This window comes from Nilaparvata lugens, chromosome 8 (genome assembly GCF_014356525.2).
Source record: "Nilaparvata lugens isolate BPH chromosome 8, ASM1435652v1, whole genome shotgun sequence".
In the NCBI taxonomy this organism is placed as follows: Eukaryota; Metazoa; Arthropoda; class Insecta; order Hemiptera; family Delphacidae; genus Nilaparvata; species Nilaparvata lugens.
In genome coordinates, this window is record NC_052511.1 from 29293653 (window position 1) to 29437831 (window position 144179).

Below are 144179 nucleotides of genomic sequence, written 5' to 3' on the forward strand. Positions count from 1 at the left end.
CAAGAAGAGAGAGAACGCGACAGAGGGGGGCAGGCGCCGGGGTGGTCCTGGCAAGCAGTGTCATGTCGGATGACACCACACCCAGCTGCACACATATCACCTTATCCAACTTCTGCACAATATCAATGGTCTACATTCTATGGTTTGCTGTCACGTAGGAATAGGTACTTCATACCCCAATCTTTCATACCATAAAAGACAAACTTTGTACAATGCTCTTAAGCCATTATTTTCAAAGAGAACCGCTCATTTCATGCAGGTGGTTTTCAAACTGAACGGTGTTTTTGAGAATAAAAAGTGAAAATATATATTTTCCATACTGTGATTGCAGAGTTAGTGTGTAATGGTTAAATATTTATGGATACTGTATCGAATATGCTGAGTGCATGTATGGATGTGATATGAATGTTCATTGTAAATAGACGTGATGATTCTTTCGAATATATTAATTTATTTTATAGCCCGTAACCCCTAGTATACAATTATTATCTTAATTATATTTAAATCGTCAATTTGAGATCCAACATCAGTATTTAGCAACATCAAAATCAGTCATTTTTTGTCAAATTTGGCAGTGTACTTTGATATAATGTTAAAATCAATTATTTTCAGAAACAATAGAAGTTAAGCTTCATTCACAAGGATTCTTGAAAAATGTAACCTAATCTGTATGGTAACGTCACAAGACCCCCAGGTTGAAATATCAAACTTGAGTTTATGTCATCAATGTTTATGTCATCTACTGGAAAATGTGAACTTTTCACTTATGTTGTTTCTCGAATAACCGGTAAAATATTCATTTTTCTAAGGATATTTGTATAGAATGCTTGATTAACTATTGAAAGAAGCAATGGAGAATATAAGATAAAAACCAAGAACAATAGAATAGTAAGACCTTGAGTGGAGACGTGAATACCTGATAGCAATTTAATGATAAGATAAGATAGGTACTTGATGACATAAGATAATAGAAGAAAATAATGCAGAGAGAAAATTATACTAATCTTTTAATGGGATGTGATGCACTCTTATTCTTTGCTACAAACCAATCAAAGTTTTACACTGTTTCTAGTATTGATAAATGACCCTGACGATCATATGGTTCCTCTCTGATGTTTGTGGATGATACATCTCTACTGTCGTCGGGTGTGAGAAAAAAAGGATGTGAGAACCATGATAACAAGCAGCGGCCACTGCAAACTCATCTTTGCTAGCCTCATTATTAGCCTCACGCACAGGTATTGCCTAATGTTAGTGGCGATAAAGCATTAGCTAAAGCCATATCGGATTTAAGTGAAAAAAATGACATTAAATATGAAAACATTGAATCCTCAATCTCGAATTTGGAGTCAGAAATTACCGCTTACCGTGCTGAACTGAATACCGTTAAAAGTGAGTGTGAAAAGGTTAAAAAATACTGTGAGCTCATCCTAACTGAAAATTCAATCTTGAAGAAACAACTTGGACAGATACAACAATACACTAGATTAACTAACATCGAGATCTCTGGAGTGCCGAAAACTAAAGAAGAGAATGTTTATTATATTGTTAAAAAACTTTCAGAAATTTTAAAAGTGCGTTTCGACCCTTCCGTTTCTATAGGTCATAGACTTCCGAAATCAAAAGACGCTCCCCATCCATCAGTATTGGTTAAATTCATTTCAAGAAAAGTTCGTGATGAATGGTTGGACTCTGCTCGTAAACTCAAAGTAATCCAGGCTAACTTACTTCATGAATCATTTAAGGATTGAAGAGTCTACATAAATGAACACCTCACCGTCGATAGTAAAATTCTGCTTGGGAAAGTCAGGAGTTATGTAAAACAAAAGAAACTGGCGTTTGCATGGGTTCGAGACGGAAAAATATTCATCAGAAAAACTTGCAACGGCCCTATTAGAAAAATACTGGATACAGCAGACCTGGACAAGGATTGGTGAAGTGGACTCATTGATTAAACAGTAAGCTGAGGAGAACTCTTATATAAAATACATATTTATATATATATTTTTTTTTCTATATCCTGAGGAACTCTTCTACAAAAAGGACTACAAACACAAACTCATTTTTATTTTTTTTATTCCTCAAGCGAGGATCGAAGTTGAATTCTCTTATTATTTTGTTTTTCTTTCTTGAATTTCCCGCATAGTGAACTTATAGTTCATGTATACGGTTTTTTCTCAACAATATAATTATTATTTATTTAATTTTCAGTCAATGGTTTATTTAATTTTTGGAATTAAGTAAGCAATGAAATTTTTGTTCCAAAGTAGATTATTCAATTGAAATTTTTGTTCCAAAAGTTATTCATTTATTTTTATTTTTTCTTCCACGATATTGTAATAAATTAATTAATCAAGGAAATTGCAGGATGACATAATTTTCCTCCTATTTTATCTATCATTATGCACAGTTGATTATAAAAATTGATTTATAATATCGTTGGGAACTAGGCTATTTTAAACGCGTGAAATATCATTCATATTATTACTACATATTAATGTAAACCTAAATATTTAACTCCAACTACATTGTTGAAATTACGCGAATCAATGAAACCACAAACTTGATGCTTGATTTGTTTGTGCAATGAACGACTGTATAATTTACATTTTAAACGGTACTAGCGAATACAAGCTATGAACGTTCTAGATGATTTAACTTATTTTAGGCATGTTGTAATGTATTCGATGATTGTTGTTTGTATGGTTATTTCCTAAGAGTGAATGAGTTGAATGGTTTTAGTATATTACACATGAATATTAGAAGTTACAATAAAAACCACGAACAATTTTTTATTTTTCTTGATAGATAGCTTTCAAATTTGATGTTCTCGTGCTGACCGAGACATGGATGTGTGGGGATGATTATGTGAATTGTTTGAATGGATATTTGGCATATCAAACTACTAATAAATACAACCAAAACGATGGTATAATAGTATACGTAAATTCAGAGCTGTCTTCATCGTGTAATGAGATGGAAGTTGGGGGGCTGCGTTCTCTCAACTTGAAGTGCGATAAAGAAAACCAATGCTATAATTTACTTTGTGTTTATCGCTGTCACGATGTTGACATGGCCGGGTTTATCGATGGATTGGAGGAAAGATACAATCGTACTGATAATAATAATAGGATAGAGGTAATTGTCGATGACATCAACTGTGATATTCTCAATGAACAAAAGCAGCCTAAGCAACAGGTATCTTGACGTGCTTTATGAAGCCTGCTTTGCTTGCTGCATTGATTCTCCAACTAGGAAAACTCATTTTTCTTCTTCATGTATAGATCATTTATTTGTTAGACACCCAGATACTAATTCTCTTTCTCCAGCAGTACTGAAAACCGATATCACGGATCACTACGCAATATGCATCACCATAAAACATAATATAATATAAATAACAATAGCTCTCATATTCAAAGCTCCAAATTCAAGAAAATTGATAATGAAAAATTCTTTAAACTTTTGACCGAACAGTCATGGGATGAAGTTATCTCTTCACAGGATCCTAATTTTTGTGCTGAGAAATTCATGGAGCTTATAGCTCTTCTCCATCAGACCTGCTCTACAACTATAAATAGAGGTAATAATAGTAAAAAATTAAAGCCATGAGTTAAATGGGCTTATCAGATCCATCGAAAAAAGAAATAGATTGAGCAGATTAATTAAAAGTCAGCCCTTCAACCCCAATCTCATTCATCAATATAATGAGTATTGCAGAATGTTGAGTAAATTGTTAAAAAAAATAATATTTCACAAGGAAACTATTAGATTCAACAAATAGCCCCAAAAATTTTTGGAGAACAATCAACGAGATATCATGGTCAAGCAACAAAACTGCTTCTTTCTTTTAGCGACAACAATCCCAAGTCTACGTTGGATATAGCAAATGAATTTAACGTTTACTTTTCTAATGTTGGAGCCAGGCTAGCTGATGAGATTAAGCAAAGAGACCAGAGACAGAGCTTCAGTCCAGCCTGTCTGTCCTCCTGTCCAACAATTCGTCTTAAGAGAAGTGTCAGAGCAGGAGGTTATAGACAGTGTGTGGCGGAAATGCGCGGAGGTTCTGAAATGAAATGAAATGAAATGAAAATACTCTTTATTAGGCGGAGTTAGGACTAGAAAGTCCTTTCTACCACTCAACCTGCTCCTGGCTACGATGATATATCGGGTTATTTGTTGAAAAATGGCATGGATTTTATTACTATTCCACTCTGTCATATTTTTATGTCATATTAAGAGAGCGTCGGACTTGGCTTTGGTGAAGAAGAAACCAAGTAGTGCTTATACATGGGGATTACTAGAAAAATGTTTCCATCTGCTTAAAGAAGGCTTGTATAGAAAAATTTTAACAGTTATAATGAATAAATGAATAGAACATAGATGTATATAAGACATTCAGATCTCTCAACCAATGGATTATTCCTAGATTTATGAAATAAAATTTCAGTTTCCCATAAGAAAAAGAGCCAAATTGACTCATTTTATTTTATAAACTGTGAGTTGCTGGGTCATACAATCTCCTTCAAACAAAAAAGGAATTAGAGATCAATTCTTTGACAGTCAAAAATGTGATAGAAATAATTGATATCTTAATTGGAAATACCAGTAAAATGGAGTATTCAAAGTATTAACAAAATACAATGTACTTCCTTTCCAAAGTTCTTTGCTCGAAGTTCACCACTTGTGCGAGAGATCGCCCCACTGAAGGATAGTCCGATACAGGTATATTGATTGCACTCCCTAAATATATATATATATAGCCTAACCTACCATTGAAAAGTGGGATGTCAGATCTAGGGAGACAGCAGAAGAAAAGGCATTATTCCACTATTGTCTATTATTAGTAGCATTCCTCTACGAAAAAGAACAGTCAAGAGTTTCGGTTAGTCAATATTCCCAGAAAGGTGCCGAAGATTCTACAAAATTAGTCTTCATATTTTTTTACGAGAGTGCGGTATTACTTACTCTCGTTGGCTAAGTTATTTATATTTGACTCCCAAGTATTGTGTATATAAGTCTTATAAAGTGAGAGGATCACCTAACATGGAGAAACCCAGTAATAAAGTATCCTACTGTTCCCACAAAAAAAAATCACCAGTAGGTACCCTTCTACTTCCTTTGATGTTACGACCGCTTTTGGCTAATCATGCCATTATAAAGTGTCAATATGAGCTATAAGGAAATAAACTAAGGTTTACTAAGGTAATGTAGGTTTACTAGGGTAATGTAGGTTTACTAGGGTAATCAAGGTTTACTTTCTAATACTAATAATTCATTTTGACACTTGATTAGCCAAAAAACGGTAAAAAATAAAAGTGTACTAGTGATTCAATGTAATAATTATAAAGCTATCAAGTAACTCTGTAGAAGTAAAAGAAAAGTCTTATAATTATATGTAGGATCATTTTTATAGTTTTGTTGATTTCTTGATCCATTCTCGAACAATAACAATAATTGAAATTCATTCATGGTACCAATATATATTTTTCAAAATCCAATAAATTGAACTTAGCAATCGTAAAAGTATAATGAGGTCATTGCATTTATCTCTGACTCGCTTTTAGGTTTATTTAACATTTTTTGGTTGCAATGCAATTGGATGTTACACTTATACTCTGATTTATAATACCTAATTATAAGTATTTAGAATAAATTCTAGCTTTGTATTCAAGAATGAATATTCAAGAAATTGTTTGGTTGCAGTATCAACTTACAATATTCATCAATTTTGAGGTTAAATAATTACTGTTCAAAATCCATGTAAATGGAATTAATAAAATAATATTAGAATATACTCAAATAGAATATTTTCTGTTGTCTATGTTATTTTATAAATATTTTTTAGTTTACTCATAGTATTTTTCGGTTATTTGAGTTAACCATAAGTCTAAATATCTGAATCCTGTTTTTAGCTGGATGAAACGAAGTTAGGTACAATTCTTGCTGCTTGTTGGTTCAGCCATTTTGCAGCCATCCTAATCAGCTATCAACATTGTTGTTGACTGTGTATTTTGAATGCGAATTTGTTCTATCTGTATTCTTTTCTGATTTCCATATAATTATAAAAATGAGAACTTTTGCTGAGAATTTTTAACTTCAATAACAATTATTATTCATGTAAGTTTGACAAAATAAATATTTGAAATAAATTATTAAAATTAGAAATTAAAATTGTTTAAATTATTAATTGATGAATTAATAATAAATAAATTTACTTATATTCTTATTATTTGAAATAATATAATTTATATATTATATAAAAAATATTAAATATTGAAATGAAAATTAATTATAGAATAATAAATAAATCAATTTGATAATTCAATAAATGATAAATAAATAAATTGATATTATTATAAATACTGATACAATATAGTTTTGATATTGTATTGTTCAATACTATTAAATATTGGTAGTTATCTATAATAGTAATCTTACTTCTCTGTATCATAAATAAGTTATCTGTGTGAATTAAATTTCAATATACGTATGCGAAATCTTACTCACGAACAGACCGACAGGTCCATGTGAGTACAGTTTCAATTATTTTGTGAATAGTTTAAACATAGATATAATCTTCTTTAAATTAGTACATTTACTGATGTTTTATAAATCTGTTTTTTGTGAAACAAATAAAATCAATTAAATTCTTATACTGATGGTCATCAGCCATTACACACTTGTGTACTTGGTGTATGCCAAGAGGGTACAGCATACTGTGGCTGCCCATTGTAACACTCATTACCACAGGTAGGCTCATCTAGTCTACAGCCTTCTAGGTCTACATGACTGAATAAATAAATGAATAAATTGAGATGAACTGAGGCCCTCTGATCTGATGCATGCAATTAACAACTCAATGCAACTCGAACAATTTAAACAATTTATTTTGACATTTCACTGCTTTCAAATCTGGCTGTCTAGTTGACAGACTACTTAGCAACGTTGTCATTCTCCCCAGGACATATTATTAGAGGAGACTGTGGTTGGACAAGGTCTATTATCTATTGTTCACAGAACTACTGGTGATATTGTCCTACATAATATCAGAGACAAATAAGCAAATACAGTGGACTCCGGTTACAACGCCTCCGGCTAGAGCGCTAATCCGGGTGTTCTGAACAAAGCTCAGGCTAGAGCTACCAGAGGACTGTAATTTACTATTTAAATAATCAAATACAAACAAGGGGCAAAATTTAATCTTCAATTTGAGCCAGGTTATTTGAACAGTTAAACTCTGCATTAATGAACAATAAAAAAGAGCAAAAACTCACCAGATTTAATCCAATCTTGACTACTTGCCCTTCGAAGCCTTTATTAGGTGTTTTGATCAGGTTCAGGGTGGGATGAAATCTGGGAATAAGACAGGTTCTGGCTTCCGGGCTGTCTTTTCACGTTCAACTTGCAGGCTATGCACTGTGTTTCAAACAAAGCTCAAACTGGATTCTTTATAAATTCAAATCCGATTCAAATTAATTCAATTCAATACTATTTACGCTGTTATATTCATAATTCACACACACGACACTCAAACAATTATTTACAAGAAATTTCCAATCGAAATTACATGACAAAATACAAATTCGGTCTTGCACAACAATGGGGACGAGACAAGACAGACTGGGAAACTAGGACGACAAGGCCAAAGCAGAAGGATGGTCTGCACTGGCGCAAACACAAGCCTACTATTGGCAGAACTGCAGTCTGGCATTTTGGCGCTACAGTTCGAATTCTCTGGCCAGACCATACCCCCGCCTCTGAAAAACTATTTTTCAGCCAAGTTACAAAAACTGAAAAAACCAAAGAAAGGAAAAAATCAGACATGCCAAAAAGAACAAAAACACCACCAACAAAAAACAACACAAAGAAAAAATGCAACAAGCACAACAACTATTGAGTTGGGAGTGGATATAATTTTGTTACTGGTCTTTTATAAATACCAGTTTTTAGGTGAACACTCACCACTCGAACCTCGCCATCACTTCCCGGAAACACTTGTTCAATGACACCCAGTGGCCACTGCAATGGAGGTGTGTTTGGTTGGTCTACTACCACAACCGTTCCCACACTGATAGAAGTGGGTGATTTCAGCCATTTTTTACAACTTTGAAGTTCGTGCAGGTACTCTCTTCTCCATCGGTTCCAGAACGATTGAATAAGTTGACTGATCAATTCATACCTGGTGAGACGATTCACAGGGACACTGTCCACGTCCCACATGGAAAACGATTTCAACGGTGTTAGAGTCAAAAAGTGCGCTGGGGTTAAAGCCAGCGGTTCACACGGATCCTCACTCAGTACACACAGTGGGCGGGAATTCAGGACACCTTCAATCTGCACCAATACAGTGTTCAGTTCCTCATAGGTGAGAAGTTGATTGCCAATTACTCGGAACAGATGCAACTTTACAGATTTGACATTTGCCTCCCACAGACCTCCAAAATGCGGTGAACCAGGGGGAATGAATTTCCAATCAATTTTGTGTTCGGCGAGTTGACTAGTCAATGTGGTTTGAAACTCGGACGAGTTCAAAAGTTGAGATATTTTTCGCAACTGTTCCTTGGCACCTACAAAATTAGTACCACAATCGGAATACATCACACAACAGGGTCCACGACGTGACAAAAAACGACGAAACGCAGCTAAAAACATGGGCGTTGATAGATCCGATACCAACTCAATATGTACCGCCTTTGTTGCCATACACACAAACAGACAAATTTAGGCTTTCAAAACACAAGGATTACGACGTCTCGTCATAGTAATACGCAGAGGACCAGCGTAATCCACACCACAATTTTCAAATGGTTTGCATTTTGACACTCGACAAGCAGGCAGGTCACCCATTTTTGGAATAATTGCATTATTACTAGGTCGAACACGGAAACAATGATTACACTTAAAGACACAAATACAAATAATAGAGCGAGCAGACAGTATCCAGAATTTCTGTCTGATCAAGGACAACAATAACGAAGGTCCAGCATGACAATTCTTCTTGTGATGATAATCAATCAACATCGATACGAAAGTGTCGGATTTTGGTAAGATCATCTGATGACAAGTCTCAAATTCCAGTCCAGCATGAGACAAACGACCGCCGACGCAAATCACACCTCTATCAATGAATGGAGACAGGTGACGTAGGCGCATAGAACAATCCTCTCCCTTCTCTAATTGCACAAATTCAGATGAAAAATGTATCTTCTGTACCACTTTACATAGATACCTCTCAGCAACATCGAAATCTGATTATTCTGATTGGGGTAAGATTCGTAAGAATTTGAGAACAAGAATTACAATTCTCAAAAGACGACCATAATCCGAACAACGACCAATCAATGAATATACTGCATTGCTGTTACAATCAGGAGATTTTGTGACTGTCAACACTGACGGTTTTTTCGCCTCCGGTGGATCCACTATCTCTTCCATTTCAGTTCGGACGGGCCAATCGCATTCGTCCTCTGCTATCCATGATGGACCTGAGAGCCACAACGGAAAGTTCACAAGCTCAACTGGTGATAAACCTCTAGACAAACAGTCAGCGGGATTTTTAATTCCGGCAACATGCATCCACTCCTGTATACAAGAATCCTGTATTTTTGTGACGCGATTACCAACAAAAGTTTGCCATTTCGCGGATGGAGCATTAATCCAACACAAGGTGACTGTAGAATCAGAGAAAGCGACAATACGAGACACATGACGACGTTCACTAATAATAGTGACTACTGAATTCATGAGTTCTGCCAACAAGAGGGCCGCACACAACTCCAAACGAGGTATTGAAACAACTTTAGATGGTGCTACCTTGGACTTTGAACACAATAATACAACTCTTGGCTCCTCGCTCTCCTTCTGCGACTTCACATAGATAACTGCACCATTACCAGACAATGATGCATCACAAAAACCAATCAAACTGATGTGAGAATCCTGAAACAAACAAACGTGACGTGGAACAGCAAATTTCAACAATAGAGGCAACTCTTTTTGACAATTCTCCCAAAGAGTGCAGATAGACTCAGGCGGCTTCTCGTCCCAATCCACTCCTAATTTCCACAGTTTCTGGACAAGACACTTTAGAAATAATGTAAACGGTGACAAGAGACCAAGTGGATCATAGATATGAGCCATCACTGACAGAATAGAATGCTTAGTAGCGACGACCTCACCACTCTTGACTAAAAACTGAAACAGATCAGTACTAGGTTGCCAATTCAATCCCAAGATAGCCAAGGAGTTGTCTGCTTCGAAATCCTTGTACGAAAACGATTTCTCTTTCTCCGAGAATTTCTCCAACATTGATGGAGAATTTGAAGTCCACTTTGTGAGCGAGAAACCTCCTCCCTCAAACAGCTGCTTGGACTGACAATACAGCTCCGCGGCCTCTGACTCTGTGGCGACAGATGTGACTAAGTCATCCATGAACATGTCTCTTGGTATTCTCACCTTGGCTGCTGGAAAACGATTTCCATCCTCCTCTACAAGCTGGTGGATGGTGCAAAGCGCCAAATATGGAGAGCTTGAAACACCAAAAACAACACAATTGAGCTGATAAATTTCGATCGGATCCTCCGGCGAAAATCTCCACAATACACGCTGATAACGACGGCAGGAATCCTCCACTAATATCTGTCGATACATTTGTTTAATGTCGGCAGTTAGAACAAACGAAAATTAACTAACAAAACAAAAATGTCAGTCTGCAATTTGGGACCAGCATGAAGAACCTGGTTCAATGACAAACCCGATGATGTTCTGGAACCAGCATCAAATACAATTCAGATGGGCGTGGTAGTGCTGCTTGCTTTCACAATGGCGTGATGCGGTATGTAGTAACCACCTTGGTCTGTCTGATCTGCTACAAACGACATGTGACCCTGATGTAGGTAATCGATCAATATTTCATGATATGAAATACGAGTATTGCTGTCAAGCTCTAGTCGTCTCTCCAAAGTCAGCAGTCTGCATTCGGCGACAGCATACGAATCTCCCAAGCTGCTGGGCGGCTCCGCAAATGACAAGGCAACAACAAAACGACCAGAATTCACACGATGTACAGACTTCCGAAAATTTACCTCACACTCCAACTCTTCCGGTTTCAGTTGACAGCTTGGTGCAGGGCACGATTCCAACTCCCAAAAACGTTCCACAAAACTATCCAACGATGGACTACTAACGAATGGACTACAGATGGCTGTAAAACAATTCGAAACATTCGTTGTTGAAGTGAGAATCGGCGCTCTCCCCATCAGAATGTGACCAAAGACACTATTAACAGTCATCAATTCGTGCGATTCACCTGTACTAGGACTCCCACGTAGCAAGTGAGGAACTAACTCCGCACCAATGATGCCATCTATTCTACTAGGAAGGTAGAATTTGTCGTCAGCCAGTGTGAGATTTTCAAGATGATGAAGTTTGGATCTGTCGATTTCACAAGAAGGCAACTTGTTGATGATTTTATCTACCACTGTGGCATCCATCGAAAACTTGACGGTAGGATCCAACTTCGACTGAATCGACACACAAGTACGACCTCGAACTTCACTAGTACCACCACCAAATCCACGAACAACGATTTTCATGGGCTGAAATGGTAGTCTCAAACGCCGACACAATTTGGCTGTAACAAAATGACACTGACTCCCGGGGGCAACCAAGAAACGAACATCACAAAGCTGATCATTACAGTCTCGAACATGTGCAGTGATGGTAGACAACACAACGGTCAAATTTTCTACATCATTGGATGTAGAACAACAACTAATAGGTGATGTGCCACCTGCCTTGGAGTTCGACAAGGACACAACACCTTCATTGGAACTTGATCTGGAAAAGTGCAATAAGGAATTATGAGATTCTCGACATTGAGCACACTGAGTTTTACTACAACAATCTCTACTCAAATGATCCACATCAAGACAACGAAAACAACAAAACTTTCCTTTAATCAAACAATAACGATCCCAAGGAGTCATTTTCAAGAAACTTGCACAATCTACCAACCGATGACCCGGTTTTGAGCACTTCAGACAATTGGGATTTTTACTAGATGCATCGTTAGATGAATCATTAGATTGAACCACAAACACTTTTGATTTATTATCCTTCTTGTGCCTCATATTAAACGATTCAGTCTGTTTCTCATCAGAAGGAAGAGTCTTAATTTGCTTTTCAATGAATTTGACATAATCGGTATAAGTTGGCATAGCCTTGTCACGGACGGCCGATTCAAAATTTCTACGAGAACTTGGATCCAGCAATCTCAAGCCATGATAGAGGAATATCGAGTCTGACAAATCAGTGAGTTGCAATCTCTTCACTGCATTGATTGAACTGCAAAACCCATCCAAAATCGCAATACAACCTGCCTTTGATTCTGATTTTATTGGACGAAATTCAAAAATTTGTTTGAAATAGGCATTGACTTGCGCCCATGGATCGTTATAGCGGGTCAATAATGCCTGCCAAATTATTTGATAATTGTTAGCCAATGGTGGCAAATGACAACAAATATTTGCTGCTTGTCCAGTAAGTCTACTTACAAGATATTGGACCTTCTGCTGATCGTTCAAACTCTTGTTGTCATGTACCAATGCCTTAAATAGTTCATAAAACACCGACCATTGAGTCTGGTTCCCATCAAATTTTGGAAGGTCGATTTTAGGCAGTACCGACTCGGACACGACTGGCTGTGCACTAGCTGCTGTAGCTGCCGAAGATTGAGCAATAGCATCAGTCGCCTCTTTCTGTTTGAGAGTGTTAGCTGCTACTTCAATATACTGAAACAGATCTAGGTGTGAGTCGTTGAATGCTACAACATGATCTTTATTCAACTCAAGTTCCAACTCATTAACCACTAATTCTGTCTTTTCATAATCCGAAATGGTCTGAGACACCCGAGGATACAAGATTGAAAATTGCTCAGCAACTTTTGGATCAGAGACATTTTTAGACAGTTCATAAATTCTTTGCAATCTGGCATACAATTGTTCCAGTTTAGCGTGATGCACCCTGATTTGTTTCTGTATTTTTTCCTCCATCTTGAACTCATACACAAAACAATTCAGCCCCGACAATACAAACAATAGACAATAAAACAAGAATGAGTTCAAAACTAGATGAAAGGAAGAATCACGACTAGTAAGTTATCAAAGTTGAACTTTGATTATCAATTCACAAGATAAGTTACTGCTGAAGACAAAACTATATGATTAGATAATGTTCTTCCAACAACTCACAAACAAACAATAACTTGTTGAATTGAACAAACAAAATCATGCTGGTGATTAACCTTCACTAACATGTATAAAAAAAATGGACAATACAAATTCCAACAAACAAACAAATTCCTGAGAAAAAGAGCACAATGCGCCTAGTTTCAAGAAATTACAATTTTAACTGAAATAAATTTAATTTCAAACAAATACAAATTGACAAGAAACCTTGCTCTAGAACAAGGCTACAACAAACTTAAGTTGAGCATAGATCAGACCATTCTCAACATGCCAACATTGGACAAATACGAAACTGCTTAAATCCAATGTGTGTGAATTAATCAATAAATTACAAATTTAAATTCATCCCGGCCTGGCAGGATCAAGAAATGTTCTGAAAAAGCTCAGGCTAGAGCTACCAGAGGACTGTAATTTACTATTTAAATAATCAAATACAAACAAGGGGCAAAATTTAATCTTCAATTTGAGCCAGGTTATTTGTACAGTTAAACTCTGCATTAATGAACAATAAAAAAGAGCAAAAACTCACCAGATTCAATCCAATCTTGACTACTTGCCCTTCGAAGCCTTTATTAGGTGTTTTGATCAGGTTCAGGGTGGGATGAAATCTGGGAATAAGACAAGTTCTGGCTTCCGGGCTGTCTTTTCGTGTTCAACTTGCAGGCTATGCACTGTGTTTCAAACAAAGCTCAAACTGGATTCTTTATAAATTCAAATCCGATTCAAATTAATTCAATTCAATACTATTTATGCTGTTATATTCATAATTCACACACACGACACTCAAATTATTTACAAGAAATTTCCGATCGAAATTACATGACAAAATACAAATTCGGTCTTGCACAACAACGGGGACGAGACAAGACAGACTGGGAAACTAGGACGACAAGGCCAAAGCAGAAGGACGGTCTGCACTGGTGCAAACACAAGCCTACTATTGGCAGAACTGCAGTCTGGCATTTTGGTGCTACAGTTTGAATTCTCTGGCCAGACCACCGGGTATAGCGCTATTTCAAGACAGGTTCGGCCAATTTCCCATATAATTACATGTATTTTAGGTTCTTTCATAACGCGGTGTATCTCCGGATATAGCGCTGTTTCCACATAATGTCTCATAGCCTCATTGTTGCTCTCAGTGGGTGAAATTCAACAAAATAGACTATTATTAAACAATTCACCAGTGACTGGACAAAAGTGTTATTTATGGAGTAGTTTAGAGCCTCTCCCACCTCTTGGAATTTCCCATTATAACCAGTTGTATGGTGTCAATCACTCCTACTCTTTCCCTCTCTGTTACTGTACTGGAAAGACTTTGTGAACTGGACATTGTCATTAGACTGATAGCATAGCCACCTCTAATACAAGGCCCTGGCCTACGATATTGCAACGTCGCAGTGTAGGCCTAGAATCTTATACATGATTGGTGAAAAAGATTTTTGAAAATACCAGCTGATCTTTTTCACCAATCATGTATTAGATTCTAGGCCTACGCTGCGACGTTGCAATATCGTAGGCCAGGGCCTTGTATTAGAGGTGGCTATGCTGCTGATAGTGGTCACACGTTGCGTGAATTCTCGTACCGTTTATTTTCCAACTGTTGTGAGTTTTGTACTGTGATACATTATGGCAAAGCGTAAAGCATTATCATTTGAAACTTGAAATGATTGCGTGTATGGAAGAAGCTGAGGAACAAATTGATGTGTGGATTGCTTCAATCATGCAGGATTATCAGATTCTACACTATGTATAGAGAACACAATGACGAGGGAGGATGACGGAGATAACATACCATTAAGCCAATGAGTTCAACAGCACAACATTCCTGGAGAGCTACATTCATTCATTTCTTTTGACGAAAATGTTATAAGTAATAGTATTGGAACAGATGAAGAATTAATCGATCAACTTTAAAGAGAAAACGACACTATTGCAGTTGATTTTGAAGCAGATTGTGAAGTGGAAGAGGAATTTCTGGAGCCTTCAACTCTTTCTCAGGCTTTCAATCAAGTAAAACAATTGATTTCTTGTTATGACTGTAGAAGGGAAAATGAGAGTGATGACATGATACTGTCAAATTTGAATGCAATTTCAATTTACCTAGACAGAAAATTCCTATATTCTAGAAAAATTCAGATATCATTTTAGAAACTAAATAAATTATTTATCAAAAACGTTTTCAAAGTGTACAATATAATAGATAAGAATGGCATAGTGGTTTGAATAGCTGTTTAGTGTTTGATTGTCTTAGAACCCATTTCTCCAGTTGATAAATGGCAACTCTGGTTATAGCGCTACGCCGGTTATAGCGCTCAGAACCGGATGGTCCCTTCAACCGCGTTGTAATCGGAGTCTACTGTATATTATTTATTCTTCAGTCAATGATAATATTCAACTGGAATTATGATAGAGAACTCGCTGACAAAATTCTCACCTGCAGCTCTGTATGTACCCAACATACATACTAGAGCTTTCACATTCAACGCGTTTTAGAAAATGTGGACAACGGGCAGGTTCAAGCAAGACTGTGACACTAGATTTTTTATAGGTGTGACACTTTTCAGGGACGCCGGAGTTCCACGTCATCGTTATATGATGTCGTTATTCCATCAATATTGATGTCGATGCAGCGATACATTGAAAAATGTAATTTCATAGGCTTACATTGGAAAATGTTATGATCCAGGGCTTACAAGATCGTATAACTGTAAAAAATCAATCTATAATTTTGTTAGATATGACATAAAGTTGACAGAATAAAACATGTTTCAACCACAGTTGATTGTAAACAAAACTTTTACATCCTCATTTACATTATGTCTTCTTCAAGAATCAATCTGGGTTATCCGGACTTCCGAGTAAGCGGGGTCCGAGTCGACTACTGTACAATTAAATATAAAAATTGGACTACAATACAGTTACTGTGTTCAGTTACTGTATACAGTAACTGTAAACTGCAATAGAGAAATTGTACATTTTGCTCTGTATACGTTCACTGGCAATCGGTGTATGACATTTTTTGGACCCCTCTGTATTATCAAAATATGTTTATTTTAATTAAAGATGTTTAATGTTCTGCTGTACTGCTGTAGTATAATGTTTTTCTCTCTTCGAATTGACCAGTAAAGGTTCAGCTCGTGGCGGGCGGAATGAAGCAGTCCGGTAGTTACTCCCATACAAAAAATGGGATTATTTTTTTATTGCTGATGGTGCCCACATGAGCTCCTAGCTTGCACAATGGAAAGTGCGTGGGTTATTTGATGAAACGTCCATCCCCACCTGCGGAATTCCAGCTTATGTCCACGTAGCACTAGGTCTCTGTAGATTGCAGTAAATTTGTTGTTTTACACGAGAATAAAATAACATAAAAAATATTGGAAAATGTAACCGTACCGGCTAATGAATTTTAAAAGTAGGCTATTCGGTTAAAGCCCCAACAGTACAGGCAAAATATCTAAATTCTTGGACGCGATGAATTTGTATACTCGTTAACCGGATGCATTGTCTCTTATTATATTGGGTAAACCATACGAGCAAAATAGACGCTTCTCCTAAAGCCATGCATTCTGAAGACGCGCAAAATAAAATCAGTGCATCTATGCCAAAGTGGCGTGGCGCTCACATAAACATACAACCATAATAAACATATATTATGGTTTGATGCAAACTGTAGTAGTTTTAGCCTGATGATTTCGGATAATAGGTTTTAAAAGTTTTCAACACCTTCTTAATAGTTTTTATGATCGGCCACTCAATAGTATTCGTTTTGGATGAAAATTCTAGCTAATAACGCTATGTGAAAAAGATCCTGAGAACTATCTAATGCAACCGTATACAAAGTGCAGCAAATGACCTCGAGACTGAACAGCAATTCAATAGGATATTGAACAATAATCAATGACAACAAAGTATACTTTTTACAAAATGTGTTTATTAAATACCTTTAGTAGTTGAATTTTACACAATGAGATACAATTTTCTTTACATCACATAACATCGAACTTGAGATTGAGAAATTCAATAGGATCCACTGCTTATTTCAATGTGTTCCTTTGCATTGCTGGAAGTCATCAACAAGTATTAATTCTAAATAAAAATGCTGAATATGGAACAATGCATCCACATTCAGATCAATCAATCAATCAGCCAAGTACAGTAATATTATTAATTTTACCATTAATGAATTATTCCAGTATAATGGTCATATTATATCACCCACTCAAGAAACGTGAAATTGGCACTACAGTCCGTGCAACCTTTAGTTTGCAGCAATAGCCAGTGCTATTTTTATATAACAATATTGCCGTTTTTATACTGATTTCATTAAAAAGACCTACACTCTCTTTTTTTCAGTTACACAATTAGCTAACAAGCTCCCTAGATTCTGTGAAATCTGGCAGCACTGTAATCCGAAAAAGCAATTCTGCAATCTAAGGTTTGCACAGACTTTAGTTCAATGAGTTAAGTATTAGTAAGCTGAAGTTGATGTGGAGGTTTGCATCTCTTTGTTCATTTAATTCAACAGAGATAACTAAACAAGATTTATTCATTCCTGAAACGACACCATTTTTAAAAACTGTTGACTTCTTAATGGAAGTTTAATGGAAATAACTATTAATATACTGCATGATTATTGGAAAAAAATATAAGAGATGTCATTAGTGAATGGATTTGTTCCATGATATACATGTATGGAATACATAATATGCTTAGAAAATAGATGTATAGAATTCATAGATTGCTATGAATACAAAAGCTGAACAAATCAATAAATGGTCGGGATCAGCCTGTAGTCTGTAATCTTATTTATAGAAATGTTTATATCTAAAATCATAATTTGTGTGCCAGATCGTTTAAAATATTATCATGGAGAGACGGTAGACTTTTCATAATATCAGGTCAAATAAATAGGATAGAACAAATTCGAATCGACATTTTTCTGATAAGAAATCACAAAATTGAGAAACGGGACCTCTTGCAATTTAAATAAGTAAAGCACTAAGACAATACTAAATTTTAGAAAAAGCAATTTAGTATTTTTGAAAAGTATCAATATTTGTTTTCATTATTCAAGCTATCTTCACAATAATTATTTCAGACTTTCAGACATTTTTTAATTCAATAAAGGTAAATTTTATTAACAATAATAACATTTTTTCAAGTTATCAATATATTCTTATGTAGAAATTGAGAAGTGGAAGTACAAAGCTCTGTAGGCAGCTTAGTAGCTAATAGTCAGGCGTTTCAAGGCCTCATAATTTCATTGCTCAAAGGCAAATAAACTGCCGGAAGATTATTCAATTCTGCCGTCAGTTTATTGCATGAGCGACAAATTTAAAGTAACGGGCTAAAACAAAATTAATAGAATCAAGTTCAATTGGAAAAAACTCAACTAATCTCTATGTAAACCATAAATAATGTAGTAAATATTGTTTTCATAAACTTGAGGCCGTATTCATAGATAGATGTTGGTCTGAAAACTTACCTAAGCACGGACTTATTTGCTTAGCAACTAAGTACTGGACAGCTTCCAAGGCAACCTAACTAAATAATCGTTATGTTCTTACCACAGATTTAAACCACGTTACGTGTGTGGCTCTACTTTAATCATCGTTCATGAATCATGAATAAATATGGCCCTTAACTATCAACATCTTATCCTCTAAGACGAAACCTTGTTCAATCAAAAAATATTTCATGGACTTCACAGCAAGTTTTCGTGTTAAGAAAATTTTATTACAATAAACAACATCCTTCCATTTTTACAAACTTCAATTCTTAAAATTGAATCTGTTCCTTACTTAGGTGCAAAGTTACGAACACTAATCGTATATTTTTAAAATTGGAATTAATGAAAAGATTAAAAGTCATTAAGACTAGTAATTTTAGGTGCAAAATGTTTCATAAATATAATTCTCTTTTCTTACTTGGTAGAAGAACATACCAATGAGAAATACTCTGGAGTCGGACATGACTACACAGCATAAGATGTTTGAAATAAAACAATAATAATGTTCATAAACTTACTATTGTTTCTTATAGGATTGACTGCATTCATCAAAAGTATAACTCAAATCAATTTTTTTCGCTCAATTATATAGTGATAGTTTACTACAAGTACTGTTCCAGCACATTAGCTTCCACCTATTGCAATCATTAAAATATAATTTAGACACTATAAGTATATTTTCTGCTTAATTCAATTCCAGATCAGCTCAATTGTCTCACCAAAAATATATTTAAACACTATAAATATAATTGTTTTGCAAAATTTAGACAGGCGGCCACCTGATAATACCACATAATAGTTCAAGTCAAATGATCAAAGAAATCATTCGATATCACTTTTCAAGAATTTATTGATGTTGAAGCTTGATCGGAATTTTGTAGTGGAGCCCCCCCCCCCCCAAGATGTATCAGCTAAAGATTCACCATCAACATTTTGATATTGACGTTTCAGCTACATATTATTTATTTCGGCCAACTTGTTTATGTAATAGACTAAGCATTAATCAATATCAAAAACAAGTTAGGCTAGATGAGACCTTTATATAAGTTACGCCACACCAATAAAAAGCCATCGAATATTCCAAATACTAAAAAAGTTCACCACAATAACATATGATCATAAACTGTCAACATTAATAATGTTTTAGATTCACAAACAGTTATATGTAAACATATCACCATGAAGTTTTGATGAACATGGCAACATCTCCATGTTGGTGATCATTTAGTAGATTTACAAACATTTCGATTTCAAGGTCATAGACAATCCAGCTATGACGAATATATCTATCCTGATGATTCACCAATAATATTATGTGCTGGCTTCAAAATACTGGCTGTGAAAGTATTCCATTTTTGAGCTTAACTATCATTAAATGAGAAGTACTTATCACCATGATGATGACTTGTTGGCTTTATGGCTTCGAAATCCGGTTGGTGAAAAATTTAAATTTTGAGGCTACACTATCAAACCGTGATGAAGCTTCACCATCATTATGTAACATGTTACCACAGCATGGGTGATTGATTTGAAGCTTCACCATCGTTTTGCGGCAACATGAGGCTTCAGCTCATTACCGCGGCAGGCTGCACATGTCGCATGCATGCAGGTGCGGCATGTTGAGGAAAGTGCAGTGCGGGCAAGTCCACTGAGCCGGTCCGCCCTCCATGGGGGTGGACGGATGGGGGGCGTCGGCCATAGCTCCTCCTCCCCCCTCGGCACCCCCGCTCGATGCGGCGATCAGCTGTTCGACTGTGGCCCAGTGCTCCGAGTGAGACCACTCCAACGCAAGCTCAGCGTCCTTGGTTCGCACCGCTTCCAGTAGCCGGTCCATGTGCTCCTGCACACAAATACATTACACTACATTATAGACTACAGCAATCCAAGTCTACAAATTATTGTATTTTATATACATATTCTATACTTGAGTCGGGGTCAACTTGTAGTCTATAATTTTTTGTAGTTATATCATAGAGAAATATAGATAGTCTAAGAAGTTTTTCTGGATACAATTACAAATCATATGAATATGATTGGAAAAGAACAACCGGCTTGGCCCAAAACTATTCTATTCCCAAATTTTAATATGAATAACTTGTCCAAAAAATAGGTTATGTTTCTATGGTTGACAGTAACAATACACAGTAGTTGACAGTAATCGTCTTTAGTTAACAAAAATCTACTTGAAATTTGGAACATAAATGACCTTTACCATGGGATATCTACGTATGCTATCTTTTATCTATGGTTATAGCAGGATCTCCTAAATACCGGACATGTGCCTGTGTGAAAATCTAGGTAAAATGGCGCCGATATGTGGTGGAGTCTCAACTCAGCTGACATTGATATGCTGTCATCAGTTTTTAGTATTTAGGGCAAAATTCTCGCCGGTGAGCTCCCCCTGTTATCTCAGTTATTATTAAAGATATAGACTAAAAATTTTTTTTTAATAAAAGAGGAGGAAAAAAAAGCGCGCTAGCCTATTTCTATACAATTAAATTCGATTTTAATATTAGAAATAGCTGTTTCAAAACTAACCTTATTTTGAAGAAAGGAGGATTCTTAATATATTAGTATCTCAACTATTTTTGAAGATATCAACTCAATTTTTTTCTGATGAAAGAAGAAGGAAAAATAGGTGTTGCTTCTATGAATTTTATTTTAAAAGACTAATTAGAACATAAAAAAAGTTTGAATTTCTCAAGTGAGACTCAACAATAAAGAATGAGGTTATGTTAACAATGAAGAATGAACTGTGAATAATGAAGCCAATAGCACAGCTGACTCAGATATGGCCAAATTTAAGATTTCAAAGCGATTGCTCGAATGAATGTTGGCATCAATTCAACGTCTTCAAAAGTGATTCAAGAGTAACTGCAGGCAAGCATGGTCATTGAAATACAATATATTTGATGAATTAAATAGAATTTAGATATTATTCTGGGGAGTTTTCATTAATTTAACTTTAGAATTTCTAAAGCTGACCCTGAAACACAACAGAGATTAGTAATTTTTGATATATGTGATTAACTATTGTATCTCAAAATACTGTATTGCACAATATTGTATCTCAACTATTTTTAAAGATATCAATTTTTTTAAAATTGAAGAGGAAGAAAAAATAGGTGTCGGTAATATAAATTTTATCCTAAAAGATTAATTAAAACATAAAGAAAAACCAAGTTTTAATTTCTGAAGTGGGTCTCAACCTTAGACCAGTTATAGAATAGACACGCTGGGAAGTCCAGCCTCTGAAGCCAACATCTACTGCCAAATCCACCCATCATGACGTCACAACAGTGACGTCACGCATCGTATGGAAAACTTTCAGATTGTGTCTATTTCAGATTCATGGTGTTTTTAGGTTATTTCCAGCTACGGGCAAAGAGGATATCGGTTAAGTTATAATGTGTTATGTGATATCGGCTTTAAAGTTATAATGTGTTTTGAAAATAATAAGGTACGGTAGCCTACAAAACTAATTTATTGTCATGCTGCAATGAGTTCACTCACATGTTGTGTATAAATTTCAACTTACGCATGAAAAGATATTCCACTTTTTCCTAAAAAAATTCAGTGCAATTATATGCTGTGCAGGAGATTACCATTTTCATGAATAAATAACAATCTGCTATGGAAAACAAGCTATGTTTAACAACAATGCATTGTTCAACAACAATGTAAGTTAAACACCACAAACACTTACACAACAAACTCAAAAAATTTTCTATAATTTCTATATTATGCGTCACTGTTGTGACGTCAAGATGGGTGGATTTGGCAGTAGATGTTGGCTTCATCGACTTTCAGTATGAATTTATGAATGAGCCGTGTCTATTCTACAACTGGTCTAAGGTCTCAACAATGAAGAATGAGGTTATGTTAACAATGAAGTAAGAAGCCAATGCAACAGCTGACTCTGAGATAGTTAAAGAATTCAAAATAAGCGATTGTTGGAATGAATGTATGCATCAGTTTAACTTCTTCGAAAGTGATTGAAGAGTAACTGCAGGGAATCATGGACATTGAAATACCATATAATTGATTACTACTTGATGAACCAATTAAACCAGTCCCAAGTCATTTACATTTATAGTAATTAAGATGATTGAATAGAATAATTGAACATTGAGACAGGATTCAAGAGTTGAGATAAAGAGATTTTTCAAAAGGTAGAGATAAGAACTCTATACTCTTGGAGTATAGGAAGAACTTTAAAGTTAAGAGCTGGGAGTTGAAGAAGTGATGAACAATGTACAAACCTTTACTTTTGATCACATTTTCTTATGACAATGATAAATTTTAATTGAATGAACTCTTGAATAAAGTCAAATAATTACTAACCTGAACAAGTCCGACCAAAGCTTACTGAGCCTGGGCTAACACCAAGTCTCTCCTAAACTAAGCTTTTTCTAATCTGAGCTTTTCCTAACCTTAGCTTCTCCTAAACTAAGTTTTTCCTAACCTAAAGCTTCTCCTAACCTAAGCTTTTCCTGACCTAAGCTCATCTCAACCTAAGCTTTTCCTAACAACCAAAGCTTTTTCTAACCTTAACTTTTCCTAACCTAAGCTTTCCCTAACCTTATCTTTTCCTAACCTAAGGTTTTCCTAACCTTGGATTCTTCTAAACTTAGCTTTTCCTAACCTTAACTTTTCACAACCTAAGGTTTTCCCAATCTAAGCTTTCCCTAACTTGTACTTTTCTTAACCCAAGCATTTCCTAATCTAAACTTTTCCTAACCCAAGTTTTCCCTAACCTAAGTTTTTTCCTAATCCTTTTTTTCCAACCTAAGTTTCTCCTAACCTAAGCTTTTCTAACCCAAACCTTTGTAACCTAAGTTTTTTAATATCCCCAACCTAACAGAACATTGAATTCTTAGGCTGGAATAAGATAACAATAATTATAAGCTATGTGCATGTGAATTCACGTGCATGAGAATGCACTTGAATGCTATGTGAATAAATAAAGTCCAGTTACCCTATCAAATAATTACTTCTTTAATAAGAACCTTATTCAAATTATTAAAAATGATTTTGAAGTGTAATAAGTTATTAGAGAGAGCTGGAACCTAGATGATGGCAGTAAGTTAGTCTACCACCTACGGCGGCCATCTTGTTCGTATGCTCAGGTCCGGTATTTAGGAAGTCCTGGTTATAGACATATGCTAGTTTATATAGTTTCAGTGGATTAGTTAAAATGGATTACACCAATTATTATTTGTGGAATTTTTGTTTAAACATAAATTTACATCGGCAGCCTTTAGACAAATGAAACAAAAAGTAAGTGATAGGTTCCGCCCAGGATTCCAGAATAGAATAGAATAGAATAGAATAGAATAGAATAGAATAGAATAGAATAGAATAGAATAGAATAGAATAGGATAGAATAGAATGACTGCCTTTATTTTATACCTGGGAGGGCGAAGTTAGGGCGCAGTCGGCCCTCTCTTACACTTAACCCTCCAATACAATACTAAATTATAATTTAACAAGCAATACTCAGTAAAATAAAATGAAACAAAACTATATTTTAAATGAAAAAAAGTAAAAAAAAATAATAATAAGGGGAATAGTTGAATAAACTTAAAAGTAGAGCATTCTTAAAATGTAAAATAACAAAGATCTGTTCGAATACAACATTTATGACGGAATATATGGATAGGATGGACGGATAGGATCGAAGAAGCAAAAAAAGAGCAATATGGCTACTACAAACCTTACAAGCAAGATGAGAAAATAAGGAAATTAATAAATACTTCTAGCATGAAATTAATTATTTTTGAGAGAGAAAAGTAGTATTTTTTATATCTGTCTTTAGAGTTTACTTTTAAAGTTGAACTTGAATAGAAAAATTACTCTAAAGTTTACTCTAAAATTACTCTAAAAATTACTCTGAATCTTAAAATTACTCTAAAGAAATTAATTTTGAGACTGAATAAATGAATGTATCAAACTATGAAAAGTATGAAAGCATGAGAAGAGAGCTCAAACACACACACACACACCAGGTGAGATATCTCCATGGATACCAGCATAGACGAAAAACACCCACATCTTTCATCTATGATGCTAGTCAACGAGCTCAGAATCAACTCTATTTGGACATTAATTTCAAATTGTAAAAAGCAAGTTCAGAATAACGTGATCACCGCTGATTTGATAACTGTCAACAAAATCTACCAATTGGGAACGACCAAGCCAAAGACCTTTAAGCCTCGCCCAAGATTCCACAAAATTCGCTGCAATTAAAATTATATATTATGTTATTTACTTATGTCAAAAGTAAAAATAATATATTTCTGAATACTGTCAACATTGCATAGCTAGAGAGGGATAGCACTATCTGTTTTATCAAATGATAGAAAAGGATAGCAACACTATAGACAATTAAATACTGCTATTGTAACGTGAACCTCACTCTAGTTACATTACTTGTTAATTTAATAGATCATCGGCAGAGGTTCTATTTATTTTCTACCACATACTCACCTTCACAGATACATGAACTCCCAACTTTATAAATAATTAATGTCCACGTATTGAGTAAACTTAAATTTGACTTGTACTGGAGAAGTAAGGGTATGAAATAAATATATGTTCATTTGCTTAACTACGAGGGTCATTTTTTTCTACTTCAGATCACATATCATCATAACACAGACAATCGGTAGGGAGGTGATTTTCACAGAGCTTGTCATTCTCGCCAAATATATTGTAATCGTTGCGGCTAGATCGTCAATTGTTGTGGAGTTTAGACCCAAAAACATGGCCACCTCACTTGAGTCTCCCTCTTAGTGCTAGTTATTCATTTTCTCAAACAAAATACAATAGTTTAGCATAAATTTAGCAAATAATTATTCAAGTTTACGAAGGAAATGTTATCAGTGATGATATTGTGCGTGAATGATGTTGGAAAATTAGATACGTCAGTTGAAATGACTTGACAACTCGGCTTCACAGTGCTGGTGCAGACAAACGGCTTCTCCAGCGAACCAAATGGGATAATATCGATAACCCATAATAAAATTCTGACTTAGCCACTAGTAACTTATACCTTTTCCCCAAACTCAAGACATGGCTTTGAGGGCAGAGCTTCCAAACTAACGAGAAATTCCAAACAACGTCATCGCCTCAAACTCATTTGGCGGCAGCATTTTATGAAGAGGATTTTGGTAGGCTGGTCCACTGATATAACAAAAATTTATATTTTATAAACATTCGTTCTTTATTTATTGTCGATCGGAGGTTCAAAAAATGACCCTCGTATTTATTATGTGAAAGCTGTGCATATTATATAATTAAGCTGCTATTGTATATAAACTCAAGTTCAAATTTACTTCAACTCACATCGATTTTGGAATTTTCAAGATTGAAATCTTGCGGTAAATATGAGGTGAAAGAAAGGTTTGGAAGAAATACCTGAACCAAAGGTTCAATAAGAATAAGTGTGTAGTAATCTTATTTATTATGCCCAAGTGACATCTTTTTAGTTATCGAGTTTGGAAATTTCAATCATCATTTGTAAAGAAACGTCATATTATTAAAAAATATTTTAATTTTACAATGAAGCTTATATGGGATTATAAGTGAAATCGCTTGCTTTTACTTATTAAAGTATATTTTTGTGATTATTAATCTCGATATAATTTCTTTAGTGTTTTTTCGATATTCCCAATATAGTTTTGGAACTTGAAATAGTAAATCATAGATAATATCGAGTAAAAATGAAAGGTAGGTAACGTAACCTGAAAGCTGAATTTCCAAAAAAAATACCATAAACCTTTCGAAATGTGTCTTGATATTGTAATAAATTTTGTTCATTGACAAATAATAAAGTTCTCATATCTATTTCTAGAAGCATAATGGAATTCTCATCACAATTGATTCCATAACATTTGAATGGTTTGTTTTATTCAGCCAATAAGTCTGACGAAAATATTGTAAAGCACAACATTGTATATGAACTCTGGAAGAGCCAATTATTCTAGCCATAGTACCACTTGATGAATTTAATAAACATGTAAGAAATTGAAAAATAACACACATAACCATTATTGTTTATATTTAGTGATATTTCTAATTTTAACCACTGCTCGTGGTAACGCCACTCGAAAATCATATCAATAGCTATTGTACCAACATGTTATGGGTAGAGTACTCAGTACTGAAGAGAATCAATCAGAGAAGTCAAGACGTATTTGATCAGCACTTAATGCTTAAATGGTTAAATATTTCATAAAATGTTATATTCAATTGAGCCACGAAAAATATTTTGAAATTGGATTATTTGAAGTTCGATCCAATAAATGGGATGAGGAAATACACAAAATTGAAATTTATCTTTCTACATATTTATATAGATCACTGGTTCTCAATAAGTTGTCCGCGAAAGCTCTAGAAGTGGTCCGCGAGGAGTCCGAGGGAAGGAAAATTGATGTTTTATCTTTATTAGTGTTTTTTAAAGTAATCTTATTTGTCTATATCGAAGTATAATCAATTTCTCTTCGAAAATGATATATCAAACTCATCTTAAGTTCATAATATTTTTCCAATCGGTAAAATAAGTGATAAGTTCCAAATGTCCAATGCTATAAGATAGGACTTGAAAGTTTGTTTGGAATCTTAATGGCCGATTTGTACCATGTGACCCGAGCTAACCAATCAGAAGCATGACAGTCAATGGCCATACTTTGGGTAATATAGTTACTGTAGGATCAACCAGCCAGTGTGAAGAGATGAGCTCATTTTCTTACTCTAATTGATTTGAGATAGCTGTGTTGAGCCCTGACAAGGGCTGTTTTGGCCCATTCGACCGGGAGACAAGGAATGAGTTGCCAATAGCTAAAGAGCTAAATAATGCACCAGCAAGACGGCTACAATCTAGGAGGTATCTGAGATTAGATGGTCAGAATGGTCAGGATATTGAAACAATTTGGAAGGCAAGGTGGTCCTCCTCATCAGTAAAGAATAAACACCTAATTGAGGATCCAAATGTACAGGTGCCAGGGACACTGCTTGGCCGCCGGCAGTGGTGCTGTTTGAACAGGTTCCGGACATCTACTGGAAGATGCGCCCAGTCTCTTGCCTTATGGGGTTTTACACCTGACCCATACTGTGAATGTGGCGAGATACAGACAATGGAGCACTTGGTTTCGAACTGCCCTCTGTTCCCATGTGAGGGAGGATTGCAGGAGGTGCATGCGGCAAGTGATATGGGGCTTAAATGGATCGAAGGAGTATTACAGAGAATTGACATTTGAGGCAGACCCATAGAGGCCATTCCAAAATATGCAGTAATACTGCATATAGCATACTGTCCTTCAATGTAATATTTGTTTTGTGTTTTTTTTTAAATTATGACAAGTCATAACTGACGCTTCCACATGCTGGCCCAAAAAGCATAAGCTTATATATATATACTCTAATTGATTACAGGTCAGCTGTTACATAAGACTGTTCTCGTTTCACTCGAAAATGTACGTTGAAACGATAAGTTAATGGTCTAAAATTAGCAAGAATTTCAAGTATAAGGATGATTCTTCTGCCTTACCTTCATCGGCAACATGTCCATTGTAGCTATATACAAAAGGAAATGAAAATCTGACGCAGCAATCAGGAACTGATCAGGATTGAATTGTTGAAGATACGATGACAGCTGGGAGAAATCTTGGATTTGACCATCAATTAACCTGAAACCGAAATGATTCTCCCATCAGTAAGTGAATAATATTACATTATAATGAAATGAACAAACAATAAATTTCTCATTTTAGCAACTTACTTTACAAAAATATTACTTCTCTAGTTTTCTTTTGTCAATAATATGTTTTTACCGAAAATTGAGTATCAAGGGATTCCTTGTATGCTGAGGATGGGCCCAGAGCCTTGAAACACGTCCGGAATTTTACAAAAATTAATGCAAGAAGGCCTTTTGCCTCAAATGTGAAAGTTGAAATTAGTATCTGAGCGAGTTGTAAAAATAGATTTTAGCTATTTCTGAACAGCCAATAATAACAAATTATACATAATGAATAACGAATAACTACAGCCTTTTTATGCTGAGCAGTATAGAAAACCTTTTTTCTTTTAAAGCATTTATATTATATTTTTGTAGTGAATGATTTGCAATGTTTCAAGTTATTTAGAAATCTGAGCTTCATTCCAGCATCCTTTAATGGAATTGTATTATATACTCACCTATTTTCGACTGGGAAAGGTCTTATATTTGTATCAGAGTTGAACGTGTAGACTGGTGTGAGAGGCATTGACGCAGGCACATCAACAAGTAAATATTCAACAGGTAGTGGTCGAGCCAGTCTTGAAACTTCATTGTTGTACGAGTCTTTTTCCTGAAACAGCAAAAGTGAAATAAAATTATTTTTGTGAGTCAAAATCAGTCGGTCAATTTCGATAAACTCCATCGCCATTGTCAAAGTTACTTCTCATAATATTAATAATAATAATAATAATAACTTGATTAAGATTATTTTATTTGATTGAGGAAAGAAGCTTCATAGATATTTTTACAACTGACCTACAGTCTTGATTTGATTTTGGCTCTCTGTAGCCAGTTTGAAAGAAAGTCAGATTTATGTAATACAGGAATAGGTTTCTTCAGACAAGAAGATGATAATATAGTTTGGCTTACTATTTGATAATTTTACTCGACTAGTTTTTGCTATAGTTTTCTGTCAAATTTATTTTAAAATTAGTATACAGATCCCAGCTTAAGTTACAGCAGTCTGATGTGCAATTCTACTTACATTCCCAAACAATTTTTATTAGTTAGTTTTATTAATTAGTATGATAAATAGGGTAGTTTGAATATTTTTAGCGAACTAGTTTCGAGTATGACAATTATTTATCCATTGCAGGGTAGGAGGTTGAAGGGTATAGTTATTATTGGAAAATTTTGCTTTTTCATGAAAGAGATAAGAATGCCTTAAGCCTTTAAAAAAGGTATATTGAGGATAAGTCCAGTATCTTGGTGTGTACCGTATCAACCAAATGTTCACATATTAAGAGAACACCACTATGCATACACGCATGCATACTTATTTATTATTTATTTATAATTTTTACAAAGTAACACTGATTGGGAGAGAAAAACTAAGGATACTCCTTGTACTCTCCCAAATTTAGATAACATTTTAAAAGTCCAAAATAGGGTTATGGTTTTACTTTTAAAATTTAGTCCATTTTCACTAAAAAACAATGAAAACTAAGAATTTTAAATTTTGACTGTTAAAAACATAATGAAAAACAAAAATATCACACTCAAATCACCATAAATTGGAACATTTTTGCGTAATTTGACAAAAGAACTTGACTTGATGAATGTTAACTTGAAAAACTTAACTTGAGTTGATGAATGCTATTTTAATCTATATAAATAACAAGGAAAGTAATAAAAATCGAGCCTCAAATTTTGACATTCAATAACTTTTTTATGTGAGCACCGAATTTGATGATTTTTTTAAGCTGTGTTCGTTATGTTCAGGACCAGGTTTATGGCCTATCAAATTTATAATCCGACTTCAGGACTCTTTACTACAGTCCTTCAAAGTTTACATGTAATCCTTATGGGAGAAGATTTGTGAGCTGGCCAGAAAAATAAAAATCAGCTGTTATAATCATTGCGTCATCGCAGCCGTCGGTAGATAGTAGACAAGAGTGTGTGCTGCTCCATAATCGCTCATGTATTTTTACTTTCCTTAGGTAAGGAAAGTATTGCTTTCCGAAAAAAATTAAGGTACCCAAATTTCTAAATTTCTATACGTTTCAAGGTCCCCTGAATCCAAAAAAGTGGTTTTTGGGTATTGGTCTGTGTATGTGTATGTGTATGCATATGTGCATGTGCATGTTATATGTATGTGTATGTATGTGTGTGTGTGTGTGTGTGGTGTGTGTGTGTGTGTGTGTGTGTGTGTGTGTGTGTGTGTGTTATTTTATTATTATTATTATTTTACAAAGGCGACTTTCTAGAAGTATTTTAAGCCTAGGTGATGATGATGGGATGAATGATAACACAATGAAGGTAGAGTTACAAATGCATAAAAATTATAGGTTATGCTATCCACTTGAATTGATTTGAGTCGACTTTTCAGTCCAGAAATAAATAAACTAGAAATTTTGAATTTGATTTGATTAAAAACCGAATATAATAGAATGATTACATTCAATAAACTCTGAGAAAATATTGAGTTATTAGGAAAAATGTTGAACCAGAAATAAAACACAAACCAATTCACTGAAAGCACAGCTGTTATGTGCGTCTGTGTACACAATATCTCATCTCCCAATAAACGGAATGACTTGAAATTTGGAACTTGAGGTCCTTACAATATAAGGATCCGACACGAACAATTTCGATCAAATGCAATTCAAGATGACGGCTAAAATGGCAAAAATAGGTTTTTTCGCGATTTTCTCGAAAACGGCTCCAACGATTTTGATCAAATTTATACCTAAAATAGTCATTGATAAGCTCTATCAACTACCACAAGTCTCATATCTGTAAAAATTTCAGGAGCTCCGCCCCAATTTTCAACTAAAATTGAAAATAAGCTCGAAATTCGAGAAAATTTTATTATTTCAATTGCAAACTGTTGGCAACTGTTGATTCTATTAAATCATTCACTATGAGAAGAGGTAGCAGACTTCGTGTGTCTCCAGTGTTATTGTCCTGTCACCAGCTGGCTTGGATCTTTGAATATAGTAGACTTGAGATGCGCGTGAGCACTAGCGTCAGGTGATAAATTTTCATAACGGCAAGGAAAGTTGTGTGAGTGCGCCACACCAGATTTTTTCTAAATGCTCCGACTAAAAACAAAACTTTGGTTTCCAGAAATGGAGCAGACTCCAAACATTTTTTTGAAAAATATCCAGCAATACAACAATTGCTTTCAAATGACATCATTTAGGGCAACAAAAATTGTTCAGGATAGATTTATGCTTACTTTCAAAATTAAAGGACAAATTTATCACCAAACTGGTTTCCTATTGCCAATGACAGATAGTGACTACAAAATTGCGATTCAGAATAACAAGTCAATCAGCGTAGTGCACTTAACACTTCAGTAAAAAGGCCAATTGTTGAACAACACTCCAAATATGTTTCCATTAACACAATGCATTGATTGCATCATTCAAGACTGCACTAGACCGCATGCCATCTGATTACCACAAAATTGTCATCAGAGATGATTTCAATTTCCAACACGTTTCAATGCCCCTTGACGAAGTGAGTGAGAGTGCTTCCATTCAAACCAATAAGCAAGAAGCACCTGGATGCAAAATTCCGCATGGCGCTTCCTCAGGTGTGCATCCATCTAAAGTTTGTCAAGAGATGCATTAACTATTTGGCGGTACGAAGTTCGTCGGGAAAGCTAGTAAATAATAATATTGAATCAATAGTAAAAGTCTGAAAATAATGTCAGATAGCCTTTACTGTATTTACACAAGAATACAATACTGTATACGATAGAGAATAACAATGATTGATATGATACTTGACGAGATGGAATGGAATAAAATTGAGGTTAACTTTCCAATTTCTAGCTTGCTAGTTGGTAGTTGCTATCATTTCGTTTTCTGTGTATTATAAAATTATTGTAGTTGTGAATCTTTATTTTAAAGAAATAAATTGCAAAATCTGTAAAACAGAGAAAAACATCAGGGAGAGTTGGCAGCTCTGACTGCTGTGAAAACAAAACTGAGTGATCGCGTCCGAGAGGAAATCCAATTATGAGTGAAATTAATTCTCAATAGAGGCATTTAGTGTAAAAATTTAAGTTTTGAGAACGGTCTGTGTCAGGTGAGCAAATAGGTTTTATTTAGACTTCAACCAGAGACTAATTTTGAATGTTGATAGTTTGGTAATACAGTTATAGGTTAGAAAAGATCAACTGAAATCCAAACCTTCACGCGCAGCTGGCTTCATATTTGGACTTTGAGCTCCCTGAATCAACCCTTGAAATAAAAAATTACCAGACATTCCAAGGAGGGAAAAATTAGAGACAAACCGAATCATCAACAGAGGAACTTCAACATACCGTTATCTATTGTGGCTACAAGAGCTTACCCATACATCTCTACGAAATTTTAAAATGATTAGACGCCGAGTAATCAGATAATCAGAGGCTATAAAATCACGTGATTCTTCTCAATAAGAATTTATTGAATACTTCCTTCACCATATTTATACACGAAACAGATGCTACACTATGTCGATAATTGAGGGGAAACTAGATAGGATTCTTAAGAAGCTAGAAAAGCTAGACTCTCTAGACAAAAAGGTTGACGCATTGAATTGTCGTTTTGAAGAAGAAATGAAAGAGATTAGATCCGAAGTTCTCCTCGTGAAACAAAATGCAAAGAGTAACGAAGAGAAAGAGCAAAAATTCAATCTATTAGTATACGGTGTTCAGGTAGCAACTTTGTTGACATGAATGGAGAAATCATGAATATGTTGAAGTATCTGCTTCCCGATATAAATAGGAATAGCATCAAGGATTTATGGAGGACAAATAGAAGAAAAGATAGAGCACCAGTACTTGTGAAATTCAACTCCATTATTACTAAAAATACGGTATTGAGGAAGAAAGAGAAACTCCAAGAAGAAGAACACTTCAAAAATGTCCAAATCAAGGAGGATTTGACCCAAGAGACTAGAGCAATCAGAAGAGACTTGTTTGCGCATCTATTGAAGTTGAAGAGTGAGGGAAAATGTTGTAATGATAAAGGATGAGCTGAAAGTAGATGGAAAACTCTGGAAACTCAAGGACCTGGAGGAACGGGAGGCCAAGTCAGCGAAGCGGGCGAGAAGTGAGGAGTCATCTTCGAGGAAGCAGGAGGAAAATTATAAGAATTTTCACGGCGAACAGGTTGCCAAAAAAGGAAGGAAAGTTGGGAATAGTGGAAGCATAAAAAATTTTCTTATTGAAGCCAGTGGTACAAATGGAAAAATGAGTCAGATAAAAGATCTGAAAGTAGTTATAAATAGTGATGGAAGCGGTTTTGAGAATTCAGAAGGAGAAAATGATGGAAGCCAAGGAGTCTCTACGAATCAATCATAGCAAATAATAAGAGGAGAAGGCAAACCTGCATATGACGGAGCAAACCCAAAATATCACAAAACCAACCCTGCCATCGTTCAACTGAATTACGGAGCAATTACATGATACTATTCTGGAATATAGGAGGCATGAACAATTTTCATTTATTAGATCTTGAACAGTTGACTGTTCTCTCAGGCTTGGATGTCATTTTTCTCTGTGAAACCTGGTTGACGTCGAATTGTGTGCCTCTTCCCCGGGTGATCAAAGATAAGTTTAATTCCATCTTCGTGAATGCTATAAAAATAAGGACATTGGCAGACCAATTTCAGGTTTGATCGCATTGGTGAACAAGCTACATAGTTACACAATAATAGATCAATCGCCGTTCTGGCTTGTAGTCCTCATTGAGACTACTAAAAATAGAAGATTTGTGGTTTGTTGCGTGTATTTTAGACCGTCTGATTCAATGCAGGTTCTGCTTGATCTCTTCAATTCCGAGATGCATGAAATATTGGAGCTCTACGGAGATTGTGAAATTTTCGTTGGTGGGGACCAGAATAGTCGCATAGGTATTTTGAATAACATAGACGACCCTGACGTTTTCAAAGATGGTCGCATCCGAGAGGTCCGAAATACACAGGATTTCACCGTTACAGCAAGAGGAAAACTTTTGGTGGAGTTCATGGAGAGTAATGTAATGTATGTTTTAAACGGCCGTACTGAAAGCGATAGAGAGGGTAACTTTACATACTTGAGTAATAGTGGTCGTAGTGTTATTGACTTAGTCTGGACCAACTTCCACGGCTTAACTTCTACAGTGGATCTTGAGATAAGTAATGATTTTCTAACCTCAGATCATCTGCCATGCTTATTGAGAATTAGCAACTCATATCAAATCAAATCAAATTTATTTCCATTCAAAAACAGTTAACAAACATAAATATAAATTACATTTTATGGAAAGATTAGCATCCGCAAAGAAAGAATCTGAGCGCGGATGCGAGTTGTGCTATTTCATAAAACTAAAAAGAAATTATAATTATAATTCTATTCTAAGAACAAAAACAAAAAAAATACAATATTACTAAAAATTACTTATAATTGACATATTACCAAACATGAATAACAAAAGAAACCTATTGAAAAATTTCTCCCGATACAGCAATTTTTATTACTATTATTTATGTTTTATTTTATGTGATTTTTTCTGTTTTGATTATTACTATTAGTTTTTATGTTTTATTATTATCATTCAGTTAGATTTATTACTGTTTCGATTTGTTATTTTTTTCATTACTATTCTAATTATTATGGTTTTTTTGTATGATTATTTCTGTTTTAGGGTAAACAACTATTTTTTAAGATCATCAAAAAGATTCCAGTATATCACCATTTTCCCTCAACCAGTGATCTATTTCTTTAGAATATTATTTTTTGCAGCTGATTTGTACGATCCTCGCTGGAATCAGGAGCATAACTTTATCAATTTTGTATTTGAATTGTTGCCTGCATACATTTAGATCCATCCTAACCTGGTTTATGGTCATTGTTCTTAGATTGTATGGTGTGTCTCTCATGTTGAGCCTCAAATTACATTTATTTATATATTGAATCAAATTTTTAAAATACAATTCTTTAACAGTGAGCACTCCCAATTCTCTAAAAAGTTAATTACTTGGATAGCGTCTAGGTTTACCCAGGGATGCTCTTATTATGTGTTTCTGCACCACAAAAATTTTGTTCATATGACAGCTGGCCGCTCCCCCCCCCCCAGGCCAGTATCCCATACTGCAAGACAGACTGTGCATATGCCACATAGATCAGTTTAGCTATATCTATGTCATTTAACAAATTAATCTTATAGAATCTGAAAATTAGATACTTCAATTTTTTACATTTTTCATCAATATGGTAGTTCCACCTTAGATGGGAATCAATTATAACACCTAAATACCTGGCATGATCCACCTCCTCAAGTACAGGGCACCGGCAAGAGGCCAGCGCAGGCAAACGACATGACAAATTATGGATTTTCAAACTTAAATTTATTGGTCTGGATCCAGCATTTGGGGAAAAAGCAATAAATGAACTCTTTTTATGATTCAAAGTAAGCTTGTGCATATCTAACCATGACTTAACAGACTTCAACCCTTCTAATGCAAGATCTCTCACTTCTTCCCATGTAGAGCCTGTGAAAGTCATGATAGTATCGTCTGCGAATGAAATTATCTTTCTATCTTGTGTGTTAAGTTTAAGTATATCGTTCATATACACAAGAAATAACAATGGAGAAAGTACAGTTCCCTGTGGTACGCCATATTCTGATAAGTTTATTTGATCAGACTTATTTCCTATTAAAATGATTTGCGTTCTGTCTTTAAGATAATGTTTGAACAAATCCAATGCCTTGCCACGTATCCCTCCCTATATTCTCTAGTTTTTTTAGCAGTGTCACGTGTGGAATAGTGTCAAAGGCTTTTGCCAGGTCGAGTAGGACAGTTAAAGTTTTCTTATTTTTAGCAAAATTATCAGTTACTATGTCTACAAGGTGCAATATGGCATCCTGGGTACTCTTTCCGGCTTGGAAGCCATATTGATTTTCATGAATAATATCAAATTTACTTAGGTAATTCACAAATCTTGTCTTTATTATCTTCTCCATTATCTTGGAAAGGCTACTGAGCAGGCTTATTGGTCTGTAGTTGGATGGATCGCCTACATTTCCGCCCTTGTGGAGTGGGACAACTCTAGCAATTCTGAACTCCTTTGGAAAGTATCCCTGCTCAAAACATTTATTTATTATGAAAGACAATGGCTTAGCAATGTAATTGGATATATTTTTCAAACACATATTACTAATATTATCAATACCTGGGGAAGAATTATTTTTTAGCGTAAAAATTGTTTCTATTACCTCACACTCATTTGTCGGCAACCAAAAAAATGAATGTGGTGAATTGACAACTGTATCTGGAAAGTGAGGCCAATTTTCAATATCAGAGTTTTCTATTTTTTCGGCATACGATTTACCAACTTCTGCAAAATATTTATTCAAGGCACTTGGATCGAAGTTAAGATTGAGAGGTTGTTTTTTCAATTGTTTATACATTTTATCTCTAGTTCTTATACAGTTAACTAAGCCTGCACTAATCCAGTTTTTCAAGGGTTTCTGACTGCGATTCAATTTTATTTCTATTTTTGAATTAGTGATGTGGTTATTTAATTTGTCGATAAAATTTGGTGCTATGTTTTCTATGTTATTGCTATCCAATACATCCTGCCAAGACTCGGTTTGTAGGTTTGTAATTAGTTTTGAATAATCTATTTTTTCAGTGAACTCTCTGTAATTTGTGGAGACTTGTTTGTGATCTGATGTGCCCAAGAATAAACCAGTTGCAAAATGATCTGTAATGTTAGTCTTGAAAATTACACCTAATACATCCTCATAATTGGATGTTTCATCTTTATGGAATATGTGATCAAGGGTTGATATTGAGTCATTCTGTACTCTTGTTGGTTTATTTATAAACGATTTTAAACCATTCATATGTAACAGACCACAGTACTCATTTACAATATTTGTGTTTTGATCGAGATTAATGTTTATGTCACCTGTGAGAATCATGTTTTTTCTATTTTTTAACTCCTCCAGGCAAACGCCAATATCTTCAATAAATTGTTCTGCTGATAAGGATGGAGGTCTATACACGGCTATAAGTGTGATGTTTTCTTTCATATGTGGTACACTAATATCGAGGATAATAGAATTTGCGGAAGCAATATCAGTTTTTAGAATTTCAGAACTTAGATTATCTTTGATAAATACACACACTCCATCACATTTATTAAATTTAGCAGGTGAATTTATCACTGAGTACCCGTTCAGGCTGAAAGAAAAACTCGTGATCTTCCGAAATCCATGTTTCAGATAGAATTATTAAATGGTATGTGGTTTTACAGTTTTGAAGGACAGTGGAGAACTCATCAAAATTTTTATTCATGCTACGTATATTCATATGTAAGATGTTAATAGACGCCTTACAAGCATTGCTCAATTTCAATGATGGCTGAAAATTCAACACATTATCATACTCTATTGTGTCATAGCATCCATCCTCAAATAACCCTCCAAAGTCATCAAGCAATACCATTTTATGTTTTCAAGATAAACTACTTTTACTTTTATTGATATTTTGTTATTCCTGCATCAACTATAAGGATAGAAGAGATTTTATTTAATAATGAATAAATATCTGCGAATTAAAACAGTTATTTAAATGTGTTTGGGAAAAATAGGAGTTAATATATTTTGCCAACGAAAAACTGAGAGAGAAAAAAGAAATGAATTTAAGTGAAAGAATGTAGAAAATTCTACTGATGTAGAATTAGAAATTAGAGAATAGAAAAATAATACAGTGCTTAGATTTAAAATACAGTCACATTGTGCGACCGTGCTATTGTCATATAGTGACTTAAGAGCAACAAAATTTCATAGCAATTATAAGGATGGATAAGCTATTTTAGCATAATATTGGATTTTGTAACAATAAAAAGCTGATAATGTAATGCACATTATCTAAATATATACCAACATTCACACTCGTGACAGTCGATAGAGAGGAAAACGAGGTAAACGAAAATAGCAACAGAAAATTAATATATATTGTTACCGCTTCAATTCTTTATCACTATCATTTAGAAAAGTAAGCTTTTCCATCCTAACTTGAAAATGAAATCTATTCACACCCGTCTTTATCACATCGAGGAGATAATAATAATACTTCTCTGAAAAATAAAACGATTATTTCGCATTAGATATCTTCCGCATTCAAGATTATCTCAAACTGTTGATAAGTTGAAAAATAAATTATTGCTTCAATCTACTGTTTTGAGAGAAACATTTTGAAGGAGCTTTACTTCCTATATTATTTCATGGACGGGCTTTTATTCAAATAAATTGTTTCAATTTGCTATCATGAGGAAAAATATTTTGATGTAGTTGCTCTCCCTATATTATTTGAAAAATGGTATTTTGTTTATATTGATCCATTTACACCATTCTCAATCCAAAAAAAAAAAAAAATACAAAAGTATCAGAACACTTCATTCGTAAAAAAGAGATAATGTCTTGAAATTATTTTTACTATCTCATCATCATAAAATTACGATCCAGAAGAGAGAATATGATCAAGAGGAGGAGAGGAGAGGCACACCGGCCGTCAGTCGAAAACAGAAACTCATATGGAATCCAAATCTTGAAATACCGTACAAGGAATATTTCGAGCACAGTACAACCCAGGCTTTACATCTAGGTGCTGAATCGATGTATAATAACTTTGTACAAGAGATAAAACTATTTGGGCAGGCTCATGGAATGCTCCGTAGTAATCACGGCGGTGTTCAGACTGAACGATGTGTGGATAAACCATTTTATAATCAAGCATGTCGCCAAGCAAAAAAAGTTATGTATAAATCATTTGGAATTTATAAAAACAGTAACTTTGAAATTGAATTCTATCAGAGATATTTGGGATTAAAAAGAGAGTACAAGAGAATTGTGAGAGAGTCAAAACGGAATTTCCAGAAGGAACAGGAAATTAAACTGAGCAGTGTAAAGAATTCCAAAGAGTTTTGGGGAATGATTCGCAGGATAAATGGTCTGAAACCCAAAAATAACAGCATCGACCTGAAATGTTGGCAGGACTACTTGCAAAAATGCTACCCGCCGAGAACTGTCTGCACAACGTGGGATGTTCTCGACGTATTGCGTCCATTCTTTGATGCCCCTTTTTCTCTAGGTGAGCTGCACCAAGCAATCAGTAAATGCAAATCGGGAAAAGCTGCTGGGCCTGATATGATAACCAATGAGTTCCTTAAAAATCTTCCCTTCAACGGAAAATTACTGATTTTGAACATGTTCAACAAAATTTTAAACAATGAATCAGTCCCCGAAGGATGGAGTAAAGTCAATATGTTCATGATTTTTAAAAAGGGAGATAGCAGCCGACCTGAAAACTTTAGAGGAATTTCTTTGGTCAATTGTATCTGCAAGCTTTTCACTCAAATGATGAGCAATAGGCTTTCCAACTGGATAGAGTATGGAAATCCATTGAACGAAGCGTAAAATGGTTTTCGCATGCCTAGAGGCTGTATGGATAGTATATTTACTTTAAATGCTTTGGTTAGTTTGCAGATTGTGAAACAGGGGAGGAAAGTGTATGCAACGTTTGTGGATTTCCAGCGAGCTTTCGACTCCATAGATCACTCATTGATGTGGGAAAAACTATACAGATATGGTATAAGCAGGAAATGGATTGCAATTCTTCAGGTCTTCCACCGCAAGGCTACTGTGATAATAAGTGCTGCTGGTGGCTATACAGAGGAGGTTCCAATAACACAAGGAGTGATGCAGGGCGACACTATCTCACCGATCCTGTTTGAAATTTTTATCAATGATATGGAAGACTATTTTGTGAAGTAAGAGTGTAATTATGTCAGCATCAATGAGAGGACGGGCTTGAATCTCCTGTCATATGCTGATGACTCTGTTCTGTTATCCAACACCCGAGTAGATGCACAAAATAAATTGAACGTTCTGCAGGAGTACTGTCATCTAAACAAACTTGTTTTTAACGTATCAAAGACGGAGGTATTCAGGGGTGCCCAGCCCCCCAAAGGGCAATGGTGCATGCCCCCCCCCCCAAAGTATCCCAATTCCCAACCCTTCAGTTTTTAACATTAGTCAGTGAATGACATTCACATCTTACATTCTAATCTTCCAAAGAACATAATTTACCTTTGTTCTTGTGAGGAATTCTTTCTGTTTTCATAATATTGTAAAAATATATACCATCGTTTCTTATTTCTTTTTAAATAGAAAGAAAGTATCTTTTTGATATTATTTTTGAGACTAGCGGAAAGCTAAAAAATCATCTTATTCATTTTTTGGAAAAACCAAAATGAGGACAGGTTGTGGAAAAATCCTATCAGATTCCCTTTAAATTATTACATAGATAAAATCCCAATTCAAAAGTTTTACCCAATTGAAACATTCATCTTTTTATTTTCCATAATACTCAACATAATCAACCGCTTCTGAATAAAGACTGATACAAGATAAAAAGATGTCTTTGAATTTAAATTTTGTACAATTTAATCTTATAGAAGCTTGGTTGTTGTATCTGATACATCTTCAACGTTTTTCCAATTAAAAATTCAGCAGTTTTTCGACAGATTAGATTGATCATATTAGTCAAATATCTGCTACATCAAATTTATTCGTTCCAACACTCATTGAACATAGAGCAATGACTATTCAAATAATTCAGATTTTCAAAATTCAACCTTATATATTTATAATGAGCTTGAATTCAGTTTGTCTCAAGTTGAGATAAATGAATTCAAGCAATAAGCGTTATTTCTCATATCAATGTATCAGAAAAGCATTGATAAGAACGCTTGGGAGGGGAACTCTTTTTCCAATTGTATTTGAGAAAGTATCAAGTTAATTTAAGAAAGTATTAATTGTATTTGAGAATAGTCACTTATAATTGAGAGAATGCCATAATATATGTAGATAAGAATAGTCAATTGTATTTGGGAAGTCATAACATGTAATATTGAGAATAGTGAATTATATTTGAGAAATCGTCAACTGTAAATGAGAAGATATCAATTGAAAATGAGAAAATTCTCCAATTGGCATGTCGTGACTTTTCTGTAGGGTACAGTACATGTTTGATTTGAGCAGGAAAAGATACACAGTATTCCAATTACTACCATAGGCTTTGCTTGGTGGCAAATGAATATTTTCAATGGTGAAAGTATTTCCCCTGTACTGTTTACGAATGATTTATGAGTATAATTTCTATGTATGTATTGGCAACGCGACTTTTGTCTCCAAACTTTTTATAAAATATTGCACTTGATTAAGATCAAATTATCTATGTTCACGGCGCAATTGAACTTTATGATCAATCAATTGAATCTCTTGATCAAACAATTCGGCAATTCTTCAATGGATTTTGGGGCTTGAAAATATCATTTTTTTCAAAAACGAAATGTTTTATTGGAATACTAAATATATTATCATACTATTTTATATGAGTAGCCTACAGTTGTGAAAAATATTACTTGATTACTGTGTGGTAAATAGGGTGTAAATTTGAAAGATTAAAATTGGCTTCATTTGATATTTTTCGCAAATTTTTGACAAGAGAAGTTTTTCTTCTGTCAAATTCACTAGAGTTTGCGATGTTGTTGATAATTGCATTCCCATTTCAGAGATATTAATATCATCATGAAACACCTTCGAAATTAAAATAATTATTAGATTAAAATGTACATTACAATTCAACTTATCATTGTGCTTTTAAGAAAATTAGGTTGCTACTGCAAGGAAACTCAAACACAGGACCATTAAAAATTAAAATTAAGCAAAGGAAATCAGAATAATAGTGGATGATGAAGTTATAATTTATTTTTGTCAAAGATTTACCTTCAAACTCATAGGCTTAAAATTACTAAAATTCCTGCATACAACATATTATCAATTGTATTTTTTATGCTTTATATTGAGTTACAATTTGCAAAATATAACATTGTGAAGGTGGGAAAAAGTATTAAGATTAACTACATTCGGATATCTCTATTTAATACCTTGATTTTATAGCCATGATTCAAAATGTTGATATAAAATATAAAAAAAAAATCATGCCTCCCCAAAAATGTTGATGGCGCAAATTGCGCCATGCCCCCCCCCTTGTGGGCACCCCTGAAGGTATTGATATTCAAGAAAAGTCATGGTAGAGCAAGGAGAGAAACACTTTACTACGGAAATAATCCTTTGGAAACTGTCTGCACAATCAGGTACCTGGGTGTAGTATTCTCGATCTCTGGTCTTTTCCACCAGGCTGCCAAAGACATGAAGCGTAAAGCAGCATCAGCATCTGGATGTGTCCAGAGAATAGTAGTGGACTCCCGTTCCAGGTCTCATGGAGTTCGAGAGCAAAATTGTTTTATGCTATGGTAAAGTCTGTACTATTCTACAGCAGTTAATTATGAGCGCTTAGATACTGGCAACAGCTGGAGGTCGTTCAAACAAAGTTCATCAAGTCATCTTTCTATTAGCCAATCAGAACACCAGGCTATGTTGTCAGACTGGAAACAGGACGTCATCATCTTGTTTTCAATATTTTCAAATCAGCATTCAACTGGTGGCTTGAAATCCTGAATGTGAGCGAAAACAGAGCACCAAAGATGTGCTTCAGAAGACTACTTGCAACTGATGCAAATGAGAATAAAAATTACAATTGATTTCCATGAATACTGAAGCCATCGTTCTCCACTTGAAAGGTGTCAAATATACAATCAACCCTCAGGTACCTTGTCTACTGTGTGGTGACTTTGAAGCAGACGAAACGCTGGAGCACATTTTTCTACATTGTGATCTATATAGCGGTTTCAGACAAAAATATGAGGAAATACTCTCTGAATTGCCTAAACGACATTTTAAATATAAGTGATGGTCCGGAAATGAACGACGTCTTCAGTTTCGTGTGTCAAATGCTGATCTTTTGTGCTCTCAGAATAATATCATCATGGACTGTTGACATGCCAGCAATGATACCTTGGACTTTTTTATTTGAGTAGAAAGAATAATATGGAAACCTATATTAGTTTTGTTGTGAGAAAAACTGTCTCTGTTCATTTTTGTGGAACATTTTAAAAAACTTTGAAATCATACACTGTATAAAGCAATAAATAAATTCAAATTCAATATGATACTTGACAGTATTTTCAAGTAGGCTTATTCTTATAGTAGGATATATCGTATCACTCCACAAGACACTGCTTGTGATAGAAATTAATATTGAAGCACCTTCAATAGAGACCATTTTATTAATAGTATTGGCAAATCAAAAAATAAAAGTTCCTCTCCAGCTGGCATTTTTGAGAAAAGGAAAATAATTGCATTGGCACATTTCCAAAAATAATCCATACTGCACTAATTTCACCGATACGCTACTACCTGAACCAAGTTGGCCAATTTATTTTCAAATCACTTATAATGAATTGAACAATCGGAAAGCTGGATATATTTATTGTATAATCTCTTTATGTTTTGAGAGAAGATTTCTGAGGAATCGAAAGAAAATAAAAGAGAATAGTATGAACGAAATTAATAAGAAGGTAAGTATGTATGGTAAAAGCCTCTAATATGCTACTTATTGAAATATTGAAAAACATTTATTTTCAATAACCAGGATTATAATTGAACTTCATGAAAATATTGAGAAACTAGCAGGTAACCCGTGCTCTGCAAAATGGTGTAATTGACAACTCGACAATCTGAAAATTTGACCGAGTGGAATCTCGAAGAATTTAAAATAGGCCTATAACCATTCTCGGTAAATTAAGAATCTATATGCAAAATTTCAAGTTAATCAGTTCAGTGATGTTGCGTTATTCGCAAATTCCCTATCCCCTACATAAGCCGATTCTTTTCTTTATTAATAATAGGTACGGTATAGAACTTACTAAAAAATATATTGGTGCTTGTAGGTTTGATTTATTTGTTATGAATAAGATTTAATCATAAGAAATTTCAAAGATCAATACCGTATCATGCCATAGGTAGGTAGGCCTGGAGTAAGTTTTAATTGACAAAAAAGTGTTTTTTTTTTCTGAACAGAAGAACAGTGTTAATAATAGGCTACCGTACCTTACTACTTAAGCATACCATAATTAGTTAAAAACTACAATACCGTACTTGATCAATACTTCATTGTTTTTACCTTTATTGACTATTACAAGTGTTTGAATGTAACAACAGCAAATTAAGGTCAAAAGGATGTTCAATATTAGGTGAAATGAGATGTAGCAATTTGAATTTCTATACCGCCATAATGTTAGAAATCCAGTAAAAGCAACAACAAAATAGAACAAAACAACGCGGGAGTGATTAGTTGGCACTGTGGCCGCAAGGCAGCGCTAGCAGCACAATATTTTGATTTTCGAAGCAACAACAGTCTGTCCGTCCGCCATGCCAGAGTCGTCTACTGAAACAGTGAATATCATGATGTGGCAAGAAAGGATGTAGAGTTTTATATAGGAATTTATTTTTATTTTGCGTTCCCGTTTGCGATTTTTCCAGTATGTGATTTGTTTACGGCAAGATTGTGAAGTGACATCTCCCAGTGCTCAAAGTACCTTGATACGGTGACAAACCCGCGTTTGTTTTACAACGTAACAGCTCGTTCGCTACTACGTTGGGAGATTACTTAAATTACAAATTAACAACTGCAAATTGACGTTCAAGGTAGAGTTACAGTGTTGAATTCTGAAAATAAAATTAATACCTGTTATAATTACTCGTAAGTAATCGTATTTCAGTAAATCTTTTGTTTGACAACATTAGCCTATCAAGCTTTGGAACTGTCATTTGAAAATAAAAATGATACTCAATAAGAAACAAACTTACAATCCTCCAAAATTTGAATAAAATATTATCTGATTTGTCATTTTATTGATTAATTTCTTCAGTTCAGCTACTTTTTGAGTGTATTACAGTCACAAAGAAACGGTAGGCCTAACTGAAAGCTGTGATAAGGAGAATCGTAAGTGGAACCAAAACCGTAGGCTGGCTCAACACAACAGGCTAACTGGATGATCCCGCTTGATAACCTCTAGTCACTGGCTGTTCTTTCTTTCCGTAACATGAAAATAAATACACTAATACTACCGTTATTATTTATAATGTTTTAAAATATTCCTTTTATTTTTTTGATTAAGAACAGAAGCTTAATAACAAAATTTTTAACCTATATCTTTTGATTACAAATACTGATAACCAACATATCGTACAATACTTTGAACGTAATTCCAAAAATAATTATACCTATCAATAAGTTATTCAACTATAAACTAGTTTTACAACTAGAATGTGCAATGTTCAATATATTTTCTCTGATTTTCACTAAAACTACGTTAGGATGAACAAACTGTTTTGTTGTGATATTTATCAAATGTAAAAATTGCTTAATTCAGGAAAAGCTAATAGTATGATCACAATGAACAGTCAATTCAGCAAGTAATTAAAATTAACCTTAAAATTGCAAGTTTATAATATTTTTTAAAAATAAGATTGATTTTCAGAGAATAAAACGTTTATTGACGTTTTGAAGTTGAGGTTAGGAAACCCGTTAGTAAATAAAACATCATCGACTAGGTAACCTAGTTGATTTATAAGATAGCCTAAAGCCAATAAAAATGTCTATCATAGAAGCTAAAATCATTGCTATAATTTAATATTATATTTTATTGTGTATATTAGAAATTTTAACATACGTTAGTAATTTTGTACTGTAACTTACATTCCATAACTTATCAACGTTCAGAATGAATTCTCCAACAAAAAATAATCATGCTAAAATTAGTGAATAGGCCTAAAGATCAATTTAAATAGACAGCAGTTAATATACTAATATTGTAGAATATACTTGTGTAGGTATTTAAAGCCTAATAAGTTAAGGATCAATTAATTGGACCACATAGGCTAACCCTGATGTATGTTGTATTTTTAATAACACTATTGATGTCGTAGAAATTGAACTAGTATAGCCTAGTTGTATATTCTTAATTTTTTGTATTCTTTATCTAAAAATGACAATCAATTTTGTAGCTTGATTGATATTTTTCTATCATTTCACAAAGTAATTAAAATTAATGATGCAATATAAACAAGTGATGGCATAGGTCTAAAAGTGTAGGCTATGTTTGAAAGAAGAAACATTTTTCTTTTTTTTTTACATACTATGTAAAAATAGCAGGGGCTCCAATTTGATTCCCATTTGAATAAATTTTACAAATTAGTAATAACGTTTTTTTATAATTTTTTGCATTTAATCGTTCTATAGGCTAATATATAATAAGTTTCAACGTTCAAACTAATATCTTAGGCTATACGGTTGGCATAGAAGCTGAAGTTATCCACCAACGGACTAAATTAGTTTTCAATCATCCTTGAACTATGTAGATGCAAAAATTAAGATAATAATAAGAATGATCTTAGGACATATTGCTATAGTACAATATTGCACTATTGATCCTATTGCTATAGTGCACTTGTACTATTTGCATTACAGTCATTTTTTTATTAGATTCCAACAATTGGTAATAGTACCGTAAAGCCTTCAAATATAAAAGCAGTACTGCGGATCATTCGAAATGAGATTTAATTTATCTATAATAATATTATTGTAATATCATAATAGCAATCTGACTCTGATGCCTCTTAGTCCTGTGGTCTTCTAAAATTTTAATTTTTGGCTATTCGGGACAAAACTTCGTCTATTGAAGGTGGCTACTGTTTCTACAATAAACCCATGCCACAATAGCTGCATCAAAGTGTTTTGAGCAGTAATTTCACATGCATAGTAGATCAATGTAGATTGAGTTAATTTTGTGTTGAACATTTGAGTTAATGTTAAATATTTTTTATTAAAATCCGTATTTTGGTTAGTGCTGAAGAAAAGCCAATGTTTACTTACTGCACGTAGGTGTTAATTTTCAATAGAAATTCACGATTACCTTCTTATCTTTTCCAAATTACCGAGTCTACTATCGAAATTTTATATTAAGTAGATACTAGTTGCTTATTTATCATTTTGGCTATACAAGATTCATCATTTACCTAGCCAAACAACACAAACTATTAATAATAAAGCCTAAATAAATAGGTAACATTTATAAAAATAAATGAATAAGTAAATTAAGTAAATTGTTTTACGAAAGTTCTTCTAGTTAGGTACAATTAAAAATTATTCAGGGTGGAACAAACTCGAAATTCTCATACTGTATTCCTTCAATATTATCAGGCTACACGTTTTTCATTAATTTAAGAGGTGAATTTTTCTTGTACTTTTTATATAAATCATCTTAATTCAAAATTGTTATTGCAGTGAATAAATCTTCAGACTAGGAATTTATTCGATTTAAACGTCGCCTTATTTCCAACCATTCCATGTTTTTAAAATTTATGATTGAAGAACAGTTTTGTGGGTTCAGCCTGTTGTTTCTCTCCCAAGCATTTCTACAATTTTTGCTTGTTTGAACAGATAAATAAATTTGTGAAAGGAGGGATTAGGTTGTCCATTAATAGAATCTGTTGTTAAGCAATCATCTAAATTTCTAGTGCACAACTTCGAAATTATTCTAGTTGGGCCACTAGTTTGAACATATTTTAAAATACCGCTTGCCAAGTGCGTACAAATGACGACGAGCGCCAGAGTGAATATCTACCTGCCACCCTTCATTTAACCCGTATAAGCAACATATGAGAGTTTGGCGCTGGCATTACTCAAACACTACATAATCTACTCTATTATTACATTCTTTATTTTAACTATGCTTGGAAAATATTATTCATCGGATCATCGCCAATGTTTTTATCTGTTTGTATATTCAGTGCATTTTGTCTATTAGTTGTCTTATTTCATGGAAATTGAATTTGATTTCTTATATTGAAATTTGTATTTGTTTTTACAGTAACGAAGCTTAGTTCAATTTTAGAATCATGGTCAGAAAAATATTCATTCGTTTATATATTCACTTTTATTCACAAATTCATTTTATTTATTGTTCAAATAAGTGATGGAGCTCAGTTAAATTCTAGGACCATGTCCAGGAAAAATGAGAACACATTGAGTTTAGAATAGCCAAGCAAAATTAATGGGTAGAAGCAAAAACAATGAAGAAGTATTGATCATCTATTCTCTTCATCACTGCACTTGTCCATTTGATTAATACACTCACGTTCATATTAGATTTCATTCTATTTTATGCCAATTATATTCACGGTTATAGTCGATTTCATAGCAAATTTATTGAAATTTCAGAATGATGGAGCCAGTCGCCATGAAAGACCTGGAAGAACTGACAGTGTGTGGTTATTGCAAGCAGAAGTTTAACGACGTGGAAATGGTGCCAAAGCTGCTGAGCTGCAAGCACTACTTCTGCCTGAACTGCGTGCAGTCGATGATGAAGGGCCACGAGGTGTTCTGCGTCAACTGCTGGAAGCGCACCGAGCTGGCCGAGCAGGGCCCCGAGACACTGCAGACCTACAGCCCCATCCTCACGCTGTGCAACAACTTTGCCACTATCAAGATAGGCGCCAACGGCCACGCCAAACCGCCCGACAAAGACAGAAAGGTGAACAACCAACTAGTATTCCCTCAACAATAAACGAAATCAAACCACAGCTCCCGAATGTCACACTCCTATTTAAACAATAAGTTTGATGAAAAACTGCCCAAGAGATAGAGAAAGTTGAGCAGGGAACATCAGGACGAAATATAATTACAATACTGCAATTTGGTTCCGGCACATTTGCAGTGAAAGCTTCCCAAATGTCTTCCTGGCATTGGGAAGAAGTATTCCTAAAATTTGGGATCCCCAAAATTGGGTAATTCTAATATAGATTTGGGAATTCTTGTAATTCCCCAATCGAATTACATCAAGATCGATTCCTCAAGATGGTTCAACAATAAACGATTTCAGACTATCCTTCCCAAATGCCACCCTCTAATTTGAACTATAAATTTGACAAAAACTACTGAAGACAGAAAAACGAGCAAACAACAGGACCAAACATTATTGCTATACTTTGGTCGGCAGTACACGGAAAATGAAAGGTGCTTCCTCAATGTCTTACTACAATTGGAAAGAAATTGCTTAACAATAAACAAAGATTCACCCAGATGACTCAAATTCAAAAAATAAATTTGACATATTACGTATAAGAAAGGTAATCGATTTAGTCGGCAGTAAATAAGATAAGTAAAATGCTTCCCTAATATCTTCCAATAATTTGAAAGAAATATTCATCAAAACTATTATCCAAAATTTGTCCTCCAATTGAATAAGAAGTTATCATTCTATAATTCATAAGAAGATTCAACAATAAACGAAATTGAACTGTAGTTCAATTCAACAAAATCGCCCAAGAAAGACAGAAAGGTTAGCAGGCAACACTGCAATTTGGTTAGCAGTGAATAAAAAATGGACAGCCCTCCAATCGAATTTAATTTTCATACAAGATTCTTCAAGTATTTCAACATTGAACGAAATTGAACTGAACTTCCAAAAGTCACTCTCCAAATCAGACAATCATCGTCTTTATTCTTCATTTATGGGGTCGGCTCTTCAACTCAAGCTATACAAAAAAAGCCAAAGGATGGAGAAAAGTTTTTCTTGAGAGACAAAAGTGCTCCTGTAATTTAATCAGCAAGAGTAAAGATAAATAAATGAAATACAGTAATGAACAAAAATGATCCTTCTTCCTAAATCTTGCCCTCTCACTTGAAGGAATTGTAATAACTAACTGAAACATGAACTTTAAAAAATCTAAAACAGAAATAATAAGAGACTTGAGGCAACTATAAAACTTATTCCATTCCTCCCTTGCATACCATAAAACATCCGTGAGTGAGAGTCCCTCTTAATCTAGTAATGAAGAACTATTGATTCCAATGAAATTATTCCAAGGAAGAAAAATGCCGCAATAAAGATATCCATAACAACCCCAGTATCTTCTCACGTATGCTCGATTATGAACCTCATTACAATATCTTGCTTACATAAGCTGGATTCCCACACTAGTGACAGTGAAAATATAATTCCAATAAGTTCTTAAGGGATTATTTATATAGTTGCTTTGCCGAGCTGAATAGGACTATTCAAATTAGAACTCTTATATTTTAGAACTCTTATGTACGAATCCAGCTTTAATCTACTAATTCAATAAATAACTATGGTTTTTTTAATCTACCAATTTAATGAATAACAATAAGGTGGGCAAATAATCTAGTCATCCATTATAAATAGGTCTAATATTCTAAAATTTGTTAGGATTGTTTCAAATGGAACTTGTGCACTATATTAATATTGTAATACTCAATATTTTGGGTAGAATCCAAGAGTTTACAAAGTTTTTGCAACAATATTTATTTATTTAAAGTATTAAAACCCAATTCATAATTTCTGAATTTCAAATCATAGTCACCCTCATAACCTGTCGGTAAGCTTTTCACTCGTGAATAAATGATTTTGAATTTAAATTTACATTTTAGGCCCAGCGCAAACGGTGTGACTGTTTTACCAGTTCAGGTCTGAAATCAATTTGTTACTGAAACTAAACTTCAGTCCGCACACGAGTGTACCGGCACAAGGCCGGTTTTAAATCAGTTGCATCTATTTCCTCCCATGTACCTAAAATACTAGGTATTCTAGGTACCTTGATTTTCTCTTTTTGATATAGTGCAACTGGAGTCTGCAACGCAACTGCAAATGCCGGCCTACGGTTGTATGTGACTGATTTGAGACATGTCGAAAACTAGTTGTGTCGTTTGTGCCTTCCCGCTTGAATACATTGCCAAGGTTTCAGAACAGTTGCGTGCGCAAGCGGTCTGCAACTGTAATTGCAAAAAATCTAGTGTGGCGCACTCACACAACTTTCCTTGCCGTTATGAAAATTGATCACCTGACGCTATTGTAAACGCGCATCTCAAGTCTACTATTCAAAGATCTGAACCAGCTGGTGACAGGATAATAACGCTGGAGACACACGAGGTCTGCTATCTCTTCATAGTGAATGATCTAATAGAATGAACAGTTGCAAACAATTTGCAATTAAATGATCACATTTTCTCGAATTTCGAGCTTATTTTCAATTTTTGGTGAAAATGTTACTGAAAATTAATTGTAGAGATTTTCATGCTCAATCTTTTCCACCTGAAATTTTTTGTTTGAATTGTATCTGAAGCCTGATCATTGGGAATCTAAAATCAAACTTGGCATAGATGAGGCGAAGCTCCTGAAATTTTTACAGATATGAAACTTGTGGCAGTTGATAGAGCTTATCAATGACTATCTTAGGTATGAATTTGATCAAAATCGTTGGAGCCGTTTTCGAGAAAATCGCGAAAAATCCTGTTTTTTAAAACATTTTTGCCATTTTAGCCGCCATCTTGAATTGCATTTGATTGAAATTGTTCGTGTCGCATCCTTATATGGTAAGGACCTCAAGTTCCAAATTTCAAGTCATTCCGTTAATTGTGAGGTGAGATATCGTGTACACAGACGCACATACACACACACACACACACACACACATATATATATACAGACCAATACACAAAAACCACTTTTTAGGACTCAGGGGACCTTGAAACGTATAGAAATTTGGAAATTGGGGTACCTTAATTTTTTCGGAAAGCAATACTTTCCTTATCTAGGCTATGGTAATAGGGCAAGGAAAGTAAAAACAGTCACGCCTTGTGCACTGAGCCTTAGATGTAATGAAATCACATCTGTGGTTACATATGACTTTTTAACTTCAACATTAAACTTTGAAGAATTTGAGGAATAAAAAAAAAAATCTGGTGTGGCGTACTCACACAACTTTCCTTGCCGTTATGAAAATTGATCACCTGACGCTAGTGTTCACGAGTATCTCAAGTCTACTATTCTAAGATATGAGCCAGCTGGTGACAGGACAATAACGCTGGAAACACACGAGGTCTGCTATCTCTTCATAGTGAATGATTAAATAGAATCAACAGTTGCCAACAGTTTGCAATTGAATTATCACAATTTATCGAATTTCGAGCTTATTTCCATTTTTAGGTGAAAATGTTACTGAACATTAATTGTAGAGATTTTCATGCTCAATCCTTTCCACTTGAAATTTTTTGTTTGAATTGTATCTGAAGCCTGATCATTGGGAATCTAAAATCAAACTTGGCATAGATGAGGCGAAGCTCCTGAAATTTTTACAGATATGAAACTTGTGGCAGTTGATAGAGCTTATCAATGACTATCTTAGGTATGAATTTGATCAAAATCGTTGGAGCCGTTTTCGAGAAAATCGCGAAAAATCCTGTTTTTTAAAACATTTTTGCCATTTTAGCCGCCATCTTGAATTGCATTTGATTGAAATTGTAACACGTGTCGGACTCATAGTGTAAGGACCTTAAGTTACAAATTTCAAGTCCTTCCGTTGATTGGGAGACGAGATATCGTGTACACAGACGCAAACACACACCACACACACACACACACACACACACACCAATACCCAAAAACCACTTTTTTGACTCAGGGGACCTTGAAACGTATAGAAATTCAGAAATTGGGGTACCTTATTTTTTTCGGAAAGCGATACTTTCCTTACCTATGTTAATAGGGCAAGGAAAGTAAAAATCATAATTAAATAAAATTTCAATTCAGTTATAAGCTATATTTATAGCTTATAAGCAAAATAAGCTATATATTTTCTCTATGGTTTTATGGAGTAGACGAATAAATTGGAAATGAAATTAATTTATAACAGTGGCATACTAACTAGCTGGCATATTTCAGTTGAATATTAATCTATTGGATTAACAGGAACCGATAGGAATATTCTACATGAAGACACATCACTAACTTTTATGTTCTATGAAATTATGTATGAAGCCTGATGGTAACAATATTATCCATTTCTTCCGTGATATAACCTCTATAACCGTGATATGAATAAAAAATTCAAATTAATTCCATTAGCCATTTCTAGTAGAATATCGAGATTATGAAAATGTCAACGTTGCAACCTTAGGTCAGTCAGCCCTAAAGCATTGAGATCAGTTGCAAACTGCAAAAATTTTCAATAGAAATTATCATGAAACGTGATTTTTATTCATTTGACAGACTAGGTTTTCCAACGTTGCTCTAGTTATGGCATTGCAAGATTTGGCTGTGCTGATAGGCAATATCATAGGATATACAATTTATTACAAACATTAAAGATATTCACTCTACATAAATGATGAGTATCAAACATAGTACTGAAAAACATTTTACTGAACAAGAAAGCCTTTTCAAAAAACCCAGTACCTATCCATTCAAAACAGGATTCTTACAAAATGTTAATTTGTTTTTGAAGTTGGTGCCGAGCGAAAACTGTCACACACATGGTATGCCACTAGCGTTATGGTGTCACACGTGCTGTGCGGCCATATGTCGAGCGTGTGCCACACAGGCAGAACATCCCAGTCACCAGATCAAGTCGCAGAACGAAGCCAAGGAACAGTTAGCCTCTGAGGTGAGAAGAATAAGTGGCCATTCGAAATAAAAATTATTCTGCAAATTCAAGTTTGTTTATTCAAATTTCAATTTAGCTTATTTTTACAAAAATTATTTTTAATGTGCATTTTATCCACCCTGAACAAAATAAGCAAGATTGAATTTGAAAAAATAATCCCTTGAATGACTGTAATAGCTAATTTCCTATAATTGAGAAACTTTGAAAAATTAAAATTCTTCACAGAATCAAATGACAAATGTGTAATCATAATAAGAATGACTGAAGTACAGTACTGGATTGAAATACGAGGGGGTTTAAAAAATTTCAAATTCAGGTTTGGTCATCAAAGTTCTTAGGAGTCAGATAAATATGGATTACAGAAACTTCAAATGCAACCAAGCAACAATTTATTGTGCTTTCAATGTGATGAAACAATATCAAAGTGATTGGCGTCCCTCAGACACAACAGTAATCTGTTTCATAATTTGTAATTATTCAACCATATTATCCAACTAACGAACCCACCTTGATAAACTGATTAGCTCATCTTATTCAGCAGTTTATGGAGTAGTGGTTGATTTTTAATATTATTCATATGAAATAAACTTTTTGTGTTCCAGTAAAGATGATACTGTCGGTTGATATCTTTGAATAGAAATACTTGAAATTGTCATCCACTCATTTATTACAATTATGAGTAACTAGTTTTTTGTTGTTACAATATTGATTAACTTTTAATTTCTATTAATTTTAAAAATAATAATTGGTTATGAATTGTCGTTAATAATATTATAATTCTAGGGAATTGATGAAACAATAAGTTAATGGAATTATATGTTATTGGACAGTTAATAAAGTTGAGTGTTGTAAGTAAATGTAGTATGTTTTTAATAAAATGAATTTTTAAAATTAAGAAGTTTAGAAAGTAGTCTCTTGAATATTGTAAAGTTTAATCAATTGATTAGCAATGAATAATGATAAAATCCCAATATAATAATTAATAATGTATGATGATTGACAGGTGCAACTAGAACTGCTGGCAGTTGGAAAAATGTTGGGGGAAGTACAGAGGCTAGCCATGCAACAGCGCCAGTTCCTATTGAAAGTATTGGAGGCGTGCATAACACTCAAGACACATGTGGAGACTGACCTGCAGAACGGCTGGCTGCACATGCCCGAGGTGAACGAAGCACGCGAAACACTGGCCAAGGCCCGAGTGGGACTCGCCCATCTCGAGAACCCCGGCGAGGCTCAAGCACTCTTCACATCACTATCACTAGAGAAGCAGCGATTACAGGCCAAGTACCAAGAAATGTTCCTCCAGTGCCAGCTAGACGACCTTATAGGCAATTCAGGTGTGGTTTTTGACTTTGCTTTACTCAAACAGGCTGTATCAAACATACATGCGCTGGATTCCCCTGTGAATCAGCCCGCGAATAGGAACCATGTGGCTGCGACTCACAACCCAATCCTTTTCCTTGCCAACTATTGCATGTCGCAGCTGTACTCACGCCATGTGCTGTCCAAACAGCAGCAACAACAACAGCATCTGCAGCACAATGGGACAGTGGAGTATGTGGTGAAGCAGCAGCAGGTGTTGACACAGACACAGGCACCTCAGGTGCAGGCGCCTCCTCCGCAATACGTGCAGGAGCCAATGGGAGCCATGGTGGCCGTGCAAACTGCGCCCCAACCACAAGTGGTCACCCTCAACGTGCGACCTCCCTCCAGTCAGTTCCTCTACTTTTTCAACATCGACGTCAACGGAACTCCCCACGGCCGCATGGTCATCGAAACGCGGCCAGATGCAGCACCCAAAATGGCAAAGAATTTCGCTGTCCTAACCACCGGCGAAATGGGCTACTGCTACAAAGGCTGTGCCATTTTCCAGTGCTGGGAAGGTGAGTCAGTCATAACAGGCGATTTCGAACTGAACAACGGTCGCGGAGGACGGTCTATATATGAGGAAGGCTACTTCATGCCTGATGACACCAAGTTCCCAGCAGTAAGAGGTGCGGTCGGGATGAGGCGCACTCAGAAGCGACACGACAACTTGGGCATGGTTGGGTCACAGTTCCGTGTCATACTTCAAGAAATGCGCGGTTTCACCGCCATATTTGGACATGTAGTTGAGGGCCTCGACCTAGTTGAAAAGATTGCCACATTCGGAGATCAAACTGGAAAGCCAACCAAGACTGTAGTAATAACTAATTGCGGAAAGCTTTGAGCTGTTGTTGCTGCTACTGCTATTCTAATTCTATTATCTAGTAAACCGAAAAGAGACTACAATCATTCAAACATGGAAATGCTAATCATTTTTGCATTCATTATTCTGTAGAGTGTTGACAATAATTTACTCTGATTTAGAAAATAAGCTGCATGTAATATTGGCCAATATTATTCAAGACACAAGTGGAGATTGACTCAAAGCATATTGATATAAATGACATGAGTTTCTCATAAAAATGAAACTACAAACATTGAACTGTAATAATAAAAACAGAGCTTTATATGAATTTCTTGAAATTGTACTAGTCATGAATTAATATTGATATTTAATATTATATTTGATACATGCATTGAATTCAGCACCCAACACACATCACATTTGACATGCCAACACTCTACAGAATAGAGCATTTTTGCGTTTGGGATTGTATAATAATCGACCAAACTTGTAAAACATTGTAGCTATACAAAATATATGTTATACAATGAATGAAAATTATTGAACAAAAATGTCAATTTGTTGAATAATATATATTATAATATTAATATATCTCTATTTTAAACAGATTAAATTGTTTTTTCTCAGATGCATTTACAGAAAAATAACGCTGAGAGGAAATAAATAATATTTCGTATCATAGATATTTTAAAAATTATATTTTGAACGCTGATGTATTTTAAATCGATCATTGATCAATAAATTATATAATTTATCCAATCGAATTACTCATTTACTGTAGAACCAATCTTTTATATTATTATTATTATTGTTTCTCCCCATATTATTAGTTCATCATAATATAAAAGTATTAAATATATTATTTTCATGATAAGAAGTGAATTTGATTAATGAATTCAACTGGGAATAAGGTTGTGTATTTGAAATAGCACTCTTATTCAGTTTTGAACATTGTAAAATATGCTATCACTAAATTATTGTAAACATAAATGCATAATATATATATAATACATTAGCCTATTAGATAAAGCTGGTTCTGCTGCTTGTGTGTTAGATTTAGAAGAAAGCGTTTTCTGGTAAATCAATGTTGCTGGTTAAATGTTTAGTTTTGAGAGTTCGAAATTGACCATACCTGAAAGTTAGAGACCAGTTCTATTATTTCTCAGACCGAAAAAGTACAAGGCCTAAGCAAAGGAATCCCACTTAGCTTTAGTACAAAAGAACCTATAAATGTGAAATTATTTTTCCATGTATGTAAAATTTTCCCTGTAACACATTTTCATAAACTCTTCTGAAAATTGAGAGTTTGTTAGATTTTTTGTAAACGTGGCATTATTCGTAAAATATACATATTTTAATTGAAATTAAAATAGACGGACAAACGGGAAATTGTGAAAATATTTTTCAACTAAATTGGATCCTTTTTTAAGGTTCAATTCTATTTTTTTAAAACGACAAAGAGAACCACCGAAGTACAATGAGTAGTTCGGGTATTACGAGAGCCCTCCTTTATGTATTCCACATTATTATCTGTAGAACTTGAGGTCGATTTTTTCATCATCATCGGAGCTTGAATGTATAATCTTTCTATTTACTCTCTGATTGATAGGATCTGTACTGTATCAATTCTCAAATATATATTATGTAGGTATAACAAAAAAGCGAGAACAAGGTAAACAATGTATTTTTGTTCTGTTTTCAACGATCGTATACTGTTACCAAATGCCAATGCCCCCGAAACAGATTGAACTTGCTGACGTACGCGTATTTGTGAGGCCTGAAGAATGATTATTATTATTATTATTACTATCATCATATTATAATCGAAAAGTCTTGTGTAATTATAAGTTTAAGATTAAACAAAATTATATTCAAAGCGGTCATTATTATTATTATTACAATAACGTACAGTCATTAAATGACACATAATAATATATACATATATATTTTATGCTACAATCATCGATAGAATCTCTGCAGAGGTGAATGAAAAATGAAATCAAAATAGAAAAACTTCAAAATCCAAAATATTTTGTTGAATACCATATTGAAACTATTATACCTAGGTAGATTATTCTCTGTTGGTTTTCAATTATGAAATTTTTCTCAAATCTTCAAAATAAGAAGCGCAGATAAAGTAATTGAATATTTTTGAAAATAGAAACTGTTCTAAAAATATTTAATTTTGGATTACAGTTAAATTATAATAGGCTAATCTAATTCGTTTGTTGATGTTGATGGGTAAATTTCCAGACGTTGGAAAATCTTATCTTTACAAATCCATAGGAATTAGTTGTGATGCATGAGTATCGTATTAATTTGCAGTGTATAAATATTTATATATTAAGAAAAAAGTGATATCTAATGATTTGGTTTAAATGGAAAGTTTATAAAATAACAACATTTAGAAGATTGTATTTTGTGAATAGATTCTTCAGTTATTGTAACAAATTCTGGAACATTCATAGATACATTTGTATATATTTTCCAATATTATTTACATGAAGAAAATAATTTTATGCTTGTGAAATATACCCTCTTGAAATGACTAACACTTGAGTGTCAATCATTTAAGAATCTAGGATAAATTTACAGTATTTTCATTCGAATGAAAATGCAAGTTCAAATCTTATCAAATCGCAATACAACTAGCCTTAAAATTTCTGATCTATTTACATATTTGGTGTTTTATGTTAATAAGATTAAAAGATGTTTACAGTTAATAAGAACACTGCTTCACATTCATCAACTTGATAAAAAAGAATTTGTGCCTTATAGTGTTTGTTGTAGCTATGATTTCATGATTTTAGATTTGGTTTCAAACCAAATTTTTGTGTCGTAGTCGTTGTCATAATAATTTAGTTTCAAGAGGGGAAACAAGAATACTGTCATATTTTTCTGTGAAACATTTTTGTATCATAATATTGTGAACTTGCATTTATATTTACAAAATAGCAAGACCTTTAGACACCAAATTATCGAACCTATTGTTGAAATCCTCAATGCAATACAATTCTATCGATGTGTATGATAAATAAATGTTTAATCTCGAAAATAAATGTTTCCTAAGTTGAAAAGACTTGTTATTTGTTGATCTAAGTCCTTTTTCAAGTGCATGAATGCTTTTTATCTATTCATATTAATGATATAATTCACATGATAGCGACCGTGGGTTGAGAGTTCTCTTGCTCCCGTAGCCGTCAGAGCGAATAGCAGAAGGCTCAAATTTTATATTACATCGCAGTTCGTGAGCATTGAATGATTCAATAAAATGCTTCTCCAGCTAACGAGGTTACCAATGATTACTTGAATATTTTTAATCAGAGGTATACTATTCATAATAATTTTATTAATCAATGAAATAGAGTTAAAATAGTATGGAACTTTAATTAGAGGTACTATTCTATATTAATAATAAATTTATCAAGGATAGCATTGATTACAAGGCAAGGTAAAAAACGACATGCTTCCGCCCAACTCTATTCATTTTCCAATTAATGAACAAAAATGAGATAAAAAATATAAATCCAAATCTCTGAAACCTAAAACAACATTTAAAATAATAAATTAAACATTAAAGCGACTACATATTCAATCTGAAAACGTTTATTGGAAACAAAAAACTTCTTGGAACAATTTATCAAAAACTTGTCAAGTCAAAAACCATTTCGAATATTTCAAGTCGACTGAAAACAATAAATGAATTGAAACATTGAGCCATATCGAATACTTCAACTGGAGGATGACTGAAACGTGCTCTCTACCACCCAACCATAACTATTTATTCAGCAACATAATTGAATAACAAATTTCTACATCAGAAACGTCTAGATGACATCATCTAGATGAAAGTGTCATCAACAAAAATAACTGAACCCAAACAAATTAAATTCTCAATGAAATTGAAATAACAGAAGTAATTTGAGAAAAGAAAGTTTTTGTTATGATTACGCACAGCATCATCAACAATCAATATAAATTTTCAACTACTGTACAGTATTTTAAAAGAAACCTCGTATTTCTCGAACTTGAAGGTGACGAACGAAAAGACTCGCACATTTTATTGCATGCTTTCATACACGGTTTTTGACAATCATGCCCACATGCATCAGTAATGTTTAGGAAGAAACATCTTTTTTTCTTTTTTCCTTTCTTTATCTTAATATGGAGAAGTTCCACAATATCTCTGATAAAAGTGTTAAATTTAGGAAGAAAGTTGTGATTGTCAGGCGTGACCAGGAGAGTAGTGACAACGACAACTTGTCAAAGATGGACATTCACACCGGACCATCAGCAAGTGGTTTTTAAAAATAGCTCACAATTAAAAAATAAAAATGGAAATTTAATTTTGAAATAATCGTGCAATTTAATAGTTTTCAAACCAATTATAAACTCACTGCTTATGATCAAGTCTATTTCAAAGATAATTTAATGTATATGAGCTAGTGTTAATACTTATTCTTACTTTTCACTTCTTGAGAATCGTGGTCGACAGGGAGAGTGGACATTACAGTCCCAACTCTATCGTTAACAAATAAAAATCAATACAACTGGAGCTATAATCTATAATATAGTCAAGGAAAGAATCGTCTAACTTATGTACAGGATAGGAATGACAAGTCATCATGTCTGAACTACGAACTGATTAGCTTAAAATTTTGCACATAGATTCTTAATATACCGAGGATGTTTATAGGCCTATTTTAAATACTTCAAGTTTTCAGTTTGTGAAGTTTTCAATTTTCAGACTCTTTCGGAGGATGGGTAATCTGCTAGTAAAAAAAGTGATTTTGAAGTTCTCATATATCTATTAGCGAAGCTTCTCTTGATGAGCCACCCTTAACCTAGCGCCGCAGTGCAGGATGGTTTCTCACAGCTTGGAGTTGTTGTCATTTGAGATGAGTGTCTGGCTTGGAAATGTTTCGGCCGCATTGCAGGATGACCGTTAACAGTTGCCGGAAGATCAACAGCTGGGTTTTTTTTTTTGTTATTTTTCGTGACAGAGAAATGCTGTTTGCCGATTCGTTCTCAGAAACCCCAAGTTTAGCCTGAAGGCTCAGAATGTCAACAATATTTTTAAATAATTAAAAATCATTATGAAAAGTCATTAAAATGGTAGTACACTACGTTTCTGGAAACTTTTTACTGGTGACTGGAGTTATTATTGACACACAAAAATAAAAATAGTCGTGAGAAAGAAAACTGCTGATGAACGCGAATAAGACCGTCACTCCATTGTTCTATTGTCTCGGCTGCTTGGCTGAGCCTGGCTGGAGGGATCAAATAACCGACTGGATTGATCTTTCGTCTGTCCACCAGGCGGAACTACGCCGACCATTGCTGGGTGGAAGATGTTACTGCGGCCGCTCGCATTCCCACCAACGCTGCTATTACTTGCTGTCTCAGCGCCTAGTCCGAGTCAGATAAGTATCCAGCCTGCACTGCGGAGCTAGGTTTACAACGGGAGAGCCGAGAGCAAGGCAATTATCTAACGTGTACAATAATCAGCCTACACAATATGTTTACACAACAAAGACAACCTACACTAGATTATGAATTATACTTGATTCTTTATTCTTATCATTGGAATGGTTAGGAGAGGAAATGGAAAGCATTGACCTATTTCTTAAGAGACCTTCTCTTGCTTCTTCATGCAACTGAAGATGAATGAGAAAATTGATAAGAATTTGAATAATAGGAAAGTTGTTAGTAAGTGCGTGCTTGGTGAGACGTGCATACCTTGTAATAGACGTCCGGCACAAACTGCTTGTCTGTTGATTGCTTTATGTAGCCCAGTTCGGCAGCATCCCTGGTGGGAATGAGGCACTCGTCCCTCACCAACGCCATGCACTGGTTCGACACCTGGTAGCCCTCCATGTGCACCTGATTTGTCTTATCACCTGATTCAAAAACATAAACCAGTTACATAAATAATTTACAACACTTCAAGCCACATTCACACCAGAGTTGTAACAATAATGTAGTAATGTATGGACTATCAAGTAACCAAGTGATAAATAGCCACGTTTACACCAAAGTTGTCATCAACATGTTTTTCCCCTTCCTTATACATTGTACCAGATTAAACGCAACTTGGCAAATACATTATGTTATGTGTTTCTGCAAACAAAATTTGTTTGCCAAGTTCCGTTCAATCTAATAGAATTTATAAGGACAGGAAAAGAATTATTTTGATGACAACTTATGCCTACTCTATACCTATTGCAAATTAATAATAAAATTGTATTACACAATACAATGTGTATACTGTATACATAGTATATCGTAAGTAAGAAAATACTACTTGTCAGGATATAATCCAACTTTTCATTTCGTTGTAAAGGTGATCTTGCAGTTCACTTCATCCACTCGATAATTTAATGTTGTTTCATTTCATTTCAATCCAAATCACCCAATAAACAATATTATTATTATTAGTAATATCAAAATGAGTGCAATAAATTGTTAGATATTTATAATAATATTGTACCACTAGTCCACTATATCACTTTCTGTAGTCCACAAAATATCCAAATCCTGTTTTTCACTGCGAAAGGATGATTATACATAGGGTTGCCACCTTTGTTTGAGAAAAATAAAGTACATTGGTAATCACAGGCCTAAAAATATAGTATATTAGGTTTAAATAAAGTACATGTCATTTTACCTCTATATTCAAAAAGTCAGCATTCTGTGGCATTCTGATATACTCACAAGAATACAAATTATTGACATGAATATCACTGATTACTTTTAGAATCCATTATAATTATTGATAGAATAATCAGATTTATCCAAATAAGAACATAATAGCTTGGAAAGTTAATCAATAACTAACATACTGGTATGACGAAAATAATCATAAATCATTAAAAAGATGAATTGATTCCATTTGTTACAAAGCACACGCTCATACAGGAGAATTGTTTAATATAGTAACATGAAAAAAAACATAATATATTTTATTTAATCCAAAAAGTTTTAGAGTTGGTCTTCTAAATTCAAAATGTAAGTTATACTCATTGAAAAAATGCATAATATTGTTACTCTTTAACAATTTAATCAACTCTAGGCTATTCCAAAATAATTTGAGGTACACAAGATAAGGAAATTTAATGCAAAAAATTGCACTCTGGCCAAAGATATGTATACTTCTCAAAATACAATTTTAAATGATTCATTAAAAACATAAAGCATCCTTTATTTATATGAAATATTTAAAAGAAGGACCGGTTCTACTTATTTTAGCCATTTTAAAGTTCAAAAGAAAAATGAATAAATAAATAAAAAAGTATTGACTAATTTATGTACATATAAAGGTGCGTACAGATTTACGCACCGCGAACATGAGCAATTCACTTTTAATCAGCTGATGCCAAGATTTTTATAACTGTATCTTACCGTTTCTGTAAAAATACAGATATAGTCAGCTGATTAAAAGTGAATTGCTCATGTTCGCGGCGCGTATATCTTTACGCACCTTAAGACTATCCTCCATATTAAGCTGCGTATACATATTCACGCTTCCAACCCGCACCGAGCACGCTCCTCCCTCGTACCGCCCTCGTACCACCATCGAACCACAGTCGCACCGCCCACGCACCCATCATGAACGTTACGGAAGATGTTAGATTTTCTCGCGTTCCCCGGTCGAACCACTGTTGCTCGCCGGTCGATCATCAATCGCTCTGCTGGAGTGACGTTCGGTTGCGGAGCAGAGCGACAGTCTGTACGCACCTTTATGTTCTATTTCTTGGTTTGCATAATTTTATCAGAAATGGGATTATCTAAATCGAATTGAATGATATTTATTAGCTTATTACTATTTAATTTTGCTGTAGTGTAGATATGAAATCTTCTTTTACATTAATTTAATTTACTGCTTTTGCTTCCAACGATTGAAATCTTTATATTAGCATTCATATCAATATATTTATGTTTTTCTTTTATCAAGCGCTCCACAAGGCTGATTATTGAGTACGGTATTATTTTTTTGATTTTAGAGCTTGAGTGCTCCTGGAAAATTAAATGAAGGGTGCTTTATGTTCTTAATAACTTTTATAAGTAGCCCATGCAAATAAAGTAATTTTGAATGGATATTCAAAATACAATACATGAATATAATGGAATACAAAATGAGTTTAATAATGCATTTTAAATTTAATAAAAAATCAATTAGTATTCTTGAAAATATATTTCTTATTGATTTTGGCCTTCATCAATAAATAATTGTTACTGGTGAAGAGTTGCAAAGCATCTTTGCAATCAACATTCAAATTGAAATAAATCATAAATTCATTATTTCTTATAAGATTCGAAGATGCTTTGCTCCTCTCATCTCTCCACTTATTATTCATCACCGAAAAAACCATTTCCACAAATGCTGAAGTGGCAGGGATAGAGAGTAAATATGAAACCACTTTATACAAATTCTTGAACTCATCAGCAACACATGCACTGAAAAGATGTAGCCAATATTTAGTTAAAATCTGACAGTCTCCGCCACTCTACTAACCTAAAATGTTTTGATTTCCTCGTACTTTATTATATAGAACTTTATTGAGCAAACTAAAGTATTTTTGCGTACTTTATCTTGCTTACAAAGTATAAAGTACAAGACCTCCAAATAAAGTACAATACTTAATTATATAGTACGGGTGGCAACCCTAATTATACACAAAAACCTAATAGCTCAGTTGAAAAGCAATTTTAGAGGGGATTTTTCAAACACAAGTTTTACTTTGCCGCTCTGCTCTGTTTGGTATTGCAGAGACAATATCGGTTGCTTCACATGGGTGGAATACAGTCCATTTCGACTATTTGGGAGAAGTTCTACTTTTGGTCAGTTTCATGGTTTCTTACTGAACTGATTTGATGAATGCTTCACCTACACACCTGTTACACAGATAGTGACGAACTTTGAGCCGAATGACTGCGACGGAGAGAAGCGACACACGTTTGGATGATGATTCTGCAAGTGACCCGCCATTATGCACTCTTGAGCGGTCAGAAAATGACTTTCCATGTTCCTGATGTGCTTCACCTGAAAATAATCGAGAAAAACTATAAAATTGGAAAGAAAATAAAAGTAAACTTGGAAAGAACAATCTAGAAAGAGTGAAATGTCTTGCCTTATTTTTTTTCAAATTCAAATGATCTTTAATAAAAAAAAAAGTAATACAGCAGCAGAAACATTAGATAAATAGTGAATATTCCCCACAAAGACAACAAGTCTGGGTGTGGGGAATGAGCACCGAGAACTGCATTATAACAACCTGACAGTTGAAGATTTACAATAAAAAAACAAAAAAACAATAGAATAAGTAAAGTAGAGTAAATAAAAAAATAAAAAAGCATCTTTAGAGGATGTGGAGAGCACTTAATGTTGTTGAACCCAAATTTCTGTAGGTAAAAAAAATACATATATATATATATAATATATATATATATATATATATATATATATATATGGTACTGAAAAAAAGAAAAAAAATGTAGTACGAACTGAATAATTTTAAGAGACATACAGAGTCCTGCATATCCAGACGAACATTCACAACCAGGGGTGATGTTCAATGGATATAGGCGGATTGGATGAGCCGCGATGCGGCGTCCCTACCAATTTCAAACAGCCACCTTTTAAGGTAGCTTTTAAAGGTGCTAATGCTGACAACATTTTCCATTTGCTTCAGATGGTAGCCGATGAGGCCCCTCCCCAGGCCAGGATGTCATATGAAATTATTAATTGAATGTATGAGAAGTAAACTACTCTGAGTTGGGAAAGAGGAAGAACTTCTTTCAGGAGTCTGAATGCTTATATCATTCTTCGAACCCGCTGCCTTAGGTATGCAACATGAGGAGCCCAACTCAGTCTGTGATCTATTATAACTCCAAGATACTTATATTGCTCCACACGTTGCAATACCCCACAGCCACAGGTGGCCGACTTATAATCATCGCATGAGTGAAGTTTGAGGACGAGGTCCTGCGATGGGGCACTATTGATTTTGGAGTATATGGGTAGGTACTTGGTCTTATCAACGTTGAGAGTGAGTTTATTCTGGTCAAGCCAAAGTAGGCCCAAATGAAACAATTGCTGTGTCATCCGCAAATAAAAATAGCTTACTATTAAAATCAACTTTAGACAAGTTATTTATATATACCAAAAAAAGCAGCGGGCCTAAGGTACTACCCTGAATGACTCCATAGTCAACTTTCTCTGCCTCGCTACAGACTCCATTGATACAAACTGTCTGTTTACGGTTACATAAATAGCTCTGGAACCATTCGAGAGGAATCCCCCTTACTCCACAGCATTTCAATTTAAGGAGCAGCTTATCTCTGTCTACAGCATCAAATGCCTTGGCAAGGTCAAGGAAGGTAATCAATACATGATCACCCTCGCCGACCTTCTGCACAATCTCCTTAGTTATGTCAAACATTGCATTTGATGTATTACGATATAGATGCTTGAAATGAGGAGCAACAAGCGCATTAATCATAAAAAAGAAATATTGATTTTTTTTTTAATCTTCAGAAATTGGAATTTGTTATTCTCTTTCCTATTTACAATAATATTTTCAACCCTAAAAATGCATTTTTCTTAACTTGCCTATTTTTGTATTTGGATTGAACCTCTATTGTACCATTACACTAATTTGTTGATTTTATGTGTATTTTTCTGATTTTATTCATTAATTCATGGTACATTAATGCATTTCGAGGAATAAACTAACATATTCATTTTGTTTGACATCATAGTGTCTAGTTGTCCACCCTTCAACCTAACTATCTGATCCAATTTTAGAAGAGAAAATATATACAATACAAGAATGCATATAATAATATATATAATGTACGTAACACTGTAACTAATACTGCTGTGAAAAACTAAATAGAGTTTGCATCAATTTTCTAACTTCAAAATCACATTACTTCTTACCTAACCTAACCAATAATAGTAGGATAAAGGTAGGGATAAATCCAAGGTAGGGATAAATCCAAGGTAGAAAATACTTGGTGTAATTAGTTTTATATATCTTAGTGGTATGGTAACTTATCTAGCAAATAGAGTATTTGTCAAAATCTGAGTAATGGATTAAGGATTGGTTGAATAGTAAATATGATACAATCTATGCATAGCCACTCACCGTTCCTTTTTTGAGATCTTCTGGCAACAAGTCTGTGAATATCCAGCCAACTCGTCTAAGACCCAACTTTCCAGCGACTTCATCTATCAGCGCTTCTCTCTCATCAGGCAACAGTTTCACATGATCTTTACTACTTTCCTATACAAAAAAAGTCAAACACTGCGTCAATATTATAAACCGAACACTTTTTCAATAAATATCGAATCAATGTGAGTTTTTTCTCATGAAAAGAAAGAGACACCCTTCTTTAACATTGAAAAATGTATAGTTTGCAGCCTTCATACTGTACATGTTTCTTAGGAGACATATTTCTAATTAATCAAGTGAAGGAGATATTATTCTCTCTTTTTATGAAATGTTTGGAATGATTAGTGGAGCTTGTCTGGTGAGGGATATGGAAACGTATAAATGATACAATTTATGGATAAAAATGGGTCAGTATTGAAGAAAATGTTCAATTTACTATTAAAAAATTGATATGAAAGTTTCAGAAGGTCATTAAATCCATAATTGATGGAAGCAAATTAATATAGGATCAACATATATTTCTGAGTGTTACTTACAATGAATTATATGGGTCACTTAATAAGTGAGGAAGCAATTTGTTTTATGAACAAACCAAACATCAAGAGTGAGAGCTATCATCTGTAACTGTAATCTGAAATTAATTGGGGTTATGATTCAGCTGTAAAAATAAATAATGTTCATGAAAAGAGAGCTGGATTTGAATCTATTAGCTTATAAATTATGAGAACAGGCCTAGTTGCGAGTTAACTAATCGAATTCATCCGATTTGTATTGTTGGAGAAGCCGTTTGATTGGACCACCACTGTGAGTCTGAGTTGCCATGCATCACGATTCCAAAAGTCATTGACGTCTTTAATTTTCCGTGACCATTCTCAAACAACCTCATCACTTATAATAAGGTTTCCTGCTTAAACTTGGATCATTCCTCGTCATACTTAGGCTATGCTTAACTATTGAATTTTGATTGCAAAAACTAATAAACCTACGAAAATCACTTGGCGGGAAACTCAACTGACGCAGCCATGTTTGTGGGTCTCTAACTCGACAACAATTGACAATCTGACCGCTCTGATCACAGGACGTTTGGTGAGGATGACAAGCTGTTCAGCTCTGTGGAAGTCGTTTGTCTGTGACCTATGATATGTGATCGGAGGTTCAATGAAAAAATGAACCTCGTATAATTTAATCTACACCGTCAACATTCCTTATGAATAAATAATAACATAAATGCTCCTCATACAACGAATGCTGACGGTTCAAAGTGAATCTCACCATAGAAAAGTGAGTACTAATTTTGAAATTCACATATTTTCGAATGGAATTGATGACAGTACCATTTACGAATATATGAGAATGTAAATGAGCATTAACATACCTGAGGAGGCTCATAGATGGCGGATATAGTGGATCTGATACCCAGCGGTACATCATTGTGCACTTCGTACCTGCCATACAGATAGCCAATACGCTGGTGACCTGTGGTCCTCCAGTAATCCAAAAATCGTTCCACTAACTGCGGATTCTCAAACATTGCACTATCCACATGCCTGTAGACCTGTAACATACATCGTACAACATAAAATTACTATTATATTCGGGTTTGGTAACGAAATGTAGACCGACAATGACGTACGCTCTTTCAGAGACGATCGACTTGTATAATACCCTAATTCGGTCACAAGATAAGTAATATTACTGACTGACATTGAACTATATGCAAGCTGAGCTAGTTTGACTGACATGTTTATGTCATGAAGGAATTATCCTAAGCAGGGGGAAATAATCGAGATATTATTAACTTACAAATTTAAAGGTCTTGAAACCCTACATTTTGTTTTTATAATGTGGTTCGGAATCCACCTAAAACTGTAGGTCCATTTATCTCTCATTATCATCTGCCTCATTACCCACGCACAAGCCTAAAGCTCATGTGGGCATCGCAGTCAGCAAAAAAAAAAGAAAATTCACATCACATCGTTACACCATTAATTCAATTAATTTCGAGCGGGAAAACATTTTTTCGGGCTATGAATATTCGAATGTTCAACTAGGAATAATTTTTTACTTTCTTTCCAAAATTCATTTTGTTTCAGTTATCAGTTATTTTGTTTCAGCTAGTCTTCTGACTATCAGTAACGTACAAAAATGTTCCAACATCCATTAGTTAGAAGAAGTTATCATTTCTCACTCCTCCATGTTCAAGTGATATACACAATATTCAATTATTTATATTAACGAATCTATAGTGAGATTCACGTTATAAAGACAGTGGAAATTATAGGACGGCATGGTTGCCAATTTTCTGTTACTACCGTCTACATAGTAGATAGTAAGTTGTGATTCTAGCAATTCCGCAGTATCTGATAATAATTAATATCTATTAATAATCAGTCTTCTTCTTCTTCTTCTTCTTCTTCTTCTTCTTCTTCTTCTTCTTCTTCTTCTCCCTTGCCTTTTTCCATTATTTGGGGTCGGCTCTCCTGCATCTTAGTCGCCAGTGATTGCGATCTTGGGTCGTCTCTGGCGTTAGTTGCAATTGTCTCATATCCCTAAGCACTAGTGCCATCCATGTTAGGCGTGGTCTGCCTCTGCCCCTTGGCCCCTGTCACTCTATCTCCAGCACTTTTCTAGTCATGTTTTCAGGTGGGCGTCTCTTTACATGGCCGTACCATCGCAGTCTTCCATCTATTAATAATTAATATTAATAATGATCGATTCTATATATCAATAATACTGTATATTATTCGTCAAGAGCATTATTCGCAAATTTATTGATTTTTTTAATCAAACGTATCTTAGCTCACGATTATATTTTTTCAAAATTCATTCACCTCACATGAAAGAGGAGATTCTGTTCTTCAAGTCAAGACCAAGTACCATTTTTTATCATTTCGGGTTACCGAGATACACAGTTTTGAATATTGAAATTGGCAATTTTTCTGTGTATTTAATTTAAATAGGGGCTAAAATACACTAAAAGAGGAATTTCTTATTTTTTCATCAAATTTCAGTTATGATACATGATTTTGAACCGCCTTGACGAGCTGAGAAGAATTAGCTGTAGTACGAGGATATGATCATTCTGTCAAAAGTTATAAGTGTTTAAAGTTTTGATCCTTGACGTATCCTTATGACGTACCCCCCCCCCCCCCCCCACCACTAGGAAATACTGAAATTAAATGTTTCTAACGGGTGATTCTCATAGAAAATAACCCTCTTGAGATGATTTCAGCCGAAATATGTATTTTTTTGTTAGGAAGGCCTTGAAAAGGTATTATAATGAAAAATTTGTATTTTGGCTGTAGGACATGGTTTTCTATTTTTGGGTGTATTCCCCCTCCCACCACTACTAAATTCGAAAATTTCTAAGGAATCCTGTTCATAATGAATTGTTCTTTCACGTGATGTGTGGTTTTTCATCTATACTGGAAAAATAACCAAGTTGTTTAGGGTAGAAGTGGTATGTTTGCAAAATTTTGAAAACCACTTAAAAAATACCCCTTTTTTGAAAATTCGTAACTCCGGAACCAAAAATGGTAGAATCCTGCGCGACCACTCAATTTATTTTAAATTTTGTCGAGAATGATTTTTCTTGAGAAACTCAAGGTTTACGAGATAAAATGAGAAAATTGGAAAAAATCCGAAATTTTGGGGGGTTTTGGGGGTCAGCAAATTTCAGATTCGAATTCAGAGCCCCAAAATACATATAGAACCGTCGAGAAAAATTCTTTCGGGGCTGTTTCCTGAAAAATGATCATTTGACTGGACTATTTGGAATCCATCTGGGATGTGAAGAAGCCTAAGGGATGAACTGGAAAGGATTGCAGAAGATGTTATAGGAGTGGAAAGGCAAGAACAGACCAAAACATGGTTTGACTACGAATGCCAAGAGGCAACAAACAAAAAGAACACAGCCTATAAGAAGATGCAGCAGAGTCGAGGGACAAGGAGTACAGCCGAACAGTATAGAGCTATGAGAAGAGCTGAAAAGAGGATACATAAGAAAAAGAAGAAAGAATGGGAGAAGAAAGAGCTGGAGATCCTAGAAGCTGCGAGAGATAGGAATGAAACAAGAAAGTTTTACAACAAAGTTAATATAGGAAGAAAGGGTTTTATGCCAAGAACAACTTTGTGCAGAGCAAAGGATGGTGAACTGCTGAGTGAGCCGGGGAAAGTTTTGCGAAGATGGAAGGAGCACTTTGAAGAACTGTACCATCCTGCAATTCCACTGGAAACGCCGGATGAAGAGGTAACTATCAACACCGACCTGGCAGAACAACCCCCTCCATCGGTGCGGGAGGTCCAATTGGCAGTGGAAAAGTTGAATAGAAACAAGGCACCAGGAGAAGATGGAATCCCAGCAGAACTTCTGGAAGATGCTGGAGATCACCTTGCTGAACAACTGCAAAAAGTGATCCATAAGGTGTGGGTGACAGAGCGGATGCCTGAGGACTGGACAGTAGGTGAAAATCAAATATTCTCGCTGCGACAGATTCTAGAGAAGGCTCATGAATATAATACAGGAACCTCCCACCTCTTCTTGGATTTCACCGCGGCCTATGACAGTATCCTGAGAGTAAGGCTATTCGAAGTCATGGAGGAATTTCAATTCCCAAGGAAGCTCATCAACCTTACAAAAGCATCCTTGTCTAAAGTTGTATGCCGGGTGAAGATACAAAACCATCTGTCGGAGCCTTTTGAGATGGAGGCAGGGCTGAGACAAGGAGATGCTCTTTCATGTTTGTTATTTAATATAGCTTTAGAAAAAGTCATTCGTGAGTCAAAAGTCAACACTGAAGGGAATATTTTTTATAAATCAACCCAAATTCTCGCGTACGCAGACGACATTGATATCATTGGAAGATCGGTGAATGATATGAAGGAAGCCTTTAAAAATATTAAAAATGCAGCATTGCAAATGGGCCTTCACATAAATGAAAACAAAACAAAGATCATGATCACATCAACGAACCACAACATCGGGGAGAGGCTTCAGATGGATGATAAATGTTTTGAGGTTAAAGATGATTTTGTATACCTGGGCTCCCTCGTCGATGGTAAAAACGAAACAACAAAGGAGGTGGAAAGGAGAATTCTCCTGTCCAGCAGATGCTTCTATGGTCTCTCCAAGTATATAAAAAACAAAGTGCTGAGCAGAGCCACAACGTTTAAAATTTATCGCTCGCTAATCCTGCCAGTACTCATGTATGGCAGTGAAACATGGAGACTGTCCAAAAAAGACGAGAGCCAACTCAAAGTTTTTGAGAGGAGGATACTGCGAAGCATCTGTGGTGGAATAAAAGTGGATGAGACCTGGCGGAGGAGGAAGAATGAGGAGCTCTACCAAGTATGTTGTGAACCTGATGTGGTCAAAATGATAAAAATTGGTAGACTGCGATGGGCTGGCCACCTTATTCGGGCAGATGAGACATACCCACCAAGGAGACTCATGCTGTACAGGATGGAAGGGAGACCTGAACGCAAAAATAGGTAGAGAAGAGAGATTTCAGAGTGTGATAGGGAAAGAGAGCTTACACAGTGAAAGTAATGATAACGGGAGGCGAGTGATAGATCTTGCTGTAAGAAAGGATATGATTATAAATAGCACCCAGAAACAGCGAAAAAACATCAAAAAAGCTACCTGGTGTTCACCGGACGGGGTCACATCAAATCAAATAGATCATATTTTGATCGATAAAAGACACTGTACTGATATAACAAATGTGGAAAGCTGTAGAGGGGCTGATATAAACTCAGACCACTATATGGTCAGGATTGGTTGTAGACAGCGTATCGCAGTGACAAACAATAAGAGAGCAAAAACGCAAGCTCGTTTTGATGTGGCAAAACTGAAAGAAGAGGCGGTGTCACACAGATATGAGGAATGCTTGAAGAACTATCTGGAACAGAAAGAGGATGCATGGAACACTGAGGGAGTAGAAGGGAAATGGAGTATTCTGAAGGAAAGTGTGATTGGAGCTGCAAGGGAAGTTGTTGGCTCTAGAAAGAAGGAAATTCAGGCTCGCTGGTTTGATGAAGAATGCATAACTGCAATTGAAAGACGAAATAGGGCCAGAATGAAAATGATCCAGAGAAAAACATGGGGAACTGTGGAAGATTATAGATCAGAAAGGAGGATAGCGGATAAGTTATGTAGAAGAAAGAAAAGAGCATATGAGAAGCAGCAGTTGGAGAGTATAGAAGAGCATTATGGCAGAGGAGAGATGAGAAAGTTTTACAAAAAAATAAGAGAAGATAAGAAAGGGTTTCAACCCAGGGCAGTGTACTGCAAGGATAAATTAGGAAATATGATAGGAGATGAACAAGAAATAAAGAGGAGATGGAGAGAACACTTTGATGAAGTCTTGAACCATGGCCAACAAGAAACTGAAACTGCTTATGATGATGTGAGAACGGTACAAGAGGAAGTGGGTAGACCAATGCTTAATGAGGTGAAAGAGGCTATCAAAGATCTTGAAAACAATAAGGCCCCTGGGTTAGATCTAATAACGGCAGAACTTGTTAAAAAAGGAGGGGACATGTTTGTACAGAGGATGCATGCTCTAATCAATGAAATATGGTTAGAAGAAAAAATGCCAGAAGAATGGAGCATTGGTATAATTTGTCCAGTTCATAAAAAGGGGGACAAAATGGAGTGCCGAAACTACAGAGGAATCACCCTACTGGGTATTCTGTACAAAGTCTTTGCCAAAATTCTAGCAAAAAGGATGACGCCATTGATAGAATGTAATATTGGAGAGTATCAATGTGGTTACCGGCCAGGAAGATCAACAGTCGACCATATCTTCACAATCAGGCAAATTCTGGAAAAATGCTATGAGTTTGATGTCAACGTGCAACAGATATATATTGATTTCCAACAAATTGATTTTAAGAAGAATTTTTGGAGCAATTGTGAGCTCAGCAGGCTATCAAAATAATAAAAATTATGATTGCCAAAACTGAAATAATAAAGTTATATTCTGCTTGGGTTGGTAATCCAGACAAAGCCCAGCTGAGATTAGCAAGAAAATTTCCACTCGTTCACTGGCTCCTTGTTTCTTGAAGATTGATGGCTGTTAAAAAACGTGAAATTGCTCTGAATTATTTTAAATGTTTTATGTTTTAAATGTTAAATTATAGTCGGATCTGGAAATTAGAAAAATAGGCGGTATAAAAAATGAAATCCCAGAGTTGAAAATTGCTTAAAATTGAGTATAATTGCTTAAATAACATATAATATATGCATAAGTTAATATGCGTGTAAAATCTGACAAAGCATCTTTGGAACGGTTCCACTTGTTTTTCGTTCCGCTACTACTCCACTACTACGTAGACATCATGTCGTCATCATGTCTGTCTGTCTGCGCGCTGTGTCCTTTGTGCGTCTGCGCAGACCAGTATCGTCTCAGTCGCGGTTTTTTGCCACTGCTCAATCAGCTGGTTTTCTATACCTTTATTCGTATTTTTTTCGTCGGATTGTTTGCCGTTGTAATTTTAATATTTGTGCTATTCGATTTTTTAGAATTTAATCTTGTCTTTTGGCATCTTACCTTTTAGATATTTGCCACTTTTTCAACATACGTTTCCAAACGTTTTCGTACGTGGCTACATTTCCGCCTTCTCGTTTTTGTTGCTAGCGTTTTTAGCTTTTCCTGTCTATTCTTTTCATGGAGGTCGGCGAGTGTGCGTACCTTGCGCTCGGTCTAAACCTTTCATCTGAATTCATCGGAATTGCAAAACCTTTTTAAAGTGTGAATTATTCTTCAAATTAATTCGTTTGTTCTATTCTTCATTGTGACTCAATTATTCATCGATTGCTTCGCATATTTGCTTTGATAGACTTTGCTAAGTTTACAACCGCGTGTGAACGTTTCATCACTATTCATTTGATCTACAAACCTTTTTAAAGTGTGAATTATTCTTCAGATTAATTCGTTTGTTCCATTCTTCAGTGTGATTCAATTATTCATCGAGTTCTTCACTCAATTACTCTGGTAAAATTGGATAAACTTTGTCTAAAAATTGCAACCTCATGTAAGCTTCAGTTGCCATTTTTTCTACAATTGGCTTTACCTCGTGAACCTCAAACTTTCAAGTGCATCATCTCTACTGTTTGGAAATCAATCCAAAAATTCCACAATTTGAAGATCGGATTATTCATTTGGAATTCTACTCGCTCCAGCCTACTTTTCCATTGGGGGATTCGCCTGCTGTAATGGACGTTTCCATGCTTGTCATTGCATGGCCTAATCACTTCATCGCTTGCTGATGTCCTGTTCCTGTTGGTATTGCGGAGTCGTTGCCTGTCTGCCTGGCCGCATCTCCTCTTCAAAATTTTATTCAGGTTATGTAAATCGTTCTTTTCAATTTTCATTTACGTATACATCATTATTGTTTTATTAATGTCTATCTTGACATTCAACTCATTGAGGCCACTGACGCCTACCTTTTATTTGATTAATGTCTATCTTGACATGCAATTCACTAAGGCCATCGACGCCTATTATTCATTGGATTTGACAGTTACCCTTGACTTCACAAGTGATTTTTTGAGGCCACTGACGCCTACTTATTATTTGATTAATGTCTATCTTGACATGCAATTCACTAAGGCCATCGACGCCTATTTATTCATTGGATTTGACAGTTACCCTTGACTTCACAAGTGATTTTTTGAGGCCACTGACGCCTACTTATTATTTGATTAATGTCTATCTTGACATGCAATTCACTAAGGCCATCGACGCCTATTTATTTATTGGATTTGACAGTTACCCTTGACTTCACAAGTGATTTTTTGAGGCCACTGACGCCTACTTATTATTTTATTAATGTCTATCTTGACATGTAATTCACTAAGGCCATCGACGCCTATTTATTCATTGGATTTGACAGTTACCCTTGACTTCACAAGTGATTTTTTGAGGCCACTGACGCCTACTTATTATTTTATTAATGTCTATCTTGACATGTAATTCACTAAGGCCACCGACGCCTATTAATTCATTGTATTTAACAGTTACCCTTGACTTCACAAGTGATTTTCTGAGGCCACTGACGCCTATATAATTGTATTCAATTGTAGCAATTATTCTTTGTATTTAACAGCTACCCTTGGCTTCACAAGTGATTTTTATGAGGCCACTGACGCCTATATATATTGTATTCAATAGTAGCAACTATTAATTCTCTGGATTTGACAGCTACCCTTGGCTTTACAAGTGATTTTCTGAGGCCATTGTTGCCTATTACTCGTTCTAATTGATGTCTGTCTTGACATTCAATTCATTGAAGGCCCATGTCGCCTATATTCTACCTGGATTATCTTCACATTGTATTTATTAGCTACCCTTAGCTTTTAAGTGTTATTCTAAGGCCAGTAACGCCTATTAATTGTTTGGTCGAAGTCTATCTTGACATTCAAATCACTGAAGGCCTATGCCACATATTTTTTATGTATGTTATTTGCTGAGCATTTTTTACAGCTTATTGTCATTTTTTAATCATTATTATTGTACCTTAGTAATAACTTTCATTATTGCACTCAATTTATATTGATTTCAGGTATCATTATTAATACCTTTGCATTTATTGCAATATCATTATACCAATATCATTAATAATTTAATATTATTACTACCTTTGTATTGTCAGACCTTAATGGTCATTAATGTCATTGACCTAATTTCATTTAAATTTTGTAGTTCTCTACATTATTTCACATGTTGTAATTTTCCCAAGATTTGACTCATTGTTTTTGTATGTGGCCATCTGCCTATTATTATTTAAGGATTCACAAACTTAACCTACTTACAATTGCCTTTGTATGTGGCCACCTGCCTATCATTATTTTATTGATCCCAAGATACTTGATACAATTGTTTTTGTATGTGGCCATCTGCCTACTATTATCATCTTATTATTATTAAATCTTATATTGTTGATTCATTTAGTCTTTTATTGGCGTATTCACCACACTTCAAGCTATCAGTATTTTTATGTACAGAATTCAAAGATTTATTTGTAGGTATTTATACCAACTATCATCCACAGTCCACTGCCCTGCCCTTGGATTCTGTCATAAAAATTGGTCCTCCGGGCCGGATTTTTGACCCAGTGTTACTTAGGATAATTGTTAATTGGACCAATTATAAAAATTGGTCCTCCAAGCCGTTCATTTTTGAGCCAGTCTTCACTTAGGATAATTGTTAATTTTTATTACCCATTTCTTGGTCCATTGAGCCTTGGGGTTTCAGTGACCGTGTGCCTAATAGTCTAGCTTGACGCCAATGATTAGGTCCCACTCTAGTGTATATTTTATTTCATTGTACCTTTGTATGTTTATATTGTTTAATATTAAGCATTCACACACTTGTTTCAAATTTTCAGTACTGGCTGCAACTCAAAGCACGCTGCGACTATCAACTATCTTGTACCCTGAGAGACTGAACCGCACTGAACTGGTCACAGACGGCTATTGCGCATTGAGAAAACAACACACGGCATACCACACCACCTTGCGAGCTCGCTACTTGACTCGCCGCACAACAAGCTTGATACAACTTGCCTCAAACCCACAGGCGTGCCTCTCTGCGTACTGGACCAGCGCCCAAGGTTGCTTATTGGCGCAGCAATCGCATTGCTACAGTGCTTACTTGTCATTCACTCAGGTTTTTCTGTTAATTTTTAAGCATGTCCGATCATGAGGAAGATTCACTTCCTGAGCCTTCTGCTCTTTTCAATACAAGAGACAACTTACACCAGGAAATAGATTGGTTCATAACCAGCTATAACGATTATGTTGTGGACACTGAAGCCACTTATTATGAACTATTGACTGTAAAAAACGAACTAGGTTCACTTAGAATTAAGTATGATAAGATACATCAACAATTATCGAATTCAGAGTTGCAAGCTCAGGACACTTCAACTCATTTTGAGATACTCAATAAGTTTATCTCCATTACCTCTAAGGCAAACGCTGCATTAACTGCCTTTGAAAGCAGACAACGCATCAATGAGGCCACTGCTGGTGCTTCCCAGCGGCCAACATCTCAAAACGCACCTTTGGCAAATTTTCAGTTGCCTCAGATACCGCTTCCACGCTTCAATGGGGAGCTTTCAAAATGGCAAGCATTCTCAAGTGCTTTTACTAATATTATTGGTAATCAAGATAACATTAATGATTCATTGAAATTTTTCTATCTTCGTCAATCACTCAGTGGTGAAGCTCTTGCTAGAGTGGAACACATTGAAGCTGACGAAAATGGTTTTCAGCTTGCATGGAACCTCTTAAGGGAGAGGTATGACAACAAGAGATTAATTGCTGCCAGGCACGTCACGGCAATTGAATCTCCGCCTACCATAAAGCGTAACTGTCCGCAATCATTACGGGCATTCATTGACTTTTGCAAGTCCCACATCACCGCGCTCGAAGCGCTTCAACTTGGAGTCCAAATCAAGGACTTGTTGTATATGCACAAAATGTTGTTGCAGTTGGATACTGCTACTGTTCGAGAATGGGAAAAGAGTGTTGGTATAAACGACATTCCCACCATTGATAAATTCTGGAATTTTTTGGAATCACAATGCAAAATCATGGAAGCTGTTGCTTCAAGCTCAGCTAACCATCATCAAGGAAATGTACAGCAAAGTACATCCAACTCGGTTGGTGCTCATAGCAAGCCGAAGTTCAATCAAAGTCAATCAAATGTTCAAGCTAGGATGCAGGTTACTACCTCTTCTATGTCACCTTGTAGTTTTTGTAATTCTGTTGGTCATTTTCCAAATCGTTGTAATGAATTATTGAAGTTACAGGTTACTGATCGTTGGAATGCTGTCCGTGACAAAAGGTTATGTTATAATTGCCTCAAGCCTTTTGCACCCAATCATGTTTGTTCGGACAAGTCATGTACACTTTGTGGTAAGAGTCACCACACTGTTCTTCACAGGTCATATCCTCAATCATGGGACACTCAGCCTACTTCTAAGGATAAGGTAACTTCAAATGTTATTCATTCTCAATCCTTTGCTCCCTCCAGGGGTAAGAATGCTGTTTTGAATTCCGTCATGGTTCAGAATGTGGAAACAACTAAGCAAGCTGTTTCTCATGCAGAACAGCCTCAGAAGAACTCTCATGTCACAATGAGCTCCACTTCGTCACTGTGTTTGCAACAGCAATCAACTGTCGCCTTGTTACCTACTGCTGAAGTTTTGGTTCAAACTTCTAGTGGGGAATTTATTAAAGCAACCGCTCTTTTAGACTCTTGCTCTGATTGTAATTTGATGTCAACTAGGTTGGCTGAAAAATTGTCACTTGTTACCTTGTATTCTGACACTTTGATTCATAGTGTAGGTGAGAATAAGACCAAATCATCTGTTTCTCATTCAGTTTGCTTGTCTTCATCTGATCGTTCGTGGTCGGTTGAAGAAAATTGTATTGTAGTTGATAGCATATCATCTAATGTTCCTAGTGTGAACATTGATCTTTCCAAAATTTCAATTCCTGTTGAACTCAAATTAGCGGATCCATTGTTTGATCAATCTAAGCCTGTAGATTTGTTACTTGGTGCTGGTATATTCGCATCTATACTTCAGTCTGGTAAATTGTATTTAGCTCAAAACGCTCCCATTCTTCAGAAAACCAGTCTGGGTTGGGTCATATTTGGTCCTTGTAAAGCTATTCGTCCTATTGCAGCACCTCGTTCGTGCCTCCCCGCTTCACCTGTGGCCGCTCCCCGTAAGGTCATATCGAATTTTCTAACTTCAAATGATGTCTCTCATCAGTTAGAGAAATCAGTTCAGAAATCAGTTCAGGAAATCAGTTCTCAATCAGTTCAAGTATCAGCTACCACTTCTTCTCATAATGATGTTATTTCAGGTATAATCAATAGTTGCTCCACCTATCACAAAATCGTTCGTACAACAGCATATGTTCTACGGTTCATTCATAATTGTAGAAAACAAAATTCAGTCGCTCCGCGCTTTGGTCAATTAGCTGTCTCTGAAATTTCAGAAGCTGAACATTGTATCTTCAAATCTATTCAAGAAGAAGCTTTCTCTGCCGAACTTAAGGCATTGCGTCAAAATCAGGAGCTATTGCCTAATAGTTCTATTAAAGCCTTGTCACCATTTGTTCATTCAGATTCTCTGCTAAGAGTTGGTGGACGTTTACAAAATGCAAATGCTTCCTTTGATTACAAACATCAAATATTGTTGCCTAGCAATCATAAATTCACTCATGCATTGATTGTTGCTCACCATCGTCGTATAAGTCATGCTGGGGTGCAGGCCACCATGGCCAGTGTAAGACAACGATTTTGGTTTCCCTCCACCCGTCGCACCATCAAAAGTGTATTGCGGCATTGCATATTGTGTTTTCGCTTTTCGGCTCTTCGCTCTGAGCAAATCATGGGTAGTTTACCAGCGGCCCGCGTTCAGGCTAACTTTCCCTTTTATAATTGTGGTTTGGATTATGCCGGTCCTATTTCCATCCGTGTAGGTGGCCCCAAATCTCGTACTTTTTCTAAGGCATACTTGTCGCTGTTTGTGTGTATGGTAACTCGTGCCGTTCATATTGAAACTGTCTCGGAACTTACTTCCAAGGCATTTATTGCCGCTCTGATTCGTTTTTCTGCTCGTCGTGGCATCCCGCATTCCATTTTTTTGGACACCGCCACAACTTTCGTTGGTGCCAACAATGAGCTACGTGAGCTCCACGAATTTTTGTCCTCTGATCGTCTCAAATCAGATATTCATGACACTATGTCTGTACTCAACATCCAATGGCACTTCATTCCCCCTCGGGCTCCACACTTCGGTGGACTCTGGGAGAATGCGGTAAAAATTTCAAACGCATATTCCGTGTAGTCACTTTCAACAAGGTATTTAACTTTGAAGAAACCTGTACTCTTGCTGCTCAGGTCGAGGCCATCTTGAATTCGCGCCCTCTTGTTCCCTTGTCGGAAGATCCACATGATCTTGCCTACTTATCTCCAGGTCATTTTTTGATTGGACGTCCACTTACGTCATTACCCTTCTTGCCGCCCAACACCAAACACATTGACCATCGTTCGCGTTGGTATCAACTTGCCGTTTCTATTCAGGAGCTCTGGGATAGGTGGTCTCGTGAATATTTAACCACTCTTCAGAAAAAAGGCAAATGGTTAAACAATTATGAAAATTTGAAGGTCGGTACAGTTGTCATCTTGAGGGATCCTGGTTCCGCGCAGTCCACTTGGAAGCTGGCGCGCATTACTGAAGTTCATCCCAGTAAGGACGACAAGGTTCGAGTTGTCACTGTTCTCACTCCCTCCGGCACCTTTAAGAGGGCTATTTCGAGTTTAGCACCTCTTCCCATTGATGAGGATTCTAGTTAATCCCCTTGCTCTTATGGTTCATGTTGTATTTTCAGGTTTCATTGTTCTTTTCCCCTGGTTCTCACAAGGGGCCCAGTTTTCAATTTCCAATTGCCTTGCCAGATTTTACATATTCCTTACTTTTTCTTATTGTGCCATACCCCCGTATGACACAAGGGGCCCAGTTTATGTAAAATCTGACAAAGCATCTTTGGAACGGTTCCACTTGTTTTTCGTTCCGCTACTACTCCGCTACTACGTAGACATCATGTCGTCATCATGTCTGTCTGTCTGCGCGCTGTGTCCTTTGTGCGTCTGCGCAGACCAGTATCGTCTCAGTCGCGGTTTTTTGCCACTGCTCAATCAGCTGGTTTTCTATACCTTTATTCGTATTTTTTTCGTCGGATTGTTTGCCGTTGTAATTTTAATATTTGTGCTATTCGATTTTTTAGAATTTAATCTTGTCTTTTGGCATCTTACCTTTTAGATATTTGCCACTTTTTCAACATACGTTTCCAAACGTTTTCGTACGTGGCTACATTTCCGCCTTCTCGTTTTTGTTGCTAGCGTTTTTAGCTTTTCCTGTCTATTCTTTTCATGGAGGTCGGCGAGTGTGCGTACCTTGCGCTCGGTCTAAACCTTTCATCTGAATTCATCGGAATTGCAAAACCTTTTTAAAGTGTGAATTATTCTTCAAATTAATTCGTTTGTTCTATTCTTCATTGTGACTCAATTATTCATCGATTGCTTCGCATATTTGCTTTGATAGACTTTGCTAAGTTTACAACCGCGTGTGAACGTTTCATCGCTATTCATTTGATCTACAAACCTTTTTAAAGTGTGAATTATTCTTCAAATTAATTCGTTTGTTCTATTCTTCATTGTGACTCAATTATTCATCGATTGCTTCGCATATTTGCTTTGATAGACTTTGCTAAGTTTACAACCGCGTGTGAACGTTTCATCACTATTCATTTGATCTACAAACCTTTTTAAAGTGTGAATTATTCTTCAGATTAATTCGTTTGTTCCATTCTTCAGTGTGATTCAATTATTCATCGAGTTCTTCACTCAATTACTCTGGTAAAATTGGATAAACTTTGTCTAAAAATTGCAACCTCATGTAAGCTTCAGTTGCCATTTTTTCTACAATTGGCTTTACCTCGTGAACCTCAAACTTTCAAGTGCATCATCTCTACTGTTTGGAAATCAATCCAAAAATTCCACAATTTGAAGATCGGATTATTCATTTGGAATTCTACTCGCTCCAGCCTACTTTTCCATTGGGGGATTCGCCTGCTGTAATGGACGTTTCCATGCTTGTCATTGCATGGCCTAATCACTTCATCGCTTGCTGATGTCCTGTTCCTGTTGGTATTGCGGAGTCGTTGCCTGTCTGCCTGGCCGCATCTCCTCTTCAAAATTTTATTCAGGTTATGTAAATCGTTCTTTTCAATTTTCATTTACGTATACATCATTATTGTTTTATTAATGTCTATCTTGACATTCAACTCATTGAGGCCACTGACGCCTACCTTTTATTTGATTAATGTCTATCTTGACATGCAATTCACTAAGGCCATCGACGCCTATTTATTCATTGGATTTGACAGTTACCCTTGACTTCACAAGTGATTTTTTTGAGGCCACTGACGCCTACTTATTATTTGATTAATGTCTATCTTGACATGCAATTCACTAAGGCCATCGACGCCTATTTATTCATTGGATTTGACAGTTACCCTTGACTTCACAAGTGATTTTTTTGAGGCCACTGACGCCTACTTATTATTTGATTAATGTCTATCTTGACATGCAATTCACTAAGGCCATCGACGCCTATTTATTTATTGGATTTGACAGTTACCCTTGACTTCACAAGTGATTTTTTTGAGGCCACTGACGCCTACTTATTATTTTATTAATGTCTATCTTGACATGTAATTCACTAAGGCCATCGACGCCTATTTATTCATTGGATTTGACAGTTACCCTTGACTTCACAAGTGATTTTTTGAGGCCACTGACGCCTACTTATTATTTTATTAATGTCTATCTTGACATGTAATTCACTAAGGCCACCGACGCCTATTAATTCATTGTATTTAACAGTTACCCTTGACTTCACAAGTGATTTTCTGAGGCCACTGACGCCTATATAATTGTATTCAATTGTAGCAATTATTCTTTGTATTTAACAGCTACCCTTGGCTTCACAAGTGATTTTTATGAGGCCACTGACGCCTATATATATTGTATTCAATAGTAGCAACTATTAATTCTCTGGATTTGACAGCTACCCTTGGCTTTACAAGTGATTTTCTGAGGCCATTGTCGCCTATTACTCGTTCTAATTGATGTCTGTCTTGACATTCAATTCATTGAAGGCCCATGTCGCCTATATTCTACCTGGATTATCTTCACATTGTATTTATTAGCTACCCTTAGCTTTTAAGTGTTATTCTAAGGCCAGTAACGCCTATTAATTGTTTGGTCGAAGTCTATCTTGACATTCAAATCACTGAAGGCCTATGCCACATATTTTTTATGTATGTTATTTGCTGAGCATTTTTTACAGCTTATTGTCATTTTTTAATCATTATTATTGTACCTTAGTAATAACTTTCATTATTGCACTCAATTTATATTGATTTCAGGTATCATTATTAATACCTTTGCATTTATTGCAATATCATTATACCAATATCATTAATAATTTAATATTATTACTACCTTTGTATTGTCAGACCTTAATGATCATTAATGTCATTGACCTAATTTCATTTAAATTTTGTAGTTCTCTACATTATTTCACATGTTGTAATTTTCCCAAGATTTGACTCATTGTTTTTGTATGTGGCCATCTGCCTATTATTATTTAAGGATTCACAAACTTAACCTACTTACAATTGCCTTTGTATGTGGCCACCTGCCTATCATTATTTTATTGATCCCAAGATACTTGATACAATTGTTTTTGTATGTGGCCATCTGCCTACTATTATCATCTTATTATTATTAAATCTTATATTGTTGATTCATTTAGTCTTTTATTGGCGTACTCACCACACTTCAAGCTATCAGTATTTTTATGTACAGAATTCAAAGATTTATTTGTAGGTATTTATACCAACTATCATCCACAGTCCACTGCCCTGCCCTTGGATTCTGTCAATGCGTATAATATACGCATTTATTAAGCATATTATGGTGATTGTAACTTGAAATAGGCTAGCTCATCACGTTCAAACTAAAAGTGAAAAAAGTAGTTTCATTCTCAGACAAACAAAATTAAATAAAAAGCACTAGATTAAGTAATAGATAGTGGCCACTAGTTTTCAATTGGAATAGTTGAATTTATTTAAAAAAGAAGTCATTCCTTGAGACTCAGCTAGACCAATTTCTTGTGCCAACTTGTTTGTCGAGTGAACCGACACTCACTATATCTATTGAATATTGTTTCTTAATCTCGTTTGAGCAATTAAATATAAGCCGCATATCCGATACAAGTAATCTGGTCTCTATATGCGTTTCAAGTTAGTGGAATAATTTATCTTGTAAGGCTGAGTTCTGAACTCGCCTACGGTAACCTAATATCTACCCAAGCTGGCTGTTCGGGCATATACACGTCAAGAGGCTCTGAGGTGAGTCAAGAATAAGATTTTATCAATTAAAACCACCCTTAAAATAGATAAAGCCGGCTCCAGACATGCGTCATTCGGCGAACACCGAGCCAATCACGATTAGTGTAGATGGATGTTTGTCTACTCGGCAAGCAGCGAACATTCGTGCTCGCTGTTTCCCATCAGTGTTGGTCTTTTGCGCACATCAAAGTGGACGAATGTTCGGCAAAAGACGAACTTTCCCTCATCCACACATTCGGCATGGTGCTTGTATCATTTTGTTGTTTATTTTGGATTTGGATCTACTACATTGAGGTTAAGTTGATTTTGTAGATAAGATTTTTATTTTATTACAGTCTGTACATGAACGTTAAGTTATTAATATCAATCACTTTTAATAATATAAAGAAGCTCATTTAATAAATTCAAATATTGATGAAATTTAGATAATAACCAGTCCCGTCAAGGTTACTGAATTATAACATGAATTCTTTTAATGTTTTAAAAAATTTTCAAATATTTATTTTTAATTAATTGAAGTTGAAATTCTAGGGCTTTTACGTTCTATACAGTTATTGGCCGAAGTACATAGGGTTAGATTGGTTTATTTATAAAAGCAGGATAAGCAAGAAGAGCATCATCAACATCGACATCTATGTTAACCGTAGATAACATTCAGTTGAATATTTGCTATTCCCAAAACGATCAAGTGCTCGGCAAACCACGAATTTGCGTAGATGTCTGCTCGTCAATCGGCAAATAGCAAGAAGAATAGTTTGCCGAACGCCGAATATTCGGTGCTTGCCGAATGATGAATGTCTGAAGCCGGCTTATAAGGTATAACGCTCGTCATCTGATCAAAGCTTTTATTGTGTAGGCACCCATGTTCCTTATGGAGCGGCCATATTGATGCGATTTTGGGGGAACATTCCAATATTCAATCTAATTCGAACAACGTATTCGTAATAAAATCATTCACTATGCATTAAGCCGGCTCCAGACATGTGTCATTCGGCAAGCAGCAAATGTTCGGCGTTCGGCAAACTATTCGTCTAGATATTTGACGATTAACGAGCACACATCTACACACATGCGTGGTTTGCCGAGCAGTTGCTCGTTTTGGGAATAGCAAATACTCGTCAACTAAATGTCATCTACCGTCATTATGAAACAGCTGTTATGTAGCTAAGGTCAACGTGATATTTTTGAGCTCAAAATTTAAGTGGTTTCATTCTTTATTTTGTGAATTTAAAGTTTGTTTCATGTTTTTACAAAAGTTTTACTATCAATCTATCCAAATTTGAAATTGTTTGTTTTTATTCTAATCTATATTCTCAGATTGTGATTTAGTGTAGAAATTGAAATGGACATAACCTATGTATAATATTTGGACAATTTGAAACTAGATTACGAAATTGGAAAAGTTTTAGGCAATAACCTGTTTTTTTCTTTCTTGATCATTGTATTGTTTGTGCTAACCAAATAAATAAACATGGATCTCGATATTGAAGATGCTCTTCATGCTTATTCTGCTTTTATAAATAAACCAAACAAACCCTATGTACCCGGGTCAATAACTGTATAGGACACGAAAAGCCCTAGAATTTTAACTTCAATTGATTAAAAAAAATATTTATATATAAATATTTATAGAAATATTTAAATAATTCAGTAACCTGGACGGGGCTGGTTATTATCTAGTTTTCATCAAGATTTGAATTTTTCATTAAGTAGCAGGTAACCCTTGCTCAGCAAGGGTCTATTTTAAAAGTTGACTAATTAAAAACATTAGGAGTAGAATCTTGAAGAGCTTGAAATAGGCCTAAAACAATCTTCAGTTAATTTCAGTCCAGTAGTTCAGGCGAGATGATACATGAAACATAATTTTCCTATCCCGTACGTGTATAAGCCAGTTTTTTCTTTATTATAATATAGATAAGTTCTTAACTTGATACTAACATACGTGGGCATACAAGGAAAAATCTATAAAAGTAAATTTCTCGGGAAATCAATTTCTAATTTCTAACAATCATAATTTCCTTATAGTGATTTTTCACAAAATGCCTTTTCATTAACTAATATTATTATTTTTCAATTGATCATTTTATGTTGATCTGAGAGGTTATCACAGTTGAACGAACATACAACTCTTGGCGGAACTATTCAAACTATTGATTATTAGTTCAGTAAGTCGTCCTTATCTGGACTGTTTCCTTACACTATCTACCTTGTATAGATAATCTATAATAAACCGTAAATCATAGTCTGGTGGTCTAGATTGAATTGAATAAGTTGTATAGTGTTTTTCTAAGGAATATGTAGTAGCCTAAATCCAATTACATTATTATACTCTTTTTCAATTGTTTTGAGAGACAATTGTTAATTTAGTATAAACTGCACAGTCCCCTGTTGGTTGGGGGAGCTTCAAGTCGAACATCGTACTCAAGAATGTGTTGAAAACTAGAATTCACCCCCACAGTATCCATGCTTGTCGTAGGAGGCGACTAAAAGAGACCCCAAGGCAACTCCAGAAGCTTCTTTGCCTTCAAACCCACGGGATCTGCCCCATCAGGGCAGCTTCGGAGGGGCAAAAAGAAAAACCCAAGAGACCACAGATGTGTGAAACTCCAGGCACAAATGTAGGTCAAGAGGCTGAGTCGAGGGTGACCGGGTGCCCTAGAGGCAATTTGGCGACCCCTCCTTCAGCGGAAGGAACAAAAAAAAAAAAAAAAAACCAGGAGTGGAACTCACGTAGGTTACGAGTTTGTTGGTAGAGAGGCTAAAACTCACCACTGATCAAAGAAGGGCGGCCATTCAGGCAAAACTTCTTGGGAGAGGTGAGGCTTTTGACCCTGCGTAGTTTCGGGTGGCAAAAAGAAAAGCCCAAGAGACCAGAGATGGGTGAAACTGCAGGCATAAATGTGGGTTATGAGGCTGAGTCGAGGGTGGCCGGGCGCCTTAGAGGCAGTTTGGCGTCCCTCTCTCAGCGGAATGACCTACAGAAAGGCCAGGAGTGGAACTCACATAGGTCACGAGTTTGTGGATGAAAAGACCAAACCTCACCACTGCTCAAAGAAGGGCGAAAATTTAGGCAAAACTCTTGGGAGAGATGAGGCTTTTGACCCTGCGAAGTTTCGATGGGGCAAAAAGAGACCAGAGATGGGTGAAACTCCAGGTATAAATGTGGGTCAAGAGGCTGAGTCAAGGGTGGCCAGGCGCCCTAGAGGAAACTTGGCCGCCCCTTCCTCAGCGGAAGGACCTTCAAAGAAGGCCAGGAGTGGAACTTACTTAGGTCACGAGGACTAATCAGTCTGAAGAGACTGCCAAGCATATCACACTGTATTGCGACAAGCAACCAAGTGATGAATGGGATGTTAGCATAGGGAAAAACTCCTGGTTCTTGTAAAGGACACAGGTATTGGTTTACCTAACTAACATACTACTTGGGAACACAATAAGCTTCGGTTGACGAGTGGGGTTCTTTGAACCTTTGGATCCTTGGATCCGTCCCTTCAAAAATAATAATACACTGTACAAATCATGACATAGAGGTAATGAATACAGAATGAGACAATAATTTACCTGGCGATTGAGTGTGACGGCACTGGGCTGGCACTTTGAACAAATTCCTCTAGGCCAGGGGGGATGATCTTTGCATCCTGGTTTTATTCTACAATTTATGTTCTCCAATGTCACGAATTTACCCCTGCAATCATAACAAAATAATTTATTCAACATACTAAATATTGGGAATGGCTAATTGAAATTGGACAACATTATTAGGTTACTTGGACTCATATTTCATTGCATCTAAATTTTGTTAGGTTAGGTAACTTAATAGCTGCAACTCAGTCGCTTTTAAAGTAAGATTCACTAGAAAATATTTAATTAGCATTGGCTGAAGGTGGAGCATTGATGTTATTCAACAGTCAGGAAAATATGAATTGAAAAAACTATGCTGCCAAATTTCAACTTTTATGGTTCAACCAAGTAATGAAACAAAATTTCCTGAATATTGATATTCAGTTCGATATATTTGATATTCGTTATTCTAACAATCAGTTAAATTTTATGAGTTTTTAACTGATGTGTTTAATCTCTAATGTGCAGCTTACAAATAGTAATAGGCATCATTCACAGTATCCGTGCACAAGCCTAGAGCTCATCTGGCTATCACCCTGAGAAAAAATTCATTCTCCTCACTATAGCTGCTATTTGGTCACGTGCAACAAGGGCACGCGTTACTAGTTCAGCAATATTGAAAAATCAATTATTGGCTTTTCAGTTTTCTGGTCGCCAGGTAAACAAATTCAGGTCTTCATGACTTGATGATTTGTGAATAAAGTCTAATGCATGGTTTCTCAAGACAATCATGACTATGATTGAACGTTTAATTTATCCATTGTTAGCATGGATAATATACATATAATAGCATTTAATGAATAGTTACAGTCAAACAATAATAAACTATAACGGTAAAACCTAAGACACCTTTACAAGGGTTGCTTTTACATTGAGTCTCATAAATTTATGAGTACCATACGCTTAAAGATATTCAAAATGAATATGTGTGCAGATGATTTTATTTGATTAGGGTTTGTTATATTAAACTGTATTTGTATTTTGAAAATACGAAAATCGTTCCAGAATTAAATAGCACTTTTGTTTTATACTATAACCCTGTACATAGCAGTAAAAGGCTTAAATCTTCCAGTAGCAGTGCTGTGAAATATTCATGAGCCTGCCATGATTCATTCGTCAGTTACGAGCAATCCAACATGGAGTTACCACTCACTTCTACCGCCAAATGAAAAATTGTTAAAGTAATCCATTCTTTAACAAAAAAGAATAAAAGTTGCACTGACATTCACCATGAGTTGTGTGGTGTGTAAGGTGACGACGTTATGTCAAGGCCAATTGCTTCTCGTTTGTTCCAATCCTCTGTTGAAGGAAGAATCACATAACACTAGGAACAACGGAGAGGTCGTCCATTCATGTTACGTGCCCCAAACATCGCCGAAGATACCAACCGTCACCTGAAGCTTCATAAAATTCATTAGCAACTCTCTTCAGATGTTGAAATTACACTATGTCTTTAGTCATAGTCTGAATGTTTAACTGTCATTAGTCATACATTGTACAATGGATTTCAGTCACATCTTCATTCTTTTCCGTTAAAAAACGGATGACACTACTCATTTGTCAGTTGACGGTAGAAGTGGTAGCTCCATCCATATTGGATTGCTCCTAACTGACCAATGAATTATAGAATCCGCATGAACATTATTTTTACAGCACTGCCAACTGCCATTGAACCTGGAACAAAATTCCCTGCAAATTTCAGCCTTTTCCTTTTATTAAGAATAATGTAACTTGATTCTATATTAAATAATGGAACTCAATTATTGTTGACCAATACGTATTGATGAAACTGTTGATACTGACTTGTTGACGCCGGCAGTGAGTTTCCTGAGATAGGCATGAAATGACATGTGTTTTACATTCTGCTCTTTCAAGTAGGCCTCATCGTACGATTCCAGCGGTGAGCAGTGAACACAACACGCGTTTGAGCCGTGGCGACACCTGCAAAAGCCAACATCCATCAAATAACAACCAACAAATACAATAAAAATAGCATTTCACATTCTATAACAACTTCTATATTATTAACAGAATAAATAATTCCCCACTTGCATACGAATTAGTTTTAATTCAGTAAAAAGTACTTTTGTTTTGCCAGGGTAAGTGAACATTTTATTTAATCCAGTATTCTTGTTAATTTAAGGTAAATTGTATTATATTTTATTTGGTTTTGGATTTATTGTATGTAATTGGATTATTGTTTTGGCAAAAAAACTGATTTGGTTGATTCAATTAAAATCAACGTGATATAAAATGCATGTTTGACGCATCATCAGATCTGCCAAATGTATTACCTTGAAATTTTGCATAAAGATTCTGAATTTATCAAGGATGGTTATAAACCGGTTTTCATTTTTATCAATCATTTCATTTCAATTTCATAATGAAAACAAATCGATTCAATTTGTGATTCATAGTTCACGTAGCGATGGAAGCCCAATCAAATAGTTACTCTTCCGACGGGTTCTCTTGGTCTTGTAGTGGCGAGCGCGACTTTTGTGTGGGTTCAAGTCTTACCACAGACATTTTTTTTAATGTTCAACTTTGATGAAAATTACCTACGTAATTTTGACAAAACAATAAATAATTGTTATAAAAATGATTGAAACAATATAAAAACATGAAGTACCCTTTTATTTAAAACATTTTAAACTAAAATGAAATGTTATATGTTAATGGTCTCCTAAAACTAAATATCAAAAATGGAAAAATAGTGTCTTTTGCTAATGACACGGCTATTTTTTTCCGAAGATAGCTGGAATAATGTGTATAGGGTTGCTGAAGAGGTTATGAATACGATAAAACTAGATTGGAATCAAATACACTTAGTTTAAATATAACTAAAACCGAATTTATTAGATTTGCCGCGAGTGCAGCTGGAAAGCCCAATGTGCAGATGTGCAGATGGAACAAAAATAAGGTTACACACAAACTGTGGAGACACACTTACATGCAATTGTCCGTATATTGAAGAAGTTGATGAAATAAAATATCTGGGAGTAATGATTGACCAATACTTGAAGTGGAACTCCCTCATAAGCTTTATTTGTAAAAAACTCAAATACATTTCCTATAAATTCTATAAAATAAATAAAATCTTAAATCTAGAGTACCTTAAAATGATATATTTTGCTTTTGTACAATCGTTAATACAGTATGGTATAGTCGTTTGGGGTGGGGCCTATGATAACCACATTAGTGATTTATTCATAATTCAAAAGTGTATAATAAAAACAGAATTAAATAAACCTAGGCTGTATCCAAGTGGATCTCTATTTTTTGATTTCGAAGTTTTGACAGTAAGGCAACTTTATTTCAAGAGTCTCTTCAAATATATAGTCAAAAATAAAGATAAATTCTGTAGGATTGATAAAACATTTTACAACTTGAGACCAGACAGTTCGCTGAGGTATGTTGTTCAAGATTCTAAGTTGAGCATGTTAAGAAGACAGTTGATGTATATGAGTTCTAGATTTATTAATATAATTCCATTTGATATTTATCAAAGAGTAGATTTGAAGGGAATAGAGGATTGGATTAAGTAAAAGTATTTCTTTTCCCTGGGACCTGAATGGTGATAATAATAGCCTATATTTATTTATATATTTTTTTAAAGCAATCTCTATTTTATTTTTTGTAATTCCTGAGACCTTAATGGTAGTCATATTTTTTATCTCTGTTTTATTTTAGTTTTTCCTATGGGAATTTTCTCTCTCTCTCTCTCTCTCTCTCAAAATTCGTTATCACTCTTTTGTTTTTTGCACTGAAGTATTTTTTCTTGTCATCAACTCGATTTTGTATTATCATATCTTGTATTTTGTTTTTAGTTTTTATTTTAAATCGGACTTTTTGCGACTCCCACCAGCGGTCAAAGGCTTTTATTTTGCTTGTGGTGCCTGAAACAATTTTTAGTTTTTAGTTCTCGGTAGTAAATTTTATTTTATTTTCTTGTAATAAGTGTTGATTTATTAACCTTGATTTTTTGCATTGTTAAATTCTGGCAATTAAGAATTGAATTTAAAATAAATGGGTACTTCATGTTTTCATATTGTTTTTAATAAAGTAGCTCATACAAGTGAGGTGATTTTATATAATATTATTGTTCTATTTTTCAATTGGTGGCATGAGTAAATTCGTTAAGATAATACTTTCAAATAGTGGAATGATACTTCAAAATCATTTATTATCTATTTATTTACGATGCAAATGACAATTGATGTCATAACTGATGTAATAACATTGGTAGATAAAATAATAAAGTAGTCATTATACTATTTTCCTGCCAAATTTAGGTGATGACACAGTCCAAGAAAAGGTTAGTCTTAAATTGAAGAGAATTTGATGCTCTCCAACCTCCAACCTTACGCTTAGTATTTATTCTTTTTATACATAGTCTTTAAAAAATAATAAGCCCTGGAAGTGCAAAAGGTTGGATGAAAACCTGTGTTTTAAAAATGGCACACAGACATTCAAGAGCAGATTTCACGAAAACTATTGAAGATATCACAAAATTCTAATGAACGATACTCGTGGGAAATTCAACAAACTTAATTTTTGTTTAGTTGGTCATATTGGTGGGAAGCATTGTTCCCAGATATTAGCGTGGAAATAGAACATGACAAAATTCAATTTTTAAACTACCCTCATCCCTCTAGCACTAGCGGCAGAGATGGGGACTTTCGTTATGTTTACCTACTAACTAGTCTCAACAAAGTCAAGAATTGGGTTCTAACATTCCCTTCAAATTTATTTGTCAATTGATCTATTGTTTTAATAGTGAAGATTACACAATCAACAACAAAACTGCTGCAACGGTCGTAGGAAAATGTGTAAAATATTGAATTTTTTCATCAAATTGAAGAGAATTTGATGCTCTATAAGCTCATAACAAGAGTGTATATTTTCATTAATAGTTCAAAAGGTATAAGGCCAGAATATATAAAAAAAATTGAAGGCGAACGTTTTTTTTTCAATGCCACACCTTGAGGCTCGGATATCTCAAAAGCTATCAGAGATATGGGGAAAGTTGTCGATTGGATGTTGTAGGAAATTTCGTAAGCTTCAATTTTTTACTTGATAGTTACGTCCGTGGCAACCATAGTTTCCGAGATATATGCGAGAAACGAAAAAATGGTACCTTTGAACCACCCTACCTCCTTAGCTAAGCGGGTAGGGGTGGGTACTTTTAATATGTTTACCTCCTACTACTCTGAACAGAGCTGCGGGGTCTTTTCCCTCTATAACTTTTTATTGGCTGGACTATGATTGAATATTTGCAAATATATGAATGTGTTTTGTGAAAACTCACAGTTTTTCATCGCGTTTCCTTTGCACTTTTCCATCCTGTTTCCATAGAATTTGGTCGACTTCATCCTCCAGATAGGGAAGACTGCTTTGTCTACTTTGAACTCCAGACGACTGAGACGGTCTGTCAACACTCACTAAAAAATAACAAATCAACAATGAGCAAGGATTACTACTACATTACAAAAAAATTATAATAAATTGAAAAATAATTTTCATATAATAAAGAAGCTGTTTGCAGATTGGAGATGTGTTCTAGTAGAAAATAGATTACATGTGTTAGTAGAGGGTACACAAATTAATTGATAAAACCATGTTTTTGTTTTATGGATGAATGATAGCGAGCTGATCTATAAAAAGAGCTGATTTGAAATAAATATGTCAGTTGGGCTATTTCCACACTAACCGATTGGCGGCCGACATTTATGGTCACAACACCCAATAGGTGAGTGAGGAACGGCCCAAGATAAGACATTCTTGATTCTTCCAAATAACATTAAACGAATTTTTGCTAACAGTTGAAGTACAAAGCAGAATAATTAATTTACGAGTGGGTCACAGTCTACTAGTAGTGGTCATAATTTAATGAAGATTTGAATTATGGGTAACGCTGGCCACTAACGGTTGAACATACACTTCAAGCATATTTATCATGCACATACACATATTTATCATGCATATTCATAAATAGCGAGAAAAAATAATTTAACCTCAAATAGAGTAGGGAAAATGAAATAAACAAGAAAAATAGAAGATACAAAAACCTAACTTCAAAAACTTTTTCCCGAAGCGTTTCGTTGTGATCACAGCTGAGATGACACTTGAATGTATGACGACAGTGTATCATGCATGTTTTACCATTACTGGCCAGATTTAGGCCCGTATGCAGATGCTCGGTTTAAGTTGAGTCTAGAGTAAACTTAAACGCAGTTTAAACCACCAATCGGTATGCTGGATAGAAACGAATTGAACGTTTAGTTTGGACAGAATTTTTGAAGCACTACTATGAATGGCTGACCTGATTCCTCATTTATCCAACCAACATCAATAATTTTGACATCGATCATATGATTTCGTGAGATATTTATAAATTTCAAAGACGTAAAGGGAGAAAAGAATGTTTACAATAACAAATAATTTTCCAACCTCTTAAAAAATTATTTTTGACTAGCCGTCAGGCTCGCTTCGCTCGCCATATCCGTCGAGCCAGGGGGCTCCGTCCCCTGGACCCCCGACTGGATCGTCCAAGAATGAGTTCAGCGGGCTTGCTTCGCTCGCCTGCATGTAGACCTCAGCGGAACCTCTGTACCGAATTTGAACTTATTATGTCAATTTGATCTCGAAAAACACCTGTTACTATATATCGGCGTATCTTTGGCGAACAAAATAAAATTCTTCCACCTCAGCTAAACCTGTGTACTGAATTTTTGAAAATATATTTCCATCAATTATTGAAAAAGGTGAGGAAACGCAGAAAAGCTGAGAAAACGCTAATTTCGGGCGTAACTTTGGCGTTATTTCAAATTCCTTCTAACACAACATTATTGCACCCCAGCTGAGCTTCTGTAGTACATTTTCTGTTTATTTGTTCTCGATAAAGCTGAGAAAACGCTAAAAAAACGCAGATTTTGGGCGTATCTTTGGAAATTTTTCCAAATCCGTTCTTATTGCGCCTCTAAAGGGCCAACTGAACACACCTACCAAATTTGAAATGTTAAGTCATATTTTTATCATATGTTAGGACGATCCAGTCGGAGGTCCAGACTAAACGTCTGGCTAAACGGATATGGCGAGCGAAGCGAGCCTGACGGCTAGTAATATAATATTCCCAGGAATAGCTCTGATTGAAGTAGCAGTACTAAATCAATTTTTCCGCGATAAATCAGGACCTCCTAAATAGGTATTGAGGAGGTACTGGATAAATTGGTATATTAAGAGATCCTGGATAAATGCATTTCAATCTTCAACTTGGTGCCAACCTAACAAAGTCAAATCAACTTAATGCCAACCTGACAAAATTTTAAATTTTGTTACCAGAACAACTGTTTCGAAGAGGTACTCTCTCTAGATTATAGTTCTATATTAACATATGGTATGGACATTTCAATTTATAATTTCAAGATATTGGAATAAGAAGAATATACATGCTAAAAGACGAACTTTAAACCCTTAAAAACCACCCTTAGAGTTAAAATATTGCCATAAGATTTCTTAGTGCGCCTCTAAAGGGTCAACTGAACATACCTACCAAATTTGAACGTTTTTGGTCCGGTAGATTTTTAGTTCTGCGAGTGAGTGAGTCAGTGAGTGAGTGAGTCAGTCAGTCAGTGAGTGAGTCAGTCAGTGAGTGAGTGCCATTTTGCTTTTATATATATAGATATCCATTTTTAGCATTGTTCGGAGGAAAAGCATGGAAGTTATTTATGAGGAATGCTGACAGTTTAAATAATGGATCTCACTACATTATTTATGAAGTCTCCAAATACATTAAAAAAATAGCGTCTTGATTTTTTTCAAGCGTCTACTATTATCTTGAAAATAAATGCAAAGTATGTAAACTTCACTATTTTGTAGATTATCATTTGAAATAATGTATAATATCAACAGTCATGAAAGTTGGTTTTGCTCACTAATGGCTCACTGCTCATCCAAAAAAGGGTTTTTTCCGCGCATGCGCTGGTTTTGGCAATTCATTGTAAGTGTACCTCTGTATTTTTAATAGTTTTTGAATAGTTTCAAGAGATATTCAGTGATATTGCATAGCAATAGTGATGTTTTACTATTTGATTCGAGTGAATTCTTTGTGCAATGTGAAATAACTCTGCTAACTCTCAGTTCTTATTCGAATTTGACCATAACCTAAGATTTGGTTAGTTGTTTCTTCTTGGATTTTTGACTGTAGTTTGTCGATTCACGCTTATCGCTTGCTCTTGATAACATAATAATAGACATCAGAATTGGAACTGTTATGCCGGTTCCGATTGTCGAATAACCTAGAACTATTTCGGCGGGAATCCGTGTCAGCTGTTACACACCTGTTTTTGACAGCTCTTATAGTGCGCGTCCTTTCGTTGCTATAGCAACCAATCAAGAACAGTCATTTCCTGATTCAACCTTGAAAATTGAGCCTAGACAAGGGTTGCTGTTGTACTGGTTATCGCATGCTGAAAGTGAAACTGACCTACGTATTCCGTACTATAGGCTTGTTATTCTGCTCGCACCCACCGATCAAAGCCGATTATTGAGAGAGCGCTCAATTCAAATAATTTTTTCGTATGTTATGTTTTTGAAAGACTTACGCTAACGGAGAAGTAATTTCTGTCATCATATTGAGTTGTTCTTTTTTACATTATTTTTGCACAATATGTCATTGATTGAGTTTTTTGAAACAAAAAAGAGGAATATAAAAGTCAATGGTTTTAGTTATAGGAAAGACCGTGCATTATTGAATGGAAATGTATCATGGCGTTGTCTCACGGTTGGCTGTTCTGTGACTGTAAAGACTGACAGTAAAATGGCAAAAATTATCGAATCTGCTGGAGCACACAATCATATGGGCTTTGATGCTGATATACATTCTGCAAGTTTGGAGAACATTGATAATAATTATTGTAATACGCCTACATCACAAGTTGGTTCGCCTGCTCCCCAGTGCACCCCAGAAAAATCGACGAGTTGTGGACATGGTGCACTATGTACGCCGAAAATGCATGATATGGGTGTCAACACACCAAATTTCAGAACAATTAATGTGGACGAATCACAAAGTATAAGGGAACTGGAACTTCTGCATCAGAGGGATGATCTTATAACTTTCTCGAGTGAGTTGAAAAATGAGGTTGAAAGGATGAAAGCTGAAATTCACACACAGAGTACTGATCTCGATGAAATGATTAGGACGCTTAGAGAGGAGAATAGACATTAGTCTGAAAAAGTAATGTCGATGTCTGTTTCTATTGAAGCACTAGAGGCAGACAACTTAGCATTAAGGAATGAAAAGATTATGGTTGGAGAGGAGAGAGATAAGTGGAGAATACAGAGTGTCCACTGAATCAGGCTCAAAAAATTCCCGTACAATTCCCGTACCTTTCCCGTATATTTTACGTTTTTTCCCGGTTTTCCTCGCTGGTTAAAACACATGATTAATATTTAAAAATGTAGGTTGGGGGGGGGGTGTTATGTAGTTACTCAGGTCAATTTGTAAAAATATAATACTCTAAAATAAAAATTTCCAAAGTGCACAAGTATTTGTTTTTCATAAAAATGTAGCACCATTATACGATTATAACTGTACACTGTATTTTGAATAATATGAAAAGGCAATTTAGAAGAAAAACAAAACTCCCTAACCTACCCTTTACCCTTTAAAACATTCTAGTCCAGTCACTAACAGTATATAAATTGGTGTTCAATTCAAAATCCCTCTGGGCGTAATTTTGTGCTCTGAGACCAGAGAGCGCACAAAGTCACGCCCAGAAGGATTTTGAATTATACATTTTAATTGTGGCAATTAGAAGATATTGTTGATTGAAAACTAAAATTGATTAGTTTGTTGAAATTTTACTCGTTTTTGTAACTCAGAACACATCAGATATAGAGAGCTCCGGATTATTTCATTTTATTCAGAATTTTATAATCTGAAAAAAGGCGAGAGCAATTTCAACTGTCCTACGATTGGATTTGGCGGAAAAAAGCTGGAAACTAGAAAATGAACCGAAAATACCAGGTGTTCTGGGCCATTCTGTATCTAGCACAAGGAAATTTTGGATGCAAAAATTGGTTCTGGTCTTCTCTTATGTATCCAAACAATATATTGAAAAATCAGAACTATAAAATTTTATTGAAAGCACATCCCCTTTTTCATGTCTATATTGACTGGACTGTTATAAAAAAAAAATTTTAGGTTCTGAGAAACATATGTGTGATTTGATTTACTATCAATAATTATTTCAACATCGATAATACCTACACCAGATACGGAACTAAATCTCAAATGGATATATACTAGTAGTTCTGTGAACATTAGACCTCACGCAGTATTCTCATCCACAAGTACCTGATTAAAACTATAGACCTTATGGAAATACAGCAATAGACTGGCTTCTCCACAAATCTGTGTAATCACTTGTCAGCTGATTTATGATGAATAATTCTATAGTCTGATTTTTACTCTTATATTGGCGTATGAAGGAGGCTCCTTTTTCCTTTTATATTATCCTTGAAATGCAAAATTTCCAAAAACCTTGTATATACGTCGACGCGCAATAAAAAGGAACATACCTGTCAAATTTCATTACCGCGTTTCGCCGTAATTGCGCAACATATAAACATTTCAAATTATTTTTTTCAAATTATTTATTTATTCCACACTCATAAATACATATACGTACATGAATCAAACAAAGCTCAACATGACAATACAATACAACCAAAGTGTAATAATAATAAACGGTAAGTGAAAAAACCACTGGCATAAGATGACTCTTGTTCGCCAGTGGGAGTAGGAGATGAAATTATAATACGCTTAACCTGATTTAAATTGATTTAGCACAGAAGCAAATATCTTTACAGAATAGTAAATTCTGAAACGAGGAATCGAAACAGAATTTACAACAAAAAAATTAAAAAATTCTCTCGAGTATCTTAATATTTTAACCCTCTCATGCATGATTTATTAAATATTTTTGAAAAAAATTTTTTCAATGCTGTTTATCAATTAAAATGAGTACAAAAACATCCCTCACTGGTTTTATATTAATTTCCTCATTACATAATTGTGTAATTAATGTGTCCTCATATGAGGTCATTATGCATGTAAGTCACTATCTTATAATCTATATGCATTGTCTGCATATATGTTTAAGGAATAAGAATAACAACCAGAAATTGTTTTGTAATACTTTTATTCACCATGAATATTATTATTAATATTAGTAAATACACAAGAATAATTTTACAATAAAAATAGGGTAATATTTAAATACACAAAAAACAATACAGAAATAAAATATCAATCAATCAATCAGTTATATGCCATATTACTCACTTGGTGTGAAAGGATAACATACACTCAGGACAAACTGGTACTTTGCATGTGTTACATTCATACCTTGTTTTACTTTGGCAGTGCTTATCCCTGCACCTATTTGCAAATTTTCCCTCAGTTTTTTTGGGAAAGTGAGACCCTCCATCAAATCTCAGTTCTAAAGGAACTGAATTTGTAACTCTTTTTTTCACTGGTGCTGGTGTTTGCTCCTCTAAAGAAGGACGTCCCCTTTTTTTACGATTCAGTTCAGCCAGTCCTGTATAGATCAGACCTGAAGCAACTCGACTTTTAAATTCCAACAAGTCCATTTTCTGGTGGTCATTCCACTTCCATAGAATCCATCCATTTACTACAGTTACATTCAGCATGTGATAAAATATTCGCATATACCACCGCTTGTTGCGCACATCATTTCGGTACAATGCAACCAGAGAGTCCATCAAATCCACTCCCCCCATATGTTTATTGTATAAATCAACACTAAATGGTCTTTTAATTGGTACTCTCCTTTTCTCTTTCCTGCTGAATCTCTCAGTTTCACTTTCTGGAGTTTTCCCTGCATAGGAAGATACCACATGAACTAATGAATTATCCAACCAACGAGTAATAGTTACATCATTGTTTGATGTAACTTGTGATGAACTACCTCGACCTTCTTGTTTGAGATCCTTGTGGCTTTTCAGTTTTCTATCAGCATTCTTCATTCGGTTGATTCTCATTGTACCCACATACCATATTTCTGAATCTCTGAGTTTTTTAACTAAAGGTATTGAAGAAAACAAGTTGTCTGCATACACCTTATGATTCTTGCCATGCAGATCATGGCATAGTCTGAGAACCACATCTCCTACAGCCCCACAATCAGTTATATCTGCTCGGCCCCCAGAAGCACCCTGGTACAACTCAAAACAGTAAACATAGCCTGAGATTCCTGCTCGAACCCACATCTTATAACCCCAACGTTTTGGTTTTCTGGGAAGGTATTGTTTGAGAGAAGAGCGCCCTTTGAAGGGTATCATCATCTCATCCACACTGTGGCACTCTTCTGCATCAACAGCAGCATGAAAATTCTCATGTAACTTATCAAGAATTGGTCTTACTCTAATAGCTTTATCAGTATTGTTAGCAGGAATTGAATTTGAATCAATGAAATGAAGGTACTGCCTGATCTCCTCAAATCGATTTACTGAAATTGCATCAGCAATAAGGTCCATTCTTAGTCCTGCCTGTTGTGACCAGTATTGTCTTATCCTAGGATACTTTATGTATGACATAACTAGAGCAACACCTAAAAATATTTTCAATTCTGATATAGACAATGCTAAATTTTCTTTACCCTTTTGTAAAGCATACAAATTTGTTTGGAATGTAATTTCCTCCAACAAATCAATTGAGAAAAGTTTCAAAAAATAATCTAATGGAACATCCCCTACAAAATTGACCTTATGAGAACCCAGAAATTCAGGAACACCTACAGAATGAGAATTGTCTTTTTCACTAAACCAAATTTCATCTCGTAGATTAGGCTGTACTGTATTTTGAACAGTCTGCTGATTTTCGATCTGGTGATCATCAACAATGTCCAGATGCTCAGGTGTATGATCACCATCCTCACCATCACTTTCAGAATCACCATCCTCATAATCTGGATCTTCATCTGAATTGTCTAGGAAAAGCTCATCATCTGATTCAGCAAGGAACTCAGCAATCTCAGCTGTATTCAGGTGTTTCACTGCCCTTGAAGATTCCCTAAGTTTTCTTCCTCCTTTATGTGAATTGTCCTCCATTATCTGAAACAATCAAGAATAGGAAATAAGAGTTTTTGAAATAAAATATTAGATGATTGGAATACTATTGAAGATTTTTGTATGATGAACTATTCTTTATTACTGTAATTTTCATTCACAATATCAAATATATAACAGAATTTATGAACTTTGTTGAATAAAAACCTAGAAAATAGTAAAATTTGTTTGGTTAGCTAAAATGCAGTATTGCTGCAATATAGTGATATGATGTTTTCCATTCACATGATGGCCTCATGTGAGGACAAAAGAAGTAGCATTCCAGAACATAGATGCCTCAAATGAGGACAGTAGAACCTAATGGCTAGAAATTAGAGAATGCATGCATCTAAAATGTTTGTGCATGATATCAGTTTAATTTATCATATAATATGAACATTACCCATGAATAAGAACAGTAGAATAATGAAATTTATCAAAATAATATGCTTTTCAAAAAAGCAACATAACCTACAAATACTCAAAACATGTAGGCCTCAAGTGAGGACAGGTACATTTTGTGAAATTAAATGATAACCAAATAAATTATCATAATCAAATCCTAAAAATACAATTCCTATATATAATAGCATTTAGGAAAAAAATTACCTTGACTGGTAGTAGATATTTTCATGTGTAAACCTCTGATGAACTTTGTCTTGCAACATCAACATTCAGTTCACTGCCATGATGATAGTTAGTTGCTGTTGAATTACAAACTGACGATAGCAGAGATGTAGGTCGTTATTTATTTTAAAAAATATATTTTTGTTACTCTGAAAGTATTTAAAGACGTTCAATACATACAGCTGGCGGATTGTCATCACTTTAATTTCATTGAAGGCTTGAATAGAAGGGTATATCATGGGTCTATTTAGTATTGTTTTTATAATCATTTTTTGTATTATAAATAGAGCTAATAGATGAGTGTTGAATGCTCCCCCCCAAACCACTAATCCATATTGCAGTAGGGACTGTACAATTGCAAAGTAAACCATTTTTAACATTGGTATCTGGAGTATGGACCGCAATTTATAGAAATTATAGGATACAAACTTTAATCGCTCACACAAATAATCAATGTGTCTTTTCCATTTAAATCCTTCATCAATAATTATACCTAGGTATTTGATGTGGCTGGTTTTTTCTATTTCAGGGCAGTTACATGCAGCTAAATTATTGTTAAAATTCTCACAATTAATGTGCAGTTTAAGTACACAGTTCGTTTCTTCTCTTCCAGCAATACTCCTTGAAAAAGCAATATACTTTGTTTTTTTAATATTTAAACTAAGGGAGTTGAAATCCAACCATCTTTTTAGTGTAGAGACGCCTTTAGCGGCCGTCTCATAGGTCTCATTCCATGTTTCACCCCCATACAACAACACTGTGTCATCTGCGAATGAATATACTTCCCCTCCATTCAACTCTAATCTAAGTACTTCATTCACATATAACAGGAAGAGGATAGGTGATAAGACAGTGCCTTGAGGGAGACCATAGCATGAAAGAGGTATTTCACTTACTGAGTCATCAAGTGATAAAATCTGTGCTCTATTTGACAAGTAGCTCTTGAACAATTTCAAAGGTAATCCTCTTATGCCAACCCACTCTAATTTGTCCAATAACTTATCGTGAGACACAGTGTCATAAGCTTTTGCTAGGTCCAGGAAGATAGCTAGGGTTTTCTTTCCTTGGTTCAAACGATCTGAAACCGCGTTCGAGAATTTGATCAGGGCATCATTTGTACTCTTTTTACTCTGAAAACCAAACTGATTCTCTTCTATTATTTTGTGTTTGTTTAAAAACTTAATAATCTGTTTTTTTATCAATTTCTCCATTATTTTAGTCAATGAACTTAATAAACTAATTGGTCTATAATTTTCTGCAAGTTTCCTATCCCCTGATTTGAAAAGTGGTTTAATCTTAGCAATCTTGAATGAAGTTGGAAAAAATCCTCTTTCAAAGCATTTATTTATTATAAAAGTCAACGGCCAAGCTATAAAAGGCGCTATTTTTTTCAAAATCTTACTATTAATGCCATCTATGCCTGGACTAGTATTGTTTTTTAGACTATATATTACATTTTTTACTTCATCTTCTATGACAGGTTTTAAAAAAAACGAGTTTCCTAGACTTGAATTATCTTTTTTATAATAAAATTTATAATCAGTTTGGTTTTCATATTTCGCTATTTTATCTGCATAAGTCTTACCCACATTTACAAAATATTCATTTAATTCTTGTGCATTCAGTTTTATTCTACTACACTCATTTCCTCCCTTATTTAGCAGCTCGTTAATGTAAGTCCATATTTTTTTTGCATCTTTGCCACATTCATCAATTTTATTTCTATAATAATTATCTTTAGTGCTGGTAATAAGATTATTCAATAAGTTTCTATAGGATTTGAATTCATTTTTCAAACTTGTATTGAAGGTTCTTGTTTTACTTTTTTAGCCATTTTATCCCTCTTATTAATCGAGTTGATTAGCCCCTGAGTGATCCAAGGCTTAAGTGGTTTCTTTTTGTGATTAAGCTTAATCTCTATAGAAGAAAGCTCTATATTTTTTTATTTTATGAGTAAGGTTTTCAACCAACGTGTCCACCTCCTTGTGATTATCATTGTTACTTTCATTATTGTTATCATTATCATTTCTATTTTGATTATACAGAAACAACCATTTTTCATTTTTTAAGTAAGTTTCCAGTTTAGTTAAATCTATTTTAGTAATTATATTTCTTTGGGCAAGAGATTTTTCTTTCGTTATGTGATTAGAACTTAAATGCAGCGCAGTTGCAAAATGATCACTAACATTTATTTTAAGAATACTAGCAGTTTCTGTTTTAATTGAATTATTTGATGTATTTTTAAAAAATATATGATCAATGCACGAGTGACTATCATCAATACTCCTAGTTGGTCCATTAATAAAAGACTTGAAGCCGTTACTACTCATTACATTTAAGTAACTTAGTGAATGTCTGTCAGTTCTCAAAATATCTATATTAATATCTCCAACGAGAACAACATTTCTATATTTTGGAATATAGTAAATATTTAAACATTAGGAGTGTCACAAAGTAAAACTGTGACGAGAAAATAGTTAATAATATTATTGAAAGACGCTCGGCTATCAGCAAAGCTAGCCAACCGCGGAGATAAGGAAGGTACCGATGGCGCACCATCTTCCGCGCATCGAGACGATTTCCACCGCCTCTGGCGGCGGCACAACTCCATCCCCTCCACTTTGGGGGAGTATTTAAACGCCGGACGAACCCTAGACCACAACATTCCGCTCACAACCTTCCTGCTCCTTGTACAGCGGCCCGTTGGCTGCCGTACGTCCCCGACCTCCTGTCCTTGTACAGCGGCCCGTTGGCTGCCGTACGTCCCTAACCTTCCATCTCCCCAGGGCACAGCGGACCGTTGTCTGCCGTCCCTATCCTTCCATTCCCCAGGGCACAGTGGACCGTTGTCTGCCGTCCCTATCCTTCAATTTCCCCAGGGCACAGCGGACCGTTGTCTGCCGTCCCTGTCCTTCCATCTCCCCAGGGCACAGCGGACCGTTGTCTGCCGTCCCTATCCTTCCATTTCCCCAGGGCACAGCGGACCGTTGTCTGCCGTCCCTGTCCTGTCTATCCTTCCTCTTCCTACTTCACTGGAGCGGAACCGAGGCCGTAAGGCCAATACAAAATTACATCAAAGTGGTGTCATCAGAGAAGAGAGCGACCTTCACGCCGTCAGAAGCACCAGGAGGTGCTGTTCACGCCAGCTGAGGCACAAAGAAGAAGGAAGAGGAACTTTGACTTGCCTCCTTTCCCCGCTCACATTACGACTGAGCGAAGTCATCCAGGAGCAACACCTGGGTATCAATCACCCACCTCTGAAGCTACTCAGGGTGTACGTGATAGGAGAAATACCAAACCGTCGACTTGAATCTTAGACCTCACTTCGCTCGGTCAATAAAGGTATTTCCACACATGCCGAACCGAACCTCAAACAGCGTAGCGAATCGTACAATCTGCCGTGCATCAAACATTAGCCATATGTTTCATAATGTTAACACTCAGCTGTTAAACAACCGCCAAACCGTTCGCCAAACCGTTCTGCTAAATGTTAACCGTGCTGTTAAACAGTTCTCCAAACCGTTCGTCGTGCCACTAGCCGCTCTTTTAACAGTTCTCCACGCCGTTCGCCGAACGCTGAACTTTTCAGCCAATCAGATTCCGCGATTAAAATTCACCGTGCAGCATTGGCTAAGTCGAGCTATTCGCTATCTCCAGCTATTTGCTAAGTCTATGTTAACTCAATGCTATAGTGGTACGTTAGAAAAAAAATTAACAGACGAGATAGCAGATAGCGCAGGTTTTAGTCCAATTTTAGCTATCCATCACAAGTGGAAAACATGTGAATACTTTCGCGAACATTAATACAGAACAGGCCTCTTCTCATTTTATTTAATCTATATTTTTAACAATTCATTGTCATGAATAATAATTTTATAAGAATCGATAAAAAATGGTTAATGCAAATAGAATGATTTCTGTAAAATTTATGATTGGATAAATTTCAATATTAAAATATTGTTGACCAAGAGAACTCAGTATCAAGACAATTATTACCTTTTAAAATTATAATCATTTTGATATTTTTAAACTTTTAATTAATTTCACCAACTAACCATAAGTTGTCTGGAATAGATTCTGTAGTTTCCATATCCTATTCATCTTAAATACTACAGCATAATAACTCACAAAAAGTGACACCTTTATAAATATTTTCCACTTGCCATCGATTTTTGTTGGTAAGAGCATTGATCATTGTTATTTCACGAAAAAATGGGTAGAGTTATATAATTCCCCCCAAAAGGTGTCTATGTTTTGGCAACCCAAAAAAACTTACTTAGGTGGATAGGACCTTTTTTAGGCTCACCAATCTATAATATAATAAAGTAAAGAACTGGCAGTACGGGATAGGAAAATTATGTTTGACGCATAATCACCTCTGAACTACTGGACTGATTAACTTGAAATTTTGCATATAGATTCTTAATTAACGGAGGATGATTATATTCCTATTTTAAATTCATCAAATTTTCATTACGTCAAGTTTTCAGTTTGTCAAGTGCACCAAATATGCAACCCTACCGTGGGTGAATGACCTCTCCGTCTCCGAAGTTCAGTTTCAGGGTGGTCATTAATTTCAAAGCTCTCTCCTTGATTTTGAATAGTAATAAGTACAGTATTGAGTGTTTCCAGGTAGTACGAACAAGCAGAGGATCAGAAAGGACAGACCCATTGTCCGAACTTTGCATGCTTGATTGGATAATAATTGTGAATGTGTAGTTTGAATGGCATGTGGTAGAATGGCATGTTTCGTAGAATGACGACCAGCACTTTTCAAGCATGGTTCTTTCAACCAGGAATTTTAGAAAGTTGTGCACGTGGTAATTGAGGATTTTGACAACCATGTGACTAAACTAATATTCTCAGACAACCATGTGACTAAACTAATATTCTCAGAGGTCAATGACATGTCTCAATTGGAATTCAATGATATTTTTTTAATTGAATGAATAATAAAATATCACGGGTAATGTAAATAATGATCATTAAAAAGGTAATTAATTAGTAGGTCTAATCTATTATTGTATTTTAATACCGGTAATCCATATTATTATATAACTCATGAGTATTAGGTAGACTGTTTTTATAATATAGGGTAGTGCAATACATATAATTATGTATAAAAAGATTTGCAATGTTACAATGTTTTAATGTTTACTGTAGACTACATATTTATTACTTTATGTGATTGATGTTATGTTACTATGTCACATTTGAATTTAGATTGATGTATTTGGCACTTGTGAATTTGATGTATTTATTCTCATTTTTGTATTGTTTGTTTTGTATTGGTTTTGATGTAATATTGATGTATTTTGCTTTGATGTATATATTCATATTATTGAAGTTGATTAAATCTTAAAGAGAGTAAAGAATTATTGTATGTCTTGTTAAAAAATCAGTTCCATAGCTGAGAGTCAGGGAAGATAATTGTTTTATTGAATGAGCTTCATTTTTTTATTACAAACTCTAAATTATTATTCCTCTGAAAGTAAACTGTCAGTAAGAAATAAAGTTTGAAAGGAGAGTCCCCAATATTGTTTAATACTGGAAAGATAAACATGGGCAAGTAGTGGTGGTAGTCACATATCCCGTATGAAGAGGAACCCCACATATGAGCGACAGGTCGACACATTAGGCTATATATGGAGGAACGAGAACGTCCCAAGCCAGTCTTGAAGAATCGGTCATTGAGAGGTGTCAAGTGTCCTGTGTTGAGGTATTCTCTGGGATTGGCAGACAGCAGCATCAGATATCATAACTCATAGGAGAGTGATGTGATCAAGCTACAGTAAGTCTTATCCTCAGTTTTATTTTCGACACATACTAGGATTTCAATTATTGATTTGTGACTCCACTATAGCCAAAAAAAGCAACAACCTTCCAATGTCCTTTTTCAAGTAGGGTTTAATAAATAATTATTAGTAATTTCAGAGGAAAAGTTTTTATTCAATTCCTTAGATTCCAAATTTATTTTTAAGTATTGCTTTTGAATTTCAGTTTTGAACATTTCTTGAAAGATTTAAATTCTATTGATAATTGTATATATTGATTTTAATTACTCACTAGCATTTTTTTGGATTTTATCTTAATATCAAATTCAAATTGAAAACTTTATTTTCAATTTTTAAATTGATTATATTTTTGATTAAATTTAGTTTTGAAGCTCTATTCATATTTAATTTTCTTTCATTTGTGAGGCTTCTCAGCATTATTGCAACTTTATTTCATTTTCGTTTATTTGAATTCTCAATATAGTTCAGCAATAACTGATTGATTTCTTGTTTTATTCAACAAATCCCGAATTCACGACCCAGAGTGAGAGTTTCAGGTTATGTTTATTTATATTTTATAATTTTACTAGTATTTATCTATCAACTATTATTTTCCTAGTCAAAAAAGACTGGGTGGCGCCCATACAGAAACCATTATATTGGCAAATTGTCCATCGAATTTAATTAATTACTCATTATATGATTATTTTTAATTTCAAGTACTTTATGTAAAGAGCAAGAAGGCAAGTAGTTCACAAGTTTTGAAATAGCCCTTGCGGAGCTCGGGTTACCTGCTAGTCAATAATAACGTTTTGATCAAGGTATAAGGGATTGTTATTTTCATCGATTTGCAACATTCAGAACAGCAATGAACTGTACTCAGCACGACACTCCACAGCGTTTTCGGCCGACAGTACAGTGCGTCAGTTAGTCTATCAGTGACTTGACTTGATGGCTTAAATGAGAAAGGGGCTGAAAAATTATAATTGAATGGAAATATCATAAATTTACAATTTATTGATGCAAATAAAAACACATAAAAGAATGCGTTTTCGCATTGCCGATACATAAGTCTAATTAAAAACAAAAATTTTAAGCAGGTGAAAACAGTTTATCCAATATGTTGCTAATTTGAAATGACCCTTATCAAAACCGGATATGCAAGGTGGATAATATTAATTTTTCGTGAGTGGTTATTATAACTACTCTTAATACTTAACACATAACTGAGGTTGGCCCTCGTTGAAGCCGTTGTTTAACAACATTTTCGCCATTTTATCCGCCATGGTAATAGGGCAAGGAAAGTAAAAATTATAGAAATATGAATGAAATGGATTAGAATAGCCTTACTTTTGATTTCAAAATGCAATAGATGAGTTTTCTCTCTTGAATAATCAAATAATACACATTACAGGGGAATTTGGGCAAACATTAAATATGAACTAGTGTACTAGATGGTGGGAAAACGTAGTAGAAAAATGCATTAATATGTACAAGAGTAGACCACTAGTATGTACGTTAGTAGGGCACTCGCACTTAGACACTTTGACCCTCCGCTCGTAGACGCTTCAAAAAACAAACCACCTTGTTCCAAAGTTTGAAGCCACGCTCCGCTCTGCGAGTAGACGCTTGCAGTGTGTTGCAGCTCATTACTTAACATGATATTGTTCACGACGCTCCTCAAAGCCACGCCACGCTCCGCTTTCAGTGTGGTTGTACCCTAAATACACCACTCATCCACTGGCTAAATTTCAACTCTGTCCTTAATTAATATACAATTAGCTAGTTGACGGAAGTTTCAAAAAATTCCCGTAACTCGACAAAGTTCCCGTACATTTCCTGCCCAAATGAAATTCACGTACAATTGCCGGATTTCCCGCCGCGTGGACACCCTCTAATAGCAAGATCAATGTCAGAAAAAACAGCCAGTTAAAGAAGTGTCAACGGTTCAATCTCCTTATAAAATCAAGTTGCATCATTATGCTGACAGTCAAGGAAGAAATGTCAGAAATGAGTTTATAAAGAAATGTAAGTACGATATCACTTCTTTCGTGAAATCAGGTGCCAAGTTTACCGACGTCCTGCCAGAAAAAATTGCATAATTTGATCTAAACGACTTTTTGGTGATCCAAGCTGGCTCTAATGAAGTTACTAAAAATGAAGCGAAAAGCATTCTTGTGACTCTACGAAGGAATCTGGCGGCTCTCTACAGAACCAATGTTATTGTATTTTCGATTCCGCGCCGTTATGACTTGGTGAAGTGGTCCTGTGTGAACGAGTTGATAACAGAAACTAATAGAGCAATGAGGAAGATTTGTCAACTTTTCTCAAATTGTAATTTCATAGACATAAGCAACATAGGTGAAAGATTCCATACATCGCAAGGTATGCACCTGAATGGATATGGTAAAAAGTATGTATGTGATAAAATTATTCAGTGTGTGACAGCCCATATTACAAGCTCTGACGTATCTCCGCCAATTCCGCTTCATGGTTATTTTTTAGTATAGATGAATGCACTGAATGGAACTACCCGGACAGAATTGATTTGAATAATGAAATTTTTGGTGAAAGTAGCACTCATAAGAAAGTATGTTTTCTGAATCTACAGGGTATGTCTGGAAAATTGAACATTCTTACGCAAATGGCAGACCAGCAAAATTTCAGCGTTATATGTTTTAGTGAGCACTGGCAGCGGAGTAATGCGCTAAAGTATGAGATAATTGAAGGCTACGTTCTAGCATCTAGCTATTGCAGGAAAACTCATGTAAGAGGAGGCGTGGCTGTTTACCTGAAACAAGACCTAGCATATGAGGAGATTGAATTGGATTGCTTATGTGAGGAGCGGATATTTGAAGCAGCCGCAGTTAACCTTAAAGAATTGAGAGTGATTGTAGTGAGCTTGTACAGATCACCGTCGGGGGACCCGGTCATTTTTTTACAAAAGTTAGAACAGCTCCTATTCTATCTTTTTAAACAAAAAAGGTATATATTTATTGGTGGAGACTTTAATGCGCATTTTGACGTGACAACTGATCAATCTTGTGTAAAAAATTTAAAAAACCTGTTGACAGAATTCAATATGCACTACATTAACAGCTTGTCAACACGTGATAGTGCATGTTTAGATAATGTCATCACAACAATGGATCAACAGCACTATGATATGGAAATACTTGATTTTGATTTTTCTGATCACTCTGGAATTACTGTTACATTTGAGACAAAGTTTAGAAGAAGAAAAGAGTCTGTTTTTAAAAGTTTAAGAAGAGATTTGTTTATAGAGAGAATAAGAGTGTTGGAACGGCGATTGGTGTTAGTGTATTGGATGCAGATGCTGGAAGGGGGGAGAAGATGCTCAATTGACATTCAATAAATTTTTTGAAGCCTTTTACAGAATATTTGATGAAATATGTCCCAATAGGCCTTTGAGATTAAACGCTGAGAAGAGAAATGTAGCTAAGTCAGGCTGGTATACACCGAAAATGGCTGAATTGGAAAACATAATGATGACTTTCCGCTCCAATGAACTCTGGTGAACAAAGTGAGGAGTGGAGGATCAAAAAGCACAAATATTGAGATTTCACCAGATATTTTCAGCACGTATTACACATCATCCGTCCAGAAAGCAAAAGATGGCATCGAGCAGCCGCAGGTTAGTGCAAGAGATTTCATGGAGCATCTACCGTCCACACATGAAGAATTCAAATGGACACAAGTGTCATGTGCTGATGTTTATATGATTGTCATGGATATGAGAAACTCAAGAAGCAGGGACATTTTCGATTTATCCAACCACGTTTTGAAATGTGTAATCCAGTCTATTATTGTTCCATTGACTCACTGTATAAATTTGTGTCTACAACAAGGAGTTTTTCCAACAAAACTCAAAATTTCGAGACTTGTACCTTGTTTAAAAAAAATGGAGACAGACTTACACCAAACATCTCCATAGTTCCAATTTTCGGGAAAGTTTTAGAGCATGTTGTAAAGCTTCAGATATGTACCTACTTCGATAGTTATAATCTCATAAGTGACTCCCAATTTGGTTATAGGGTGGGTAAAAGCACAACAGGGGCAGTTCTTACAATTATCGATCAAATAATAGAAGTTTTCGAGAATAAATGCCTTGCTCAGATGAGCAATGCCTTGCCTGTGACTTAAGCAAGGCTTTCAACTGTGTCGATCACTCAATACTCCTTCACAAGTTGAGTCACTTTGGAGTACGTGGTTTGTGTCTTGATTTTTTTTAGGTCATATCTGGAGAATAGATCTCAAATAGTTGATGTCAATGGAAAACTATCAGCCATTTCTTATCTTAAATTTGGAGTATCACAAGATTCTGTTCTGGGACCACTGTTGTTCCTTGTAATGATAAATGATCTACCAAAGTGTTTAACATCTTCTAAAATCATAATGTATGCTGATGATACTTCTTCCCTTACTATTGACAGAGATTTTCAAAACCTCAAAAGAGTTGCTAATCAAACAATAGACAAGGCTAATTCATGGTTCAAAGCAAATGGTTTCCTCCTCAATGAATCCAAGACGCAAAATGCAATATTCACATTGAATAATAGACATGAATTGTCAAACAATTTTGTAAAAAAAATCAAATTATTAGATTACCAAGATAGATTACCATCCGACTTGGAGTGATCATATTGATTTACTGTACAGCAAGTTTTAAAGTCTATATATTTGCTGAAGACTCTAAAATATCATGTTCCATTCAACTATGTTTTAAATGTGTATTATGCTTTGTTTCATTCCCACTTGAGTTACAGTGTTATTCTGTGGGGAAATTGTTCACGGGTGACTGAAGTTTTGGTTCTGCAAAAAAAAGCGATAAGAATAGTAACTAACTCGAATGTGAGAGCTCACTGCAAACCGCTATTTGTCAAAACTAGAGTCATGACTGTCATTTGTTTGTATACATATACGTTGCTTTTGTATATAAAATTGAAGGAAAGAGACCTTGATTGTAATATTCATATTAATTAATTGTAATATTAATATTATTATTTTAATTGTAATATTCACAATCATAATACGAGGAGCTATAGAAATGTACATATTCCTCAAGTAAGGCTATCAAGGACTTTGAGAAGCCCTTTTAATTTGGGAATAAGACTTTTCAATCATTTGCCATCATATGTCAGAGATCTACCTTATCCTAGTTTTAAAAAGGCAATAAACAAATTCCTAAGTGACAACCCATTTTATAGTTTGACTGAATTTTATGAAAACTCCTTCAATTAATGTTTGTCTTATAAAATACTGTATATTATACTAGTATGTGTATAAGATTATATTTGTTATTTATGAGTTACCTAGATGGTATAAATTTGTATTGAGTGGGTCTCCACCAAATTATTAATGTAATGTTTCTTTTAAATTCTCTGACATTGTCTTTGACAAAAATAAATTATTTATTTATATTTTATTTATCCCGTTTACGCATATAGCTAGTTCAATCGCCCTAGTTTGGGCGTTCACTTTCAATCCAGTTTAAACGGCGTTTACTGGCTAAATATGAAATCAGTATACGGATGAACGGTATAAATTTGAGTTTAAACCAATGGGCTGAACGCAGTTTAAACCGAGCATCTACATAGGCGCCTAAGAGGACTAAAAAATGAGCGTGCAAACAATTGAATGAGTGTGTTACTAGAGGTTGACGGCCGACTGGTGCTGGTGCTGGTGCTGGTGCTAGCGACAGCGCCGTCCATTGAGCCACTAGTGCCCGGCCGCGGATTGTCCCACAGCATGGCTCCATTCAGCGGTGCCAAGTAGATCATGTCGCCGTGCTTCAGCCCTGACGCCGACACCGTCTTGCTACGCGATGACACCAGCTCAGCCTTGCTGTTGCGCTCGCGAAACAACGAGAACGCGAAACCCGACAGCGAGAACACATCGTGAACCTGAACAATATTCAATGAATACGTTATAAATTATTTTACATATTGATAATTTAATATAAATGTCACTTGAACATAAATGGATGAGAAGTATTATTATTATAATTCAACAAATAAAATATAACGCTTTATAATGACTTCTATCTATATGATAAATAGGAGATTATCAAATTCAGTTAAATATATTTCAAAAAATTCAGCTCAATAATTAATCTTCTTCATGTGCCTGTCCGCGTCCAAACGTTGGCTACCAAGGGGGCTAGCTTCACCCTATCTACAGCTGCACGGAAAAATTCTGCGGTGTTCATAAAGAACCAGACTTTCAACTTTTTCAGCCATGAAATTATACTTTTGACCACCTCTCTCTTTGCCATTACTCTACCTTGCAAAATTCACTGCAGGAGATCATAACGGTGTGGGTTTCTCATAATACGCCCCAAGTACTGCAATTTTCTTGCTTTTATACTATTCAGTAGCTCTCTTTCTTTACACATTCTTCTAAGAATTTCGGCATTGGTCACACGATCCATCCATGAACTCCTCAAAATCCTCCTATACAGCCACATCTCATAAGCCTGCAATCTTTTTGATGCAGCTTCTGTCAGTGTTCATGACTCAAAAAATAATACTGCCAAAAAAGTACAGTACATAATTTACATTATCATTGCAATACGATATCACAATGCAGAGAGATTCACGTAATAAGGTCAGCACCTGATAAACAGTGGTTCGCAATCCTTGACTGTCATAAAACAAACCAGATAGCTCTATTATCCTTTTTTGTACATGCACAAACACAAGATACTAAATGAGGAGTGGGTTGTAACTTAGTATTTATTTAACGTTTGTTCATTCACTTAAAAATAGCATTAAAGCCGAAACATGACGTGAATAATGAAAAATATGCGATAAAAAGGGTAATTTGATTTTTAAAATTATGTAAATACAAGTAGCCTAGCCCTGATTAACTCACTTATGAAAATTAATAGATATATTATGATAAAATATATGTATAATAAAATATATTTGAGATAGAGTTTATCATTATTAAAAAGAATCAACAATTATTAATATTATATCAGATATTGTAGAATAACTAGAATCACAACTTAGTATTAATATGAAAGGCGGTGGTATCAGGAAATTGGCAACAATGCCGTCCTATCATTTTTACTGTCTTCATAACGATCAACCAAAAGTCTCACATAGGCTACCTTTTTGAATCCTTTTACAACTAGTTTGAAAAACAAAACTAAAATCTCTTAGATTCATTTATATAAATGAAGTTCTCACATCTTCACTCTGTTTGATCACTGATATCACTGATGATGTGTAAATAGAATCCATATTACAAGTACATTATTTAATGACGTTAGATATGACATCGATGGATTCTCGGAACTAAAGATTGAGTCAGCCAGTTTGAGTTGAAATAGAGAAAGCTAACCTACTATAGCAAAATGTAATAATGTATGTGGTATTACCTTGAATGGTTTTGGTTGGAAAATCTAGTTTTTTATTTTGTTCACTTGATACATTTTAGATTAATGACATATTGGATAATATCCCTCTAAAAAACGTAACCCTGTAGTAGTAGGCCATTACAGTCGTGAAATAGAATAGTTTTATCCCAATAAACATTGTGATTTCCTTATTGTGTTTCCTCCTCCATTCTCTTTGCTCGTACGTGGGACCATATATTTTTCACAGTACTTTATTTTCGAACACTATGAGCTTTTGTTCTTCTTTCTTGGTCATTTTCCAAGTTTTAGACCCATAGAGTAACAATGGACTTATAATTGTCTTGTATAGTCTTAGCTTTGTTTTGTGAGGTTAGGGACTTTGAAGAAAGTAGTTTTTTGCAGACATACATACAACAGTTTGCTAAGTTTACCCTATTTTGTATCTCTACACTATCCAAATGTTTACTTGAGATTGTTACTCCGAGATATTTGAATTCCTGCACTTGTTTGAATTCATGTTCATCTATTTTCAGGCTGCCATCTTTTCCCCCTGGTTTCTTGTAAAATATAAAAATTTAGTTTTGGAGTAATTTATTATGAGGCCCATTTTCTCGGCTTCTATTAGCAATTTGGTGAGAGTTTTCATATCCTCTAAATTTTCTGAAATAATTGCCACATCATCTGTAAAAGCCAAAACATTAATCTTCGATCCAACCTCTACACTGACATCTTGCTGTGCTAATTTTTGAAGCGCTTCTTCTATGGCCAAGTTAAAAAGAATTGGAGAGAGCCCATCACACTGTTTGACTCCCGAATCAACCAAGAACGGTTTACTGTAGTTGCCATCTATTCTAACAGAGCATCTTAATCCTGCCACACTCATTTCTGACAAATTAATTTTTTGGGGATACCAAATTTCTCCAGTTGTATCCACAGTTTATCTCTTTTAATGCTATCATATGCTTTTTGGAAGTCTATGAGAACTGCATTGAATTCTTTGTTGTACTCCCAATTAGCATACTAATTAGCATATTTAGCATACTTTATTTAAATTCACAAATCATTCTACAACTATCAAGTAGCGAAAGAAATTAATATGAATGAAAGTAATCATCTTAAACTATATATACTCAAAAGCCATACGAATTTCTTAATGATTACCTTCTCGAATAATTTCACAACAGTGTCGCTTGGCTGTACTTCGATTCGCTTAGTTCCTTCAGCAGATTGGACTCTCAATACCTGAAAAAGTGATCAAGATGAAGTAGTGTCAACTATGAAAATAAGCAGACTATTACAGACAAATGTAAAAATCTAAATGACAACTGTATACAGACAAATGTATATTATAATGTACAATTATTGTATTCAAATATTAATAATTAATAAGGTTGATCACTTAACACTTAGATTAGTAGATAAAAATAATATTGCTTTTTTAAAATCATAAATTGATTTCACAGAAGAATTTTTGAGCAAATGCATTGATCAGAAAGCATTTGAGTTACGGTATATTGGATGAAAATTATCAAATGCACAAGATTACCTGTCGCTGTCCTGTAAGTTAAGATCAAGATGAAGTAGTGTCAACTATGAAAATAAGCAGACTATTACAGACAAATGTAAAAATCTAAATGACAACTGTATACAGACAAATGTATATTATAATGTACAATTATTGTATTCAAATATTAATAATTAATAAGGTTGATCACTTAACACTTAGATTAGTAGATAACAATAATATTGCTTTTTTAAAATCATAAATTGATTTCACAGAAGAATTTTTGAGCAAATGCATTGATCAGAAAGCATTTGAGTTACGGTATATTGGATGAAAATTATGAAATGCACAAGATTACCTGTCGCTGTCCTGTAAGTTATTTTTATATTATAATTTTTTCGTTGCTTTCTCAAGTTAGACATATGCCATAGCCTAAATATTCATTCCGGTAAAATATTACTTAATCCTATAGAAAGCTCAAGTCTTACTTTATTCTAATAGCCTAAACGTTTATTAGAATATGCTATACCCTACTTATAGTAAATTTATTGAGTGGGCCCCATTTCAATAATTACTATTCATACAATTTAATATTGACAATTCCCCGGTGACCGACTGCGTCGAAGACGGGCCAAGTAACAAATACTACTATTTATTACTATCTGCCCTGCCAGTGTTGTTGTACTAATTACGCTGACTGTCTTTCATGTTAATTGTATATTCTGACGTTTGACAAGAAAGAAATATTGATTGATTGATTAAATATAAATACATTTAACTGAATCCGAATAAGAATAATCTTTTACTACAAGAGAAAATAAATATTGAGAAAGGATTAAATTTGTTGATTCTATTAAAAATCAATTTACTAAATTAACCTAGAAACAATTTTTAGGAACGATAACCACAAGTTTCTTTGTTAGGATGTAAAAATCATCAATATTCTAATAAATATCATTGTAAATCATCTGAAAAAATAATAAATTGACATTACATTAAAACATTATTAGAGCTGTCAAATGGTTAGGGAATCAAGTAAATTGTCAATAAATAATAATCTATGAATATTGGACTAAAAATTTATTTGACAAGATAAATTTTGATATGTTGAAAGGAATTAATTTAGGGTGATTTACTACATAATGAAAATGAATAGTAAGTTAATCTTAAAGAACCAAACATTGAAACTGATCAGATCTTATGCAATGTAACTTTGAGGTTATGTCCAGTTGAAGCTTGGTAATTCAATTATCTTATTACATTAGATATTAAAAACGTACATTAAATGTTTCCACAGCAATTTTGGAACAAATTAAGAATTTATATGTTCAAAGTTATTATATTAATCGGGTTTATAATCTATTTATTAGTGTTGTAAGCAAAATGAGAATATGCCCTAGAAACAAGTACTTTATTCAGAGCAAGCTGCAATATAAATAAAAAAGTAAACTTTTTAAACTTTTACATCCTTATACTTATTAATAGTATAGTAAATTGAAGTAAAAAAATTATTTCTAATTTTTGAAAAAGTAAATATGTTAACGTAACGTCTGAAAATTGGTTCAAGTTACACAATAAACCAAAGATAAATTTAAATTTGCCAAAAAGCATCAACATGTATGCAGATTCAACAAATAATTTTAATAATCAAGCAATTTAAATCCCTCATTACTGCATGATAATGACGATGCAACAAAGGCATGTTTACTACGGATGCAAAATGATGTTGGAAGTTTGATCAGTAGCACATCGACAGCGTTTTGAAAAAGCTAAACAAACTATAATAAACTTTAATGAATATAATGAAAATAATTATGTTATTCTAGTATTCTAGTACTTGTATTACTACTTACAATAGGTTTAGACTTAGACATTGCAGGAATAGATTTCACGCCGAGCCTCTTGTCACAAATATAGCAAATTTGATGTGATCACCCGATCAGCTGTTTCCAGACTAAAACAACAGACCACAGTATGCTTACAGCACAGAGAAGGGATTCCTCTTCTCTGTGCCCTGGCGCAAAAATCCGCCATCTTGTTAGAAAGCTCCACATTGTAATATAGTGAGGTCCACGTTATAATGGCAGTAAAGAAAGATAGGAGAGAAACGTTGCCAAGTCTCTCCATTTTGCTACTGAGTGTACACAGCTGTTACTCAATTCATCCCATTAAATTTGATCAAATAATAATAATTATCATCTCCTTGTTGAAATAATCAATTCAATTTCAAATTAATCAAGACAATATATTTTTTCTTAATTTGATGCGAAAATTTGCTTTCATAACTGAGATCAGATTTTTTTTATACAAACCTGAAATGGCGGCTAATTTGAAAAAAACGTGATACAACAATCTGAATTCCAAAATAACAAAAATTAAGTTATTTGGTAGTTATTCTATTCCAATTTTTTCTAAATAATAGAAAAATAGATATCCTATTTAAAATAAGCAATTTCAATGGAAATGATTCTGAAATAACCTTTCAATATTATTTATACCGGTACAAGTAGGTCTTACCTATACATGCAGGCTAACTGAAGCATGGATGAAGTCTAGGATGGTTAGTTCTCAACTTTTAAAATGTCATTCCTGGTATTTTAATTTGTGTTTCTCATTATATAGTAATGTCTAAAAATTATTTAATTGTTTCAAAATTACATTTTGAATCAATTATACGACTTGCGTACTCAAATATTTTGATAGAATAAAGAAAAAAATGGCGGCTGAGAATTGTTGTCTACTTTTGTACAGTCACTGTCGAAAGTAAAAATAAAATATTCTGGCAAACGGACAACATTGCAAAGGGAGAGAAAGATGGCGCTATCTGTTTTATTGTATGATAGAAAAGGACAGCAACAGTATTGTCAATATTATAACGCTATTATATATCACTGCCATTATAACGTGGACCTCACTATAGTCCACATTAGTGAGATTCACTATAGTGAGGTCCACGTTATACACCATAGTGAGGTCCACGTTATAATGGCAGTGAAGGAAGATAGGAGAGAAACGTTGCCAAGTCTCTCAATTTTCCCACTGAGTGTACACAGCTGTTACTCAATTCATCCCATTAAATTTGATCTAATGATAATTATCATTTCCTTGATTACATAATCAATTTAATGTCAAATTAATCAAGGAAATTTTTTTTCATAATTTTATTCAAAAATTTGCTTTTATAACAGAACTAAGATCAGATTTTTATTTTCATACAAACCTGAAATGGCGGCTGATTTAAAAAGCTGTGAAACAACAATCTGAACTTTAAAGCAACAGAAATTAAGTTATTTGGTTGGTATTCTACTCCAATTTCTTTTTAAAATAATAGAAATCCTATTTAAAACAAGTAATTTCAATGGAAATAATTCTGGAATAACCTTCCAATATTATTAATACCGACCATGTAGGCTAACTGAAGCATGGAAGAAGTCTATAGTGAAATCCACGTTATAATGACAGTATTTGATCAACTTTGGTTTTGCTATCCTTGTCTATCATTCGACAAAGCCGGTGGTACTATCCTTTTCTAGGTCCACAACGATGTCAATTATGTTTTTGACAGTGTAGAATTAAAATTAATTAATGCAGAGAATCAGCATCGCTATTCTTCTATCTTCATCCACTGCCATTATAAGGTGAACCACACTATAGGATGGTTAGTTATCAACTTTTAAAATGTCATTTCAGGTATTTCAACCCTTTGGACTCTACAATGAGTTCCAGGCAAGTCTTTGTAACTCGGATGGCCAGCAGTGCTGGCCAGAATGGTTCCCAGATCAGCTTGTCACTCCGCACACAGCAATGAGCCTCCCAGGTCGAATGGCCAGCACTGCTGGCCACCAATTGTTCTGACTCAAGCTCGAATGGCCTGAACTATCAGAAGCGTCCATTTTGAAGAATTCAAAATAAACCAGTAGAAGCGTGTACAAAAGAGAAAATATTGTTGCATGTTTGCTTACTGCCGCTTGATTGCTTCATGTTATTCTCTGTGATATATTACTGTGATAGATAATGGAAAATAGCTTCAATGTTTCGAGAAGTACCATACATTGAAAAATTTAAAGAGTTAGATTTAATGAAAAAATAAGACTTTGAAAAATGTTGATCAGACTGTTGTTTTTTCTAATCAATTTTCATAACCAATGATTTTATTTATTTGGAAAATATTCAATAAATGTGAATGTACACCACTTGTCATTTTATTCTTTCTTTACAAAATATAACATCATTACTATTCAAATGTATTTTTCAATTCTAATCTATATTTATCTGGACCATTTACCACGTTTTCATATTGCTCAGAAATCGTAGACAAGTTAGTGAAGCAAGCCATGTAGAACAAAGCACAAGCTGACTGAGAATCGTCCAAGGCCAGCAGTGCTGGCCATTTGATACCTAGGAGGCTCGCTGCTGTGTGCGGAGTGACAGGCTGAGCTAGAAACCATACTGGCCAGCACTGCTGGCCATTTGACTGCAAAGGGTTAATTTGTGTTTATCATACGATAATGTCTAAAAATTATTTAATTGTTTTAAAAATACATTTTAAATCAATTATAAAACTTGTGTACTCAAGTATTTCGATAGAATAAAGAAAAGAAATGGCGATTGATAATGAATTGTTTACTTTTGTACAGTCACTGTCAAAAGTAAAAATGAAATATTCTGGCAAACTGACAACATTGCAAAGCTAGAGAGAGATAGCGCTATCTGTTTTGTTGTTTGATAGGAAAGGACAGCAACAGTATTGTCAATCATACACTGACATTATAACTAGGGATGGGTATCGAAAGACAAAACATCAATGTTTTGAACATCGATGTTTTTTTCTCATGGGTATCGAAAGACAAAACATCAATGTTTTGAACATTGATGTTTTTTTCTCATGAACATTGATAAGTGAAAAACATCAAACAGTAAACATCAATGTTTTTGAACATCAATGTTTTAAACATCAATGTTTTAAACATCAATGTTTTAAACATTGATGTTTTAAACCTTGACATGTTGTTGTACATTTTATGGAAGACTATTATATCCTTAGAGTAACTTAGATAGTGAAATCAATTTCCTTTTTTATGTACATATAAAAGGAAGGGACAGAGCTTTTAAAAAGTAGTTAACAATAAAGGAATATTATTGATTGGCAGCAACGAAACTGTAAATAAATAAATTGTTTGTAGTTGTAGGTAATCAGACACTACGTTTTCAATGGAGGTTGTTATTTAATCAAATATAAAAAAGAAAATCCAATAATAGTTGAGTCAGAAACCTCTCGGGATATCCTCAAAGATTCTGTCTTGAGATTTCATCCTAAGCTAATTTTAGCAATCATTGTTACTCATAATCGTATTCATTCAATACACTCCATACAATACAAGGACCTCTATTCCAGAGCTAGATCAATAATTGGTATTAAACGTGTGTATGTTGAGGAAAGCACTTGTAATAAGAAAAACTCTTTCTTCCTAAGAAACGAAAAATCCGATCTCTTATTCAATTCTAAATAGGTATCTAACCTTGACAAGGGCCACAGTTATGTAAATCCTCAAGAGTAGCCAACAGTCTCACATAAAAATACAGAAATCCTGATTGAAAGATTCCTTTTTGTTGTTTCTAAACATTGATGTATCGATACCCATCCCTAATTATAACATGGACCTTACTGTATAGCAGGGCTCTCCAACCTATGGCCCGTGGGCCGGATGGGCCACATCCGGCCCGCAGATGGATTTTGTCCGGCCCGCCGAGAGTTATAGCAACAGATTTTTAAAAATATTATTTAATCACATTTTTGACAACAAATGAGAGTTCAGTACTCTTCTCTCACCAGCCACTCCATTTGTAATTTGTATTATTTTGTATGTAAATAAATAATTTCTTAATAAGTGTAAAATTAGCTGTAAACAAGCAGCTTTTTGGATCTACCTATGAGTGTGAGCAGACATTTTCAAAAATTATGTTTGTTGAATCCAATTACAGAGCTTCATTTTCAGATGAACATTTGTAATCAATTTAAATGATTGGAGCCACAAAGTTTGATCCTAAATGGGTGGACATTTCAAGTGGAAAACAAATGCAATCTTCTCAAAAAAAAAAGTATTCTCTTTAAGCTTGGTAACTTTCTGTAAATTCATATGTTGTCAAGTTTTCTTATGACCTTTTTACACTCAATAAATTTGACTTTGTATTAAAATGGAATAAATTGGTTTGTTTCTTCCTGTGTTTTAATTGAATGTACTTAAAACTCCTCATATTATTATTTCAATAGGAATATAATAATTTTATTACACACAAAAGTGTGAGGAAATTGAGGAGTTACAAGCAAAGCACGATAGTTTCAACATACACAAAAAAAGTTAAGGAACTCACTGGTACTGGTAAACAGAAGCAACTCAATATATTATATGATAACAAGGGGAAAAAAGTGACAGAAATAGAACAAAGGCTAGAAATATGGAAAAGCTACGTTGAACAACTCTTCAAAGACGAGAGAAAACAAATTGATCTTGAAAATATGGAAGGAGAGTTGGGCCCTGACATAATTAAAGATGAAGTGGTATATGCAATTAACACAATGAAACCCAGAAAGGCATCAGGTCCCGACCAACTGCCAGTAGAGATCCTTAAATTGATAGATGAGGATCAGATTCATATCCTGTTAGAACTAATGAACGAAGTATATAGGACAGGAAGGATACCAAAAGAATGGTTGTTATCAACTTTTGTAGCCCTTCCAAAAAAGAAGAGTGCCAAGCATTGCAATGACTACCGAACCATAAGCCTAATGTGTCACATATTAAAAATCATGTTGAAGGTTATCCATAATAGAATATACAGGAAATTGGATGAATGCATCAGCAATACGCAGTTTGGATTCCGTAAAGGACTAGGAACAAGGGAAGCTCTGTTTGCACTCAATGTCTTGTCACAAAGATGTCTGGATATGAATCAAGACCTACACGTATGCTTCATAGACTACTACAAAGCTTTTGATAGAGTTAGGCATGACCAACTCATGGAAACCCTAATAAAGAGGAGAATAGACCACAGGGACATAAGAATTATTTCCAACCTCTACTATAGTCGAAAAGCAGCAGTATGAGTAGAGAATGTAACATCGGAAGAAATTGAAATACAGAGAGGGGTTCATCAAGGATGTATACTGTCACCAATCCTCTTCAATCTCTACTCTGGAGATATAGTAGATAAAGCACTTGTTGATCAAGACATAGGCATTAAAATCAATGGTACGGCAATAAATAATCTGTGATATGCTGATGATACAGTTATTTTAGCTGGAACACACAATATGGGCTGTCACTGAACATAAACAAAACAAAGTACATGCTAATCACAAAAGCAACGCAAGACAATCCTATGGTATATGTAGAAAACCAACCTATTGAGAGAGTAAAAGAATATAAATACCTAGGAACAACCATTAATGCAAGCAATGACAGTACCCAAGAAATACGAGTCGAATAGGCCAGAAGTACATTACAAGAATGAAGAAGCTTTTCTGTTGCTGAGATCTAAACCTTGATTTGAAGATAAGAATGATGAGGTGCTATGTGTTATCTGTTTTGTACTATGGCATGGAAGCCTGGACGCTGAAGGAGATTGATGTGAGGAGATTGGAGGCATTTGAGCTATGGATGTATTGAAGAATACTACGGATTTCACAGGTGGAGAGAGTGACCAATGTAGAGGTGATGAGACGCATATGCAAGGAAAAAGAAGTAATTATGACAATTGAGAGAAGAAAACTGCTATACATGGGACATGTTATGAGAGGAGAAAATATCTTGACTTTGCCTATTGTTCTAAGAATTTAACGGCAATAAAATCATATTTATTTATTTATTTTATTTATCAATTACTTCAAGTTATTATGCAGGGGAAAGTCCAAGGAAAGAAATCCGTAGGAAGGAGACAAAACTCATGGATGAAGAACCTTCGAGATTGGTTTGGATGCAGCAATAATGACCTATTTTGATCTGTGGTCTCAAAAGTAAAAATCACCTTGATGATTGCCAACCTTCGAAACAGAGATGGCACCTAAAGAAGAAGATAATAATTTTACACCCCCCAAATCCCCCGTCATGTGTGTCCCGACAAGTCAAATTCCACGTACATCCTTACTATTGGCCATCTAAGCCTCCCAAGAATTAACAATGTGGCCCTTGGATAAAGGGCACGCCACACCAAGCTCGCTACCGCGGCGGTAGCGAAGTTTTAAAAATCGCTAGCCATGTATTCAGGTTGAGCGCGCCACACCGAGTTCGCTACCGCGGCGGTAGTACGGCGCAGTACCACCTACGACCGCCTGCTAGGCGATTCAACAAAAGTTTGCTGAGAGGTAGTACGGCGGACAAAGCGAGCTCAGTGTGGCGCGCTCAACCTGAATACATGGCAGGCGATTCGAAGAGGAAGCGCAGTGCTGAGTGCTGAAGTCACGCTCTCCCCCCACTACTAGACTCACTACTCGAAGACTACCGCTAGCGGACGTTTTTCGGTTTGGCGTGCTCAGCCGAGAAAACTACCACCAGCGGTACTACCTCGGCGGTAGCCTACTGGCGAGCTTGGTGTGGCGAGTCCTTAAGAAAGGTTGGAGACCCCTGCTGTATAGTATTGATGGGAGGTTCGGATCACTTTAATGATCCAGATCAATTGATCTCGTTTACTGCCAAGAGCCAATCATAAGACCAGGATTGGAACTTCCTAAGGTCACGTGACGTGTCTATAGTGAGGTCCACATTATAATGGCAGTGTAGGATTGACAATACTGTTGCTGTCCTTTTCTATCATACAACAAAACAGATAGCAATATCTCTCTCTCGCTTTGCAATGTTGTCTATTTGCCAGAATATTATATATTTACTTTTGACAGTGACTGTACAAAACTGAACAAACCATATTCTCAGCCGCCATTTTTTTTTCTTCATTCTATCAAAATACTTGAGTACACAAGTTGTATAATTGATTTGAAATGTATTTTTGAAACAATGAAATAATTATTAAACATTACCCTATGAGAAACACAAAATAAAATAACTGAAATGACATTTTAAAAGTTGATAACTAACCATCCTAGACTTCATCCATGCTTAAGTTAGCCTACCCTTATAGGTTAGTGCTACTTCTACCGGTATAAATAATACTAGCAGGAACCCGTGCTTCGCAAGGATCTATTTTCAAAATTGATAATCTGAAAACTTGACGTAATGAAATTTTGAAGAATTGAAAATAGGCCTATAATCATCCTTGGTTAATTAAGAATCTAGCCTATATATGCAAAATTTCAAGTTGATTAGTCCAGTAGTTCAGACGTGATGATGCGTCAAACATAATTTTCCTATCCCGTACATGTATAAGCCAACTCTTTATTTCATTATAGATATGGTTAACGACTGCAAGAGATAGGAGTGTGGAACAGAATAGTTGTGAAACTATGATAGCCCCAGAAGTTTCTCGAACACAATAGTAGGTACTACATGAACTTTTTGAAAGTGATTTTAAAAAAATGTTAAAACAACGGAACTGAAAGTTGTCAACCTTATCATTCTACCTCCATTTAGAGAGTTCGATTCTTGTTGGCAAGAAACATGTTATTCGACGCAGAAATCATTGTTAATTTACTAAACGATAGGATAAGTTGAATAGTTTCCCTTTCAGGGGGAGTTTTGACAACCCACAAAACTCATTTTTCATTTGAGGAAATATCGAAAAGGTGCATAGGATCTTATTTTTCGTTCAGCTTGCCAAAATACCCCTCATTTAAATATTTAAATTTTTGACTGACTCTACAGTGAGTCAATAATTCTATCATGGCTCGAATAATTTTGAAATTGTAATAAAATAAAAATGGTTATAAATTAAAAATAAAATAAATAAAAAAAAACCTTTATTTAAAGATAAATGTTAACTGCATGCGTTTTTGTATTGCCGTTACGGAATTTGATAATTCAGTTTATTCTAACAGCAGGCATTTTTTGCTTGAAAAGCTCTGAGCCAAGTGAATATTAACTAAATACAAAAATCTTGTCCATGTAGGTAGAAGAAAATTGTGTAATAATTGTGAACGCCTAGTTTTCAATTTAAAAATAAATTACTTTGAATGATAGTCCATTCACTATACATAGATGTTTGCAATTTATTGACCGAACTCTACCTTATATTACTCTTTTCATAGCTCTACCTTCATTGTATTATCATTCATCCTATCATCATCACCCAGGCTTAAAATACTTCTAGGAAGTCGCCTTTGTAGAATAATAGAATAATAAATAATAGAATGTAGTGAGGTCTATGATTGTTTTAACTCGGATTTTCTTTTGTCTGTCTGTATGTAACGCAATTACGGCCAAATGCGTAGGTAGAATTCGATGAGATTTGGCAGGAATATTCCTTTTTCAACTGCGCGGCGATGTATACACAAGGTTTTACAAAAATTGCATTTTAAGGATAATATCACAGTATATATACAGTATGGAAACTTGGCTAGTACCCTGGCGCAAAAATCTGCCATCTTGTTAGGAAGCGCCACATTGTAATAATATTCAAAAAGTAGAAGATTACTTCTTACTTCTTCTCTGTGGCTTGACCTAACGAAGAAATTGAGACATCTTCCACAGCTGTTACTCAAAAATGACCATGGAATGACATTTGCGCCCGGATTATAATATTCAATTTCTAAAGATAATTCGACAGAAGACTTCATTGTGAATCCTATTCAAATAGAAAAAAATATTTTTTCGCCCCAATAGGATGTAATGAGCTGGTTTTCATGCATCATATGGAGGCCAAAAATGATTGTTTTTTGACCAGGCCGGTAAAAGTTTTACGGCCCTAGGGCTGTAAAATAACCTTGAAGTCAGCTGATTCTGATTTGATGTGAACATGTTTACAAAATGGTTTATGAAATGGAATCAGTTTATGCTTCTAGAATTGAATAAGTATTCTGCAATAAGATACTTTCATTTTATTTGGATGAATAAAATACAGATAAGATATATATTTTTTCTACAACTGCACATAAAGAAAGAATTTACACACGCAATTCTCCTCGTAAAACAGCTTATTTCTGAGGAGAATCTACTTTTTCGCTCCCTAACCATCTGCGCATGCGCAGAAGAGTTTCTTTATGCTTCCTAATCAGCTGATTGTAAGCAGCTCGCCAAAAAGTCAGATCTTAACCTAAAAAGTCGGTAATTGTAACTCCGCCGATATAAGTAATTTAACAGGTTTGGGCAGTTGTAGAGAAAATTTTATATGTAATTTGCACGTAATGCTTCTTTATCCCTCTTGCAAAATTATCATGCTCCGCTTTGTGTCGTGTGACTGTTTTGCATGAGTGATAAAGTCGCGCATTACACTCTTAATACATAAATAGCTAATAAATTATTCAAATTCGATTTTCAGAGTAGGATAGAACTTCTAACCTAAACTTCCAAAGTCGACAACAAGCATTGTTGACGTTGACATTCAGATTGGCCAAATTTCAAGTGTGCTAAAACAGCTGATCAATCAACTTTTCATTATTTGTGTTTATTATTCAAGAATCAAAACATTTATAATAATATCATCTTATTGTGATTTGGAAGAATAAAATGTATAAACTCAACCTCTTACATAATTGAACATAATCTTTTAGGTTATTTAGACAAATCAGAATAAAAAATAAAAATACTTGGAGAATTTCCTGATATTCAGATTACCTCAGATTTGCTAGAGCTATGACCTTCCTGCTCTGCTTCCTGAAGTGTCTAATAAACAATTATTCTCATATTTATATTGTTTATTTTTCTGTGTGGCGAAAAATAATGTTCTCACCATGGGAAAAATGTTTTTCCGGCTCTCAATCTCTTTTAGTCCTTGGCCTAAGGCCTCAGACTTGAAAACCGATTTCGAGCCAGAAAAGTCTCATTTTCGGCCCTAGGTGCGAAATATACTATTCTGTAGCTTCAAATTTCGGACCGCCCTCTTGATCTTGAATCTGTCACATTGAATTATACTTCATTTTTTATATGAGAAAGTTTTGAAACAGGATTTAAAAACAGAATTCCACAAGAAAATGAATTTTGAAAACCCCACATCAATATATCAAAGTGTTTCAGATTAAGATACTAATAAATTATACAGAATGGAATAAATACAATGTACAATGAAAATAAGACAGACAATTCTTTTCAATTGTTGAATACCGTATGTGAGTAGAATTTACCATAAGTGTTCACTAACACTTGATTTTCATTGTAAGAACTAATTTACTTAATTTGTGTATGATTTATTAGGATCTTTAAATAATGTGAAGATCTTTAAAATGCGTCAAAAACACGTTTACTTAGTTTTTTTTGCTCTTATAACTTTTTGAAAATCGATGAAAGAACTCATGCTGATTATGAGCTTATTGAGCATCAATTTCTCTTTAATATTTTGAATAATTCGTCACTTTTACGCATCTATGACTGTTGCAGAAGGTTCAGTGTTGAATGTGAAATCACCAGTTTTGCATCATAAAGGAATTTGGAGGGAGTGTTATCAACACAGTTTTTGACTTTGCATCTTTGTTAGGACTAGTTAGGAGAGCATATCGACAGCCTTTTCAGCTTTCTGTTTCCACATTTACCATATCTCTTGAAAACAATGCGTCAACTGACATGACTAACAGTTAGTAACTAATAGTTACTATTCCGAAATGAATCTAGTTAAATTTTCTACAATTTCTGTTCAATGGAGTTTTGTGATGTTTCGAACAGTTTTCGTGATATTCACTCTTGAATGTGTGGAATTGTTGGAAAAATCACTATGCTCCAGTGAAAAAACCTGAAAAATGCAACTTAAACCACCCCTTATCCCTTTAGCACCTGAGGTAGGGATGGGGACTTTTCATTTGTTCAACTTCTAACGACTGGTTTTTGAAAAATGTATGGTGAATTCATATGGAAAAATATCTGAAAAATTGAATAAAAGTAGTCTAGAAGCTGTAGTGTGAGTAGTTTTTGAGAAAAAGTTAAAATATGCAAAAAATCCAAGTAGAAAAACACAGACTTCTACGTTTGATGCCCAATAAGTTTCTTTAATGACCAGTAAACAAATAATTTTTCGCAATAAAAATTGTAGAGAATTTAATTCTGAAAAGAATTATGTAAGCTGTGTAAACTAAATTTGAATAAAAGTTAAATAAAATGTATTCTTATGTAGTACATTACACCACAAAAATTTGCTGTTTTATGAGGAGAGAACTAATAACTCATAGGTTGTAACTGATTGCAAATAGAATATTAGGTTTTTTATGAAAATTTTTATTTTTATATGGAAGTAACATATCTAAATGACATTAAACTTATACCAAAAGACTAAAGATGATGATCAAAGTGACCTCCATTGTTCTTAATGCATATGTTCAGACGTCTTCTCATCGATTCTATTTCTATTCCGTTCAAAATCCTTAATTGAAGTTCTTCAATGGTATCAATCGGAGTATTGTATACTAAGGTTTTCAAGTGTCCCCAAAAATAAAAATCCAAAGGATTTAAGTGTGGTGACCTAGCCCTGACCTAGTACCTGACCTGGCCATGGTACTGGCCCACCTCGGCCTATCCATTGATTTGGAAACCTGTGATTCAGGTGTTCACGAACAGCAACACTAAAGTGTGCTGGAGCTCCATCATGCATAAACCAAAGTTTTGGTGCAACTGAAGAGGTACACCTTCAAGTAAGATGGATAGCTCCTCTCACGAAAAGTTTAAGTAGATTATGCCATTAAGCCTGGGAGGAAGCTCGAACAGATGATCTCCTATGATTCCTGCCCAAATGTTTACTGAAAACTGATGTTGTGGACGATTAGGATTGATGGCATGAGGATTCTCAGCTGCCCAAATATGTTGGTTGTGGACGTTAACGATAGCTGTTCTTGTAAAGTGTGCCTCGTTGGTAAATAAAACAGTTGTTTAAAAGTTTGGGTTAACAAGTTTTTCTAAAAACCATCAGCAAATACCAGCACGGGGAATACAGTCTCATGGCAATAGAGTATGAACTTTCTGGAGTTGGTATGGATGTAATCGTTGCTCTTTTAGTGTCCTCCAAATAATAGATTAATTGACATTAAACTGCACTGACAATTCTATTGTGCTCTTCTCTGGATGTTCATAAATTTCATTAAGAGCTTGTTCCTTTAACTCAACAGTCCTAGTGGATCGGGGTCTACCTACATAAATGTGCTCTTTGGACATCAAAGAACCTGTTTCAGACAGACGTTGATGAATAGTGGCAAAAAACCTTGAACTTGGACATACTCGGTTAGGAAAGTTCTCTTGATACAAACGTCTTGCTTCAGTACTATTACAGTAGTGCCCATTCCATACATTAAATGCATGTCAGCTAATTCGGAGTATGAATAATGTCTAAAATGACCTGCCATTTTTCAAAAAGTTAACACTTAACACAAAAGCAAAGTGGAATGGTTACAAAAAACTGTTTAATAGATTAAACAAAAAACACAGCGGTTACAGTAGGCCTAACTTTTTAAAGTTTGTTGTTTTGTACAACAGTAAGCTAAAATATTTCTGAAAATAATTTTCAGCTGATAAATTTCTTTTAAATATTTTCTTACTTAAACAAAATAAATCAGCTGTTTTGGAACAGCTGTTATTTAAATCCATTTTTTATTTGCAATCAGCTACAACCTATGAGTTATTAGGTCTCTCCTCATAGAACAGCAAATTTTTGTGGTGTAATGTACTACATAAGAATACATTTTATTCAAATTTAGTTTACACAGCTTACATAATTCTTTTCAGAATTAAATTCTCTACAATTTCTATTGCGAAAAATTATTTGTTCACTGGTCATTGAAGAGAGTTATAGGGCATCAAACGTGGAAGTCTGTGTTTTTCTACTCAGATTTTTTGCATATTTTAACTTTTTTCTCAAAAACTACTTACACTACAGATTCCAAACTACTTTTATTAAATTTTTCAGATATATTTCCATATGAATCCATCATACGTTTTCCAAAAACTAGTCCCCAAACAATTCAGTATCGGTGTATTTCACCAGAGGAACTAAATTCCGGGAAAAATCTTTCACTCTGTATAGCTCGCTAATGAAGCGTTTATGGATACTATATGTTTAAAGGAACTTTTTTTCTTATTTTTTCCTCTACTATCAAATATTAAATTATTTTATCATAATCAAGAATCACCTGTATATGTATCTATCATGAGGTTTCTGAGTTCTGTTCAGTCTGGTGGAAGAGATAAGGATTTAATTGGCAGTATTTGATTGGTAGGATAGTGTCGCTATCCTTTTCTACAGTTATCATTTGAAAAAGCATAAAATAGTGCTATCTCTTCCTAGCTTTGCAATGTCAGTTTGCCAGAAATATTTTATTTTTACTTTTGACAGTAACTGTACAGGTGTAGAAAAACTTCAGCACTTCAGCCGTCATGTTTATTCTTCATTACAACAAAAATAGTTGAGTAGAACCGCAAAAAAGCCTATGACATTTCTAATGTCAAACGTACTTAAATTCATATATTATATTATAGTAAATAAATGTAATTAAAGTAAGGTTTACTCAGAAACTCTATTATATCATTGTTGTAATAATTCATTTTTATTACATCCATATTTCAAATATATATATTACAGAATATTCAAATAAAATTAGATAACAGTCAAGACAAAATACACATCACTAAGTAATTCAACTATAAGTATTTTACAAATATAAACTTTCTCCATTCTCAACAGACCAGTTTAATCTAACTTTTTCTAAATTTCATTCCAAATCACTCCTATGTAGACTTCTAGATTTATTAAGTTGAAACATTTAATTAATGAATCGATACTCGGTTTCAGGAACACTTATTAATTCTTATTAACCATTGAATCTATATAAAATCTTATAGGTTTAATGATTTATAAGATTTAGTTTCAAGAACCGGACTATTAACACCAAAACCATCAATTACCGTAATAACTCTTAGGCTGGCCAATAACAAAAATAAACATGCATGCACATACACATGCATGTTTATCATGCATAACATGGCATGCATGTTCTACTGTTAGTGGTCAGCCTTAGAAAAGGAATTGACTATGTTGAAACAATCCTAGTTATTGAATTGTCTAATATTCATTAGTCTATCAAAACAATATCCATATGCATATGAAATATTGATTTGAGAGAATCAGGATATACGTAACCTATTCGATTAATAAATCATATTAATTAATATTGAGGGAGAAAAAAGAAATAATTTGAAGAGTATTATTGATTCATACAATAATAATATTTAATTTGGATTTCAAAATAAATGAGCAATAACATTTACATTAGTGACACAGTACTGTCTAGCCTCAGTATTTTGAAAATCTCAATAATTCCAATATTCACCCATTCTTCTACCATACAGTTGTTTCAACATTATTTAACTTTTTTCAAGGCACCTTGAGTTTCGAATCTATGAAATGTCACTGTACTTGGAGTAATTATTACAAAGATTGTTTAAAATAGGCTATAAAGTCTAAATACTATTTCTTATAACGATTTTTTAAAGTTTTTCTACTTTCAAATATTTTCAATTACCCAAATTTAATTACAACAATATCTAAGTTTGGATATCATGTCCAAGGATAGTTATCCTCAATTATTAATTCTTAATAATATATTGGGAGCTTTCAAACACACATAACACAATAATCATATCTTGAAGGTCTAGACTAGAGTGGTGATAATGATGTGTGATAATAAACACTTGCAAATTGGCAATAATAAGGAGCAAGGCTATTATACTTACAGGCTACATAACATTTTTTTTCGATATCACCAACAATTTATAAAATACAATACACTATGAAATTTCAGATAACAGATAATATATGTGGGCTATCATGTTGCAAAGTAGATTAAGGGCCGGTTTCCGAGCTCGGGATTTAGCAAAGTTCTAGACTTTAAGACGTTGACTGCCCGCTGCCATGAGATATACCGGTGCTACTGAACTTTAGGCTCGCCGCAAAGTAGATCCACGCATATCCACGAAAAGCAAACCACGCCGTGGGATGTTTTGTAAACCATTGCTAGACTTTTCCAGACATCTGTGTAATACATGCAACGAATAATCCACTTACCACTCGTGGTTTAAAAAGCATCCCACGGAGTGGGTTTCTTTTCGTGGATTAGCGTGGGTCTACTTTGCGGCGGGCCTTACAGGCCTTATGTAGCCATGCTGGCTTTAAAAACATTGAATCTAATGCCGTTTCAAAGATCACGGACTGTAGTATCTAACCAGCTTCAAAACACAGGTCTGGATCATTTTCAGAGGCACATTAGCGCGACTGCAAATGAGTGGTTTTTCACTGAACTCCTAGTGCAAAACAGCTGCGTTCCACGGAGTGACTAGCCAGTTTGTGGTTATGTTTACAAAAGTGTGATACGAAAGTGTGTTGTTTTATGAGTAAACAGTAAAATAAATAGGAGCTATTCTGATTTTAATATTTTGATTCTAAAAATATTTATAGGCTAAGTGATGGATAAAAAGTAAGTAATTGTGTTTGAGTTAACATGTGACGTTTTCTATTGGAATAATGGCAGATCAACGAGGTTGCAGTGGTTTGTCAACTCATCTGAAGAAAACAAAATCTAATGAAGAAGCTTGTAGCAAAAAATCTTCTCATTCAAAAAGAAAAAAAAAGAGTGATGAAGAATTATATGCAGTTCTTGTATGTAGTGATGATAGCATGTCTTCCACTTAATCTATTTTTGACTCAGTTTATGAGCTTGATAATACTTTCAACTCATCTGATGATATCTCTGCTCAAGAGTCTTGTACAGGAATCTTTACAAGTCAGCTAACTGATGAAATTGCTAACATAGAATTAATTGTAGAGGATAATACTGAAGAAACAGTAAGAGCTGAGTGGCAAGTTGTTGATGTGAATAAGCTTCCTCTACACGTTCAGTTTACAGGACAAGAACAATATAGAATGATATAATGTTACTTATCCAACTAATGAAGAAAACTTGACTATACTTCAAATTTATAGAAGGGGTTTCACTGAGGAAATTTGATAGTTGAAGGGAAAAATAAGAATGCAAACGAATACATGCGACAGAACAGAACAAGCCTTTTTTACCGCTGTAATCAATGGTTTGATACAAGCTGTGAAGAGATTTGGAAATTCTTATCTATAATATTGTATATGAGAGTGGTGAAATATCCAAAAATATCTAATTACTGGGAAAAGCAGCTCTATATTCCAATTGCTTCATCCCATAAGTGATGAATAGAAACAGGTTTCAAGTGCTACTCAGATTCTTACACTTTGCCAGCAATGATAGCTTGTACAAAGTGAGAGATTTGATAAACAAGCTACAAAAGAGATTTCAGAATGAGTATAAACCTGGCGAATTACTTGCAGTGAATAAATCTATGATTCCTTTTCGTGGAAGATAGGCTCTTCAGGCAGTATATGAATTACCTTCCTCTCCACCAACACCAGCAATGCCGGATGGGTTGAGTCAAGAGTTTAAAATATATAGCTTTTCACATTTATCACATTTGCAACTATCAAGATGACAGTACACGGCTTACCAAGTCATACGAAAAAATTCCTGAATGGAATAAAACCGATTTCTCCTAAGCCAACACTTGAGTCTCATTTTGAATACTGGTGTGTTCAACATGTTCAAATCCCTAACAAGAATCACAAATATGGCTTGAAGGAATTCAAGCTGTGTAATCCTGTAGGTTATACTCTTCAAGTGATAGTTTATACTGGAAAATGCATTGAAAACACAAATGGACTTGCTGAAGACATAGTTCTTAGTCTCGCAAATGACTATTTGTCTATGGGAGAACAATTGTGACAGATAATTTTCACACTTCAGTGACATTAGCTAGATCATTATTAGTTAAACACACCCCCCTTATTGGTAAACTCAGGTGCAATAGGAGGCACCTACCTTTAGATGTTATGAGAAGGAACCTAATTAAAAGTGAAGTTTTTGGTCAGCAAAATCGGGAGGGCATTGTTGTTGGGAAATGGAGAGACAAGAGAGAAGTTTGTTTCCTGTCTACAAAACATGCAGTGGAGAAGGTTGCTACTGGGAAAAGAACCAGATCAGGTGAAGAAGTGGATGAACCAGGTGAATTGTACAGTATAACAGTGGTAAACAGGACTTAGACATTTCTGATCAGATGGCTAGTTATTTTACTCCATTACATCGCACCATAAGGTGGTATCACAAACTGGCATTTCAATTACTCCTGAACACATCTCTTGTGAACTCTTGGCTTATCTACAACCACTACCATACAAAGAAAATACTGATAACAGAGTTTAGGGAACAACTGATCTTGCAAATGCTCGGCTTGGATAAGTATGGGAAGTCAGGTTTCATTAGCAGTGAAGTTCCAGCTAACAACAAGCATGCTCTAGTTGCAACAACTGATAGGAATGAGAATAATCAGAAAAAAGACACCACTGTGTTCACTGTTACTCTGACACAGTAAAAAGTGAAGGATGCGTTGCAGCTCAGAGTAAGGTGAAATTTGTTACTACTAAATGTGATCAATGTGAAAAGTTTATGTGTCTAACATGCTTTACAAGGCATCACTGGTATAGAGAATACAGTAACTCATAATGGACAGTATTTTGAAAGTTTCCTCTACTATATTATATAAATACAGTCATCTTAACAATCATATATTTTTTCAAAAAAATTTCAATACAAATACTTTTCCAATAAAGCTGTGTTAGGTTCATATATTGCATTTTCTTCACATGATACAAGTTGCCAAACCAATTTGAATAGCTTATATTTTCAACAATCACTTTGAATTGAACTAATATCTTCTTCTTTAATGGCACTAGAGCCCAAATCGAGCCCTGGCCTCCTCAATACTGTGCCTCCATCCATCATGATCTCTTGCCTTCCTTCTCCAACTCCTGATGCAAAGAAGTTCTACTGCATCCTTTGAGATGTCATCCACCCATCTCAGTCTTGGCTTTCCCACCGGTCTTTTGCCACCTGTTTGTCCCATATATATTTTTCTGGGAGACCAAGTGACTGGCATCTGCTCATGTGGTGACATGCCCTGCCCATCTTAAGTGGTTCAGTCTGACATATACAGACAGTAGCTGTCAGGCTCGCTTTGCTAGCCATATCCGTCTAGCCAGGGGGCTCCGCCCCCTGAACCCCCAACTGGATCATCCAAAAATGAGATCAGCTTGCTTCACTCGCCTGAATTTTTCATTTGAGCATGCTTCATTCCATCAGAAAGTCAAAGTACTCAGAAAATGCAGAAAAGTTGGGAAAAACATTGGAAAAACGCTGATTTTGGGCGTATCTTTGATGAAATATTAAAGTCACTAATTTTGAGTATATCTTTGGCGATATTGCAAATTCCTTCTAACACAACATTATTACACCCCGGCTGAGCTTCTGGAGTAAATTTGAACATTTTCTGTTCATTTGTTCTCAATAAAGCTGAGAAAGTGCGAAAAAAATGCTGATAAAAGGCAGATTTTGGGTGTATCTTTGGCATTATTTCAAATTCCTTCTAACAAAACATTATTACACCCTAGCTTAGCTTCTGTACTAAATTTGAACAATATCTCTTTATTTGTTCTTGATAAATCTGAGAAAACACTAAAAAATGCTGGAAAAATGCAGATTTTGGGCATATCATGGTGTTATTTCAAATTCCTTCTAATACAACATTATTACACCCTAGCTCAGCTTCTGTACTAAATTTGAACAATTTCTGTTCATTTGTTCTTGATAAATCTCAGGAAAAGCAAAAAAAAAGCTGGGAAAACACAGATTTTGGGCATATCTTTGGAAATTTTTCCAAATCCGTTCTTAGTGCACCTCTAAATGGCCAACTGAACATACCTACTAAATTTGAATGCTTCCGGTCTGGTAGATTTTTAGTTCTGCGAGTGAGTGAGTGAGTCAGTCAGTGAGTGCCATTTCATATATATATATATATATATATATATATATATATATATATATTATATATATATATATATATATATACAGGGGTGGCTATTTATAGAGTGCAGCTAATTCATTGTTGTTTCTTATTCGCCAGACACCCTCATCACACACACGTCCATATATTCTATATTTATTTTCCTTTCCCAGTGGTCTAGATTCGCTGCAGCCTTGGATGATAATATCCACACTTCACTTCCATATGTGACCACTGTGTGTATTATAGTTTTATATATTCTGATATTTATGCTCCTATGGATGCTCCTTGACTTGAATATCTGCAGCATAGAGAAGAATGTTTTGTCTCCTGCATTAAGCCATTTTTGAATTTCTTTCACCACATCACTGTCATCTGCTATGTTAACTGCCAGGTAGGTGAAGTCATTCACATTCTCTATACTCACCCACTGAGAGGGTCTTCTGTTGTGATGACGTCTGCTTTGGTGCATGAACTTGGTGCATGAATTTACTTTTAGCCTTAGCTCATGAGCTGCCCTATCCAAGTTTTCAAACATCTCTGTGATTGCCGCTACTAATCTTTCCGCCATTACCAAGATCATCTGCATACCCTAAGATCTGTTGGGTTTTATCTATTAATGTATCACTTGTGTCAGCCAAAGTCTCCCTTATCACCCATTCCAATGCCAGGTTTAAGAGCACTGGTGCCAGGCCATCTCCTTGTTTCAGTCCTTGGTTCACCTCAAACTTATCTGTCATTTCTCCATCTATCTTCACCTGACAGGTGGTCTTCTTCATTGTTGCTCTGACAAGTCTTACAAGTTTTGTTGGTATACCTAGATCAAGTATTATTGTGTAAAGCTTTTCTCTGTTGATACTGTCATAGGCCTGCTTGAAGTCTATGTAGAGATGATAGACATCTATGTTAAATTCCCAGAACTCTTGTGCTATTTGTCAGGCAACAAAAAGGTGCTCAGTAGTTGACCTACCTGATCTGAAACCAGCCTTATACTTTCCTAATACTCTCTCAGCATACACATCTATCTTATCTTTAATGATTGAGGTGAAGGTCTTATCTGCTGTTAATAGGAGAGATATGCCTCTATAGTTTTTGGGTTCAAGTCTATCACCCTTCTTGTAGATGGGGCATATGATGCTAATGTGCCAATCCTCAGGGAGAATTTCAGTTTCCCACACATAGTTTATGAGATGAACCAATTTTGATGTTAATGAGTCACCTCCATACTTGAGCAATTCCTCTGGAATTCCATCTATCCCTGGGGCTCTGTAACGTTTTATTCTTTCCAAGGCCTTGACAACATCATCAGATGTGGGTGGTTCAATGTTTATTTCTTCATCAAGGATTTCTAGTCTCTGGTCTGACACCTCATTGTGATCTGGGTTGGAACTAAGCAGCTGGCTGAAATAGGTCTTCCATCGCTCCATAATGCTATCCTTATCTCCAATTATTTTTCCATTCATATCTTTACAAAGAGTTGTTTTCTGCTTGTATCTTTTCTTGAACAAGATCACTCCTCTATATACTTCACGAGGGTCCTTCTTCTCAAAATCTTGTTGTACTATGGTGACCTTAATATTGTAATATTCTTACTTTTTTATCACACTTTTAGCCTCTCTTTTTAGAATTTCATAGTATACTTTTTTGTATCAGTTTGGTCTTTCAATATACCGGGTGTTTATAAATGAATATCGGGGTTTTAACACGTTATAATTTTCTTTACATTAAAGTTACAGTTATAAATGACATGTCAAATTAGAGAACAACTCAGTTTTGTTGGTTTGCGCCAGTGCGCATGTGCGCGTAATGTTTCCGCCGCAATCCGCTAGACAGCGGTAGTAGCAAAGATGGCGACTAGTGAACAGAAAGCGTTTTGTGTTTTACAGTTTGCAAAGACCGAATCTGTAGTTACTGTGCAACGTGCGTTCCGTATTAAGTTCGGTTGCCATCCCCCAAGTGACAATAACATCCGTAGATGGTACCATCAGTTTGAAGATACCGGCTGCCTTTGTAAAGGTAAGAGCACGGGACGACCAAGAGTAAGTGACGAGGCTGTTGAACGAGTGCGAGAGTCGTTCACTCGTAGCCCAATGAAATCAGTTCGGAAGGCTAGTCGTGAATTAGAAATTCCTGTGTTGACTGTTTGGAAAGTTTTAAGAAAACGCTTGCAACTACGTCCTTACCGTTTACAGTTATTACAGGCTCTAAAGCCTACAGACCACAGATTACGTGCCAACTTTGCTAATGAAATGTTGTCTCATGACGATGAAGATTTTCTGGATCATGTCGTATTCAGTGATGAATCGACCTTTCATCTTAGTGGACTTGTGAACACTCATAATGTGCGGATCTGGGGCTCAGAGAATCCTCACGAGATGATACAAATGCAACGAGACTCACCTAAATTGAATGTTTTTTGTGCCATATCTCGGCAGAAGGTTTATGGGCCTTTCTTTTTTGTCGAAGCTACTGTAACTGGTATTTCTTACCTTGATACACTAGAGCAATGGCTCTTCCCTCAGTTGGAAGAAGATGAACCAGAGAACTTCATTTTCCAGCAAGATGGTGCGCCACCTCACTGGCATAACGAAGTACGCAGTTGGTTGAACGGCACTGTACCCAACCGCTGGATTGGCCGCAAGGGGCCTAATGACAGAGCTTGCTATGCATGGCCTCCACGTTCACCCGACCTGACGCCATGCAATTTCTACCTTTGGGGGTTCATCAAGGACCGTGTATATGTGCCTCCGCTACCAGCTGACCTCCCCGAATTAAGAAACAGGATTGAAGCAGCTGTTGCAACAATTACTGAAGACACACTGATCAAAGTTTGGGAAGAACTCAGCTATAGACTTGATGTGTGCCGTGTGACAAATGGTAGTCACATTGAACATTTATAAGGTTCTTGGTAAAACTGTTTGAGTTGCTTTTTCATTTGGTATATAGTTTAAAACTGTACGTTTAATGTAATAAATATTATGAGCAGTTAAAACTCTGATATTCATTTATAAACACCCGGTATAGTGGTTTCGGGCCTCGTTTCTCTTTTGTACAGCCTCCCTACATTCATCATTAGACCAATTCTTCTGTCTCACCCGAGAACTATATCCAATAGTCTCCTCTGCTGCCTGGGTCATTGAACTAATATATCCCACCAAATATTATTTTGAAATGATTATAAAATTTGTTTTTTCAATGATCACAATTTACATGCTGAAATAGAAATTTTTCATACAAAAATATTCATGAGAAACGTTTTGATTATTCAAGCTTAAAATATTCATGAAATTTCCTAGTCTGGAACTGGATATAATGAAATTAGAAATAATAGATTCAATTTACACAGTGATTGAATCCACAAGTCCCTTCAAAAATATGATTAGACTTCATATTACATTCAATTATGATGACATTTTTAGTGAGTTCACTGGTGCTTCTCACGGCCCACTGTGAATTGAATATCCTTCATGGGCCGTGAGTAGCACCAGTGCACTCACTTTATTTTCTACTTTTTCAACATTTATATTCAATTTCAGTACTATATATACTCAAAACTGTCACTATGAGGCCTGAATTGAATCAAAACATTTGCGGCCTGGGGGGAATTTATAGGATTGTTTCATTTCATCGAGGAAAAACGTTTCCAATTATAGAAATGAGAAAATGAAGATTTATTTTGCTGCAATTATTTACTGCGACCTCGCCTCCTTTGGAAAGCCAATTTTCCGACTCCAGCAGTTTAAAGTCTAGAACTTACCTAAATCCCGATTTTGGAAACCGGAACTTAGAGAGAGTTTATTGTTTGAGAAGTGATGTGGCATTATCTTGCAATGATAGATTATATTATCTCAAGCTTAATGATTTATTAAATCTTATCTTCGAAACATATATCTTACAATAACTCAAAAGAACTTTGAATGTCTTCAGATGTGGAATATCAATGTTGCTATTAAAATAATTATATTATAATACCTACAATGATTATTACCTTGATGTTGTGATAATAAAATCTTGCTGTTTAAGTTACCTTGATGTTAATGTGGTAATAAAAAAAGGGACAAATTAAATTTTCAACTGTTATATGGGTAATGTTAACAAAAGATTTATAATTCGATTAAATGTGATACTCTATGATAACACACCTGAGAAAAATAGATGATGAAGCTGGAAATGGATTATATAATCCACTGAAAAAAGGAGCAATGTTTGATTCCTGACTGTTCTGATAGATGTGGTCACTGATAGAATTTCAACTTGTTAATCCAATTATCATCTTTCTCATAGCATGAAGAATGTTATTTAAACAAAATTAAATAAATGTAAATAATAAATTACAATATTACTCAATGATTATTTATAAATAAAGGCTACTCCATAATAAATATTGTATCATACTATACTTCACTTGAGAAAGGCATAAATGCCAAAAGACAACATAATTTAAAAATAAAACTTATAATAGTTGAATAATCGAGTTCTTACTTTTGAATCAAGATCAAAATCATTGTCCACTTGTAAGTTTGATATTTCTCTCTTTGTCCGTATGTTCTATGATATCTCAATAAATCAGCTTCAAATTTTGAACACATATTCTTCGAACCTTTCTACAGGTCAAGTTTGTTGAACAACATTTACTGACTATTTTGTCATTTCTCAGACAGAAAAAGGATAGGTGCTTAATATAAAACTAGGCCTATGTATTGTGTATGCTATAGATATACTTAGTAATTAGTCCAAGCAATGAATGCTCAATAAAGGGTATAGAAGGAAAAGTTTGGGAGACAATTTTTGACCCCGCAGTTCTGTTTAGGGTAGTAAGGAGGTGAATATATCAAAAGTCCCCACCCCTACCCACTGTGCTAAGGGGGTGGGGGTAGTTCAAAGGTACCATTTTTTGGTTTCTCGCATATAACTCGAAAACTATTCATCTTACGGACATGACTGTGCCATACAAAATTGAAGCTTACATAAATTCCTACAATATTCATATTACAGCTTTTTCTGTATCTCCTTTAGTTTTCGAAATATCCGCTCTTGAATGAGTGACATTTTGAAAAAAAAACATGTTTGCTTCAGATTTTTGGCTACTCTTATAACTTCTTAAATATCAATTGGGGAAAATGGAAGGGGAAAAGAATGACAGCTATGGTGGAAATTTGAAACCAAAACGAAAAACCAAACTTGATAGCAGGTATAGAACTTTTAGATTTCTTCATTATTTATTGAAGTTATTTACCTATATATTTATCCTGAAATGACATAATCAAAATCATAAAGATTGGGAAGGTAGAACCAATTTACTATAAAAAAGTATGTAACCAGGTAATCTCATCATAAATAGCGTATCCTTCAGCAGTAGGGTACCTTAGATCATAAACTAGGTACTTTGATTAAAAGTTGGTTGTCTCAATTGGGCTTTTCAGGTGCCCAAGAAAGTGTTACGATCTGATTGAAGAGGAGTACCAGATGAAAATATTGTCTCATATGAATAGTTACACAGATTTTACCACCTGTTTTTGGTGCATAAAACAGTTAGATCTTTCCCAGTATCTACTTCCCAAAACCAAAATGTCAGACCAACCATCATCATCTGACAAACCTCCAGCTGATAAGGCTGCATCAACATCTGCTAGCCAGCCCACTAGCAGCTCAGCTTCCAAGCCGAAAGGTAAATCTCGCCAATCCAACTTCTGTCAACGTCGAGTCGAACAGTTTCGTGAATGTAAAGGAGCCATCACAATGTCTAATAATGACCAGCACTTAAATCAAATGTTATTCTCTAATCTTTCAAAATTCATTCAATGAACTACAGTCTTCAAACTCACTCCTGAACCTG

The 144179-nt window shown here is 34.9% G+C and overlaps 4 protein-coding genes across 5 annotated transcripts in view; 2 read left to right on the forward strand and 2 right to left on the reverse strand.

Moving 5' to 3' along the window:
* The window catches only part of LOC111043695 (alkaline phosphatase), a 356072-nt gene extending 355630 nt beyond the window's left edge, over positions 1-442 (forward strand). The window contains exon 10 of the mRNA XM_039434462.1: positions 1-442. This exon is cut by the window's left edge and continues 16 nt beyond it. Within this exon, the coding sequence (XP_039290396.1) occupies positions 1-158 (158 nt within the window). The 3' untranslated portion in view covers positions 159-442.
* A 17445-nt stretch (positions 443-17887) lies between these two features.
* Positions 17888-119307, reverse strand: LOC111043698 (nuclear protein localization protein 4 homolog). The gene is made up of 13 exons (XM_022328717.2): positions 119207-119307; positions 117011-117091; positions 114137-114389; positions 94239-94371; positions 90734-90871; positions 88871-88994; positions 68681-68860; positions 67279-67416; positions 65024-65171; positions 61868-62028; positions 28957-29108; positions 28310-28448; positions 17888-20599 (listed from the first exon to the last, which is right to left on the reverse strand). Exons 1-13 carry the CDS (start codon positions 119225-119227, stop codon positions 20333-20335), a joined length of 1935 nt encoding a protein of 644 aa, XP_022184409.2. The 5' UTR covers positions 119228-119307; the 3' UTR covers positions 17888-20332.
* Positions 44819-58184, forward strand: LOC111043699. 2 transcript variants are annotated; one of them, XM_022328718.2, is made up of 4 exons: positions 44819-45138; positions 48716-49028; positions 53800-53958; positions 54962-58184. In XM_022328718.2, the coding sequence occupies exons 2-4, from the start codon at positions 48717-48719 to the stop codon at positions 56165-56167; spliced, it is 1677 nt and encodes a 558-aa protein (XP_022184410.1). In that variant the 5' UTR covers positions 44819-45138; position 48716; the 3' UTR covers positions 56168-58184. The 2 variants fall into 2 exon arrangements, with proteins under 2 accessions (XP_022184410.1, XP_022184411.1); XM_022328719.2 differs by having other exon boundaries at positions 44825-45193.
* LOC111049892 (piggyBac transposable element-derived protein 3) lies at positions 100121-102793 on the reverse strand. Its single transcript, XM_039434463.1, has 2 exons — positions 102674-102793; positions 100121-102070 (listed from the first exon to the last, which is right to left on the reverse strand). The coding sequence occupies exon 2, from the start codon at positions 102065-102067 to the stop codon at positions 100277-100279; it is 1791 nt and encodes a 596-aa protein (XP_039290397.1). The 5' UTR covers positions 102068-102070; positions 102674-102793; the 3' UTR covers positions 100121-100276.
* Positions 119308-144179: the final 24872 nt, after the last annotated feature.

Coding starts and splice junctions, on each gene's coding strand:
- LOC111043699 (XM_022328718.2), top strand. CDS start 48,717: ATGATGGAGCCAGTCGCCATGAAAGACCTGGAAGAACTGACAGTGTGT. Junction 49,029..53,799: donor CGCCCGACAAAGACAGAAAG/GTGAACAACCAA, acceptor TTGTTTTTGAAG/TTGGTGCCGAGCGAAAACTG. Junction 53,959..54,961: donor AGGAACAGTTAGCCTCTGAG/GTGAGAAGAATA, acceptor GATGATTGACAG/GTGCAACTAGAACTGCTGGC.
- LOC111049892 (XM_039434463.1), bottom strand. CDS start 102,067: ATGGAGGACAATTCACATAAAGGAGGAAGAAAACTTAGGGAATCTTCA.
- LOC111043698 (XM_022328717.2), bottom strand. CDS start 119,227: ATGTCTAAGTCTAAACCTATT. Junction 90,872..94,238: donor AGGAAACGCGATGAAAAACT/GTGAGTTTTCAC, acceptor TGGCTTTTGCAG/GTGTCGCCACGGCTCAAACG. Junction 29,109..61,867: donor TGCCGGACGTCTATTACAAG/GTATGCACGTCT, acceptor TTGCTGTTTCAG/GAAAAAGACTCGTACAACAA.